General features: G+C 39.6%; 3 protein-coding genes across 15 annotated transcripts; 2 read left to right on the plus strand and 1 right to left on the minus strand.

Annotated features, from left to right (window-relative positions):
* Window positions 1-10,309: 10,309 nt before the first annotated feature.
* On the plus strand, window positions 10,310-67,014 carry RUNDC3B (RUN domain containing 3B). Its single transcript, XM_033051639.2, has 11 exons — window positions 10,310-10,631; window positions 21,054-21,169; window positions 30,264-30,397; window positions 32,405-32,490; window positions 35,548-35,637; window positions 38,765-38,845; window positions 41,349-41,517; window positions 45,240-45,397; window positions 63,017-63,163; window positions 63,535-63,650; window positions 64,684-67,014. Exons 1-11 carry the CDS (start codon window positions 10,528-10,530, stop codon window positions 64,827-64,829), a joined length of 1,347 nt encoding a protein of 448 aa, XP_032907530.1. The 5' UTR covers window positions 10,310-10,527; the 3' UTR covers window positions 64,830-67,014.
* On the minus strand, window positions 66,254-90,436 carry SLC25A40 (solute carrier family 25 member 40). 8 transcript variants are annotated; one of them, XM_033051663.1, is made up of 12 exons: window positions 90,311-90,436; window positions 89,265-89,383; window positions 87,146-87,205; window positions 85,200-85,306; window positions 83,406-83,473; window positions 81,632-81,756; window positions 79,434-79,607; window positions 72,337-72,446; window positions 71,947-72,028; window positions 70,251-70,331; window positions 68,446-68,672; window positions 68,273-68,312 (listed from the first exon to the last, which is right to left on the minus strand). In XM_033051663.1, the coding sequence occupies exons 2-11, from the start codon at window positions 89,356-89,358 to the stop codon at window positions 68,557-68,559; spliced, it is 1,017 nt and encodes a 338-aa protein (XP_032907554.1). In that variant the 5' UTR covers window positions 89,359-89,383; window positions 90,311-90,436; the 3' UTR covers window positions 68,273-68,312; window positions 68,446-68,556. The 8 variants fall into 8 exon arrangements, with proteins under 8 accessions (XP_032907584.1, XP_032907544.1, XP_032907600.1 ...); XM_033051693.2 differs by lacking the exon at window positions 68,446-68,672 and having other exon boundaries at window positions 66,254-68,312; window positions 72,337-72,353; XM_033051653.2 differs by lacking the exon at window positions 68,446-68,672 and having other exon boundaries at window positions 66,254-68,312.
* A 64-nt stretch (window positions 90,437-90,500) lies between these two features.
* On the plus strand, window positions 90,501-105,584 carry DBF4 (DBF4 zinc finger). 6 transcript variants are annotated; one of them, XM_033077846.1, is made up of 13 exons: window positions 90,501-90,664; window positions 91,767-91,945; window positions 93,804-93,998; window positions 95,891-95,941; window positions 96,480-96,549; window positions 96,689-96,765; window positions 98,213-98,243; window positions 98,518-98,563; window positions 100,265-100,393; window positions 100,593-100,721; window positions 102,676-102,790; window positions 103,081-103,208; window positions 104,347-105,584. In XM_033077846.1, the coding sequence occupies exons 1-13, from the start codon at window positions 90,619-90,621 to the stop codon at window positions 105,410-105,412; spliced, it is 2,262 nt and encodes a 753-aa protein (XP_032933737.1). In that variant the 5' UTR covers window positions 90,501-90,618; the 3' UTR covers window positions 105,413-105,584. The 6 variants fall into 6 exon arrangements, with proteins under 6 accessions (XP_032933737.1, XP_032933745.1, XP_032933755.1 ...); XM_033077854.1 differs by having other exon boundaries at window positions 98,521-98,563; XM_033077864.1 differs by having other exon boundaries at window positions 91,770-91,945.
* Window positions 105,585-120,624: the final 15,040 nt, after the last annotated feature.

Consider the following 120,624-nt stretch of genomic DNA (forward strand, 5'->3'; position numbering starts at 1 on the left):
ATAAAAAGGTAGAGCAACTTTACAACATGGAAATGAGGAAATTGAGGGGTGATTACCATAAGAAAGTGGTAGACACAACAGAGAGTGTAGTGTGGCCAGGTGAAAAGCACTTGTACATGATGAGCACTATGTACACTTTCAATAGATTTGGTTTTAGATGCATAAGCAATATCATGTAGGGGGTGCTTGAATGCAAAAGGGAATATTAGAAGGTAGCTAGTTGTCCAAACATGAAGACAGATTGTTTCATTTTGCTGTGGTAAATACCCCTACCAGGAGAAAAATAAAATTAAAACATTAGAGAATTAATGAACCATTTTTGCCATGGTTTAATTCCGAATTGCAACTAAATGCCATGCAGCCACTCACTCTGTGCCCAGTATGATGGAGAGCAGAACAGGAAAAACTAAAAACTGATGGGTTAATGTAGGAAAAGATTAATAGCTGAAGCAAAGTAAAATACAACAACAACAACAATAATAGTAGCAGTAATAATGAAAGAGAGAGAGAGAGAGAGGGAGATAAAACCCAGGAGAAATCAGTGACGCACGAGGTACTTGCTCACCACTCACCAACTGATACTCAGCCCATCCCTGAGCTGTGATCAGCTCCTCCCAGCCAACTCCCCCAGCCTATATGATGTTCTGTGCTAGGAAATATTCCTTGGGCCATCTCAGGTCAGCTGTCCTGGCTGTGCTCCCCCTGCCCCCAGCTTCTTGTGCAGATCTTCACTGGTAGAACATGAGACACTATAAAGTCCTTGACTTAGGGTAAGCAGTATTTAGGAACAGCCAAAACATCCGTGAGAAACATCAGAAGAAAATGAACTCTATCCTAGCCAAACCCAGGACAACAGGCTAGGATACAAACAGACTACACCAGAATTGGTGTGGTCACAACTTAGTCCCACATACCATGCAAAGTGGGAGTAAGCATGGTTTCCTAATTCTAGACTCACTGACAAAGTGGGTTGAGGTAATTTACTCAATAAATAATTGAGTGAAGGAAGCTACAGCCAAGTGTACCACCATGAAGGCATTTATTATTGTATTTTCCAGATGCAATTTAAAGCAATAAATTTATTTGAGACAAGGAACATACATTCCAGGGAAAATCATCAAGGCATCATGTCAAAGCCTGTGAAGAAAGAAAGAAAGGCTCCATGTTGCTGTGAACTTCAAGGTAAATTGAACGGTCCAATAGGACTACAAAAATAGCACTAAGCCAAAAGCTGAAAAATTACAGAAAGGTTTGGGATATTGCCTCATCTTTCATTGTAAGGACCTGTGAGCACAGCTTTTCCCAATTTCATGTAATTTAGAGCTATGCCTGGGAGAAAAAACGTCTGCCTAATGTTTTAACTGAAGAATGGCTACTGACCCTATCTAAACACATGGAGAGAGATTAATGTTGCTATAGCAACTCAGATGGGAAGGAATGCTCAATGCACAAGTAAACAAACAAGAATGAACCACTAGTTTGCAGAATGGCAAGGAGGATGGAAAATAATGAGGCATATTTTCCACACAAGTGTACAGTCTAAACTGTAAATGGGATGAACTAGTCTCAATTATAAACAAAACAGGATCTTATGTATATCAAGATTAACTCGCAAATGGAAAATGGCCTACATAGTTCCAGTTTCAATTTTAATTATGGCAAGGTAAATAAGCCAACAAAAGCAAGAATGCTTTGTTATAAATGTTGCTATTAAAATTTAAGAGTACGTAAGGGAAGTCTCACCACAATTATTGCCAGCAAAAAGACTCTTAAAAGAAGCAGCATAAATTAATTATTAAGTTTTGTCTCGTCTGAGCGAAGTTTGCCTGTTTTTATTTCTATTATTTTATTATTAGGTTCAAAATTGGGAATATTTTCTTGCATAGCAAGGGAAGTAGTAAGCAACCTGCTCTTTATTGATAATAGACCTTACCTTACCTGTAGTGACAGTTGAAAACTCTTTTGTACCAAAGACAATGAGAACATTAGATACATGTCTCCATTATTTTAAAATTGTGGGAAACAAATGTGAGGGCTAAACAACAGCGTCTATGTTTCACGATGACAAAAATAATCCTATGATTTTAACAAATGTCTTGGATTTTAAGGGAATGTATTTTGGGTGCTTGAAGCAGTATACAAACTTAGATTGCATATGTTAGTTTTATTTACTCAGATAAAAATCAAAGTAATGCACAACAATTGTGATGGAACATTGACAACTTCAGGAACTGAAATATGAGTGGAAAACACCAGAGACAATTCAACTAAGAAAACCAGAAGTGAAGCAAAAACCAAAAACAAAAAAAAAAGAAGTCAAAAGTTTACTTCACAGTGTTTCGTTCTTGGTGTGGTTAACTGTTTAAACCAAGGATTCCAGTTGAGACAAAATTCAAAATCTTATGTATACAACTACATATTAATTGGAGTGCATGTTACTGTGAACAAAGCATTTACTCCGACTTTTTTAAAGGCAGAACAGATACACTGCTTTTATTAAAGGGTCATTGCAACACTGACCCAAAAATGGATTTTGTGTGACTGAATACAACAAACCAGGAGTTTTTATGGATACCATTTTAGAGGAAGTAGAAATTGTGACTGGAATTCTGAACACTCTTATATAGAAAGTGTGATTTGTGAGTTATCAAAACCGGACCATATTATAAGCAACATTCAAACCCCATGAAATAAAAAATACATATAAATAAATAATTTAATATTATTTACCTGAGGTGTAACAATGACACAAGGGAATAAAAATATGGATAGAAGTAGAAAAAATAATAGTTTTACAGAAAAAAAGGCACTGGAAGTAGAACGTGCTACTAACATCCTAAAACTACTAATATCAGTAGACTCTTTAAGCAGTAATCACCCACACACATGTTATGGGACAGAGTGTAGGATGGTTGAAGTGTCAGCTACTGAAATGGAACAGAGCTGTAATTTTAGGAGAAATGAAGGCCAAGATCCTATACTGAAGAAGGGTTAGAGATGATTGTAAAACAGCACATGCAAAACCCACGTTGCTACTGCCTGAAGAGATGTATCAGTCACTGTGAAGAAGGTAAGGGACATTACTGATGGGCTATTAACAGATTCAGAAAGACATGTAAGAAACAGAGTAATAGTCACTGAGTCCCGTCCCACAGAAATGCAGTCTGAAGAAGGCTCCACAATGGAAATAGTATTGCTCCTACAATAGCAGTAGCTAGTGTGGACCCAAGTAGTTAATGATTCTAGGATCTATAATACCAGGTATAAATATATGTAATTGTTTCTTTGTATTTAAGTAGAAATTGTCAGAAGATTGTGCTCTGTGCAGAGAAATAAGTATGCAATGTTTCTCATCTATATAATTTTGGGTAAACATATGCAATGTTCACCTACACCAGCAGAATTACAATATCAGAACATCAGCACCTCGGGGCTAACTGGAATCTTTATAATAAAAACATTAAGGAATCACAGAAAACTGAGCAAGTAGCTTTAAAAAAAAATCATGAGTAGGTATTAAGCAGTGAAAGGACTCATTACTTCAGAGAATCAACAACCACTAAGCTCAGGAAAGAATGAAGAAACATTGAATCTACTATGGTAATTTTAGAGGACAGTCAAGTACTGTTACAAGAATCCAATATTTCAGCCATAAATCATTAACCGTGTGTTAATTAGATGTTTTTTTATTACAGTTTGCAGTATGTCTTGCAGTGTGTGACAGAAGACCTGGGCCTATCTGGAGCTATACGATTGTTAAAGACCTACATGGATTTTGCAAAAAAATCACACAACAAAATGAGAGTCACAGTGCACTTTCTTGCTCTGAGGCAGTACCTAGCCTTGGGCCAGCAGAGTGTGAGACTGTGGTTTCAGAATCATGTAATCACAGAATGGTTGAGGCTGGAAGGTCATTTGTTCCAACCTCTCTGCTCACGCAGGGTCCCCTAGAGCTCATTACTCAGTATTGCATCCAGATGGTTTCTGAACAGGTGGCTTCCCTTCCAGGGAAGGAGATCCCACAACCATTCTGGAAAATCTGTTCCAATGCTCAGTCACCATCACAGTAAAGAAGTTCTTCCTCATATTTAAGGTGTAATTTCCTGTGCATTGGTCTCTCCCCATTGCCACTTGTCCTATTGCTTGGAACCATCAAGAAGAGCCTGGTCCATCCTCTTGACCCCCTCCCTTGTAAGAAAGACGTTCCTGTCCCTTAATCATCCTTGCTGTCCTCTGCTGGACCCACCCCAGGAGCTCCATTTACCCCTTGTTACCCCTGATGAGCCCGGAACCGGACACAGCACTCCAAACGTGACCCCACCAGGGCTGAGTAGAGGGGCAGGATCACCTCCCTGGACCTGCTCTTCCTAATTCCCTGCCAGGATACCATTGGCACGCAAGGCCACAAGGACACGGCTGGCTCATGGACAGCTTGTTGTCCACCAGGACCCCCAGGTCCTTCCCCTCAGAGCTACCTCTCAGCAGGTCAGTTCCTGGCCAGTACTGGGGTGTGGGGTTATTCTTCCCCAGGTACAGGACTCTACATTTGTGTTTGCTGAATTTCAAAAGGCTCTACTCTGCCAATCCCTCCAGCCAGTCAAGGTCCCTCTGAAGGGATGCACAGCACTCCTGGGCATTGGCCACTCGTCTTAGCTTTGTGAACTTGCTGAGGCAGAATCGGTCCCTTCATCCAAGTAACTGATGAACAAGTTAAACAATTCCAGTATTGAACCCTGGGGGACATCACTAGTCACAGTCCCACTAGACCCTAGACCCTGGACCACTGCTCAAAAACCTCAGAGACTTGCCATACAGACAGGTCTTAACCACCTCACCCTCCACTCATCCACTCTGCTCTTCCTGAGCTTGCAAGGCATGGGGAATTGACAAGAAGTTTGCCAAGGAAGAAGATTTCTATAAGTAAATGTCCTAAGGGCAATATAATAAATATTTTCTTGCCTTGAACCCAGACAGAAGTACAATAAACCAGCAAAACCAGCAGCAACAAACTAGCATCTTGTAACATGGCTAATCATACAAATAATATGGAACCACAGAGGGGTGGAGACTTGGGGTATAATTTCACAGATACAGAAAAACAGTGATACAGAAAAACATTTTCAAGTAATAAAATCAGAAAAATAAGAACTAAGGATGCAGAACAAGCAGGAAAGAAGCCTGGCAAAATCAGAACAAATTCTAGTCCTAAAATTAAAAAAAAAAAAAGTGTTCAGTAATTTCATGATTATAAGCCACACCATTTTGACTAAAATTTTGGTCCCAACCCGGAAGTGCGGCTTACACTCAGGAGTGGCCAGTATATGAACATATATTGGAAATTTCCCAACCTGGAAGTGCAAACTGCGGTCCCGAGCCGAGCTCATGAATTGAGCACCTGCCAGTAAAACCTGCAATTGCGCGATTGTTACAAATTGGTTACTCTGTTGCCCGACGGGGGGAGGTGGGCTCCTGCCAGCCCCACGGGGTCGGGGCAGATGGGGGATCGGTCCCCGCTGGCCCTGAAGTGGGAGTGGACCTCGCGAATTAAGCACCTGCCAGTAAAACCTGTGATCATGTGATTGTTATTAATTGGTTACCTCACTGCGAATGAAAGTGCGGTTTTCAATCCGGTGTGGCTTATATGTGGACAAAGAACGAAACGTTGCCAACTCCTGGACGTGCAGCTTATAATCAGGTGTGGCTTATAAACATGAAATTACTGTAGTTAAATTACTGGTAGCAGACAAGATCCTCTGCTCGTTTTGATTGAGAAGGGGTGTGGAACCTTAAAACTTCAAGGATGGGAGAAGAAGAATGGGGAGAAAAATCATTCACTTCAGTTCTACCCTTACTGAAGAGCTCTTAAATCTGACCACCCCAACATCATTGATTCGGACCCTTGAGAACTACAACAGCAACCACCACAGCATCCACATACTCATTGCAAAAAGGGATATATTGCTCCTGGTTGTGTAGGAAAATCATGTCAAGGTTTGAATTGCACACCTGTGAAGAAAAAGAATCTTAACTTACATTTTTAATTTATATTACTGATCAAATAAGGCCATCAAGTGGGAATGTAAATATTTTAAGTCACAAAGGAAAAGTGTAATAACTTTTAATAACGTAACTTCAGAATACATGAAAAGAATAGTCAAGGGAAATTAACACAGATCAAATTTTATGCAGCACGGCGTAAAGCATTAATCTCATTTATCTCACAAGTAATCTTGCAAACATAACTTTCAAAAGCTACAGTGTTTAAGTCATGATGTCTTCAATTATTGATTTCTTACTCATTTCAGGCAAGCAACCTTAAACCAACTTGCAACAAGTTTTAATACTCACAGATTGAAATTTACATCTTTCCAATCCAAAAACACAAACATGCTTCATATTTCAGTGTTTCATATTACTTTTCTTTGGCCAACTCCACTATGATGATATAATATAGTAAAATTATAATTTTAAACAAAAAAAGAGTTTTGTTCTTATGCTCCTTCTGTTCATGACTGTCATCCAAGTATGCTTGAAAAAGGCATATGGTACTCTGCTATTCTCAATTCCTTCCACAGAACTAATTATCAGCAGTATGCCAAAAAAAGAAGGTAGGTGGAATTCCATCTTCTAACATGCCCTCAAACCTTTCTTTTAAAGACACCTGTACAGATTTTCTAAGACATAAGGAAAAGCAATAATGCCAAAGTGCAAGACCTGCAAATAATCCAAAAAATGGACCCATTCTGAGAATTCTTGTAGGAAAGAGTGGTTTGGAAAAGTACAACTACAACTCCAAATTATACCCATCATGTTTCAGTACAAACATGTTGGTAAATAAGATATTCTTAGACACGCAGATATGCTACCAATTAAAAAAAAAAAAAAACCCAAGAAAAAAAAAAGCCTAGCAAAGCAAAAAGTAAGCCCAAATTATTTCAAACCACAAAATCAAAAAGAGCAAGCATGTATGCCTCCTACATATATAGAGTCACAGAATTGTTAGGGTTGGAAAGATCCGGAGATCATCTTGTCCAAAGCCCTGCCAAGACAGGGTCACCTGGAGCAAGAGACACAGGAACATGTCCAGGAGAGTTTTGAATGTCTCTGGAGAGGATCACTCCTTGACCTTCCTGGGCAGCCTGTGGCAGTGCTCTACTGCTCTTAATATAGAGAAGGTTCTTCCTTCTGTTGAGATGAACGGTTCATATGCAAAGCTAGGCAGCTGACTGGAATCCATGAGATGTGCTCTGTACTATCAGAATATTCAAAATTACCCTAAAGTGCAAGAGTAAAATATATCACATTTCACACCAACTTGGATTTTGCTCCTAACTGAGGAAGTCTTATATGTAGCTTGACATGAACTTCATTTTCTCCTACTATAAATGACAATCCAACTTGTGGATTAATCCTGGTCAGCAGCTAAGGCCCACACAGCCACTTATTCACTTCTGCTCTGTGGGATGGGAGAAAGAATTGTACAGGAAAAGGAGGAAAAACTGTGGGCTGAATTAAAGACAGTTTAATAAGTGAAGCAAAGCAGTGTATGCAAGGAAAACAAAATAAGGCATATACTTACTGCTTCCCATCAACAGGCAAATCTTTAGCCATTTCTAGAAAAGTAGGAGCAGTTACTTGAGATGGCAAATGGTGTAACTCACATGTCCCTTCCACTTCTTTCTCTCCCTGAGTTTTTAGCACTGGACACAATGCAGTATGATGTGGAATAACCCCTTTATCAGCTGGAATCAGTCGTCCTGGATGTGGTACCTAACAGCTTCTTGTGCATCCCCAGTGCTTAGACATCTTTGCCTTAAGAGTTTTTACCAATATCTGTCCTTTGCTTCAACTTCTGGCAATTGCCCCTTGTCTGTCTGCTGTGCCCTCCTCAGAAAAGCCTCTATCCTCCCGTTGGCTAATTGAAGGTAGTAAGATTTTCCCTTAGTCTATTTTTCTTACAGAAAGGTTTTAAAAATTCAAGACTTAACAGAGTAAATTTCCTGATAAACTTATTGAGCTTTCCAAAGCAGCTGATGGTATTCAAATTATTATTTTTTTATTCTTTTGAAGTCTTCTAGAACCTTTTTACATTTTCTGCTTTGATAAGACAGTAGTGGAAGATAAACTATATCTGAAAGAAAGATACAATTTTTAAGGAAATACATTTACTTGAGGACTAAAACCTCAAATATTGAAACCTAAGGCTTGGTCCGGCAGATAAGTCTTAAATCTCTTAGATTTAATACAAGACAATACAATTTAAGACAATCTTAAATCTCTTTCAAGTATAAAAATAAAAACCTGCAGTTTCTGGGAAAAAGGTAGAGGAGAAGAATGAGAAGATACTTCTCCTTTTGAAATATGTACAAAAGTTCTCCTGGTTTTTGTTGGCTTATTCTCCTTGAGGTTTTTTTGTTTTGTTTTGATTTTCTTGTTAAATATTTTTAATTATTAGTGTTTATCAAGAATTCAAGAACAACAAACCTTGCAGGTAAAATTGCTTATCTGCAGAGATTAAATCTACTTCAGCCTTAGCTTGAATTTAATTTAAAGTTTACTCAATCTGCACAAATCCCTTAACAGAAGCTACAGAAACAACAGTCCTTAAAAAAGCCTCTGAGAAGTAGAAAGAAACCTGAAGACAGGTTTTTAATTTCTGAGAGGCAACAAGCAACATATGCAACCTTTCCCCTCCATAGTTTGAGTCTTGTACTAGTAGAGCCAATTAAAATTAGTAAAAAAAAGTATTATTCTTGAGTCCAATGTAAAAAAGATATCATCCTTCAGATTTACCTGTGCCTTCATTTCTTTATAATATTTCTGGAGCAGGGAGAAAGAGAAACAGAAACAAAATGATGAACTACCTTATAGTGAATTTGAATGGTAATATGCTTGGGGAAAAAAACTACTCAAACACAGAAGAAGTTTTACTTCAGAGAAGGCAGAACAGTTAACTTAGCATTTCATATCAAGGTCATTGAAGAGAAAGGTTAAGTCAAATTTAGTCAGTTACATGTTGAGTGAGGTAAGAATACAGTACATCAAGTAATATATGATGATCTTGGAAGTTTTGGTGAGTGGTAATACTTGAATCAATCTATGAGGTATCTTCTGATGAAAAAAGTTTATATGCTACTATATTTGAAAAAATAGCCATCTAAATGGTAATCCATTTTCAAACTTCTTATGTTAACATAATTCTTCTTCATGTAACACAATTGTGCTGGACAAAGTTCTTATTTGACAGGAACTGTCAGAAATAGTTTCGTATCTACAAGGGATGTTCTTCAAAGAAACCATAATCCAGTGGGGATTTGCATGTCAGTGAACAGAAATTCCTATGTTTCATCAATAGGAATGAGTAGGGAATTTAACAGACACATTTAGGAGTTATTATGTACGTAACTCAGTAGAACGAAGAATTGTGCCAAAATTTATTTCACCATTCACCCTCATTGCAAACAAAGTTTGTAAATCAAACAAAATTATTTTCTTAGGCTGAAAAGGAATTTCCTCCCATAAAGGAAGCAAATCAAATTAATCCATACAGTTTCACACATCCCCAACTAGACAGCCAAATCTACTCCTTCACAGCCACAAACCACAATTAGTTTACTGCTAGGCTTTCTTCTGAAGTGTTTTATCTTCCTGTCTTCCAGTGACATGAACTTCACGCAACTGCATCTTGGTACCAAGGCAAAGCCCTACAGTCAGCGCTCTTCCAAGGAATTCATAGTTCACAGCTGGGCCAGCTGTGTGGCAAAGTGTATTCCCACTTCATTCCCGTATTCCCACAGCCATGGCCTGTAAACCTTAAATATTTCATAAAGCACTGTCCAGCACTGCAACACACTGCCCAGGAAGGTGATGGAGCCGATGTGGCACTTAGTGGCATCTAGCTGGCATGGTGGTGTTCAGTCACAGGTTAGACGCGATGATCTCAGAGTTTTTTTCCCAACCTTAATGATCCTGTGAATCTATGATTCTAATTAACGACTGACAGCATTTCAAACTCTAAAATCTACAACCAGGTAAGTTCTCACGTTCTAGACGCCAACGCGCTAATAAGGGAAAGAAGTGATAACAACTAAATGAAGACCACAATTTTCCAGAGGCTTGGAGAGCTGCAGGGCTCCCTCGGGTTGCGGCCCCACCGAACACCGCCCGCGGCCCCTCAGGGGCGCCTCCCGCCCCTCGGCAGCGCCGCCAGGCGGCGCCGGCGCAGCGCCCCCCGTGCGCTGATTGGCTGCGGCGGCGGCGCTCTGCGGCGCTGTGGCCGCCCGGCTGCCGGAGCGGGGGGGCCGAGCCGCCCCCGCCGCGGGGACCCCGCGCATCCCCGCCCGACCCACCGCGGCCTCGGGCGCTCCGGGCAGCGGGAGGAGGAGCGGGAAAAGCACGGCAGCCTCCTCATCCGCTTCCTTCTCGTCCGCGTGCGGCGGCGGCAGGCGCAGCATCCTGGAGAGCGGGAGGCCGGGAACAAAGGCTCCGCGCCCGTCCCGGCGGCTGCACCTGCCCTGCCCAGCGGAGATGGCGTCCCTCGGCTTAGGGGGACTCAACGTCTCCGCACGGAGGAAGAGCGTCCCGTCCCGCAACGCCGCGGTGGAGAGGCGGAACTTGATCACGGTGTGCAGGTAAGCCCCGGGCCGGGGCCCTTCCCCGCCCGAGGGGACCGTCGCCCCTCTCTGCCGCCGCAGCCCGCAGGGCCCGTCCCGCCCCGCTCCGCTCAGGTGGGTCGGGGGCAGGAGCGCGGGCCCCGCCGCAGCGCTGTCCGGGGGAGGGATGCGCGTGCCGGCCCCCGCAGGGGCAGGGCAGCCTCCTCCATCCATCCTGACTCAGCTCCTGCGGGAGCGTTCGCGGACGGTGTCCGGGCGAGGGGCAGGGCTCGCCGGGCAGTGCCGCTGCTGCGGGGTGTCGAGTGGCCTCTTTTGGGACGGGGAAGGAGAGGTTTGTTCTCGGCACCATGCTTGCGCTCTCGGGCGAAAGGCGGTGCGGGAGCAAGGCAGGGCAGGAGGAGCGCTCGGCAGCGCCGGACTCGTGCGGGCACATCTGGTGTAGCTGCCCTTCAGCTGACGCGGTCCGGCCGCGGGTCGGTTCGGAGTTAATGTGGCTGAGAGTTGATGGGATGTGTCCGGGGGAAGGGGTTCGAGCCGCCGCGGAGGCCGCTGACCGTGCACTCCTGCGAGCGCGCCGGTGCCGCAGGAGCATCCCGGAGAGGCTGCGCTCCGGGATATTTTTATCTACGAAATCTAGATCAGGAGATCTGCAGTACTAGAGCTACTGTGTTCAAATACCTTTCTTTCTTTCTTTTTTTTTTTTTTTTAAAGCATCTCAGTGCTGAGCTTATGCAAGCTTAATAACAGTTACTATGACGTTCCATTTCAGCGTTTCCAGTGCTGTCACTGTGGAATTCATGCAGCATTTCTAGGTGTGCAGCAGTGACCTGTAATGTTATGGCAAACTTTTAAATACGTGGATATGCTGGTAGCAATGATTCCATTCGGTCGTTTGTTTCAACTGCTTAATTTTGAAGCTATTAAAATAATTTTAATATTATCTGGGAAAAGTTTTCAACAAATTTGTGAGAGTTATGATATAATTTTAGTTCTCACAAATCTTAAGTGCCAGGACACCTATTAGATAATTTTGTACCATCATCACTTAAGGCTGCAGCAGGATTTTTAAAAGCCCGTAGAACTTCATCTTCTCCACTCTCTTTTTTTTTTTTCTTTTATGGAATACTGTTAGCAGGTTTTACAAAGTGTGACTGTATCATTCATCTCATGTATTTGCTTCAGTATTCCTTCAAACCATAGTATCTGTGTTTGAGTAGCATCAGTGCTATTCTGTCTTTTCCTGGGCATGTTTGCTTATTTCTGTCCCTACCTGTGAAAAAGACACACAACAAAAAAGATCTTTAAAAAGTTTTCTTTTTTATCAAACCTGCTGAAGCAGCTTATGTAATAGAAATAGAAGTTTTCTGTTTCACTGTTGTTACAGAGAAGCAGATATTTCCAATCTGCATGCTCAGGAAAACACCAGTTTTATCAAGTAATGACACAACTGTGCAGAATATAAACAGTTCTTTTTAAAGGAATATATTGTATTCTGCAGAACTTGTTATTTTCCTGCCTCCTGCTTGAGAAGAACTCATCTGTACTCTATGCTGTTACATTGTATTTTTGGGCTATCTTATGTCCTTGTCCTGAAATTGAAATGATGATGTAATGTATTTTAAAATGCTTAGAAATCTGAGGGAATTCATTTAAACACATATAAAACAAAGAGCTACTTCAGAAACTGCTTGAGATTGGTGTATTTTTATTATTTTCAGTATAGCGACTTAATTTTACTTTATCATAACAAGACCTGAAGTTCTCACTTCGTGAATACACATTAAAATTTACAAAGAATGGGAAGCAAAAAAGGATTTACTTTGTTATGATGTATGAATGTTTATCTATATTTTTGCCAGTGTAAATGTCTAAAAATATTTCTGAGCTTTACTGTAGTTATTATATATTTTCTATTATAGAAAAGTGTTACTTGTTAGAAATAGTCAAGTTAGTATTGAAAAGAGTAAAATAATAGTCCTTTCCAATCAGAATTCTATGAAAATAAGAAATTGTTCTGCTAAAAAGTAGCTCCAATCAATTGGCTCAATCAAATTTGGTATGGCTGGCTCCCTAGTGAAGGGGAAAGATCACAAGGAAGATACTCTTCTGAATTACCATCTGTTAACAGTCTCTGGTAATTTAATGAATTATTTTTGTCAAAGCTTCAATTTACCATATTTTTGCTTAATAGTCATAGCAGACTTTAGGGTTTTCATCTTTTCTTACAGTGATGATATCTAACTCCTCCTGCTGATGTGGATAGTTTCTTACATTTACAGTTTTGGAAGGAAGAGGTTATTTCCACTGAAATGTTGAGTGTCACTGTAGCCATGGAAAATGACATAGATACTTAAATTCCATAAACCAGTTTCATGTGAAAATGCATGGCTGTGGTTTTGTAACTGAACAGCCAAAATTTAAATTGGAATAATTCTCACAAACTTTTTTTGGGTATGTAATGCATTTTCTAAGGCTTGTCACTCCTTACCTGTTTTCCCTTGAGTTTGATCCCTTTCATTTTCCAGTAAGTGGCACTGAGATTTTTTTACTAGTTACAGATTGTTCAACTTGTTTTAATGTAGCCTTTGATAGGATTCATAGATCAAAGATCCATATAGATAGAGACAGGACAACTGAGATGGACGTTTGGAAGTGACATCTGTAGCTTAAATGCCAGGCTTCCCCGTACTTATATTTGGACCAACGGCCACCATACCAGAGGGGCTTCACCCGCTTGGCCTGTTTGATGGCAGTGCACGTCTCATGGATAACCTGAGAATTACTGTCCATGGTTAGATCTACCCACTTATAGGTGGTGTCTCTGCTCTGATGACCTGAGGCATCATGGGCCCATCAAACCAGTAACAATTCTCCCTTGTGTCACCAATCTAAGTCTATGTTTGACACCTCTATCTGTGCAGTGTGATCTACCTGCTCGTTGTGACGGTGCTCTTCATTAGCCTGACTCTTGGGGACATGGGCATCCACATGATGGATTTTCATTTTCTCTACTCGGGAAGCAATGTCTTTCCACTCATCAGCACCCAGATTGGTTTTCCCCTACGTTGCCAGTTTGCCTTTTTCTACCTTTCCAGTCAACCCCACAGAGCATTGGCTACCATCCATGAATACGTGTAGAGGTAGAGCTTTGGCCACTTCTCTCTCTCAGCAATGTCCAGTGTGCTTTGAGTTCAGCAAGTTGACTTGATCCAATTTCTCCTTTGGTAGCTTGTGCAACTTGTAATGTGGGACTGCGTACGGCTGCTTTCCACTTCTGGTTCATCCCCATGATGTGGCAGGAGCCGTCGGTGAAAAGAGCATAGCGTGTTTCATCTGCTGGCAGTTGGTTATATGGTGGGGCTTCTTCAGCTCGGGTCACTTGTTCTTGCTTCCCGTCATCGGCGAGACCAAAATCTTCACCTTCTGGCCAGTTTGTAATTATTTCTATTCCAGGGCGATTCGGGTTTCCAATGCAGGCACGTTGCGTGATGAGGGCAATCCACTTGCTCCATGTGGCGTCGGTGGCGTGGTGGGTAGAGGGAACCTTTCCTTTGAACATCCACCCCAGCACTGGTAGTTGGGGTGCCAGGAGGAGTTGTGCTTCCATCCCAATCACCTCTGAGGCAGTTTGGACTCCCTCACAGGCAACCAAGATCTCCTTGTCTGTGGGAGTGTAATTGGCTTCACACCCTCTGTGGCTTCAGCTCCAGAATCCCAGAAGTCGGCCTCGAGTTTCACCAGGCACCTTCTACCAAAGGCTCCAGGACAGACCATGGTTACCAGTGCAGAATAAAGCACATTCTTCACCTCTGGTCCCGTCCTGACTGGGCCAAGGGCTACCTCATGAGCGATCTCCTGTTTGATCTGGGTGAAGGCTTGCTGCTGCTCAGCACCCCAGTGGAAATCGTTCTTCTTGTGGGTGACCCAGTAGAAAGGGCTCACAATCTGGCTGTACTCAGGAAAGTGCATTCTCCAAAAGCCTGTGGCACCTAGGAAAGCTTGTGTTTCCTTCTTGCTGGTTGGTGGAGACATCGCGGTGATCTTATTGATTACCCCAGTGGGGTTCTGGTGCCGTCCATCTTACCACTTTACTCCCAGGAAATGAATCTCTCTGGCAGGTCCTTTGACTTTGCTCTTTTTAATGGCAAAGCCGGCTCTCAGCAGAATCTGTATGATCTTTTCTCCTTTCTCAAATACCTCCACTGCCATATTCCCCCACACAATGATGTCATTGATGTATGGAAGGTGTTCTGGAGCTTCACCCTTTTCCAGTGCAGCCTGGATCTGTCTATGGCAGATGGTGGGGCTGTGTTTCCACCCCTGGGGCAGTCGGTTCCAGGTGTACTGCACACCTCTCCAGGTGAAAGCAAACTGAGGCCTGCACTCTGCTGCCAGAGGAATGGAGAAAAATGCGTTGGCAATGTCAATGGTGGCATACCACCTTGCTGCCTTGGACTCCAACTCGTACTGGAGCTCCAGCATGTCCGGCACGGCAGCGCTCAGCAGTGGAGTCACTTCGTTCAACGCACGATAGTCCACAGTCAATCTCCATTCTCCATCAGACTTGCGCACGGGCCAGATGGGGCTGTTGAAGGGTGAGTGGGTTTTGCTGACCACCCCTTGGCTCTCCAGCTCACGGATCATCTTGTGGATGGGGATCACAGCATCTCGATTCGTTCGGTACTGCCGACGGTGCACTGTTGAGGTGGCAATTGGCACTTGTTGCTCTTCCACCTTCAGGAGTCCCACTGCAGATGGGTTTTCTGACAGTCCAGGCAAGGTGTTCAACTGCTTAATGCCGTCTACTGCTACAGCAGCTATTCCAAAAGCCCACCTGAACCCCTTTGGGTCTTTGTAATAGCCATTCCTGAGAAAGTCTATGCCTGGAATGTGCGGAGCCTCTGGGCCAGTTACAATCGGGTGTTTCTGCCACCCCTCCCCTATCAGGCTCACCTCAGCTTCCAGCAAAGACAATTCCTGTGATCCCTCTGTCACCCCAACAATGGAAACAGGCTCTTCGCCCACATGTTCTGATGGTATTAGGGTGCACTGTGAACCAGTATCAACTAATACGCTATGTTTTTGTGGCTCTGATGTGCCAGACCATGGGATCCACACCATCCAATAGATACTGTTATCCTGTGCCTCTCCCTGGCTAGAGGCAGGGCCCATCTAGCCCTGACTGTTATTCCTTTCCTGGGCATACATAGTGGAGGTTCCTTCAAGTGGGTCTGACAGATTATCCTCCCTTCTGTATTGCCCAGCACCTTGGTCATGGGAGGTTGAGGCTACCTTCACTTTAGTGTAGCTCCCTCGGTTAGCATTTCCCTCCCTGAGTTGACGCACCCATGCTACCAGGACAGAAGTGGGTTTCCCATCCCATTTTCCCATGTCTTCCCGATGGTCACACAGAAAAAACCATAGATCAGCTCGTGGGGTGTACCCTCTTTCACTAACTGGGGGGCGTTGGGCTGTAACCTTGAGGTATGAGACTCACAGTGGTGCTGCATTGATCTTCCTCATCTCTTCCCTTACCTCACTTATATCACCGCTCATCCCCCTCACCTCCTTCATCTCCTCCCTTATCCCTGCCTGTATGCAATCCTTGACCACGGTAGAAATGTGGACCTGCATAGTCTGAAAATCCCTAAGCTTGTTAGCAACAGAACTCACTCTTTCTCAGTGTTCATCAGCATTAATCATTGCAATGAAGGTGGTGTATTGAGATGGCCCTCGGTTTGCCAGGTTCCACAGCATGTGACCTGTGCACCTGATCTTGTCAGGGTCATTGTCACGCTGTCCATCCCTCCCAAAGAGTACCTCCAATACTGCCGCTTCTCTCAGCTGTTGAATTCCTTCCTCAAGGGTCTTCCAGTGTGTTCTATTGTGGTGTTCCTGCATTCTTTCTTTGTTGACAAACCTCTCTCTCTCACATTCATTAAAAGCCGCTACCACAGGGGAAGGGGGCCTGACTCCCTTACGAATATCTGGTCCACGCATGAGTCCTGGGACAAGGATCCCAAAATCCTTGCCTCTGTGCCATCCAAGTGCACACCTGTTCCCATAAGGTCCCAGGCCCAAAGTAACCAAGTTGTAAAAGTCATGCAATATCTTTCTACAGATTATGGAGATTTTCATATGACAGGGACTTGGTGATAATTTCAAACTCTGGCTCCCCTGCAGGTTGTGAGTGCCCTCCTCTCTGGTCCTCCTTGTCTAGGTGCCTTGTTATCTTCTTAGACTTTCTAGTTTCCACAGGAGCGACTGCTGCTGGCTGTGTGTGCCTTTGCAATTCAGCTGGAACCTGGGCAGATGTAACATCTATGGGTTCTACTGAGCATCACTGGATTCTCCCCCTTTAAGGCAGGGTTTCTTACCAGCTGGGGAAAGGTACTCCTTCGTCATCTGGGTCATCTCACGCATCTCCTTCACCAAAACCCCTATCCACTTGGGATGGTTCCTTTCTGAGGTGGGCTGTAGGGCAGGGTCAGGCTCTGGGGTATCCCTGGTCTCTGGTCAATGTCTGCAGCGCCATCCCTATTTCCTGGAGTAGGTATCGGGGTTGTTATCCAGCTCAATCCCCCCTTATCTCTAAATGCTAAATAGTACAGGTTTAAGAGGGATATCAGTAACACCAGCTACTGTATGATTTCATTAGCATTTAGAGGAGATTTGAACCTTTCAAAACCTGGTGAGGTAGACCCAAAAATCTGGGTGAAGGATTGGGAGAAAATTTCCCCTGGTGTCATTCCCTCACAGTATGTACCATTATTAAAGTAGCCCCGAAAACATACAGTTAGTGTGTGATAGTCCTGAATGCATGTAACCACCTTCCAAAGGAAGTTAAAAATCCATGAATTCCTCACCTTATCAATGCACAAAAAAAGCTGGATAGCAGCCACAGTAGCCTTAGTTATAGGGCCCATGTTTACATAAGGGCTTGCAAATGGGAGAGATATAAATGTGATCACGTGCAACCAAACCAAGTTAAACAGGACCATAGGTTGCTAGAGTAGATTCATGACAGAGAAAAACATGTAAGAATCCAGAAACATGAGAGTTCATGAAGGTAATTTAGAAACACTGATACTGGAATCTCTCCAATGGCAATTACTGTATTAAAAAAAAACAAACCCCAAAAATGTCTGAGAGTTGTTGCAATAACACAATGGGAAATGTTGGATGAAAGACTTTTTTTAAAAAAAAAAGGTCTTGAAGCAACAGGTATTAGCAACAGAAGCTACATTACACATCTGCTCTTACAGTTAACCTCTGATGCTTAAACAGACTGTTGCTCTGGAGTGCAGTGCTGCTTGGGCTCTTTTCCCAGGTAGCGAGTGGATGATAGGAAAAAGCCTCAGGCTGCACCAGGGAGGTTTAGATTGGGTATTCAGAGAAATTTTTTTGCAGAAAGGGTGGTCAGGAACAGAATGCCCAGAACATTTGGATCACCATTCCCAGAAGTCTTCCCAAAAGATGTGTGTGGCACTTGGGGACATGGTTTAGCGGTGAACTTGGCACTGTTAACAGTTGGACTCCACGATCGTAAAGATCTTTTCCAACCTTAGAGATTCTGTGAAGATGGGAGCAATACAGGGAGCCAAGGAAACAGCTCCAGTTCTAGCTACTTGGACATTTTTTCTTCATAGCTGTTGTGTACTTTAGACCTTTTGTTTGAGCTTTTGTTTCTTGACTTTCAGTCTCCATGTGGCTCCATGTATCTGTGCAAGAGCGTGGACTTTCTGGTCTGGGGACCATACACTGGAAACAACTTCAGTGACTAAGGAGAATTGCTTACTTAGTGCTTGCAGTGTAGCCTTTTTCAAAGGCATAACTTCTATATACCCTTGTTCCTTTTTCCAATATACACGGTAAACATGGTGAAGTGTGAATATCTAATATGTAAAATGTGCTTTTAATGACTTTTTAATGAGTTTTAACTTGCACTTAAATATATGTTTGCCTCTTTGTAGTATTTGGAGGAAAAAAAGATAACACACAAGTATTTGCCCAAGAGTTTTTTTTCTAAATCTCAAAAGAAAATGTATTTCCAGAGAATCAAATTTTGCTTGGTAGTGCTGCTATCTTCCTGACCTATGGAAGTACATACTTGCACTCCCTGTAAGTTGTCCTAAAAGCAAATTTAACCAAACTTGATTGTAAAAGTTTAGGTATTTTGTGAAAGGGTAGAGTAGACAGATGAAAATTAACATTTCTTATGTAATACGACCACTTTAAAAGAACACCCTTTTGATGATGAGCTCTTAGACTGTCTTTTATAATCAGACCCTAGGTATATAAAATTTCTTGTTTCCTTAAATACTAGATTTCTTTTCAGTTGAGTTGCAGAATGCTTTAAATTTTTTTTAAAAAAACTCATCTCTGATTTTTAGAGGTGTCTGAAATTGTTAAGTTTTTCTTCTTGAATATATCTCCACTTCTGAATAGATATTCCATACAATATTAATTAGTGAGCTTTCAAGTATGACATTGAAAGCAGGAAAAATAAACATAACTTTATATTGTACTCGATTTTGCAGGTTATGGATGATCATATCTCTTGAGTTTTAAGATGATACTCATGTATACAGGGCAGTACATCACACTGCTAACTCACTGTCTATCTTGTGTATGGATCTGTGAGTGATGTGCTGCACCGTATCTTTTTCAGACCTGCATGGTGTGGGAGGACTCATCTTATTACAGTTAATATTAGCTTAGTCATGGCATTGCTATAGGCACTTATGTTTCAAAATGAAGGGTTTTTTTAATAAAAAGTTTCTCAGTTCTGATATAGCTTTAAGTTCTGCCATTAGAGGAGTCAATAGCAGTTAACTGGTGGGCATGCATGTCTCTCACTTACTCAAAACTGGTTAAAAATATGGAGGAGTTCAAACCTGAGTCATAATTTGGCACTGCAGGAGAAGCTTCCTCCTCCACCCTAATTCACTCCTAATTCCTGTTCTGTTAAAAACACTAAAACAATAGAAGCCTGCAGGAAAGGTAAAATCGTCTTTATTCAGAAGCTTACTGAGTAAAACATAATTGAGTGGAAGCTCTTGAGCTATGTGTCAAATCAGTTTGAGCATATTGATTTTGTGCATCAGAAGGCTGTGCTGACTCCACTAAGGAGTTACTTCTGTAGTAGGGAGCATTTCAAAATAGTACCAGTGTAAGGAACTTCATTCCTGCCTGTGCCTATAATGCTGTGCTGCTTCTGCAGCTATGCCATAGAAGTACTTGTGTTGAGATGCTGTGAAGGACTTTTTAAAATGAATGTATCCATATTTAAGAGGCACTTCTCCCCTTCTTTCCAGTCTAGAGCAGTTCATAGTGAGCACCATAAAAAGTGCAGAACTGGCAAAGCTGAGGAAACCAGTGCTTGCTCAAGTCCAGGATCTGGGAGGAGCAGGCAGAGTGAGAACATCCTGAGTTGGTACTGTTGACATTTGGGTGTTGTGAAAACTATCTCCTCAGGCTATAGTATGGCTCTATAAATACAAGTAAGATTCTTGCAAAAAAAACATAGTAAATGCTTCAGATTTAATACTTTTAAGTTTGAGAATGTGTGGAATTTGTCTAGAAACTGAAAACTGGAAGAACAAGTTGCAGAAAGAAAAATAAAAATGGATGATGACTAAAATTATGAAGGTAAAAGAAAAATAACTTTTTGTCACATTTATTGAGATTTTAACTATCCTCTGAATAAAAGTTTGTATAAATGTAGACGTAACTAAACACAGCAGACTGGCCAGTTGACTAATTACATCTAGTCTGCTTTTTACGGTGACTTGATTCAACCTTTCCAGTTTTAAGTGTTAGATCATTGAAATGGAAAGCTTTTCTAGCATCATAATGAAGTAATGTAGTGCTCAATAAGGATTACCACCATTCACAGGGAAATCAGCCTAAGTGAATGCAGTGTTAACAATGCATAAAAATTCATTGTTTTATAATATGTCTAGATTATTTTTGCCTTAGGATGAAATTAGAGTGTTCTCATAATAGGATAAAGTTTATAATTCTGATTATTGGACATGGATTTAGGAATAAAAGGAGCACTGATAAAATGTCAAGTGAAAGATGGTTATGTTTAGGATTACAAGGAGAAACTGATGTTGGATGCTTTTGAGTGCTTGTTTTTCTACAACTTCATTAAATTAATGCAGAGAAAAGAAAAATAATTAGCTCATTTCTATTTGGAATGGGTAGGGATTTTTGTTTTCTTTCTGTTAGGCTTTATGCCTAAGACCAACAATGACAATTGCACTTCCACACTATATCTGAATGTTCTATGTGTTCCTGTTGCTCTCACTGAACCTTGAAATCATCGAGGTGGATTCTGGTTCCATGCTCTTTTGGTTTATACAAACTACTGCTCTGCTATAGAGGACACTAATTATTCATATAAATTATGATTGTCCCATATTTTTGCTCTAGGTTTTCAGTCAAGACTCTGATTGATCGTTCCTGTTTTGAAACTATTGATGATACTTCCCCCGAATTTAATAATTTTGCAGCCATTCTGGAACAGATTCTAAGTCATCGACTGAAAGGTATGTCAGTTCACTTCCTTACTGGTCATGATTTTGCCATGAGAATTTGTTTATACAAAACCAATGTGCATCTGTGCAAACTCCTTGATGCTGAATGAAAGCACTGGCTTTCTTTGTGGGTCAGTCCTATTACTGTTACCTTCCTGATTTTCTGCATTACTATGGAAAAGTGAAAGTAATCATTTCTGTGAAACATGTTTCCAATGATCTTGTTGGAAGCCTTCTGGGCTGGTAATTAGGCAAGTGAATGTTGCCATGGTGCTGAGCTCTGTCTGCTTTTCTGTTTTATGATAAGACTGTATCCTAAGAGTCTAAAAGACAATTATGTTATCTGCTTCAATAGAAGCTACAGAGCATATCTGGTACTGCTCCCATTTCTTTTTCCCTTCCTTGCTTTTGTTGCCTTCTTTTCCATATACTGTTTTTAGATCCTTTCATTCTATTGCCCCACCCCTTTAGTGAGGCTGTTTTATCTACTGGAATGTCCTGGATTAGATTGCTTTTGAGAAAGGTCAGTTGTTGATTTTCTTCTTGTATCAAGTCAAATGTCTGTTTGCATTTTCTAATTGTTCTAGAGGAAGCTGCTTTGCTCAGAGAACAGAGTGTGCTTTAGCAGTAGCAGTCACTAGAAGGGGACCTTGGAAGTGTCTTCTCATTTCTCAGTTCTGTGTACAGTTTCTAAAATGATTTGAGGATTATGAAGAACATCATAATCATCTAAATATAGATGTGTAATATGACAATCTACTCATTTTCATACTTTTTAATATTCTTAACCAAGCTTTGTGAACAATACTGTGTGTAGGCTGACATTTGAATAGCACAATTACTACCTGCTGTGGTTCTGTCAGAGGTGGAAAAAATGGTGCACAGTATGGTAGAAACATAGTGTTTGTCACATTGTGACAAAGATTTTTGGAGTGATTATGGGTACTTAGCAGCTTAACTCTGCAGGGAAATTGCTCTCTTTTCTCCTCTTCCAGCTTCAGCAATATTTGTGTAAAAGTCATTGTTAATTTTTTTTTTCAGCATTCTTTTGCTTCATAGTCTTTTATTCAGGATAGGCAGTACAGAGAAGAAACCTTGACAGGTTGGCAAATGGAATTTGCAAGTAAAAAATAATTTTATGTAAGAAATGGAGAAATTCAAATAGCTAAATTTTTGTTTCATTCTTCCCCTTGTAATTGCTAGTATGGTTTTCTAAGTTTGCAGAGTTAAAATTACAGAAAAAGGTGGAAACTTGTGGATTGTGTTGCAAACGGAGAATGTTTTGGTAATAAGCTAGTTGACTGCATGTAATTTTTGAAGATTTTTAAATAATAAAATAGAAATTGAGATAAGAAATGTACCATGATGCTTCAAATTTTAAGAGGGTATCTATTCTACAACTTGGGACTTGAAAGAAATTGTATTTTATTGCTGGAATTTATTTATATATTCTGAATGCATACTTTGTGTCAGTAGGAATAGACTAAAAGCAGACTGGTGATTGCAGTGGGTTGTATAAAGTATTTTGAAGCTGGCAGAACACATTTGATCTGGTTGTCTATGGTAAGATAAATAGCTTCATTGTATCAGAGTTGTCAGGATAATCTCATGGCAGTGTAGTTAAATGGATTTGTGAGTTTAAGTGGATAGAATTTTACTTTCTTAAGGCCATGGCAAACAACAGTTCTTAATCTTTAGCTTCCTTTGGAAGTACTGGGTGTGGAAGGAAGAAAAACCCAAAACTTATTTTACGTTATAAAGTGTGACATTTACTTTTACTAGAAAGCTTTTACTGGTAGCTTTTCTGACATTAAATTTAATGTATTGATAAGGGGCAAAGAACAGACTTGATGGAATACAGTTACTGTTCCTGTTTATTGGTTTCAACCTTAATTAGGATCCAGAAAAAAAAAAAAAAACCAAGACCCAAAATGGCAGGAAGTGGGATTGTTATTTAAAAGGGAAAAGAATTCAGCTACAGGGATTTTACACTTAGTCTAAAACCATTGCAATTAAAAATTCTGTAGTAGTTCTCCAAGCATTATCTTCCTAGGTGTTCTAGGAAAAATGGTAATTGTAAAAACACAAGAGCCATGTAAAAGGGATTTTTGGTAGAGGTACCTGATCTGATACTCCTAGTAGCAAATGAGTAATGAAATACCATTTTTTATTTAAACACCATGAATGGTTTTGTTGATTTGGTTTTCTAAATTCACTCTTGTTGAAGAATTAGGTTTTGGAAAGTTTTTAGAATGTCATCCAGTCCAACCTCTTGTTCAAAGTAGGACTGCTATAGATTACTCATTAATTGTCCAGTTGTAATGTAAATCTCCGTGACATGTCTTAAACTCAGTGCAGTTTGCTGCAGATTTTTATTCTCACCCTACTGCCCAACTTTGACTTTGTGCTTACCTTTCCTGGCTGTGGTCTTCACAGGGTCCTGTAGTGAGCCAGACCAAGAAGTCAAACAGGCAGAAAAATCATTACTTTCCCCATGAATGCATTTTTTTACCCCAACTGCTCATATTCTTAAGAATATTTTACAAGTGGGTATTTGCTTAGTAGTAAAATAAGATTGGCATAAACAAACCAGCTCACACAATAGAGGTCTGTAAATGCAGCTTGAATATATGTATCTGTTCATGTGATACAGAAGACTTGGCACATTTGGCACCAAAATAGTTCCAAAAATGGTAACATAATATGCTATGGCACTACCTTACAGAACCAGTACTGCCAGTAAATATCAGTCAGGAATAGGTGGCTGTTGACAGTAAAAGACAGTAAAAAAGTCTGAATTGCCCTAGGGATGAGAGAGTTTGAGCAAGCTGTATTAACTGTTTTTTAAGGGACTGCCTTAAGCTCTAGAAAGTGAAGAACTATTTCCCTGTACTGTGTAACACTACATATGCAGTATACCTGATACTTCCTACAAGTGTTGGATGTATTGAGAAAGTGGAGTAGACAAAAGATTGTAGTGAGGAGGGTATAAGGCATGTGTCTTTCATGTCATTGAAGTAAACTGTGCAGCATCCCTGCTGGCAAGATATGATGCTACTGGACAGGGCAGTTGAAAATCTTGAAAAGAGAGGAGAGAAGAAGTAACAGAAAAACAGAGGAGTGACTAATTAGATTACAAAGCCACACCGATTATAAGCTGCACTTTCCGGGGTGTCAGCAATGTTTCATTTTTCCTCCATATATAAGCTGCGCCAGATTGTAAGCCGCACTTTCGTTTGCATTTTGCAACTTTTACAAAGTTGTCAATTAATAACAGAATCGCGGGATCATGGGGTTTACTGGCTCGACCCTGCTCGGGGCGGCCGCTAGGGAGTGGCCCTGGCCCTGCTCGCCGCTGCCGCCAGGAGGCAGGGGAGTGGTGTGCCCACTGGTGTCTCCAGGAAGCAGGAGAGGGGTGTGCCTGGCCGGTTCCGCTGGGAAAAGGGAGAGGGGCATCCCTGGCTGCTGCCACTGGGAGGAGGGAGAGGGGCGTACCTGGCTGGCGCCTCCGGGAGGAGGGAGAGGGGCATGCCTGGCCGGCACCGCCGCCGCGCCCCCCCAGGGCCGGGCAGTGCCGCCACTGCCCCGCTGCCTGGGGCCGGGTGGGCTCCACCTCGGCTCAGGGCTGCTGCTGGCTCAGACTTCCGGGTTGGGAAATTTCCAAAATTTGTTCATATATAAGCTGCTCCTGAATGTAAGTCGCACTTCCGGTTTGGGAGCAAAATTTTAGTCAAAATGGTGCGGCTTATAATCATGAAATTACTGTACTCTTTTATTTCTTCTTTGGAATAAGCATTTGCATGGTTTTACAATACAGCAGAGATTAAGTGTTACTCTGGGACAATGTATTTGAAGGTCCAGATAAGACCTATAGTTCTGAAAGTGATTTTACAAATTTTTGTACAAATGAATGTGTTTTTGATAATCTTTAAAGCAAGGGAAATAATTTCAGGACTCTTTTTTTTCTGATATAGTTGTTTGGATTTTTTTCCATTCTTGCCCATTCTTTACTGGGCACATGAAGCAGCAACTTCAAGTAGCAGTCATCTTCATGAAGCAGTCATCTGTATGGTTTCTTGTTTTCATTTCTGGCCACAGATTTTTCTGTAAGTGTCTTTTTTATCAGATCACCTAAGTATATATGGGTAGTGCAGAGATGCACGTCAAAAGTGTTCAGCAGCTTGGGGTTTGATCTCAGATATATCCAAGCTGATTTAAAATCTTAAGTAATTTCAAAGAGATGTGTATTTTGATATCTTTACTATATAACTAGGTTGTATTATTTTCTGCCTTTTCCTATCACTTTATGTTAGTGTCGAGTTAGTACTGAAAAACATGAATAACTATTGTAGATTTCTATGGCCATCATCTTAAACATATCTCTGGAAACTGGTCTTCTGAATGTATTTGCTGACTTACTATATTTTCAGTGTAATACCCTGTGCGCAGCAAAAATATTTGCTGTCCAAACTGCTAGCCAATATGTGTGTTTAGAGATAGTGTCAGGTGTCAGTGTGTAAATGTTTCTAGAGCATCTTTCTTGTGACTTTTGTAATTTTTGCATATCATGGTTACTGCGAGCACACTTGTCATCTGTACACTTACTTGTATGTACCACCACGAGGATACACAAAGATACACTGTACCATTCTATTTTGACATTTTCACAACTTTGTGTGCCTATTTTGCTGTACGTTCAGGAGGCGCTATAAACATGTCAAAAGTTTCTGCTAGGGTTGTCCATAGAAACTGCTTTTATCTATCCAGTCTATTTAATTCCTAAATTTTAGGAATTCTTTGAGTAAGTAAAATACAGTTTGTAATGCTCTTTGTTCTGAGAGAAAAAAGTCTGCTGGATTAAATAATTAAGGTAATAGTGATATAATGGGAGTGAAAAAGGTAGGTTAAGGGTATAAGAACTAAAGGCACTACTATAATGAAAAAGACAAAATAAACATACAGCTGTGGTAGCCCTTTATTTGGTGCAAAAATGTTCTTAGCAGAATAGCTTTTAGTACTAGATTTAGTATCTATACACACAGAGTGATCTGTTATTCTTTTTGACTAAGAAGAAACAAGAGAGCTCTTGTGTAATTTGTGGTTTAGTTCATTCTTCTTGTATGAAGAAAAACCATAAATGAATTTATAGTTGTCTTAGAGGGCTCACTTTATGAATTACTGAAGTATTTAATGACCCATTCTGTAGGCTCAGAATAAGGGTAGGTATCTCAGAAATTCCTCAAAGATTGCACCAGTTTATTAGCGAGAAGTTTCACTAAAACTTACTTTTTATTGGATAGAAAAATTTGCTGCAAACTAAATAATATGGGAAAACCTGGAGGAAACCTGTCTACCTCGGAGTGTCCTAGTCATTACTTCTTTGCAACTATGGAACTTTGTAAATTAAATTGGACTGTGATTGAATAGGGATAAAACTGTTTAATCTTATTTGAAGAATTTCTTGGGCATGTAAAGGATCTGCAATAGCTATAGATGTTTGTATCTAGTTGTTGGAACAGAAACGGGTTGATGTAGGTTGAAATAGGTGTGCAGAAGTATGCAAAAATGTGGTGAAAGAAAAAAACAATATTTTTTCTATTTGCATTGCAGTTCTGTAGACAGGAATGGAATTTATTTGAACAGTGTTTAATATTACACGTGCAGCTTCCATGCTTACCTAACAATTTTGTTTGGCTGACAAAACCAACATCATTTCTGTTGGAATAGCTGTCAGCTTCTATGTCTTCAGATGACATATGAACTTCACAGCAGAGACCACGTTCTTTGCCCTGTGCATGTCCTGAGAAACTTCCTCTTTCCTTAATACTTTTACAGAATGTAAGTTCTATACTAAAACTAGCTTTCAATTTTGTTGAGATCTTTAAAAATTTAGATATGATTTTGAAACCATAGAACAAGCCAGGTTGGAAGGGTCCTTGAAAAATCATCTGGTCCAATCATTTGAGCATGGGAGTCTAAATGAGAGTATCTGGCACCTTGTTCAATCACATCTTGAAAACCATCAGCAGTAGAAACTCAACCACATCATTGAGGATGTGGTCACAGTGAATTTTGGTTCCTATTGTAAAAGATTTCTTTCTTGGGATGAAACCTCTCCCAGTGCAACTTGTATGTGTTGCCTCTTGTCTTCTGTGTGGCTCCTTGTAATGAGGGAGCCTTCACCCTTTTTAAGTACTGGAAAACTGTGATGAGTTTCCCACTGAACCTTCCCTAGAGAGAAAAAACTTAATGCCTTCAGTCTTTCCTCATGGGACAGGTTAAGCAGCCCTTTGAACATCTCTGTGACCTTCCTTTGGACCCTCTCAGTCAGATCTTGTCCTTGAATTGTAGAGACCAGAACTGGACACAGTACTGCAGGTAAAGCCTGACAAGTGCTGAGTAGTGGGAGCTGTTTCATTTCTCATTCTTGAGGCTTCTTATGGCTGTGTGCATCGAATGCTTTGAGGGCCAAATAAAATTTCACATGCTGGAGGCTTTTAAAATTTCAGTAAATCTATAGTTTAATATCTTATTCAGTATTTCTTAAAACACATTCTCACTATTCTTAGTCTTTTCCAACATTTTTCTGTGTATAGATTGGTTGAGAAAGTTTTTCTTGAGATTATATAAGAGATTATATGATTATATAGTGTGGGCAAGGTTTAAAGTTATAGGGACAGAATAGTGAAATGTAGGAGACTTGGTTCACAAAAGGTGCTGAACTGGCTGTGGCCTTCAAGTGAAGAAAATTCCTGCTGAAGTCTGAAAGCTGTTGCACACTCTCACAGAACTGGAATGAGATGGATGCCCACTGTAATGTCACAGTATGTTGAATTCTGGCCAGCTGGCTTTCTTGATCGGTGTAAACCAAGTAAGTGCTGTGTGCTGCTATGGATTTCTGTTGTAACGTTATTTCTTGTTTTAAATGACCATGTCTTTTTCAGATGTTCAATTGTAAAAGGAATTGCCTTTCATCAGCAGCTTCAGAAAACTGGAGTGAAACTTTTTTGCTAAATATATTCTGCCTTTAAGATAGTTTGGGAAATGCCACAGAAGTTAATATGTCATACACTTGCCTTTATTAGTTGGACCTGGAATTGATGATGTGAAGTCATCTTTACACTCTAGCTTCATTTTATTTTATAGGTATAATTTCTAGGGCAGAAATGTTTTTAGTTTGGTGAAGAATATGAAAAATATCTGTAGCTTTTTTGTGTTGTTGAAATGCTGTTAAATTTTTGTTGCTGTCCACTAAACTTGACATTTCAACAAATATAATAAGTTTGTAAAAGCACTTAGGTTGTGGAATTTCTTTTATTTTAGTCCTTAGAGCTGTGCAGGTCTAAAACTACAGTAAATGTGGCACCTTGGAGTTGTATTTTTTCTTTGGCATATTGGGTATTATATATTAATACTTCCTGCTTGTGCCTTTTTTGTATTTTTAAAGTCTTTTATCATGCTTTGAATTTAATTAATGTAATTAAATTAATGTAATTTAATTTAATGTGAAGGAAGCAGATGGACCACAAAGTCAAGTGACATGCACCCTCTAGGGGAAGAAGAACCTGCCACTTGAATGTCTTCAACTCATAGGGGCAGATCTTTGACACTACTTTGGCTATGCTTGAAGCTGAATCTAGTCATGTCAGATAAAAATGCATGTTTTGGATTTTATTTTCAGTATGTATGATTTGCAGTATCACACTAATGTATTCTTACTTAAAATCTGAGCTTTCTACAAAAAAGAGTTAGAAGTCTTTCTCATACTTTAGTAAAGCTTCTTAAGTGCAATTCAGGACTTCAAATCAGAGAAAATTAGCTTCAAAAGAAAATCACATTGTATATGGAGACAAGGTTTTGCACATAGCAATGCTGGCAGTCACTAGAGGACAATATTAAACTTACTTGTTCCATACCTGTTTGCAGGTATGTCCAAAGTGAGAACAGTGTGCTGTTCACCCTGAAAAACAGGGTTGAACTGTTGTGCTGCTGATGAAATTTATGTGGAGATGTTGCAAGTGCTGTGTAGTTTTGGTTTTCATTTTCTAAGTGCAATACATTGCAAACTGAAAAAAACATGAAGGATTTTGGTTGTAGTTCCAGAAGAGGTAATGATCTGCTCAATTATTTTCACTCAGCTTCTGAGGGTATGTTCTCTGTATACTCAAAAGAAATTGTGACTGTAAGACTTTTTTGCTTATGCATCAACTTCTCTTCAAATGAAAGTACAATTTGAAAAATTCCAGTCTGCTCCTTAGATAAAGATAACACTACCACAGCAATGTGGTATTTTAAATTTTTATTAATATAAGCTTTTTAAGAACAAAATTCTCTCTACTTGTCTGTATTAGTGAAATATATATACTACCTATAGAAATAGCATAAATACTTCTTGCCTCATATTTTTAAGTCACAAGTTTGTGCTCTGTTATGATTGAAGAGTTCTGTGAAGGACTCAAGTATTATTTTAGCATAATAACAAGAAAAAACCTCAGGAAAATACACATATATACACAAAGCCCTAAACTTCTCTTTTTGCATCACTTTCAAACCAGCGTAAGCTGCATAATGGCATGATGCAACCTCTTTTACATCTGTGAGTCAGTTTTCAGTAGGAATTCATGGACTTGTTTGTATAAAATCCTTTCAGTGAAGGCAGCATATCAGGGAGAATTTAATTACAGTAATTTCACGCGTATAAGCCGCACCCTTTTGACTAAAATTTTGGTCTGAACTCAGAAGTGCGCCTTATACTCCAGAGCACCTTATATATGGACAAAGTTCAGAAATTTGCCAACCCGGAAGTACGAACCCACAGCAGCCCCGAGCCAAGTCCGCCTGGCCCTGAGCCAAGCCAGTATACCCTGTGATCGCACAATTCCATTACTAATTCGTTACTTTGTTGCACGTGGATCCTCGCTGCAAAAAAACCTGTGCCTTATACTCCGGTGCACCTTATATGGACAAAGTTCGGAAATTTGCCAATACCCGGAAGTGTGCCTTATACTCTGGTGCACTTTATACTCGTGAAATTACTGTACATTTATTTCCAATAAGCAGACAGGGAGGTTCATGAATTTTCCTGTATCTTGTGCTTTGATTTAAGGTCAGATCACCTGGTTCGGCTATGAAAGTCCTCGTAGTTTCTGGGACTACATTCGCGTAGCTTGCCGAAAAGTCTCTCACAATTGCATCTGCAGTATTGAGAACATGGAGAATGTCGGTTCTTCTAGAGCTAAGGTAGGGAAGAGAAAGGCTAAAGTGACTTCTTTATTACATTGCTGTGACAGTTCTGTACCTGAAAAAAACCATAGTATTTAGCTTACTTATTTTTTTCATTGTTTGATTTATTTTTAAATTGTCTAATAAATATTTGCTTTTAAAAAGCCCCACTTTTAAATCAGAATATCTTTGCTTTAAGATTTCTTATTCAGTAGAAAAAATTCTCTATTCTATGATTGTGTTATGTTATGAAATGATTGTCCTCAGACTTTTTACGTTACATAATTTTTGAAAACATACTATTTTAAGGGAAATTAAGTCTTGTGCACATACTTAAGAAATATTAAAATTGTAGAAATTGGATGATTTTTTTTCTTTCCCTTCCCAATAATTTTATTTCATGTACAATTTATACACTGATAGAATAGCTGTGATCAGCTCATTATTTTGAAGGTCTTTCTGAATTCTGAGATAATTTGAATAGATATGAATATTTAAATTCAGTCGATAATAAGATGCAACGCTATTTTCTGAAATATTCTTATAAATAAATAAAAAAATACTATTACTCTGTGGAATACTTCATGCTAAATAGCAGTGAGTGTGGATAATGGTGTTCAGTTTTTTGGGGGAATATTTTGGAAGTCTGGATATGAAAAGATGAAGAGCATGCTGACACAGATACTCATCATATGCATCAGTTTGACTAGTGGTCCAAATAAGTATCCTTCTCAGTCTGTCAGCAAGGGTTTGCCAGGGCTGGTTGGCTCTGCTTCCACTGGAGGTGCATAGGCTTTAGTCCTTAGCTAAGCAACATCATCAGTTTCATGGTTTCAGTCATGTTCTAAATTAATGCAACATAAAGGCATCTATCCCAGTAAATGTCCTTTTAATTTCAGTGCAGTCTATGATAATCCTTTTGCTGTGCTGTTGGTATTTATGAAAGCAATTTTATTTAGCATTTCATAGAATTTTGGAATGGTTTGGTTTGAAATGGATCTTGAAGACCATCTAGTTCCAGTCCCACTGCTGTGGGCAGAGACATCTTCCTACTGTCTTTTAGCTTGAAGCTACTCTCCCTTTTCCTGTCACTACCTGCTCTTGTAAAAAGTCTCTCCCCATCTTTCCTGTAGGCTCCCTAGAAGACCACAGTTAGGTCACCCGGAAGTAGGATTATAATCTACTACTGATTCTGGTAGAATGTCTGTAGTGATAGTCAGCTAGATGCCTATGAGCACCAAATATACTAAGCATAAGCACATCTTATTACTTACACAATTGTTTCAAGTTTATATGGTTTACAATAAATGTTCCCGATGTTCTCAAAAGCACAGTCATAACTGTGGCAGCCATTGAAATGTCTCTCTTTTGCAAGCTACAGTCCTGTGCACTAGACCTGCAAACACAGCAAATGTGCTTTTCTAAGGGTTATTTTTTTAAGTTATTACTGTTGTTTATGGAATTGTTTGAGTAAAGTTTTGCTTTTGGATTCTACAAGATTTATGCCTCTTGGATTTGATTTCATACCTGTATTTTATGTGCACCTTCTATGATAATGTTGTTACTGCAGGGAAAAAATATTGCACAACTCATTTTTTAATGTAAATCCCTAAAATATTTGAATGAACACAGAGAATCACTTTGAGGACAGGTTGCTCCTACTTTACTGTGGAAACAACTTGATGCTTCCAATACATTCTTTTTAAAATGTGAACCTTTCTACCCTAATCTACTGCCTCTCCCATACATGAGCTTTTCAAACAACTGGAGCATATAATGAAAGGTCTCTCCTCCCCTCCTTAAAATTTTGGGTAACTTTATTTCACAATAAACTTCATGTCCTTGTAAGAATGCATTTTTTTTTCATTATTGCTATAATGAAGTATATCATAGCAACTGTTTCTATTTAATGCTAGTTTTGTTAATCAGTCATTTACTCAGATAAAACAGTGGTGCTAGTTTTCAGATTGTAAAATTGTTTCTTTCTGTAATGCTTAAATATTTGATACCTGTTTTGTCTTGCAGGGTCGAGCATGGATAAGAGTAGCACTTATGGAAAAACATTTGTCTGAATACATTTCTACAGCTCTGAGGGACTTCAAAACAACCAGGTCTACAAGAATTTTATTTTTGCAATATTCTAGTAAATGTTGTTTAAGTGAGGGACTTATGTTTGGAAGTGAATGGTGCACTTGATTGGTATGGTAAAGGATGTCATTAATAAAAGACCTGTAACCTAGTGAAAGATTATCTAGAGTCAGTGTGGATTTGGTTTTAGCATGGGTAGAACTGCAAAATTTAAAATCTTTTAATGATTTAAAAATATGGAAGTAAGGCTGAAATTCTTGAAAAGTCAAAAGCAAAGAAAACCTCTCTAAAGTAGGAACTCAATCTGAAATTGTGGTGTAGTAAGGATAGATGTGGTATTCCTTTCAAAATTGATAGAAAGCCTAAGGACTCAGTAAAAAATAATTTTTGTAGTAAATTTTTCTGAAGAAAAAAGGAAGAGAATTCCAGGAACCTCTTGAGAACTGTAGAGTAGCAGAATTAGTGATCAGGCATAGCTAGAATTCTTGCTATAATAAGAAAAATGTGTAACAGATTCTTGTTTTAACTTTTAATGATAAAAACAGGGACAAGAATATGCTTTGTGACAAAGAATACTCTGACAGTTTTGGACTGGTTTAGATAATGTAGTTATTAGATGATATTTTATCTCGTAACAAGTATGTCTTACAGATTTTTGATGAAGTTATCTGAATACAGGTGGATCTGTAAAATGTACTTTATGTTGAACTTTATGTTGGAAGTTTTGATATAATGAATGGGCTATTAGAACAATAAGAATTTTCTCTGTAAGGACTTCTGTTCATTTAGAGTATTATTTGTTTTAATATTTGTCCAGAGGTCTACATATATTTTGCCAGTATTAATCTGACTTTGAAACACAACTAGGTAATCATCCCATTTCATTGCAGTTTCAAAACCTGTTGTCTTATTTTACCCAGATTTGCTTGCATTTATAGTAGACAAGAAGCACATAAACCAAAGAAAATCTGGAAAAGATTTACTCATGCTGCTTCAAACTGAAAAGTCACATGCATTTTTGAGAACAAGATGAGGAAGAGTAGGGTCACAAATTATGTAGTTAAGTAGCACATTCTTTTTCCCTGTTTTGTTAGTGTAGTTTGTTAGTGGATAGCAATGGTTTTATTTGAATAGCAGTTTCAAATTCATTTATTTGAACATGTTAATGTTTAATATATTTGAATGTTCTTTCAGTGGTATAGCTTTTGGAAACAACTTCTCTTGCATTCCAAACATAGTAAGTGCAAAGTTTCTTTTGAAGTAATATTTTAAAATACATCTAATGGAAATAAAAATTACATTTTCAGGTTTTGGTTGTGTGGATTTCAGACCCACTAGCAACAATGGACATATTTTCTTTTCCCGTGTGGGATTTCAGATACCTAATAACTGACCTGATTTTTGGGTGATGCTTTGCATCATTTGTTTAGCATTGTAAATAATTTATTTTTCTGTATGCCTATTTAATAATTATTTGTATAAACTATAAATTTCTTGTGTTAGAATATGAGATTATCTATCATGCTGGTAGCTCTCTTTAAACCTCACTGTTGTGTTTAGGTGCCTGGAGTTAGTACTTGAATGAAACAGCACATTCTTAGTGCTGGATGTGCATATTGCACTTGGAAGAGGGATTGGATTAAGTATGGGCACAGAATTATTGTTCTAATGAATGGTTAGACTCTTAAATTAAAGCAGGCTGTTGTGTTGTGAGATGTCAAGTTTACAGCACTGAATGAAGATTTGTGGGTTTTCCAAGGGGACTGTTGCTTTGGCTGGATTGCTGCAGCTGTCTTTAACACTGTCACTGCCAGGCTAACTTCTGCATCTCACCATTGAAGGTGTGCCCTCTCCTTTCTGTGTGATTTCTTCCTAGGCACTATTTTACAAGAGCTCAGTGCAGACTGGTACCTGGCAGTGATTTTACAAATGCCAATGAAATGGCTGGTAATCTGCATGTGCTGGGGGCACTGCTGTTTGTTCACAAATAAGTCACTGTGCTGAATCAGACTGTGGAGTCCCTCTAGCTCAGTGTTTTGGCTCAGCCAGCTTAGCCTCCTAATGCCCTTCCTGAAGTCAGAGAGTATAGAGCTGAGTTTGTACTTCCTAGCCTCACTATCAGGACTATAATATCTGTCTTCTGAGAGGAAGTCTTACAGATTTCTTCTTTGTACTAAGAACATTCGAGATCTTGGGCAACTCATCTCCTTATAATGAACGGATGTCTCTTACAAAGCTGCAAAAGTGGAACTTCTCACAGCATGCAGTATAACACAATTCGATTTCTGGACCTGTGCCTCAAAACATGTCTTTTCTGGATGTTCACCATGCAGCCAACTGGAGGTCTCTCTGAACCATCCAGAAGCTTTCATGCAATTCTTAAAACAGATGGAGTTTTGTAGTATTGCTGGTATTTGTCTGAAATATAGATTGTATTCAGTAATCTGGCACCTTCTTGCATTCATCCACTGCTAGAATGTAAAAGTGAACTGTGCATCTCAGTTGTTAGTAAGTGACATATCAAACTTCCCTTTGGTGCTGAACACCTCTTGGTTTCCCTCTTGCCACATGTAATTTTTAGGTGAATTCTGGTGACCTTCTAGAGTGCGATATTTTAAGAAAATGTAAACGATCTGAAAAATAGCCGATTTTAATTTTTTTTTAAAAAAAGATCAGCTATTAAAAATGAAAATTGAATGTTGAACTTTGTAAGAACCTGCAAGTACAATTGTGAGAGAGAACTTCTTGACATGTGATGGAATCATTATTTCTTTATGTACATGACACAAATTCTTCCTTTTAGAGGTAAAATACAAGGTAACTTTATAATTTTTTTTTGCATTTTATCCATCCTGTCCTACTAGTTCATAGGACTGATACTGAAAATTCTTTTTGCTTGTGTCTAAATTCTTCTGTGCTTTAAGATTGTGATGTTTTGTACTATGCAGTCTATTAGTTTGCTTTATTTGAAATGAAATATGAATGCCTCTGGGGTTCATGAACTGTTTTTATTTAAACTGGATTTCTTCAGTTTTCTGTTAAATATGAAAAATGCTGAATTTTTTTTTTTTTAATTGAAGGAGATTTTATGAAGATGGAGCAATTGTTCTTGGTGAAGAAGCAAATATGCTTGCTGGTATGCTGTTGGGACTCAATGCAATTGATTTCAGGTACTGTATTTGTGTGCTTCATAACAAAATGCTCAGGAAAAATACTTATAAATTAATGCATTATGGAAAACGTTCTTAAATTCCCATGGTAGTTTGAGAGACGAAACTTAGGTTGGAGTGAAAAAGTGGGCAAGAGAGAGAGATCTTGAATGGCTCTTCTAGATAAGACCAAGTTATGCTTTTATATAACTGCATGATTATGGAGTAGTTTTTTCAGGTATCAAAATCCTAAAAGGAATCAGAAGTTTAATTGCAGAAGATATTTCAAAGCTATTAAATGAAGCTTGTAGATGTGGCATCTTTTAAAGATATTTTTATATTGTAAAGGAAACTGTGTGGTTAAGTGTTTGGTTTATCCTGGAACTCAAGGACAGCATTGTAACAGTATATGTAGAAGGTAATCTTTATCACTTCTGAATTTGAAAAACATAACCTAAAAATGACCATTTAGTATCAACTTGTGTTAAAATTACCTGCAGCTGAGTTGCTTATGTTAATTGACATTTGCAACTTCTAGCCAGGCTTTTGTGGGCTTTCCTATATTATTAATTCTGTACTTTTAAGGTAACAAATGTGCAAGCACACCCTAGGTAATAAAAAAACCAAGACAATGTGTCTGTATATGTATACATATTAAAAAGCAATACATATCAGCAATACATAAAAATTACAGTGCCTGTAAAAAAATAGAACCTGGCTGGTGCAAGACCTTGTTAATATGCTTGGTTGGGCCAATTTAGCCTTGGGCAGAGCCGCTGGCAGAGAGTTTCATAATTCAGCACAAGGAAAAGGAGTCTCATAATGCAGTTTTTCATTCTTCTGTCAGTTCACTGTTGGTATTTACCTTGCAGCAGCATTAATGCTTGTCACAAACCAGTATAGGAGGTGAAGTGCCAGAAAACAGAATAGTAGCCTTGCTGGATGCATTGAGTGATTGACCATTGCCAAAAGGCCCTTCAGATATTTACTGCTGTTTATGTACCTCTGTGCCAGGCTTGTTGGACCCTTCTGTGGAGCCAGCTTAAATTGTTGAAGAATGAAAAAACATCACCAGAAGAGGACTGGATAGTTCTTTTGTTGTTAGCTAGTTTGGTTCATAGAAGCATCCTATTAGTAGCAGAGATTATGGGAGAATAATGCTTGGAGAAGAAAAGGTACAAATAAAGAATGAGCAATGTTTTCCCTTCCTGATGCAAAGAGCATTTAGTTCAGCTGTGGAACTGCAACTGGATGGAAAAAGGATAAAAAAAGGAAACAACCTAAAAATGCAGGTCTTGATGGCTGCTGAACCACTGTGGAGTCAGATAAGTGCCAATACCGCTGTAAGGAGGGAAATTTCATGTTTGCATTAAAAAAAAAGGAAAAAATGGCAAAGGAGAGGCTGAAAAGACAGGATAGCTTCTTTTTTCATCACAGTATCATTAGATTGGCTTAATTACATCCTCAACATATGTTCTGGAAGAACAGAAGAGTACTGCAGGATGATAAGAGTGCTAGCCTTGTGTACAGCAAAATTCAAGAGAAATTACCAGATTTTATTAGTTCAAGCTTTACATAATCTAAAATTAAACTACTTCTGCATTAGCCCTACTCTTGGGCAGACTACAGCTATTCATGAATAACCATTGCAAGATTAGGTTTGTAGTATATAAATCCTCTCATAAATAGTCATTAGTTGACTGTATTTGTCTCTCAAAAGCTTGATGTTACATACTAGAGTATGAGAGCTTAGTTGTATGACTGTACTCGTTCTTTCTTTGTCCTCTGATTTCTAATATAAAGGAACTGTTAATGGTGTTCAGATTACTGATTGGCTCTTGAAGACCTTTACATTTTGTCAGTGCAGCTTTTAAGAGTCTAAATGAGCAAAGTGGGAGCTTAGCACTACAGGAATGTTTTTATTGTGCCACATATCACAGTATGTTTCAGGTTGGGGGGGACCACAGTGGGTTGTCTGATCCAACCTCCTTGCTCAGGCAGGGTTATCCTAGAGCACACGGCACAGGATTGTGTCCAGATGGTTCTTGAATATCTCCAGCAAGGGACTTCACAACCTCTCTGGACAATCTGTTCCAGTGCTTGGTCTGCACAGTAAAGAAGTTCTTCCTCAGATTCAGGTGGAATTTTCTATGCATCAGTTTCTTCCAGTTGCCTTTTGTCCTATTGTTTGGCACCACTGAGCAGAGCCTTCATAGTATTGTGATTTGAATGGCTGAGAAGCCATAGCCATTCTTTGCATGTCATATATGAGATTTTTTTTCAGTTCAGTGTCTCTTATAAATGTTGGCTAGCTTATCTATGTGGAGTTGTAAATAAGTTTGGGCTGGAGATGAGAGAGCTTGTGTGAGAACATAATCTGATTTTATATTCTCCCCTGACAGCAATATGGAATTAGGTAATTGTGATCTTGAAGGGGTGCTTTTTTGCTTTGTTTTTCTTTTTTGGGGGGAGGGAAAAACTGACAGCCCTTTAGATATACTTCCCAGATAGCACTAAAATTACTGCATTGTCAAAAATGGCACTTTGAAATTCAGTTAGCAAAAGCTGTGACTTACTAGAATCTGTTTATCAATAACAGAGGTAGGAGGAATGAGAAATATGAGCCTTAGGGAATCATGATAGTTTTGTCACTTCTGTGATAATTAAACATGGTTGAAATGCAATAATTTATTTCCAGTACAAAAAAAAAGAATACAGTGTAAATTGAAGTTTTATAAAGCTACAGCCATTTAAGAACATTTTCCAAAAGTTAGGTTCATTTATGTTCCTCAGCTTCCTGCACCTCAGCACCTGTAAGTGTCTGAAAGGAGAAAGACCCTGAAATATTTTTGAGAAAATTACTTTTTACTTAGTAGAATGGTTATATAAGCATTCTGCGTACCTTTTAAATTATGTTAAATGTGGAAAATTCCAAGCTTATCCATAATTCTTCTGTTTCTGCTGCTTCAGTTAGGTTTCCTGTTATTCTCTTGCCATCTCTCTGTATTATTAAAAGTGAATGTTTAAAAATTAGTGCTTATAGCTCCAAAAAATTACAAAGAATGAAGTTTCAGGTTGGTAATATTCAACTGTCACTGTCATTTAACTTTCTTTTAATAAACTTATTGTTGTTGCTCTGTTTTATCAGTTTTTGTCTGAAGGGTGAGGGATTGGATGGAAGCTATCCAGCTGTCATAGATTATACACCATACTTGAAGTTCACCCAAAGGTACCTTTTAGCTTTACTCTGCTTTTTAAAGTTTTATTTCCTTGGCAAAATTTTACTTATTATTTGGCCTCTTATTTTTCATTTCATATGCATAATGTTATTTATCTCTAAGTACAAACCTGTACACTCAGCTACCTCACTCTTTCAGACTGTTGGAATTGTTACATGACTCACGAAATGAGTCATGCTCATTTTGTTTCCTTGATTCAGAATAACAGTTCAGTGGGAAACAAATGCTGCATCTCCTTTGATGATCACCAGACCAAGCTGTTCTTTCTCTTAGGCCTTTTCTATGTAGCCATAAAAATAAAAAGCAGTTATTTTGTAAATAAAAATTATATGTATCCTGATAAATGTAAGATGACTTAGGCAGTATAAGCCATTAGCACATAACAGAAAGTCGTGACTAGACGCTATGTAAACTGACTTTTTAGCTGCATTTTGCTGCTCTGATCAGCCTTATGATTAATAATCAAAAGAATTCTCACTATCTAATAAATCAAGTTGCAATTTGACATCACCAAAAAGCACGGAAATTAATTATGTTTTCTATTGTTAAGTTTACCAAAATGAGATAAGCAGTTAGGAATAGTCTTGAAGATGTACGACTGAACATGAAATATCCTAGTTGCTCTCCTGAAATTTTTACTAGTTTACAGTAATTTCACGAATACAAGCCGCAACGTTTTGACCAAAATTTTGCTCCCACACCAGAAATGCGGCTTATACTCAGGAGCGGCCAATATGTGAATAATTTTCTGACATTTTCAACCCTGGGAGTGCAAACCGAGTCAGTGCAAACTGCAAAGTCGAGCACCTACCAGTAAAACCCTGCATTTACGCGGTTGTTACAAATTGGTTACTCTGTTGCGCGGCGGGTGGAGCTGCTCTGTGCAGGCAGCACAGGGGGTGGGGAAGGCGGGGCAGCTCCCTCCTGCTGGCCCCGTGGCTCGGGGGGAGGCAGGGGCTCTCTCCTGCTGGCCCCGCAGCTCAGGGGGGCTCCGTGCTGCTGGCCCCGCGGCTCGGGGGGCTCCCGTCCCCGCATGCCGCCACCACAGGAGCAGGCAGGCTCCATCCCTGCCTCCCACCGCTGCCGTGGGTGCCAGCGGGCTCTGTGCCCCCCTGCCACCGCGGGGCAGCGCCAGGCTGGGGCGAGCGAACCCAGCGGTGGTGGTGACTGGCCCCGAGCGGCCCCGCCGAGTGGCAGCGCCGAGCTGGGCCACCCAGCCCTGTCAGCAGCCCCAAGCCCTCATGGCCCGAGCCGAGCCAGTAAACCCCGCCCTGCCACGGTTCTGTTACTATTTGGCAACTTTGTTGCACGCGGGTCCTCCCTGCGAACGACAGAGCGGCTTGTACTCAGATGCAGCTTATTTATGGACAAAGAACTAAATGTTTGCCAACACCCAGCGATGCGGCTTATGCTCAGTGCGGCTTGTATTCGTGAAATTGCTGTACATGTTAGTGACAAGTTGTAATTCAGTTTCTATCATGGCAGGATGATGGGGTTATGTAAACCACTGCTGATAAAAACCTAGCAAATTCTGTTAGGGGGAAATGTAGTTGTAAGGGAATATTTTCAAACAGGTACTGGGTTAAATCAGAATCACAGAATTGTTAGGGTTGGAAGGCACTTTTGGAAATCATCCAGTCTAAACCCCTGCCAAGACAGGGTCACCTGTAGCAGGCGACACCTGGGGAAGGAATGTGTCCAGGTGGGTTTTGAACGTCCCCAGAGAGGACTGTGCCAGTGCTTTGCCATCCTCAATGCAAAGAAGTTCTACTTCGTGTTGAGGTGGAGCTTCTTATGTTTTAGTTTATGGCCATTGCTCTTCCTCCTATCACTGGGCCCCACTGAAAAGCGCTTGGCAGCATCCTCTTGACACCTGCCTTTGAGATATTTATATGCATCCCCTCTGTCTTCTCTAGACTAAGATAAATTCTTGTCTTTGAGACAGATGTCTGCATTCTCTAGCATGCATTGATTCTGGAAGATAAGAAGATATTTTAACAATGAGCCTACTTACTATGTAGGTAGATATATTCTGTGAAGTAACAGGCACATGATCTTTGCTATAAACATAGATATACATTCTGGTTTAAGTTTATCTTGCTTTAACATAATTACAACCACTTTTTTGGGTTTCTGCTTTTTTTTTTTAAAGAAACAAAATCTTTTAGATACAACTCTTCGTGAAGAAAAGGTTAAGTCATCACTTTCTTAGATATTATATTGTGATGCATTTACCCTTCGTACTTAGGAAGGTAGCCCACATACAGTTGTCTAAATTGATGAAGATCACAAACAAATTTATGCCCATTTTCTATGTGGCTATAGAAACAAAAGCTTGAAATACAAGTTATATTTAGTAATCCATCATATCCCAATGTTACGATTTTTTTTTGTTTGCAGAGCTTTTTAAGAAATGCAATGGTTCAATTTCAATGAAAATTTGCATTTTTATAAGCACAGCTTTTGACTTGGCTAATAAATATGATTCTTCAGTTCTGACAGTATCAGCAGTGATGAAGAAGAGCTAAGAACACTGGGCAGTAGTGGCAGTGAAGGCAGTACTCCAGAGAACATTGGTCCTCCTTTCATCACAGATGAAAACAGTTGGTACAACAAATGCAAAAGGGTAGAACAGAAGTACCGGCTTGCATTGGAACAGAAGGTAAAAGATTAGTTTTGTGTGGGGGCTATGGAACCAAGCTCATCAACAGCCAACTGGTAACATATCCATCTAAGTAAAGGCAGGAAAATACATTATTAGAGATTGTTTAGCTTCATGTCCTGAATTTTATGATCCTCAGAGTATCCAAGCATCTTTGCTCACTGATTTGAGGGAAAAGAGGCTTGATGAGTTGGGGAAGAGAATAGCAATAATTCAGAGATCAGATTTCACAATCTAATGTAGAACCTTTGGCTTCTTTATCCAGTCTTGGAGTTACAGACACTGTATCTCTAATGTTGTTTGGTTGTGTGCTTGAAGTTCACAGGAATTTTCTCTTCTTTAGAAGTCAGAGATTTCTGTTGTTGTATGTAGCCTGACAGCTGAAGGCTTTTATGATGATAGTGATGTTAAACTTTAACAGTTATTCTTAAACTAAGCAAAAAGGATCAGCAAAGTAATTCATTTAGATGAAAGGCAAAACTATCTTCTCAGTGATACTGGGATGGATTCTTAGAAAACAGGTAGTTTTACAGCTTGATTGAAGCAGAATGGGAAAGGAAAACATGAAAGGATGTGTTAGTGTTGGATTTTAATCTAGGTGGCATATTGAATGTAGCTATAGAAACCAAAGGTAGGTTTTCCATCTACCACCCAACATACCTTAAGTTAAAGGTGAAGTGAAATATATGTCCAAACCTTTCAGTAATTTAGCATTTTCAAAGCAAAGTACTTGTCAGTTTTTCATAACAGCATATTACATCTGCAGTAATTACAATGCACATTAGCTGGTAGATAGAGAGGAGAGCAGACTGTTCGTACACACCAAAGTAGTGCACAGAGAAACAAAGGTGGGAAGAATTTCAGGAAAAAACTGAAATACACCTGGTTACATTTTTAAAAATAATTTCTATTAGTACTTCTAGTATTCTATTTTCCTAGCATGCAAATTTGATTTTTGTGAACCTCTAAATAGAGTAAACCATATGAAGGGCTGCAACCACCCAAAGGTGCTTGGAGGTGTAATTATTTCCCTGAATATGGAATAAGTAAAATCAAAATTGGTTTATTTTAATGCACTTGAAAAAACATAGCTACAGTTTTTCTAAGTTACAGTGAAAGAGTCAGTGTTTCTCTCCCTTCCCTTTCTTCATGGCAATAAGTTGCACCAACGAATGAGTTGCACTCAGTGCAGTTAATCAGAGACAGTTTTTTTGAACAAAGGGGCTTTCTGACATTCTTTGTGTTGGAAAACTGTGTGTTTGTGACAAGAAGACCAAGTTGAAAATAATGTCTTTAGTAACTGATACAGTCGGTCTGTTGGATCCTTCGTTTGCTCTAAAGTCAATAATTTTGCCCAGTGATAAATTCCTTTTGTGCCTCTCAAGTAAGTATGTGTGCTGTAGTCATTAACAGCGCATCACAATGTGACAAGCAATTGGATTGTGGCTGAGATAAAGGTCTCTGAGCCATTTGAGTGGTTGGATAGGGTCAGGTTTTACTTTAGCAAGCAAAATCCTGGCATTGCTTTATTGGATCAGCTACACTCTGCTCGTTTAGATCCTTGATTATCCTACTATCCTATCTTGGGTACTTGACCAAAGGAGATGTAGAGGGAAGAATAAACAAAAGCACATGATGATGCATGACTTTTCTTCTAATGCACTCTTGGCCAATGTATATCAGCTGAGGGGCTGCCTGTAGCTAAAAGGTTTGTCTATGTAGTAACCTGTTATAGCTGTCTCTTCCAAATACTTGTCAAATATCCCCTTGATTCCATGTAAAATTTCACCATCCAAATAATTTCTTTTTTGGCAAAGTATTCTGTGACTCTACCATCTGTTGTGTGAAAAATTACCTCCTATTCTGTCTTTTGAATCTGGCTCCTATGAGCTTGATTTCATGGTGCCTAGCTCTTGCTTTTTAAAAAGTTAGGACCTGTCTCTTCCTTTCAGCTTTGCCCAGGCCACTCTGGGAATTTGATGACTTTGTCTTTTCCAAGTTGTCTCTTGTCCAGATCAGTGAGTCATACTTTACACATTTGTTATTTATGTGGAAGTTATCCCTTCCCTGTTCTGGAATGGCTTAAGCTGTTCACTTTTGAATAGTAAACTACTGAATTATTTGTGTACTGTTTATACTGGAATTTTATATGTTTTTACTGGTGGGATGCGCATCTCCATGTCATTATAGGTAAGAGTTATTTACTGTACATAGGACTATGTTTCTGATACTGGTGCTCCAGATCTAAAATGTTTCTGTAAAATGGTTTGATTTTTTGTTGTTTTGTTTTACAATTTTTTATGGTTTTGAGAGGCAGGAAATTTGTAGTGTTGTAATGCATCATTTAGTACTTTCAAAGTGCTACTTAGAACTCCAAGGAACGTCTTAGGAGTCAAGATAACAGTAATATTTGATGAGGCAGAACTAGGCATACTGAAAAGCTCTCAAGACTACTTGGAATTTGTACTGAGACTAAAAAGTCCCTGTCAAATATAAATATATACGAAATGAATAGAACTATATTTAAGTATAGGATCACAGAATATTTGTGGTCAGATGACACCCTGAAGATTGTCCTGCCCAACTTCCCTGCTCAGGAAAATGTAGACTAGAGCAGGTTTCTTAAGGCCTTTTTCAGTCAGGCTGTGAATATCTTGGGGATACACATTCTCCAGCCTGTCTGGACAACCCATCCCAGTGTTCATTTAATGGGGAAAAAAGGAAAGAAAAGTTTTCCTATTTGCTTGTATTTCAGGTTGTGCCCATTGCCTCTTTTCACTGGCTATCAACTGAGAAGAGTCTGATTCCATCATGCACACACCCTCCCATTAAACACTGATGCACATTGATTCTTTGTCCTTACCCTCTTCTCTTCAGCCCTGACTTGAGCAATCCCAGCTCCTTCTGTTTCCTCTCACATCAGAGGTGCTTCAAACCCCTAACATCTTTGTGGTGATGAATTACATTAGTAGCATTTTTTTACCGGCTAATGTGAATTTGTTTTCATAATAGGAGTTGAGAACAGACACACCCATTCTGTGCCTCTGAAAACTATCTTGTTTTTAATACCTTTTTTAAAATGTGGGCACATATAAAACAAGTGCACATTTTTCCACAGGTGTCAGGGAATGTGCACAATTTTGTGTAGTGTGGACATACTGTATCTTGTTTTAATTTACAATATCTAAGAAATTGTGACATCTGACATGCTGGAACCTTCTTTGTCATTTTAATGTGTGATTCAAAAGTTCAAAGAAACTTTAAAATAATATTGGATATTTTAATCATAGTAATTCTGGATCCCTTTTATTAACTATAAAAATTCACGTTGATATATTCAATCCTTGCCCTTGTGTATTACCTAACATCATGCACCTGTTCAGTTGTAGAATTCTGATCTTTCTCTTGTGCTCGTGACAGTTGTTTTTGAAAGAAGAATTAGTGTTTGATGATGGTGGCTTTCCTGTCTCGTTTTTTCATCCGTTTTTCTACTCCTCTGCAAAAACATAAATAAATATATGATTTTCCTGTTACCTCTTAGGAAATCTCAAACTAATCTAAAGTAAATTTTCTAGTCTGTTTAAAAATAAATAATTTTAAAACCGTACAACAAACCCAAAGTAAAATCATATACATCATAAAATGAAAAATGGGTACATGCATAATTGAAAGTGGTTTTGATAATGTGTACTTTAAAATTTTCTACTAACTTACATTTCCAGGGTTATCTTGAAGAATTGGTACGACTCAGAGAAAACCAGCTATCTGAATCTGTCTCACAGAATAAACTGCTCTTACAAAGAATTGAAGATATGGATCTAGCCCACAAAATGGAAAAGGAGCAGCTGGAATATATCATTGTGGAACTGCAAGACCAGTTGTAAGTTAGCATAATGGAGAAGCATTGCTAGAGCAGTATTACTTAAATTATTTAAATTATGTAACTACACAATATGTAGGATTTCTGATCCTGTGGAAATGAGTCAACTTCTTAAAGAAACTGATGTATGTTAGCTTTTTTAAAATTTTTTCTGACAAGTCTTAGATTTGGCAATGGATCCCTGGAAACTGTAGTAGTGTAAAACAGAATAATTCTGAGATTTAAATATTAAAATTTTTCTAGATCTCAAATAATTTACAGTAAAATTGCTTAAATTTTTTACATTTTTATAAAATGTTCTTTATATTTTATTCCTTCCAGTTTAAAGGCTACCCCTAAAAGTATCAAAAACAGCTATCTTTTCAAGGCAATTTTTTAAAGGTTTGGCAAGACAGGGTAAAAAGTTATTTATTTTCTTTGGCTAGATTTTACTTTATTTGTGATGGCTCAGACACAGTAGGAGTTCATCTGGTAATCCTAAAACTATTCAAACTGGCAAAACATTTCACTGTCATGCTTTCTTCATTTCAAGGCGAAATGCTAAAACAGTAGAAGGCTTATTTTTTATTAATAGTATATGTGATTTCTAGTATGATAAATATTGGAGTATCTTATGATCATTATACAGTTTATCCTCTCAGCCCTGTCCGGGTGAGGAGGTAGTCTCCTTTTGCAGAGGCATCCCCACTTTGGATGGGTCTCTGAGTAGCCTGGTGTAGTGGAAGATGTCCCTGCCCATGGCAGGATGTTGCAATGAGATGATCTTTAAGGTCCCTCCCAATATAAGCCATTCTGTAATTCTGTGTTTGAAGATCCAGGCAGATGGAAGAGTCGCTGTCTGGTGATAGGTTGCCATGAAACTGCCATAGGGTGCACCTGCAGCTATTGAATGTTTTGTTCATAACAAATATAGAACAAGTTACTTTGCCTTAAATCTGGATTAATTTGTAAATGGCTGAGCCCTGAAGTATCACAGCAGGCATCTGAGATCTTTGAAACAATCCATGGCAAAAAATATATGAATACACCATCCAAAAAACCAGAAGTAAAGTACAGTAATTTCACGCATATAAGCTGCACCCTTTTGACTATAATTTTGGTCCCAACCCGAAAGTGCAGCTTATACTCTGGAGCGTCCAATATATGGACAAAGTTCTGAAATTTGCCAACCCGGAAGTGCGAGCTGCAGGCCGAGCCGAGCTCACGAATTGAGCACCTGCCAGTAAAACCCGCGATCGCGCAATTGTTACAAATTGTTTACTCTGTTGCGCGGCGGGGGAAGGTGGGCTCCTGCCGACACCGCGGGGGAAAGCCTGGGCTCCCGCTGGCACCGTGGGGGAAAGTGGGGGCTCCCGCCGGCACCGCAGGGGGAGCTGAGCTTACAAATTTAGCACCTGCCAGTGAAACCCACGATAGCGTGATTGTTACAAATTGGTTACTTTGTTGTGCGAGCATCCTCACTGCGAACGAAAGTGTGGTTTATACGCCGGTGACACCCGGAAGTGCGGCTTATATTCCGGTGTGCCTTATACTTGTGGAATTACTGTACTTCAAGCTTGTAAGCAAAGCTTTTTTTTTTTCTGCTACTCTCTCTCATGATAGATAATTTTATTGCCGATGCTTGAAATGGATTTTATGAGAATGTTCAGGAATACAGAATTGGCATTTTATTTAGGCCAAATGCAGAGTTGAGTAAGAAGAAAAGATAGTTTTCCAGGTTTCTTCTTTTTTCCCTAGGATTGACTATAAGTGTTTGAGAGATACCTGTTCTTGACTTCTCTGAACTTACCGATATGCCTAATGATTCATGTTATACTGCTTTGGCATCCCTAGTTATTTGGGGAAGATGGAGGAAGGTGTGAACTCATTCAAACCTATTCTGATACTGGAAATTTTGAATGTTCCTACCTGCTGTTAAATTTTAGCTCAGATATATGCAGTCAGACTGCTCTGAAGATGTGTCTTTCAGGTTTGATTTTGTTTGATGGCTTTATTATGTAAAGGCTCAAATTGTGGAATAACTTCTGTTGTATCTTGACAGAGTTCTTGTATATCTGTTTGTGAGACACTGCAGTCAGGAGTCTGAACTACACTAGATATTTGGAGCAGTGTAATTTTACATTTTATTGCTGTGAGTGTAGCCTGCCTGTCAGGTGAGGGAGGGGATGAAAGATTCCTAGCAGGTTTCTAATGGTTAACATCAGTCAAAATTAACTTATTTTAATCATATTTGGTATTTGTGTTGGGGTTTTTTATTCCAGCCAAAGGTGACCTGACTGCCAAATGCATTGTATCAGTAATGTGTCTGTAATGAGGTATGAATTTTGGCCAATGGCTTTTTATGGTCCAGCCATTTTAGAATAATGTTAAAGTAATATCAGAACTTAGTGTTTTGTTCCCCTACTGTTACTACCATTTTGAGACACTGAATGTATGCTGTAATCTGAGTCCTTCATCAGCAGATAAGAGCAAGTTTGGGACTATAATTCTGCCCAAGGCATACTGCATTGCTGTTTGTAAAACACTTGGAGATTTGGTTTAGGATTGTTTGCTGTGTGATTGAATCTACTATAAATAAACATTCTATACTTTCTTTTTAACGATGCTCTTCTGTTCTACTGGCTGCTATTCTTAAGGTAGCAAGTTCTATGAGTTCAAACTTTTGTTGAGTAAGGTTTTGTTGAGACTTCCTAAAAGGTATTTCACAGGCATGCAAAGCAAAATGTTTTATGTATCTTGTCAGTGGACTTGACAGAATCCAAGTCTGTATCTATTTCTGCCTTCCCCCATCAAAAAAAAAAGAAATGTAAACTAAAGAATAGAGATCTGACCTTTTTTTTGACAGTTTAGGCTGTTGCTGACTTGGAAAGCAGTTAACCCAGGATCAGCAGATCAACAAGGCCTTGAGGTTAAAAATTAGCTATCTTACAGAAAAACTTCTCTGTGTTCACATTTACTAAGGGGGTTTGCTGCAAATCATGAAATAATGTGAGGATAGGAGGTCAGAAAAATTGGGGAGGAATTTTTCTTTTATCACAGCTATGCTTCATGTTCTACAGTTTTCAGTATTCTTAACTTTGTCTCACACTCTTGGATATTCAAGCTACAATGAACAACATAGTTTCCACTTTTGTTAAAAGCCATTTTACAGATCTCATGAATACCAATATCTGGAAATGGTCAAGCTGAAAATTTATCATTTATTCACAGAGGAATAACTCTTTCGTGTGTCTCTCAGCTTAATTGAATTTCTTAGCAATATGCCCACCCATCTTAGGATTGAACCTCTTATTTTGTTGGCAGATGTCTGATCGCAAATCAAGTTGGAAAAGTGAATATGTGATAGACAACCTGATTATCAGTTCACCACATTTAAGCTAATGCACAGCTCATCAGGGAGGAAGTTCAGACTGGACACTGGAAAATATCTTTTTACCCAGAGGGAGGTCAAACACTGGCTTCCTGGAGAGGTGGTCAATGCCCCCAGTCTGGCAGTGTTCAGGAGGCATTTTGGTTGTGTGGATTCTAATAATGATGAGCCACTCAGGGCCTTCATTTGTTTCTTCAGATGTCATCACTGTGATGTGTTTTTTCCTAGGACTTGGTGTAGCTGAACACTACAGAATGGTGCTTTTGGCTCCACTCTTCCCTAAGAATAGTGTATTTTTTCAGTGAGGGTGAGGCAGTTCTAAAGGCCTTAAAGCACATAAAATTAACAGTTCTTAAGTGCTTGAAAATAACAGCTCACAGGAGGACAGCCAGGAGAAGCCTGTTGTCCATGGCACGTCTAGATGAAGAAAATAGTTCCAATTCTGTAACATTCAAATTACAGAATTGCAATTTGATGGGAGAGGGATCCCAAATGATCAAGGAATTTCATCCTGGAATATTCAAAATGTACAGAGGCAGACATTCCTTCCTCCTCTGTGTTTCTGCAAAGAGATGTTGAATGTCTTTTGAAGAACAGAGACATTTGATCATACACCCCATCAGTAAAAAAATTCTGACCACCCCCACAATGCAGGTATAATTATTTATAAATTATATAAATATACTATAGTGTTAATATATTATTTACATTCTTAAACATACAAAAATAGAAATTGAAGAGTGTATGATGAAGATGAAATAAACGTTACATTTAAAAAGATTTATTAGCAGTACAAAAAGGGTTTTTTTCCAGTACCCCAAAGGATTTTCTTCTGCATCTCAGTTTGAGATCGCTGCCTTGAAGGAATAGTTAGCTCAATCAAAGATGTGATTGGGCAAAATCTGGAACTATTGGTCCACAATATCCTTGCATTAAAACTCTTTAGCTCAGCTAAACAGGCTTTTTCCCCCCCTTAGAGTGATTCTCAGTCCTTCTTTTGACTAATACACTACCTGTGTTACGACAAACTCTGCTTTTGTTTCTTTAAAGTTCAGATTCTGCATCTGAAATTGATATTTATATATGTTAAATATTGATGTATGGTTACAAGAGAGATTCCATCAATTTCCTTATTGGCTCGTTTCCTGCATATTGACTCACTGATGTTATAAAAATTGATCTCACTGATGTTATAAAAGTTGATCTCTTTAACATAGAACATCTTTTTAAACAATGTGAAAGGAAAAAGGAAAACATTGTGTGCAAAGCAGAAAAACTCACAAAATGTTTTGAAAGTTTTTAATTCTGCTTTGATTTTTGCTGAAATGAAAATGATTTGTGTAATGTTTACCACCACAGGTTTCCTCCTAAAGAATTTCTTCAGGTTTTCAGGTTGATGTGCCTGGTGTAAGATGGTAAAGTCCCTTTGTTCCAAATGCTCTAACTTTTTTTTATCAATTTGTCACATTTATGTGAAATTTACTTTGTAAATTCAATGACTATGCTGTATTCTATACCACTGTGTTTTTTATCTCCCTCTACTGTTTCTTCCTAGATGCCCGTCTTGATATGGTGTTTTGTGGAGGGAAGAAAAGCTAGGGGTGGGGGGGAAAGTCAGTCTTCCATGTTTGGAATTCTGTTACTGGTTAAGGCCCAGATAGGCATCAAATTAAATTGTAGGGACACTCACATCTTACATTGAATTAAGCTTGACTGTGTAACTAAGACTTTTTTTTCATATGTTGTCAAATCTTAAAGATAGATTTAATTTCTCTGGCTGTTCCTTCAGAATTAGCCTTTTCAAGGTCCAAACTGTGCTTTTAGTCCATTTATAATGCCTTAATATAGCTTAACATTTTATTATATTAATAATACTCAATATTTTAATATCCAGCAATACCACATTTTCTATCTGAATAATACAGACAGGAAATGACAGTGTACCTGCAACTCTGAGAAGCTGGGTTTTTTTCAGAGATACTCTTCAATTGTAGTCAATGTGCTGTCCATACCTTCATAGCTGAGGTGTGCACAGCCTGTCACGCTTCTCTCTTTTCCAGCCATTGACTGCTGGAGTATTCTGTCCACACTTTTTTCTCTGTGTTAGCTCTGCATGGAGCTCAGGGTAATACTCCTTGCCTTTCAGAAAGGTCCATCAACTCATTCTCAGCAGCACCTGAACACAGCATGCTAATTCTGAGCAGCAAGCAGAGTAAATTCAGATGTGTTTAACTCCAGGCAAAATTTGCTTCTCTGTTTCAAACACACCATGTCCTACCAGGTCTATTATGGACTATGTAAAGGAAGATACACTATATTTTTTGTAGCAAAGATGATTTCTTTTCAATTAATGGTCATGCCCCATTTGGTTAAGAAACTTGCTTATAAAAATAGTATCTCTGCTTGTCCTCACTTTGTCAAGATGCTGTTTGTAAGTGCTCTGGAGTCTGCAGCATGCTGCCACAATACTCTGCCTGTGAGCAGGCAGGGTAGGGTCAGAGAGGAAGGCACAAAGCTGTAGAGAGGATGTAGGCTTAGCTGTGCTGGCAGGGACAAAGCAGAGGAAAGCTTCTCCAAGGAAACGGAAGCAGGAGGGTCTGAGCAAAGGCTTTGAAACTTAGCTTTGTGTCTCCTTGTCAGTAAAACTTTAATGTGGGTTGCCTGGCTTTGTAATCCTAGTTCAAAACCTAAATCTTCTGGAGAAATAGGAAAGCTGGATCAATTTTTTTTTAGCCCTCTTGCCTTCCTTTCAAATAGTCCTCTTTTAAGACTTTTTCTTTTTTTCATAGAAACTGAATTCCTCAACTGCTTAACTACAGTAAATCCAATTTGTTGCAGCTGCTTTATTTCCTCACTGAAAGGAAGTTGAAGATTAAAATTTAATCTTTGATCCTGGCAAGTTTCTTTCCTAGAATGTGAAAACTGAGAATGCTAATCCTTTCCTTTTAAAGATTTAATGGATCCTGCTATCAAACCCTAATTCACATTAGCCATGCTTTTATTTGTAATGGTTCCTGTCTGTCCTTTGCTTCTCTCTCAAGTTTGAGCAGCAGTTTGAAATCCTTAGTATTGCAGTCTGATTGATTTTCTGGTCCTTCTTTTTTCGACTTGTCTGTGTGTGGTTTTTTTGCTTGTTTAGTTTTATTTTGGTTTTTTTTAATAGCATAGAAAAATAGTACATATTCTGAGAGATGTTAAAACCTTTGTTTAGGCAGTGTTTTGAATTTTGTTTTTGTGTAATCTTTTCAAGTTTGCTGCAATATTGTAATCCCATTCTGTTTTGCAAGGGTGGGAGTTGACAGCAAGAAGTTTTTTTTAGTGAGATGGAAACCAAAGAAGGCATGGGTGTTTCCTTTTTTGCAAATATAACTAGGAAAAGTTCAGCTGGGCGTAGGACATAGACGGAGAGACTCCTGCAATTCAGAGAGGAGCATACAGGGCAAGGTACAGAACTATGCACAATTAAACAATTTGCAATCAAGCTTCCAACACGATTATTCTATTCTTAGAATCCATGTGGGTTTATTGCACAAGTGGAAGCCAAAAGTTTCTGAGTTGATAACAGCCTGAAGGAAAGGGCTTACTCTACAAGATGCAGTAGATAAGGAGGCATTTATTTTTTAAACCCTCATATTTTAATATCTTATTCCAAACTGTTAAAAAGGGGGATTAAAAGGTTTACTTTAAAATAAACCTTAACATTCTAAAAAAAGTTTAAAGCTTTTGAAGCTATTGGTGTCTTCAAGGATGTGTTGGAATATTTACAGCAAAATGTTTTCTGACTCCTTTGTAAGGAGTCTGCCTTCTGCTCCATTCTCCCCTGCTCTCTCCTTGGTGGATTAGAGTCCCATAGGGACTTTTTTCCACCATTTTGCATACTTAATGACATTAGCATGGCAGTGTATCCCCTTCAGGGAGTCTAATGTGTAATACTAAAACCTGGTTTTACAGTGGCATCTTTTCTCTCTTCTCCCATAGATTCACTTCTATGGATAAAGGCAGTGCATAAAGGTACCAAGCAAGAAAGCTTTAAATAAGTTACTTTTACATTAGCACCTTGTGCATTCCAAATTCCAGAATATTTGTCCAATGTAGAATTTAAAAATTGGGAACAGGGAAAAAGAAGGCCTTTGAAAATAATGATAACGATAAATATTGAACCTCTGAAGGCCTCAGTACAATGCAGTTGCATATGATGTGCATTAATGGTAGGAAAGCATATTGTGTAGATTATGAGTTCCTTCCTCTGTTAATATACCTGAACTGTGGCAGAAAAAGAATACTTGCTTGGGCATAGCAATACATCAATCAGTGTCCTCCTCTTCTAATTCCACAAAGAGAATTCTCTCGTGTCTGGAACCTCAGGTGAACCTGAGGCTTTGTTTTCAGAAAAAAGTTTGAGTAACTTGATGCTGCAAATGGAAGGATTCAAAAACAACAGGTTAAAATTATGTTAAGTCAATCATGGTGCACAATCATTAACTGCTGGATTGCAATCACAGAGCTTGAATTTGATCTCTTTGTACTTTTTCTGTTTAGATAATAACCTTGCATTGTCATTTGCTTCTGAGAGTCATAGGGTTTTGTGCTTCATTTTTTAACCTTCAGACTAATCAACTGTACATTTGCTTCTGTATTCCAGAAGATACTGATGGGAAAAGCAAGTATTTCATATTGCTTATGCATAAAAGAGAAAAGTTGAGCAGAACTTAAATTTTGCTAATATATTTAATGCAAGTTACATGAAGTTCAATACCAAACTAAATGGGCTTTAAATGACAAGTAATAAAAAAGCCTCATTTTTTTAAGGGTGGAAGAACAGTGCCAAGTAAGACTGGGGAGGAGAGGCTAGTTCTGTATTTGCAGACATTACTTTATCATTGATATACTGAAGGAGTATCTCTACGATTCGTCAGATAAAATAAATTGATATTTAAATTATCCTGAATTTTGGATTTATTTTACTAGATTTAAATAGATCAGGAATGAAGGTTCATCCAGTAAAAAAATATTAGCAAATTCTTTTTATATTTTCACAACAAAATTGCAAGTTTCTCTATAATATAAATAGTTTGTTCAAAAGAAAGGTGAGTTACAGATCAGATTGCAAAAATATTGGAAGTATTTTAAATTATGGATGGTATTTGTAAATTTAGGTTACAACTTGTTTTTCCAGTTTTAACTTTGTGCCTTGTGTTTCTTCAATATTTTGGTAAAATAAAGCACAGTCCAAATGAGTTCCGGAAAGGCTTTAGATGGATAGAGTGAAATGTCTGAAGTTGTAACCAAGAAAATACAATCAGTGTGCTCCCTGATTCCTGAGCAAGAAGCTTTTTAAGCTGCTGCCCTGTTTTGGCTAGCAAGTGTTTTAGATACAGACAAGTGTTTTTTCTGTTGGTCATATTTCTGTTCTTATGCAACCACTTAACACTGTAATTTTCCATCATTTTGTCATCCAAATTATAACTCAAATTATATTGGCAAAGATTTTATTTGCCACCATTTACCCCTTTCCATGTCTCCATTTCTAGTGTTACTCTCTGATTGTGGATTTTTGTTTGGGGTTTTTTTTCACCCCTTTGCCCTTGGATCAAACCTTTGCCCTCCTCTTTTTTTAGTCTGCAGTTTCTAAGATTTTGAAGATCTGCCTTACCTTTGTATAGTTTGGCAGCTCTGTTAATTCGTATTAACTGACAAGAAGGACTTACATTACTCAAGGCTTGCTGCTAATATTTTAATTTTTTGCTTGTAATTAAAACTATGGCCTTCTGAAAGAGTTTATATATGCTGGTTTTGGCATATACTTGCTTATGTATGTAGAAGATTAATCTTCCAATTACCCTGGTGGATATCTCCTGAAACTCTTGCTGTCTTAATACAATAATGGAATTTTAAAGAAAAAGTGGTCATTCAGTCAACCCAAAGTAACTTAACCAGTTTGTGGTTGTTTCTCCTGTTTTTACTGAATTCAAAGGAATCAAGTTAAAGTGATAAAAAAGTTATTGAGAATACCAGTTTTGCTGATCCGTTAAAAAAATCTTGATTTCTTTTTTTTCCACACCATTGTAGAAATGTTTTTTTTAAAAAGGAATTCAGCTATAAACAGATTTGTTGTTATTACATCACTGACATAAGGGAAAAAGAATCCTCAAATGACAAACTGAGTTTGAGAGGATATTTATGGAAGGCAAATTAGACAATCTCTCCAAAAAAAGCTTGTTTGCTAAGCATCCTCCATTTCCCAGCAGAGGTGATCTGATAGTTGAAGAACTGACTTTCAATCTGCTCTTTATGTTTTCAGTAGTTTGGTTGCTGATCAAATTCAGTATTCTTGTTTTCTGTCAAGACCTACTGTCTAGGAAAACTGGTTGTGTTGTGCCTGTTACCCTCCTCCAGAGAATCAGGCCTGGTTATTTGTCCAGGGACATGAAGAGTGTCAGTCACATGCTGCAGTGCTGTTTTAGTGAGCATATGCAAAGTTAACATATTATGGTATGTTTTGATCTATTCTGGATGTCTGTGTTCAGAAACAAAATCTCCACTGCAGCTAGACTAGAACTCGGTAGTCCAGCTGCTGGGTTTTGCTGACAGTGTAAACTTCCTCATTATCCAAAGGTCAAAAAAATCGAAGGCTGTATAAAATTGATAACTAATTTCATTAGATCTTTCTAAGAAACAACAAAGGAGGATTAAAAAATGCTGAAGAAGTTCAAGAGTATATGTTCTGTGCCACGAGTTGTGTCATTGCTGTGACACACAAAGATCTGTTGGTCAGTCAAAATAAGAAAATGTACTGCAGTAGGACATACCTGCTTTTTTTTTTTCACTGCAGCAACTGCCTTTAGAAAGTCTTCTGGCATCTGACTCCTTTGGTATCTAGTTTAAGGAGCAGTGTGTCAGTATACAGGGCACAAATCTGAGACTGATGGTGTATTGCAGCATCAAAATGTGCTGGTAAGTAACTCATTTTCATACCTGCTGATCTAATTTCTCAAAGTCCAATGACATACCAGTCCAGACAGCTCACTGCTGCAGTACTGAGAGCTTAGAAGTTCCCTTTTTATTTGGAGTTGCTTTTCTAGATTTTAGTTATATTCATGTATGCTATCAATTTGAGTTTGCGTTCCATATCCTATCCTAAATAAAGGTTTTTAAAGCTTGTTCTTATGCAAATGTTTTTATTTTTTTTTTAAGCTTTTATTTTCACTTTTACTTTTCACTACTCAGGTAGTTCTTGAAGTGGAACACTCATCTGATGTAATTCCCTTTCTTAGGGAATTAATCTGTTTGGTTTATTTCCTGTCTTCATCTGCTGGTAGGAGGGCAAATTGCCAACTGGACTGGCATTTTCTGGATTTGGAGAAATTAAACTTGCAGGTAAGAAATTACCGGTTTTTCATAGGTGTAATTGGAAATAGAACTTACTTTTGTTTTATTGAACAAAAAAGCCTATGTAGATGGAACTTTTGGAATAGGCTTCCAATGAATCTGCATTTGATCCAAGGGAAATTGGAAATCCAGTATAACTGAAATGAGACCAGAAATTTTACGTGGTTATGCGGGAAAGATTTTTCTGTATTAGCTTGGGCTAAACATGAGATTAAATTTTATTTACTTATTTTTAAATTCCCAGAGGTAATACAGTTACAGTATAGTAAGGGACCAGTTATAATTTCTCACATATTTTCTGTTGTGTGAGCAGGAACTCAACATACAGGTTGTCTTTTGTCCCTCTCTCTCACTATTAAGTCAGGTCACAGTTTCAAGATGCAGAAGTCTTACATGTGTTAATTCAAAGCGGTAATCTTTTAATCTCTTGAGAGGCAACTGAGCTGCCAAAAGTAGTGCTAGTGCAAACAGAAGTGTTGTGGGTTTATCTTAGTAATTAAATTTTAAAAACATAAACACCAAAAAAAAAAAAAAAAAAAAAAAGCTCAGTAGAAAATTATTTAAAATAGCTATTTTTGATGCTTCATTTACACAGTGGACCCTAACATGATTGTGCCAGAACTGAAAGGCAGCAGGGATGGAAATGGGCAGTAATTTGTCAATTGCATCTTATTTTTTTGTGTGTACCTTACAAAAATATATTCTGCATGTGATTAATACTCTCAAAATAACAAATGATTAATTAAACATCTCAAAATAATAAAAGTTGAGTAAATCTGCAAATAAATATTCTGGAGAGTACCTGACAAACAGGGGGAGTGAACAGTAAAGAGAAGGATGTTTATTGGAACACTTCACTAATCTTACATTTCCTTGCTTCTTAAATACATAATTAAAGAACTGAAAGTCAAGAGCACACAGGGATATTTCTGGCAATAGCTGGATAAACCTGATGAATGCTCTGGCTGCTTTTGTTATTCTTGAATGAACGTAAGTAAATTTACAGGCTTGGAGGGAGCATGTGTATCTGCAGACACTTATTTCCACCCTGGGAGCATGTTAGTATTGATTAGTTATTGACTCATCAGTAATCTTTTGTAATGGGCAGGAATTCTTTAGCAGGATTTTTTTACTTAACAGGTTTTGTTATTGAAGAGGAGCCTAGTTTTAATAGTAATTCTTCTATAGAGAACAAAAAATAGAAATGGAAGGCAAATATGTGTTAGTTTTTAATGATGTACTTTAGTGCTAAGATGTTCTCATCTCTTTGCTGATTGTTTTGCCAAAGAAATTATTACTTGCAGTAGTATCTAAAATTTGTGTGGAGTTTTTCTTTTTTTCAGATATTAAAAAAATCCCACAATTCAAGTGCCATAAATGTTATCCTGGGACAACATGGCAAGACTGTATATTATACTAACCTTATATAGATATGCATTATGGAAAAATCTATGCTGTGAAGTAGTACAAAGGGTCATTTTAAAATAAATGCCCTGATTTCAGCTGGGATGGAGTTAATTTTCTTCCTAGTAGATGGTACAGTGGTGTTTTTTGGATTCAGTTTGAGATTAATGTTGGTAATAGACTGATGTTTTGGTTGTTGAGTGTTCTTTCTCTGCCTATCTCTTCACTATTTCTTTATTTTATAATGTTTGCAGAACTTGAGATTCTGTATGATGTTATCTTACAAAAGTGTTGTTTGGGCTGAGGACTGCTAAGGGGACTTTCTGTTTAAGGGTCTGTTTACTTTCTGCAGATTATAAAACAGCTACTGCTACTTTTTTGCTGATGTGATTGTAAAGAGATGGAAATAATTGTAGACACAGAGGATACCAGTTAGTTGGACGAGAGAGGGGAAGCTCACAGGCTCTCAGACAATCAAGAATTTTTTCATACCTAGATTAGAGAATGTACCATAAATGGGTTTAACCCCCTGCGCTCATCATAAGGTCTTACATAATCTTCCTACACTGCACAAATCCTTCTTCACTCTGCAGTCCCAGTGTGTTAGTCCAGGATACCCTGTTCAGCCATATCTCACACACTGCCTTTCATTCAAAAGGCGACCATACAATCTCTTACTAGGATGCACTGTATTCTCCATGTACCAACCACCTCCCTGAGATTATTACTTTTAGCCACTTATTTTATCTTCTTTTCCAGAGTGAAGAAAAGGCATTAACAGCTTGGTGTATGTGTTTGTTTTCACTCAGGATTAATTGTATTTCCTTGTTTTTTAACTTCTTCCTTTAGTGAATACTATTTTCTCTCTTACTTACCCTCTTTTCTTTTTGGAGTGTCCTTGCTTTTACTCCTATATTAAATGACTTAGCATACTGTCTACAGACTTTATCTTGCATCATTCTTCAATCTTCATAGCTGCAAAGCAAATAGAACCATATTTTATTGAACTGTATTTAAAAATGGAACTCATACTCATTGCGGTCCTGGTGTGAGGAAAAGTCCTGCCTCAAACCCTGCAGCACCTCTGCACAGAGTTGGCCAGCCTGGTTACAGTGTTTGCATTCTGGGGAACAAGACCACTAGTGTAGAAATTCAATGTGCCTGAATTAGATATCAGATTATTAGATTAAATTAGTTATTCTCCTTTGAGAGCTCTTAACCTCTAGAAAGCATTTCTCTTGTCTGAACAAGAGCCGGACAGCACTAGTCTTGCACAGCTTTTTTGTCACATTGAGTTTTGAAATTTGTATTTGCATTTTTCATTAAAACTTGACCATATTTTCTTCCTTTTTAACTTGTTCCTGTAGTAAATGTTTTTGTATCCACCTCTTTTCCTGTTTTTGAATATTTGTAGCAGGGCCATCTTTCCTCATGGTGATTAAGAGTGTGAGGATTCTGTATGCTGTGTTGACATGGTGCTTAGGCACATGGTTTAGTGGTGGACTTGGCAGTGATGGGCTTATGGTTGGACTCGATCCTAAAAGTCTTTTCCAACCTAAATGGTTCTGTGTTTCTGGGCTGACTCTTCAAATAAGTTTCGTTAAACAAAAGCAGTGTCAGTTTTTGCATTTCGAGATAATTGCTGTCTGCAGGCAATGCCTTTATAATAATGGCTCTCTGCTGTAGTGGAGTCTTATGATACTTGCAAACTGTCTGCAAAAGAGCAAAGAGCTAAATAATCTATAAAGCTGATAAAATTGGTGGTTACTAATAGCACCTGGTGTAAATATTTTGTCTATGCTACTATTTTTTTATATATTTGATATTGTTCTGGGACTGATTTTATAATTTCGAATCTATTTTTGCATATTTTTAAAGATTCAAAATAAAAGTTTTAAGATGAGAATATTTGATGCCTAGTTTTCTTCCTGAGCATGGTGGAGTGCTTTAAGAAATTATTAACTGAAACTATCTTTAAATGTTATGTTAAAATTTCTGGAGAAACTTGGTGAATCTTTGCTTCAGAATTTCTTTGTTCACACAGAAATGGTGAAATTTCTGGTTAGTAGGGTGTAAAGATGTGTGGAATATAGAAATATAGATCTATTCAAATGCAAAACTTCCATTGTTAGCAACTTGTCTGCAGATGTGTGTCTGTGATAGCATATTGAGGTTGGCCAAATGGAAATTTGCATGTATGAATTTACATTTAGGCACTGTGGGCATAGTTGCTCATATAAACTGTGTCCTGTTATGAAACTTCTGTGAAAACATTCAAGATGTCCTTCTGAATAAGGAGGTGATATACCTGGGAATCCTCATAAGAAATTGCTATCTTGCTGTTTCAGTTTCCTCAAATCAACAAACCAGTAACAGCCCTGTGTAAGGCTTGATGTTTCCCAGGGGTTTAGGGTTTTTACATGGGGAAGTGAATACCATGGAAGATACTTTAAATTATTGAGAGCTTTGGGTTAGTAAAGTGGTTATTACTGTAGACCTCTTAGGAGGGTGAGGATGCCTGGGTAGAAAAGTTAATTGTTTACTTGTATGAATGATGAGGGAATTTAAACCCTCAATTTAACTGAGGGCTAACCCTGAATTTAAACCAATACAGTCATCTTGAGAGAAGTTTAAAGAAACTAATTTTAATCAGGCTTGTGCTTCATCCCCTTCTCATGCAGTAAAACTCTGAATCTGTCTTCTCTGTGAAACTCAGCTGCTGAAAGTTCCTTACTGAACTTACTGCTGTTTTACTTTGTTTAGTGGGAAATTTTGCCTCTTTGGGCATTGTTATTAGAGAGGTTACTGTCTAAACAGTTCAAATACCACCAGAATAATAACTGTATTGTAAAAACAGACCTGTTGAAAATGTTATTGGAAAATTCATGTACAGTAATTTCATGACTATAAGGCACACCGGGTTATAAGGTGCACCTCCGGGAGTTGGCAAATTTAGCAACTTTGTACATTTATATAAGGCGCACCGGACTATAAGGCGCACTTTTTTTTTGCAGCGAGGAGCTGTGCCGTGCGCAACAAAGTAACGAATTACTGACAGTGCTCAATTTGCAAACATTTTTCAGACTGGCGTAGCCTTTAAATGCAGTCCCAGGCGCCCTCCCCGTGCCGTGGGCCTTGGCATTCCTGCCCACCTTCGGCACTGGCTGGTGAGGTGCAGCTCGGGGCGGCCACAGCTTGTGGCGGTTCAGGGCCAGCGGCTCCCTCCTTCCCTGCATGGCTCGTGCCGGACCGGGGCCGGCAACGGCTCCCTCCCTCCCTCCCTGAGCAGCTCATGCCGGGCTGGGGCCGGTGCCGGCTTCTTCTTCCCTGCATGGCGGCCAAGACCGGCAGCGGCTTCTTCTTCCCCCTGGACCGGGGCCGGCGGCAGCTCCCTCCCTCCCCGCGTGGCAACCGGGGCTGGGGCTGGTGCTGGCTCCCTCCCTCCCCATGCAGCTGCCGGGGCCGGGGCCAGCGGCAGCTCCCTCCCTCCCCGCGCGGCTCCTGCTGGCTGTGGCTGCCCGCTCCCGCCCCCCCTCTCGACTCGGTGCTCCCGCGGCACCACCCCCCCATTGCGGCTCACACTTCCAGGTTGGCAAATTTCACAACTTTGTCCATTATATAAGGTGCACTGGACTATAAGGCACACTTCCGGGTTCGGGGGAAAATTTTAGTCAAAAGGGTGCACCTTATAGTCGTGAAATTACTGTAATTGTATGTGTGCCATGAATAGTTATTTAATTTGCTGTGCAATTTTGGTATTTTGGATAGCAACATGGCATTTGGCTTTGAACTTCTGAGTACATTTGGTATGGAAATGAGTAAATATGCTTTTTTGCTTCAGGCCAGAGATAGCCAGACTTCTTGTTGAGCAACATTTTACTATTGTCTAGTATTTTATGGATTGGAGGACTTAGAAAATCCAATTACAAAATGCTATTACTTTTATTTCTAGTTGTTCTACAGCAGTATGAGGGCATACATATCAAAGGCTGTCTTGTGCTATTGGAAAAAGGCTGGTCTTGTCTTGGAGCCTGAAAAACTATGTACCTTCCTTATTTCAGTATAATCAGGCTTTTGGCAGGTCATTTCCAATACTAGCATATTAACTTGTTCAGTTCTAGAATTTTAGAAGACTGCTTTTACTTTATTGAGAATATGAGGCGAAAAATAATTTGAGCATTTAAGGTATTCAGTTTACCCTGTTGTGTCAGTTACAGACATAGTTACTAGAAATTGTAATGTGATAGAATAATTACGTAATTATGTATTATATTTTTCCTGAAAGCATACAGTGGAATTAACATGTCTGGTTTTCAGTTCATTTTGAAAAAGTCTTGAAGGGACAATGCAAGTGTGTGCAAAAAATTTATGTTGAGGGAAGCACATCACATTCCCACAGTAGGCTTGCAAAATAGCTGGCCTGTCAATTACCACTATGCTGATAGAAAGAACCTTTTAAATGCAGTTGCTTTTCTTTATTGCTTTTGTAGAATTATTCAAATGTCAACTTTTTTTTGTTGTTGTTCCTAAATATGTCTCAATGTGTTTCTAAGTTGCTTCCCCTAGAAAAAGCAAACAGTCTAAGATGCTTTCTGAAAATAGCAGTCTGTTGGTCACTTGAAGTAGAATATCTGGATAGTCACAAGTGGTGCTCCCCTAGGCTTAGTTTTGGGGTCAGTCCTGTTTAACATCTTTATTGGTGATGTGGATGTGGAAATTGAGATCACCCTCAGTAAACTTGCAGATGACACTAAGTTGGGTGGGAGTGTTGGTCTGCTGAAAGCTCTGCAGAGAGATCTGGACAGGCTTTCTCAATGAGCTGAAGACAACTGCATGAAGTTCAAGAAGGTGAAGTGCCAGGACCTGCCCTGGAGTCATAACAACTCCCTGCAGTGCTGCAGGCTTGGGGAGGAGAGGCTGGAGGGCTGTTTGGCAGAAATCACATCCTGTGAGGAACATCTCAGGTAGCTGAGGGTGTTTAGTCTGGCGGAAGCTCAGCAGGTTCCTCATCACTCTCTACAGGTTCCTGAAAGGAGTTTGTAGTGAGTGTGGGTTGGTCTCTTCTGCTGTGGCTGCAGTGACAGGACCCAAAGAAATAGCTTTAAGATGAGACCTAAGAGGGGAGATTTGGATTAGATACTACAAAATCTTTTTCGCTGTTCAGGTGGTCAGGCTGGAATAGGTTGCTCAGGGAGATGGTGGAGTCACCATTCCTGGAGGTGTTTAAGAGGCATCTGGGTCTGGCACTGGGTGATATGGTTTAGGGGTTACAGCGGCAGTGCTGGGTCATGGTTGGACTGGATGATCTTGAAGATCTCTTCAAACATGATGATTCTATGACCATCTATGTCCTGGTTTTCCTTTATCTTGAGGAACTGCATTTAACAGACTTCTTTTTTCGGGTTTGTTTTGTTTTGTTTTGTTTTTTGGTTGGTTTTTTTTTTTTGTATTCACAGAACTGTGCTAAAGAATAATGACTTGAGATCAAGACAAGAATTAACTACTCACCTCACCAATCAGTGGCCTTCCCCAGGAGCTCTGGATGTCAATGCTGTTGCCTTGGACACTCTACTCTATAGAAAGCACAATCAACAATGGGATGAGTAAGCTTCATGTTTATTTGGATTCCCTCTTAGAGGAATAGGGAAACTGAAAATGATGGATTTCCCTCAGCATAGTTTGGAACGTGTCCTATTGGAGTCACTTGTTACAATGTACAAAGATCACTGGTAACTACAATCAGTTTCTCTTGCTTTCCATAAAAATTTTCTTCCTGTGGTTTAATTCTCTTTAAGAAGGGCAGAAAAATAAATCATTGCTATAGCAAAGAACTGGCTTAGGAAATAAACAAAAATAGTGTTTTAAGAGAAGAAAGATTAACTGCATAGGTTTTTTTAGAAAACTTTTTAAGGAGAGTTGAAGATACTAGTTAGACCTTTAAATGTGTTGCTATCAAATATTACTTGCTTTACAGGAAGAGTTTTCAAAGTCTGGACCAACTTTCAGCAGAAGTTAGTCTTTCTCAATCCTCTCTGGATCCAGGTCACTCACAGGATGGGAAGCAAGATGGAATTAACTTGTTGAATGAAGGTACAGAGCCAGTCTAATGTCTTCCTTTAATTTCGTTCTTCATAGCGCTGAACCTCAGTCCCTGTGAGACAAATTTTCAGTGTGAAGAAACATATTTTTCATTGTTATGCTTAGTGTTTAAGTTTCCCTAAGGACTCTGTTTCAAATAAGTTTGGATTTATGCAGATACTCACCTCACTCCTCTGTATTTAAAGCTAAGCTTCAAATATGTTGTACATCTCTTCCTTCTCCATCACAGAACCAGTCAGCTTCACTACAAGGAGGATCTGCTGACATCTTTCTGCTAAAACAAACTCCTTATGTTTCCTTTTTTTGGTTTTAAAAGAATGATTAAATGGATTTGCAACTATCACTGTCATTCTTGCATTTTGCATTTATCATTTATCTGGAGACGCAGCCTGACAGTGTTTCCATTAAAATAGAGAGAGGAACATGATGTAAACTGTCTTTATAAATGCAAGATATGCACACACCCCCTTTCAAACCTGGATGCTTGTCAAAGCTTAGCTGCTCCATCTTGTGGGCAATTCTGAAAAAGCAAGAAAATGTTGGAAGACTTGTGAAATAGTAATATTTTGGGTATAGAATATAAATTGTTATAAAAGAATACTTTTTTGTATCTCATCAATTCTAAGCTTTAAACAGATTTACCAATACAAAACCTTAGTGTTACCTAACTGCTATAATTCTTTTTTTTTTTAAATCAAGGATAAAAAGTTTTGAAGTTTTTGTTTTGGTTTGGTTTGGTTTGGGTTTTTTTTTTTAACTGTAAGTGGTGTTAAAATCTAATTTAATTCAAGACTGATTTCAGCCCAGCTGGTATAGCTGGTAGCGATCTCTGTACCACCAGGATAGAGAAGGTGTGGTGCAAGTTGTCTTCCCAATCACATTTATGAAACATGCCTGTGCTGAAGCATACTATGGAATTCACAGTAGTGCAGATTAAACAGCTTTTTCTGTTCTCTCAATTTATTGTGGTCAACTTATCTTGTGCTGCAAAAATTATTAGCTTAATTCTTATTTTTCTTAACAGGAAAGGAAGACACTCCATCATTGCTTGGTCTTTGTGGCTCTCTTACATCAGTAGCAAGCTATAAGTCTCTCACAAGTCTGAAATCAAGTGAATACCTTGCAAGTCCCACAACAGAGATGACAAGTCCAGGCTTAACACCATCTTGAAGTGCACACAAGAAGGAAGAGCTTTCTGTTGTATGCATTTGGTTTATGTACCATAAGATGACTTGAAGACTGCTAATTCTGAGTTGAAAAAAGCTGCTTTATTTTTTTCTTGTCATGGATACCTTTATAATTCACAAATTTGCTTTTTCTTTCCCCCAGAGGGCTTTTCAGATATTCTGTTTTAGTCTGGAATTATTTAAATCTCTTGGTCAGGTACAGAATATATAATCTGATGTCTATGACTGGTTTTTAAATTGAAATAGTTGGAAATCAGACCTATATTTAAATGCCATCAGCTTTGTTTTTCCTTGCACTAGTTTGGACCCTCTCTAGCCACATACTCTGCAGTGCTTTAAATATTTATCAACTCCTGCAGAACAGACAGGGAATCCTGAACACCAGTCTTTGTAGGCAAATAAATACCTAAAAATCCAGCTTCTCATCTGTGTATGTTGTGTAGAACCTCAGATAGCATATTTAACCTATCAACAGCTTTTCTCAAGTTGACTCAGTGTTAGGTTTTGCATTCCTGTTAATATCATGGCACTTTAGGAGATGTCCTAATCACACAAACTCTTGAAATTGCATGTGAACAACAAATGCAACTTGATAATATAAATCAAGCATACATAGTGATTTCTAATTGGTGAGCAAAGTCACTATGTGCTTTTAAGTGGCCTGGGTTACAGATAATCTAACATTACACAAAAGTTTCTTGCTGAAAAGATGGGGGCTATGGATGATGGGGGTAAGCATCTTATGAAGTTTAGATTCTGTGTTTATTGGCAAGATCCCAAGGAAAGTGAAAAAGGGGAAAGAGTGTAATGACTGTATTTGTGCGTTATGAGACTTTCCTCATCCCTGTAGTAGAGCAGTCAGTATTTTTCTTGCTTAGGTAATACAGCAGAACTTTTGCAAGTCAGTTTTCTCAGATTACTTGCCATTGATTTAAATTACTAATAGGAGAAAAAAAAAAAGGGAGACATTTTTTAAAATGTAACTAACTTTCCAGATCACCCTACAGTTTCAAAGTTTGCAAAATAATTTTTGAATTGCAAACTATATTCTTAATTCTTTGTAAGATACAATGGATCCTTTATCTATGAATTTTGCTAATCAAGGTAATGCTTATCAGTATGATTAGTAACTTTTTAAACAGAAGTGAAATGCATGTAAGTACATTGTATTTATAAGTGCTAGGGAAAATGCTTTTTTGTGCCAAAGAAGTTTCATACATTGTTTACATGAGTAGCTGCAATACAAGACAGATTTTTAATTATTGCTTACTCCTAGGTGTTTACAGTATGTCACTACACTCTGTACAGGTTTAGTTGATTTGCCACTTGTGATGATACATTGGCACTACTACTTTATACTGGTCATCATAGGGAGGGCTTGAAAGAAAGAGGATTCATTCTTACTTTAACTGAAATATTTGGTCTTTTTAAGTACAAGGCTATGCATTTCTGGAACTCAAGGCACTGTTGGATTTAGCTAGAGGATAAGAATCCATCTCCTCAACTCTCTAGTCCATGCTGCTGGAGGTCACTACAACCATGGCAGGGTACACAACCACTGATACTATTTTAATGCAGAATTTTAAAGCAGTTTAACAAAACCACCAGGTCTTTCAAGCCCTCATGTACCCACAGAGGTAATTTCTCTATAATAAACTCTGGCCATTAAATCCTTTCACACCTTCAAATGTCCATTACTTCATGGAACTTTTTTTGTTATCACATGAAGCACCTGTTTCTTGAGTAACATTATTAAATATAAATTTGTAAACTAGAGATGCATTTTTATTACAAATAAAATGAGGGAATCCAGATTCCATGAGTTAACATTCTGCATCAATGTACAGTGATTAAATTAGTCTTGTTTGCTGTTACACTTCTCACACCACATCAGTGTTTTGGAGAGGGCAGTAATCATGATCTTCAGTCATGTTCACTGATGGCTCTTTTCTTAGAGCTACATGTGTCGTTTAGCTGAAGTCTTTTATGTAGTCTGACGTGTTTCTGGGTGTCTTTTTGTGCATGGGCAATCAGTTATGTGCATCTTTCTCAGTTCTAAACGTTATCCATTTTTTAAAAAAGAAATTTGAACCACCAAAACTGTATGTTTTGTTGCCTTGATGTTCCATAAATGTTGCATGTAAATTAAAAATTTTGTATCATCACTAGTTACAATTTGTTGTCTCTGTTTTAATCACACAGGATAAAGACCATTCAGAAAATTACAGCATTACTGAGTTTATAGCAAATACTTTCTCGCACAAGGGAGAGAGGTTTTCTTGCTCTGTATCATTCACTGTCATACAGTATCTGCTGCTACTATTTTCTCTTAGGCCTTATTTTGTAAATTTGCATTCAAAAGTCACAGTGGAAAAATACTGTTAAGCATCTCCTCTGGCAGCACCATAGTACCTAATGTGGTATCTAATGTTTTTACAAGTAGAGCATTTTTCAGTGTGTGAGGAATTTTCACCATGGACTGAACTCCATTTCTTGGATAAAGCACACCTAAATGTCAGTGTCTTAATGATCTGACTACTTTTGTATCAGTACCCCCCTCATTAAAATACACACAAAAAATAGAATTCAACAACTGCATTGAAAATGCATGAAAGGAGGGAGGTCGTGAGGGTAGTTGAAAAGTAATTTAACTCATACAGAGGCAGCTTTAATTTAGTAATTCAAGTGCCTACAGGCAAGTGCAGTGCTGCAGCTGTTCCCACCAGGAGTGCAGTGCACCGGGGCAAAGGGTGGCTGTGCCTGTGGCAGCAACCTGAACATGCTCTTACCTTCAGAGGGGTACAGGGCTGAGTCAAGCTGGCATGGAATCACCTGTCCTGATGCCAGCAACCTTGGCCTTCCAAGACAGGTGACTCCACACAAAGTGTGCGTGGGCTGGTCCCGCCTTGGAATATTGTGGCAGTGACAACTTCTACCTCCCAGAAACATGCCAAGGAATGCTCCTGCAGAGCACCTGTACAAGCCTTTGGCTTCAATGCATGAGTGTGCTTTAATTTACTTTAGTATTACCTTATACAAAAAAATCCTGCTGCCCCAGTAGTGTATGCACCATGCTCTCTCAGTGTCTAATGAGCATAAGTATTTTTCCAGTTTAACAGAATTTTTCATTTAAAATAAACCTGAGAAGCTTGTATAATATACACTTACAGAAAACAGAGCTGCAAATAACTAACATCTACAGAATAAAACACATAACAAGCAGCAAGAATAAATATTTATTGAATTCACTCTGTATCAACCTCTTTACTGAAAAATAAATATATCATACAATTGGAAAGTCAAAACGTTTTCAAACATAATTTTAAAACCCAACTCAAATGTTTAATTATGACTGAAAATTTAACACAGTGGAAGGCATTATTCTTCATTGCTATGTCCAGCCCCAATTTTTCTTCTCTTCCTCCTTTTTTCTTTTGTTCTTCCTTCTTTTCTTTTTTATCTCCAGCTGCAAGAGAAGTTATAAAATCTTCAATGATAGTTTAAGGGTGATGTGAATTTTCTTAGTCTCAATAAAAAGAGTGAATTAATCCTTTGTGAAAGTTAAAAATGAAACTTTATTTATTTATTTATATATTTACCAAATGTAATGATAGAAATTCACTGGGACTTCTAAAAACATCTTCACAGATTTAGATTTGGCACAACTTCTATCATTTACTTTAAACTTCATACAATTGGACGAAGAAGAATTAAGGATGTCGATTTTTTTTTTCATTTAAATGAGAAAAGAAAGACTTTCCATATTCATATGTGCTGATCATTATGGCACAAGCAGGAGCAACTTTAAACAGCCGTGGAGTAATACCTGCCCAGAAGAGAAAGGGAAGTATTCACTATTACTTGTTTTCAGACCCAGGTGCTGCAGTAGTGTGCTGATCACAATATATCAATACCATAGTAAATCAGTTTAGAGCTGGGATTCTACCTGCTCACATGCCTCAAAATACTGAATTTACTGGCTGTAGGTATTACCAGTGTAATAACCTTATGTCCTCACGTCTGCCTTCTTGTGTGATCTGCCTGCCTCAAGTCCATTGTGTCTCTGCCCCTTCTGACTCCATGCAACTGGAGCACCTGGACCTGCAGGGCTCCTGTGCTCCAGCACACAAGAGGTGGCCTCTACTAAAATGAAGCATCCTGGTCACACGTACAAGTGATGGAATTTAAGTGTTCACTGTCTCCCATTACAGCCAACTTTGATCTTGCCAGTGGAGGTTAGAAAGTGATTCAGTTTAGAGGAAGAGAAATAAGGCTGAATCCCCTTGTGTGCATACAGCCAGCCCTCTACTTCCCCTTGAAAGGCAAAGACCTCTGCAGAGAGCCAGCACAGGTGACACACGACCTATGGAGAATTTGTGTTGCTGTGGAACAGCAGCAATGAACCAGGCAGAACAACCAGTCATCTCAGCTATGTGTGGCCAACTGAACTGAACTGGTGGCTGATCAAGAGTATCTCTAAACTCTGCTACCCCTGTGTCAAGCCTTAAGTGTGTTTTAATCTGTTAACTGAATTCAATATCAATAATAATGACACTTTGTGATGTCTTGCATTCTGTTAGCATCAGTGCTCTGAAATATGCAAATCCTGTTACCCAGCTATGCAATCACTGTACAGTGAGTAAAGCAGTTTAATCTCTTTCAGCAAACACTAGTCTTGCAAGGCTTAACCAGCTGCGCAGCCAGCCACACAAGGGCCTCCAATGAGCTAGTGCAGTGTGGTGAAGTCTGTTAAGTATCCTGGATTTGGAATGTCCCTTGCAGATGGTCATTTTAGTATGAACTACCATAGGATTTTATCTCAATATCATTTTAATCTCAGTGTCTTGTCATTTCCCCCTCAGGCTGCCAGAGTCATGCAGGAGAGGGCCAATGTTTTCCCTTGTCTTCCTCTGATCACCAACATAGCTATAGAAGCTTTTCTTGTTGGCCTTCACATCCCTGGCCAGATTAATTTCCTAACCTGATCCCTGTCTGCTTGGATCATTGCTTTGTGACAGGTTACCTGTCCTTGCTTCCACCCTCTGCTGGCTTCCTTATTGTGTCTGAGTTTGTCCAGGAGCTCCTTCTCCTCCATACAGGCCTCCTGGAGTTTTCACCTGATTTCTCTTTGCTGGGATACATTGTTCCTGAGCATGGATGGGGTTATTCTAAAATATTAACCAGCTTTCTTGGGCCTCTCTTCCCTCCAGGGTTTTATCCCATGGTACTCTACCAAGAAGATCCCACGGAGAGGCCAAAGTCTGCATGTCTGTTGCTTTATATATGCAAACTATTACGTAACTGACAGTGTTCACAGAAATGGAAATATATAATTTATGCATGTTAACATCTATAATTAAAAACTCTCTAGTCCGAATTTTTTTAGAGTTAGGAAAAAATTTACCAGCAAATAATCCAGCAATCCCATTTCTAGCGACAATTTTCCTCATAACTGCCCAGGTTGATTTACGGTCCCTCTGTGGAACTCAATATAGTACAAGACAACAGTGAATTAGGTAATCCATACAATGCCACAGAATAATATTTTTAGAAATCAGAGACAGTCACAGATGTAATTGTTAGGTTTAACTCATTTTTTTAACTTTTTTTGTTAATTTTATCAATCTTATTTACACAGTATGTTAAATTAGTACAGTATGCGAATACACAAGTTGAAACAGCAAGACATGGAAAAGACCTGTAGTAACACCTAGAGTAAAATATATAAACAACTACTATAGTCTTTGCTGGATTGCTTATACAGTTGAAAAAAGACCAAGAGTTTCACAGAATATATTCATCAGGAATATCCCACAGCCCTGGCAGCCAAAAATAGTTCTGCAGTCACAGAGAGACAAAATGTCGATGCATAGTTATTCTAACAGTAACTGGATTTGGAAAGAATTAAACTAGCACAAATTAAATATTACCATAATGGAATTTTAAAAATATAAATTAATCTGGTTAATATAAACCTAATAAATACATGGCAGACACGTGTTTCAATGTGGTGTTAGGAAGGAATTCTTACATTCATCAGCACAAGAAAAGAATTAAAAGTGATAACTACTTATATTTAAACCTTTTTTAATACTTGTTCTGCAATCAAATAATAATACATTTATTCAATAATTACTCTAGGAAAAAAAAATTTACCTGAGAGAATGAAACCTCATGCCAAAAAATGAGCACTTTTTTTCTAAGCAGAAACTATTTGGATACTCAGCCTTTTTAATGGTCTGTAATCTTAAAGCCATGATATAATATTTATTTAATATATTATATATTATATATTATATATTACATATTATATATTATATTTATTTATAATGAAAGGCCTTCACTGGTCCACATCCCGAGCAATGGACAAAAAGGTATTATATATTACTTCAATTTGTATAAAACAGAGCAGTGCTCTACTGATGAGAGCAAAACAGAAACTTTCTTTTTCATCCTTTAAAGATGTTGGGACATTCATTAATATGCCCTCAAAAATAATTGAAATCACATGAAAAGAAAGGAAAAAATACATCTGAGCACAATATTTTCTCTTTCTAGTCTAATACTTATCACAACAATATTGGTAAATAGGAGCAAGTGGTAGAGAACATTATTTTGAAGACTTGTTTCAATAGGCCACTGTTCACCTGAATGTTTGCTATGAAGTTAATTTTTTGCCTATTTAAATATAATTTATTTCAATCATAGAATAGTTTGGGTTCAAAAGAACCTTTACTGGTCATCTAATCCAACCTCCCTGCAATAAGCAGGGACATCTCAAATTTGCAATTGGCCAGGCTAAATGTAATAGCTTTGGATTCCTTGTTTCAATTTTATAGCATCTTATTAAGATAAATTGTACTGAACTCATACCTTTTCCCTCTTCCATGCCATTAATGAGTTACGGTATTCTCCTAGGAGATAAAAATATCTTATCTAGATACTACAATTTGGGAAGAAAGAATGCCTGAGTGATAAAATGTTTACATATACTTTAGAAGTGACAAATATTTAAAATTCCTACCAAAAGCCAGTCCCAAACACTGAGTTTTATTTTTTGAAATGTTATAGGGTTTTTTTTATTTGTACCAGCAACTTACTTTTTAAGGTCTCACTCTCCCAAAGTTGAGTCTGCCTATATGTTTTCACTACATCAAATGGTTGAGTTACGACAGCTGCAATCTATCAGGAAATCAGTTTTACTGTTAGTGCACAAAAATTAAAATTTAATCCTAAATTTTTAAATTAAAGTGCACACACAATTTAAAACTAAGTTTGATATTCCAAGCACATTATATTTTTAAGTCGTATGTCAGAACACTAGTTTATTCAGATTTATTTAGTCAGGTTAAATGCCACACCAGATGTTTAAAGTACAAGAACCCCAAAATGTACATGTTTGAGAGAATCATCTAAAATCATACATTTTTTAAATAGTTTATTAGTGCTACTAATAAAAACTAGTACTAGAAATGAAATTACATACTTACAGAGCCAGATGCTGCTCCTGAAGTAAAAGAAACAAAAAATGTAGGTTCATTTGCACCAACTTCCTTGCACATCATCTTCTTGAAACGTTCATAATTATACCAATACATTGCTATGATTATAAAAAAATAAACTTGCATTACAACAGATTTGTATGTCAAGTACAAAAATTCTTATATCAAGTCCAGACGTAAGAATTCTACTGTGACAAAAGAAGCATGCAGAAACAAGAGCTGAAAGCATAATAAGTGTCCTATGTGTTACCCCATGGACAGATTGCTGTGTTCCCCTTGTCCTCCATATCCCAAACTTCTTCATATGATACATATTAGCCTAATCATTTTGTCATTCCCTTCAGTAACCCCTGCATTCATACAATCTAACCCAAGTACTACAAAATTCACATTCAATTTAACATAAATCGAAATGTAGGCTTCTAATTACTATGTTTTCAGGCACATTTCATGTTTCATAGATCTCACTAATTCTATAAAAACACATTTCATACAAAATGAAATGTTGCTCAGGACTGCTTCATACTTTTTTTGAGATGTAGTATAAAATTTAATTCTGAGAGAAACAAAAAATATTACAATAATTTCACAAGTATAAAGTGCAGCGGAGTATAAGGCGCACTTCCGGGAGTTGGCAAATTTCCAAACTTTGTCCATATATGAGGCGCAGGGGACTATAAGGCGCATTTTTTTTTTGCAGCAAGGATCCGCGCACAACAAAGTAATGAATTAGTAACAATTGTACGATCGTGGGGTTTACTGGCTTGGCTCGAGGCTGCTGCGGGCTTCCACTTCTGGGTTGGCAAATTTCTGAACTTTGTCCATATACAGTAATTTCATGACCATAAGGCGCACCGGAGTATAAGGCGCACATCTGGGAGCTGGCAAATTTTGCAACTTTGTACATTATATAAGGCGCACCGGACTATAAGGCGCACTTTTATTTTTTTTTTTTTGCAGTGAGGAGCTGCGCTGCGCGCAACAAAGTAACGAAATAGTAAGGGAATTGTGCAATCGCAGGGTTTACTGGCAGGTGCTCAAATCGCAAACATTTTTCAAATATTGGTGTAGCCTTTAAACGCAGCCCCAGGCGCCCACCCTGTGTCGGGGGCCTCGGCAGCTCCCTCCCTCCCTCCCTGCGTAGCTCGCGCCGGGCCAGCGGCGGTGGCTTCCTCTGTCCCCGTGCACTTAGCGCCAGTCTGGAGCCGGTGGCAGTAGCTCCCTCCCTCCTTCCCTGCACAGCTCACACCGGGCTAGCGGTGGCGGCTTCCTCCATTCCTGCGTGCTTAGCGCCAGTCCGGAGCCAGTGGCAGCAGCTCCCTCCATTCCCGCACACTTAGCGTCGGTCTGGAGCCAGTGGCGGCGGCGGCTCCCTCCCTGCCTCCCTGCGCGGTTAGCACCGGACCAGGAGTGGCGGTTTCCTCTGTCCCCGCGCACTTAGTACTGGTCCGGAGTCAGCAGCGGCGCCTCCCTGTCTGCCTCCCTGCACAGTTAGCGCTGGGTCAGCGGCGGTTTCCTCCATCCCCGTGCAATTTGCGCCAGGCTGGAGCCGGCAACGGCAACTCCCTCCCTGCCTCCCCACACGGTTAGTGCCGGGCCAGCAGCGGCAGCTCCCTCCTTGCCTCCCCTTGCAGTCAGTGCCAGGTCAGCGGCGGCGGCTCCCTCCTTCTCCACTTCTCCCTGGCCGGCAGCCACCGCGCCACTTCTCCCGCTTCTCCCCGGCTGGCTTCCTCTGTCCCTGCCACTTCTCCCCATGTCCCTCCAGCCAGTGGCCACGTGGCTTCTCCCCGCTTCTCCCCAGTTGGCGGCTGCACAGCATCCCCCTGCCCGACAGCCGTGCCACGTCTCAGCGTTCCCCCACCCAGCGGCCGTGCAGGTTCCCAGTTTCCCCCGCCAAGCGGCCGCGGCTCCCACAGTTCCCATCTCCCGCCGCGGCCGCAGCTCCTGTGGGTCCCAGCTCGGCTTGTAGCTTGCACTTCTGGGTTGGTAAATTTCCAAACTTTGTCCATTATATAAGGTGCACCGGACTATAAGGCGCACTTCCGGGTTCGGGGGAAAATTTTAGTCAAAAGGGTGTGCCTTATAGTCGTGAAATTACTGTATAAGTTGCTCTGGGATATAAGGCACACTTCTGGGTTCAGACCAAAATTTTAGTCAAAAGGGTGCACCTTATACGCGTTAAATTACTGTATTTTGCTCCCGGGAATTACTAATAGGAGAATGCCTCTGTGGGTGCTATCAAACGTAAGTCCAGAAAACTTTTTTAAGAATAACATCTGCTTCTGTGACCATCTGCTGAACTAAACTGCACTTTCTCTGCCTTCTAACCAAAACTTCAAACTATATACTACTGGGCTGAATTGGAGAGAATTCCTCATGGCAGTTGGTTGACTAAATACTGCAAATGACAGTTCCATATCCTGAAAGGTAATTATGCCTCATTCAGCACCGAGTTATGGAAGTTGTGCCAGTAAAAAAATTTCACAGCATTTCCTAGCCATGAAAACTACCTGCACACGTGCCTGACCTCCAACATTTTGCAAAAGTAAAAGTAGGCAGGCAGTATCTCAGAAGGCATTCTGAGGATTTGAGGAGAACCTACAATGAAAAGTACAACACCCTAATAAAATATAAATTATCTAAAACCAAAATTTTATTAAGCACCTACAGGACTCAGCTCCATAAATATAATTTACATTTATATTGTCTGTAATACTGCTTAAAGGACTAAAATATTATTATTATTATTAAAAAAAGTTTTGTGTTTGTAAACATTCTTCAGTTTTGTTCAGTCTAACTAGAGTCCCAAGGAACATGCTTGAAATACATAATGAACACTTGGGCTAGGAATAGAGTGGAATTATAATTACAGTAATTTCACGAATACAAGCCACAGCAATTTGACTAAGATTTTGCTCCTAAACCGGAAATGCGGCTAATACTCAGGAGCAGCTAATATATGAATAATTTTCTGACATTTACAACCTCAGAAGTGCCAGCCAGAGTGCCGAGCCGAGCAGCTGCGAAGTCGGTTTTCGCGATGGTTACAAATTATTACTCTGTTGTGCCGCGGGTGGAGCCTGGCACCCTGCAGGAAGCACGGGGGGCGGGGAGAGAGGCGGGAGAGCTCTCTCCTGCCCTCCTCTGCCGCAGCCCGGGGGAGAGACGGGGGGGCCCCGTGTCGCCATTGCCACGGCTCGGGGAGGAGGCGGGGGACCCGCGCCGCCATTGCCACGGCTCGGGGAGGCGGCGGGGGGCTCCGTCCCCGCCCGCCACCGCGGGAGTGAGGGGGGCTCCGTCCCCGCCTGCCACCACAGGGCAGCGCCGGGCCGTAGTGACCGAGTCCAGTGGCAGCGGTGGCTGGCCCCCAGCGGCCCTGCCGAGTGGCAGCGCCGGGCTGGGCCACCTGGCCCCGTCGGCAGCCCCGAGCAGGCCGAGCCTGCACAGCCTGAGTCGAGCCAGTAAACCCCGCCCTGCCGCGGTTCTGTTACTATTTGGCAACTTTGTTGCACGTGGGTCCTCACTGCAAACGACAGAGTGGCTTATACTCGGGTGCGGCTTATTTATGGACAAAAAACGAAATATTTGCCAACATCCAGAGATGCGGCTTATACTCAGTGCGGCTTGTATTCGTGAATTTACTGTATCGTGTGCTTCTTGATTCGTGCTGTGCTGTTTGACTGCTTTCAACAGGACCTGCTTTCTCAACTCAGTGTTACACTGATTTTAACTCTTGAGATAGCCAACTTGAAATCCCTGCAGCAAAGGTACAAACTGAGAACACCAGAGATTTAGCTGCTGTTGGGGCATCACTCAAACTGAAGAGCTCAAACTGAAGGTACAAAGGGAGCACATTATACCAGACAGAGAGGAGTTACAAGGGAAAAAAATATCAGGAAAGGAATTAAGCAGTATTAAACACCCTTAGCTTCACATAAGCAGAATTTTGTGGCATTGGGGTTTTTTTAAATACATTTTCCTTTACTCATGCTTCTACTTGCCTGCTCACTATTGGTTAAGTATTTCTCAACATGTAGCTACTGCCTGTAAGTTAACTTGTATCTCTACCATCATGCCCACAAAGTACTGGGCACAGACAAGTGAGTGCCCACTGGCTGTCCAGAGAACGCCAGTGCAGTGTGGAAACCGACGAAAAAATCAACAAGCCTAGTCTGGATCAGTGGAAGAACAGCAGGCATGGACACAAGAATCTGAAAAGGGCTGAGAAGAGTACACATCACCTTAGTGCCCTCTTCCTTGTGCACTCCCTCACAGTGCTCTGATCTTCCCACTCGGTTAAAAGCAGCAGGGGGAAGGAAGCTCACTAGCTCCAGCCACACTGCTACAGACAAAAATCAATAAAAGAACAAGAGTTTCTACTTGAAGTCAGACAGCAGGAATCACATGAAGAAATTTCGAGTTCCCTTAGAGAACCTTAGAGAACAGCCTAAGAGAAAATTGCATTTGGCATTTGCCAGAGAAGGAAAAAAAAGTAAATTAAAAATAAATATTGAATAGGAAACACTTCAGACAAAAGACTCAGATGAATTCTGGCAGCTGTTTTTAGCCTTAGTGAAACCATGTTTTTTCATAGGTTCAGAAGCCTTCCCTATCAGAGAAGACTAAATTAAGTCCCCTCAAGGAACCAGATCTTTAGGTGGGAAATACATTCCAATCACAATTTTCAAACACCTTCCAGTAGCTAAGTGAAAGAGAACAGAGCATTGTAAATTCTGAAAAGAAGACAGCTGAAATAACTTGGTTCAGTTAACCACTTACTAACTGCAATTATTAATTAAATATCCTCATCACACCTCACTTCTGTCTCTGGTTCACAGCCAATTTAAAATTTACTCTGGGTATTTGTATCCTATAATAGTCCAAAGCAGTGACTGACCCATTAGATTGTTTGGAAACACAAATTAAATTAGATATCAGATCATCTTTAGAATGAAGTAGGAGAAGAGAGAAAGCAGGTCAAATACTTCAAGGGTTCTCTGACTCCAAAACCAGGTTTGAATAAGAATCTTTCCAAAAATAGGTTTGAAGAATTTTTCTGGGCCAACACAAAGTGTTTAAAGATGTTATTCCTGGTACTACCCTGTCTTGGGTTATAATTCAGGATGCAATCTAAAGTATCTAGTCTATCACCATCTGTTGAGACCGGGTGGGGCAGTGATCCTTATCTCTGTGGGAGATATTCTGATAATGGGTCATCCATCCACTGCCCAGGTGGGGCATTGCTCTTTATCTTTTCACAACCGATTCTTCCTCCAGAGAGTTAGCTTCTGCTAATGGCCCATTGAGTCCCACTGTATGACTGATAAAATTACAGTAATTTCACGATTACAAGCCGCACCTGATTATAAGCCGCCGCTCCGGGTGTCAGCAACGTTTAGGTCTTTGTCCATATATAAACCACACTGGATCACCAGCTGCACTTTCATTTGCAGCAAGGATCTGCGTGCAACTTTCACAAAGTTGCCAACTAGTAACAGAATCGCGGGATCATGGGGTTTACTGGCTCGGACCCGCTCGGGGCAGCTGCCAGGGAGCGGCCCCGGCCCCGTTTGCCACTGCCACCGGGAAGCAGGGGAGCGGTGTGCCCGGCCGCTGCCGCCAGGAAGCGGGAGAGGGGCGTGCCCAGCCGCTGCCGCAGGGAGGTGGGAGAGGGGCGTGCCTGGCTGCTGCCGTCGCTGTGCCCCCTGGGGTCGGGTGGCGCTGCCACTGCGCCGCCACTGCCCCGCTGCCCAGGGCCGGGTGGGCTCCGGTTCGGCTCGGGGCTGCTGCTGGCTCGGACTTCTGGGTTGGGAAATTTCCAGAATTTGTTCATATATTGGCCGCTCCTGAATGTAAGCCACACTTCCGGTTTGGGAGCAAAATTTTAGTCAAAATGGTGCTGCTTATAATCGTGAAATTACTGTACTTCATCCCATTAGGAGATGGTCCAGCCAGGGGGAAGAGCCAAGCCTTTCCTACCAAGACAAAAACTGAGAGCTGGGACACCAAGGGAGCACTTTTTCCACTCGATTTCAGAGGAAAACTAGATTTCTCCACATCATCACCGGACGTTCGGAGGGGAACTACACCCTTCTACAGGACCACTACTTCAACTGAATCACATCTGTCACTGCAAGAGGACTGTGGCCACCATTTAATGGGACTGCTACCAACACCCTGCCTGACGGGGTGTCAGGTTGTACTCTGACTTTGTCAGGGTTTGGAGTTTGCTTCTTTGTAGTACCGTTTTTTTTTTTTAATTTCCCTAGTAAAGAACTGTCATTCCTAATTTCCATATCTTTGCCTGAGAGTCCCTTGATTTCAAAGTTATAATAATTTGGAGGGAGGGGGTTTACATTCTCCATTTCAAAGAGGGGCTCCTGCCTTTCTTAGCAGACACCTGTCCTCCAAACTAGGACATACCCCAATGACACAAATTGCTTCAACCACAATTGATGTCTGATGATTCAAAAGTGTTCTGACAAAAACAGGCCTTAAAGGGACAGGGGCTTTCTGGTTCTTTAGTAGTTTCCCCTTTAACATCTATGCAAGTTATCTTAAGGAACAGCCCTAGGACTAGTTATACTTTGAATCAGACTTTTCTTGTTCTAGGCTTTCAGCTTTGGAGTCCTGCTAAAGAGTTTTTTTGGAGCAGTCATAGAAACGAATTCATCTTTATTTAAAAAAAAAAATCTTGAAGACACTACTCTGTCACTCTCTGTACCTGTTTCCAAAATTATGTAACAGAACATTTAGATGCAGCATGTTGATCAGAAAACAGCCACTATTTCTATCACAGAGAAAATTTTCAACCGAACCTCTTCAAAAGCAGTCATTGTGTAAGCTCAAGATGAGAAGAAAAAGTCTAAGTACAGAGAAAGGGAAAGCAACAATGAATCCTATCTGGTATCCACAAAAAAAAAAGAGGTGGGGAAATCTCATCTTTAGGGAATTTAGAAATAAAAACACTCAAAAGAGAAAAAGTACATCTCAGTCATTCCTAAAGCCAACCATTAAAATTACCTAAAAGCACAGAAAAAGAATATAAACCATAAACAAAAACCTGCATGGAAAATAAACCTTACCTGAGAAAGGTACATCTCTCAGAATAGTAGAAGTCCAGCCCTCCCACAGGGAGATCCACCCATCCACAGCCAATCTGGTGCTGATACACAGGTACAGCTCCTTGTAGGACCACCTGCGATACTGCATTTGAGTTCTGATCAGCTCCAGGGGACTCACCACAGTAGCAGAACCGACTGCAAAGAAAACATGGCTTTTTTAGAAAAATCTGTATTTAATAGTACAATTCCCTGAATATTCAAGTTATGTCTCACCTTACTTTATATATTTGATGCTTTTAAACACTCCCATTTTCCTTCAACTAATTCCCCAAATAAGTTTCCTTTCCAGACAAGAAAACCATGCCTATTCACACTAGCTACATTTCCTGTTTAGGGCTTTTTTTTTCTTAATGCTAGCATGTTGAAATCAATGTAACATGCTGAGAATCCTCATTTTCAGATTTAATTCATAAATAGGTTGAAAAGTTCAGGTACAGTAATTTCATGATTATAAGCTGCACCATTTTGACTAAAATTTTGCTCCCGCCCTGGAAATGCGGCTTACACTCAAGACTGGGTAATATGTGAAAAATGTTCTGAAATTTCCAACCCCGGAAGTACAGTCGAGGCGCCGAGCACCTGCCAGTAAAACCCAGGATTGCACGATTGTTACAAATTGGTCCCTCCTTCAGGCAGCACAGCCCGGGGGAGAGGTGGGGGGCTCCGTGCTGCCATCCCCGCGGCTCAGGGGGCAGGCGGGGGCTCCCTCCTGCCGGCCCCGCGGCCCAGTGGGGAGGCGGGGGGCTCCGTCCCTGCCTGCCGCCGCCGGAGCGGGGGGGCTCCTTCCCCTCCTGCCGCTGCTGCCATGGGTGCCAGCAGGCCCCATCCTCGCCTCCCACCACGGTGGGATCAGGTGGGGGGTCTCCGTCCCCGCCTGCCACCGTGAGGCAGCACCAGGCTAAGGCAAGTGAGCCCAGCGGCAGCAGCAGCTGGCCCCAAGCGGCCCCGCCAAGCGGCAGCGCCAAGCTGGGCCACCTGGCCCTGTCAGCAGCCCCGAGCAGGCCTAGCCCGCACGGCCCGAGCCAAGTCAGTAAACCCTGTGATTCTGTTACTAATTGGCAACTTTGTTGCACGCGGGTCCTCCCTGCAAACAACAGAACAGTTTATAATCAGGTGTGGTTTACGTATGGACAAAGAACGAAATGTTGCCGACACCTGGAGATGCGGCTTATAGTCTATGCAGCTTGTAATCGTGAAATTACTGTACTTACACTCAATTATTTTCATTAGTTGCCATTTTGAACTGTAACTTGAAGAAAGTGATCTTGATGTTAAAGGCTTTTTGTGTGTGTGTGTGTGTGTGTGTTAAGGACAGAATTGTGGTAACAGATTTAAGCTTTTATTGATTTCTAAGCATCTTTGCCACTCGTATTTTTAACTATCAAGAGTAGGCAATCTGTACCTGATACAGTAACTCCTCCCTCTTGCATAATGGTGAGTCATCATTCAGTAACAAGTTACCATCATACATCTAACAGACATTACAAATTTTACTGGAGCCAAGAATTTTTCTTCTGTTTCCAGAGTAAGGTGTCACACATGAATTTAACATCTGGAACAGCCTAATAAGAACAATGTGCTACACTACCACAAAACAGCAATTCTTTTTCCACTAGTCTGCCAGTGCCCGCATGGTTGTCACAGGTAGAACATGGAACTGCACTATCATACACTTCTAAGAAAGCCCTAAAACATATTATCTGAGTTAATTCTACAAAACTAGATGAGGAAAAGGATAAAAAAGTAAGAAAATATACAAATTCCATCCACATCATACAGCAGTAAAACTAGTACGAGTCAAATTTTCATCTTTATTACAGTTAACCATGTACATTGTTTACTATAGTAAATAATGATGTTTATTATTAGATTGATGGCAGAAAAGACTTAAATTAAACCGTCCTTGGTAGAAATCTAGAAGTACAAAATTCTGAACAAATTAAAAACGTAGTGAAAGTGTTTCAGCAAAACTAAATCTTATTATTTCAGTTTAGAGGGTTTTGCTACCCAAGAAATACTGGGTAATGACAGTATTCCTTCCTAGTCCTCATTTAAACCCACAGCATATTTACTTTAAATAAAAGTCAACAAAACAAACCCAGGAAAACAGTATACAGGTATTATGTTCCAGTTTTCTCTTTAAACAGAAGACAACTTACATCTGCTTAAGGAACCTGCAATAACTGGAATGTGCTCATCATGCTTTCCTGGTCTATTTCTCAAAGCTTCAGACAGCTGGTCATAACACGTAAAATAGATTGTTGTGGTAGGAACTGTCATTATTCTAAAACATAAGAGAGGAAATTTAAATTAATACAAGGAAAGCAGGAAAATAAAGTCAGCTGTCTTGTATGATATTTTACTTATTTAAAAAAATGTTAAATCTCCAGCTGTGTGGAATGGATTAATAAAAAAGCCCAAGATTAATCCCATAGCTTTGATTTACTGCTTCTAGTTCAGAGTTTCAAACCCACACATTTCCCAGGTTTTCATTTTCACTCAGGGAAAACCATAAGTAAAATGATGGTAGATTATCTCAGTCAAAATCCATTCCATACCAGCTCCAGAACTGTTTTGATAAAGAATGGGAGGGGAAAATGAAGAACCCAAACAAAATACTACAGAAGTACTACTAGCCTTAACTTTTATGTATGTAACAATTAGGTAATATGCTCTTTATCGACAGCCATTGATACTCACTACTTGAAAGACAGTGTAGTATGCATAAATAGAAGCATTTTCCATACCAGTGTAGTACAGACTATAGTAACAACAGGTAGATTCAATAATCATTCAGCACAGAGATAAGGCAGTACATCTTACTATAAAATGGTAATTACACTTCTGTGTTATGTGTCTGCCAATACAGCATGTACCACCATTACCAAAAAACAATGAGGACCAATCATGTTTGGAAAACCAACATGGTTTAGTTTAGATCTCTTCTTCTACTTGTGTGACTTTCTCCAGTAAAGAAATTAGTTCTCTGCTGGAGATCAGACCATGTGCTTTGTAAAAAACTGTATTGACTGGAAGAGTTCAGTCAGGTCCTAAGATTTATATTTTGAAATTGCCACATACTGGAGGGTAAGCAAGGCTGAGCTCCATCATGTTTTGTTTTTTTTTTTTTTTGCCTATACACTGAGCACTATCAGCAAATCTGCCTTTTTTTTTTTGTTGCCTATACACTGAGCACGATCTGCTTCTTACTGGGCACTTCCCACTTTGCACCTTACAATATACAAGTTTAATACACATCTTAGATTTGAAAATTTTCTTGGTTTATGAAGGAGAACATAATTCTAGAGGTCTTAATTTCTATCTGTCCCAGGTTAATATGAATAAAAAGATAAATCAGTTTGGGGTTGTTAAGCCTAAAGAGAAGACTAGGAGGAGATCTGATGCAATGTTTAAATATGCAAATTGCTCTTGTAGTGAGAAAATGAATTATCTATTTATCCAGATAGAATAAAACCCCAAAGCTCTTTAAAATAAAGAAGATGATTACAAAAATTAAGTGAGGGTAATGAGGTGCAACACCAGAGTGTCTGAAAACAGCTGTGCTGCTGATAGCAAGTCATTAAGTAACAAGACACAACAATAAGAATGTGTCAAAGACTGGCCCTCTCCAGTGACCAGGTCCTATCCTGCGATTCGATGATGCTATCAAAGGAATGGTAACAGTTGCGGGGGGCAGGAAAAAAAGTAGAATGAGAAGTCTGTAAGTCTATTGATCCTGCTTAACTACTGAGAATACATCAAGAAATTCTAAAATCTGCAAGAATTATACTGTCCATAGATACTTATGATCGAACTGATTAGTCTGTAACTTCAAAATTGATCAAATTTTTAAAAGCAATTTGTCAAAAATAATTAAATTATTTTTTTAGCAATAACTTATAGCATGTTACCAAAACTACCCATTCAACTTACAGTGTTGGTGGAAGCCCACTCCACAGCGACTTAATTCCCTCTATTCGAACAATTTTCACAAATGCATCCTAAAAATATAACCAGGCAAAGAGCAATAATAAGCTACAAACTTTTGTAGTTAGTAATATGTTTTAGCTGGCAGAACACAAAACTAATGTCTTTAAAAGTATGTTTCTAAAATGGCTCATCATTGTAAGATCCCAATTTTGTAACTGCTTACACAAGCTATCAAACTTAATCATGTAAACAGTTTCACTGAGCTGAACAGAATACTTTATGTGACTGAAATTAAGAATTTCCTTCCATCTTTAAGAAATCAAAATACTAAGTGTCTATCAGTGACTGACAGCTCTGTGAATAACTATTTTCAGAACTAATATGGCATTGCAGCAACTTGTGGAAACTTCCTCGAAAAATCCACTAAAATATTTTTTTGAATATGTAGTTGAGTTTCTAGGCATGAAATAGCAACTTATTCTCAAAGATTATTCAATACTTGTTTCCTCTAACAACATGACCCCATACATGCAATGTATATACATTATACAAGTTTGCAATTATTTTTACAGCTGTCCTGTATATTCCCAGGAGACTGACAGCAGAGGAACACTAAACTTTGAAGATCATTCAGTGAAATCACAAGCAAAATCACAAACTTTGTAATGTCAGGATATCTCATTTTCTTAAAACACCTGGGGAAAGAGGTTGAGTTTCAATGGATTAGAATATGCTTAAGACCAGACATTATCACAGGGCCTCCAAAGATAGAGGATCTGCCAGACCACAGAAAGGACTTAGGAGAAAAAAAAATGCAAATAGCTTTAGAGGAGACAGCCTTCATGGACTAATCCTGAGAGGTAAAAAGTTGAATGGGAGAAACAGAGATGATTTATTACAACAAACCTGACTAGCTTTGAAAGGAATCCAAGAACCCCTAGAGGTCCTGACATGGTTTAACAAAAAAACCCCACTTTTATACTAGCTAGTTAATATGTTTGTAACCCAGCTTCAACGAGTTTACAGAACAGGAGGGTATAGATAAGAGATAGGACTCATTTTTTTAAAAAAAGAAGATAAAGTTATATGGTAGTCATTCTTCTTAAAGAAACACCTTATTATGGCAAAACAGGCATAAATTAATGTCAAATAGAAAACCAAGTAACTTTCTAAAATTACACAGTAAGGCTAATTACAAGTGTGATTTTTTTCAAAGTCATTAATTAAAAAGAAACTCTGTAAAACTGCTGAAGATGCCTTTTGCATTACTATCCCATTCTCAAGATCTTAATTCTAAAAAATCCTTGATCATAGGCTTAATTTCATGGCAGAGTCAAAAAAAAGATTTGACTAATGAACCAGCATGACAGTATCTGCCAGCAAGTCTGTTTCAAGTATCGGGGAAAATCCTACAAGTCTCAATGGATACTATCTGCACCATTAGTTCAGCTCAGGAGCAGCTGAACTAATAGAGAGATGTGTGGGTACAAGGGCTGTAAGTAGATAAGAGAAAATTATTACCTGCAATCAGCAACTACTGCCAATATAGCTGAAGTGGGAAAAAGAATATCATAGTCAGTAACCCCTGAGGAGAGCTGTACAGCTGCTTCTTTGTTCATCTTAAGGAAGGAATATGCATTTTATTGCTGACAGTAGAAGGTATCATCAATCAGCAGTGTAACCACATGAAGACCCTCTCAAATGATAACAGATTCCAGTAGAACCCAAAAAAAGCTGAAAACTTTAGAGTATGCTACTTAAAAATGTGGTTTCATTTACATGTAAAATGGTTCTTACCAATGTCCCTTTGAAATTGCCAGGTTTTTTATGCCAGGCTTTGCTGTCCCCATTTTCACAAACATATACACGATCCGTAAGACCACTGGAGTATACAAAATACTTTCCTAATAAAATAGTGTATAAGAATATAGTTAATGCTTGTAAGGCTTTCCTAATAAAATAGTGTATAAGAATATAGTTAATGCTTGTAAGGTTGTTTATACGCAGCAGCAATTTCAAATTGGATATGATGGCAACACAGACTTATCTCTGATTAGACACAGGGGTAAAATAATTTTGGTAAGTCAGTAAGGACAAATTAGGTCAAAGGAAAGAAAGGTACAAATGTATCACTGAGACTGCCTAACTAAATGGAACTGCCTTCATAAGGCTCCAAGAGACATGTTTAGGTTATACCACCATCTGCTGAAAGGTAAAACTAACACAAGACTTGAATGTCACAACTGTATGTAACTCTGAACATCTTTCAGACTTTTAAATCTTTTATAAATAGACACAGTAACCACTTCAAGTGGAGGGATTATATCTTATCTGTATTATTATTATTATTATATCTTATCTTAGTCTGTATTTAAACTAGATCATCCCCACCATTTGTTTTTAATTTCTTCTGCATCAAGTACTTTTAACCTGTTTGATAAAATATTATTGCCATTACAAAAACATACTTGAAGCTTCACATTTGCAGATTTCTGAAGGCTTTAGAACTTACAGTAATTTCACGATTACAAGCTGCATCTGGTTATAAGCCACAGCTCCGGGTGTCGGTAACCTTTGGTCTTTGTCCATATATAAGCCACACCGGATTATGAGCCGCACTTTCGTTCACAGGGAGGATCCACATGCAACTTTCACAAAGTTGCCAATTAGTAACAGAATCGCGTGATCACGGGGTTTACTGGCTCGGCCCCGCTCGAGGCGGCCGCCAGGGAGCAGGAGTGGCCTCGGTCCTGCTTGCCGCTGCCACCGGGAAGCGGGGGTGCGGCGTCCCCGGCCACTGCCGACGGGAAGTGGGAGTGCAGGGTGCCCGGCCAGTGCCACTGGGAAGTGGGGGTGCGGCATCCCCAGCCACTGCCGCTGCCGCACCTCCCGGGACCGGGGAGCACCGCCACCACCGTGCTTCCCAGGGCTGGGCAGCGCTGCCACTGTGCCGCCACTGCCCCGCCGCTCGGGGCCAGGCGGGCTCTGGCTCAGCTCAGGGCTGCTGTGGGCTCAGATTTCCGGGTTGGGAAATTTCCGAAATTTGTTCATATATTGGTCACTCCTGAGTGTAAGCCGCACTTCCGGGTTGGGAGCAAAATTTTAGTCAAAATGGTGTGGCTTATAATCGTGAAATTACTGTACTCAAAATCAGGATAGAAGGCACAAGTATTTTTCCTAACTTAATTTGCAAGTGTGACTGCAAATACTCACCTCCACATTCAACATGCAAAACCAGTCATCTTCTTTCCTTTTAAATCTCATTTACTAAGTACAAGTAAATAATAGGAACCATTAGCACATCTTTGAGAGTACAATATCTTCATTTATTTAGAACCCAAGTGACTTGGTAAGACTTCTCCATTTCAAAAATCTCTGGATTCTGGAGATGAACTTTGATATAACATCCTAACTACATAAGCCCTCTGGTGAAATATTTATTAATTTAGGAACAGCTTTTTATTGTTTGACTCATCTCAGTATTAGTTGTACCTTCTGCCACAATGCAAATATTAAGACAGGGAAAAAAAGGTCTGTTTTAAATGGTATGGATGTATGGGATTTTTTTTTACTGTGTCTGTTTAGTACAGGTGTGTTGCTTTTGACCCCCCCCCCCGCCCCCAGTTATTCTGGAGAAACAAACTCAAACATTCTGCACCTCAGCACAGCATTATGACAACTATCAGCTAAATACAAGAGTAAAAAGCAAACTGTGTCCCCCATTACACTACATGTTTGTTTACCTTTATGGAATGGATTGCTTTGGGCTTGCAGTCGAGTTTTGATAACATCTAAAGGAGTTACTAAAATGAAACAGAAGTCATTTAGAAACACCCCAGATACCCTGAAAAATGTAGAAATTTACAGATGCCTTATCATTTAATTCTACGACCTTTTTTTTTTTGTTTCCAGAGGGGAAAGGAAAAAACCTAACAGTTCTTACAATGTTATCAGGCAGAGAGAAAAGGGATGTTAGCTGACAATGTTATCAGAGACAAAGGAGAACTACACACTCTGCATAGTTTGCAAGACATCAAATCTATCTTTTCTAATTTACTAACAGTTGCATAGACATGAAATATTAGAGACACACAAAGTTCATTCAAAAACCACTGTGTCATGTTGTCTGAAATTGATAAAACTTCTCATATCATGTTCTGCTGCTAACCTTTTATAAGTAGCATACCACATGGCGCACAAAATCAAATTTTGGCCTCCACCATATAAAGGAGCACAGCATTCTGCAGGTGCTTGTTCTTTTTCAATAAACTGACCACAAAACAACTTTCAAAAAAAACAACAAAAACAAACAAACAAAAAAGCCCACAAAAAACCACACAAGGTTAAATTATTATGTACTTTTCTTTTTTGCTGCATGTAGCCAATATGTAAAACATTGGGGGTCTTGAAAAGTAAGTAAAGGTTCAGTGAACATTTCACTGACTCCACTGCAGCCCTTACAACTATCACAGGCTGAGACGCTGAACACTGCAGTGGTTGGGCAGCTGGACCAACTTGCTCTGATAATATCAGCTATGGGCTTGATTCAGTTGCCTGCATATAAGCAGTTGGTCCCATCTGAGTCTCTAAGGTATCCAAAACACCTACAGAGCTGACAGAAATGACACAAGACCTACAACCTTACTTACCAAGTGTCAGCTAAAGTCAAACACGAGTCCATGTCTCACTGAAGACACTCCTATGCTCAGTCACACCTCAGCTCTCTGGTGCGGCCTCACAGTTGACTAACAGGTGGTTGAATATTTGGCTCACACTTTACTATCTAAATGTGACTCCTGCAGTTCAACTAAATCGCTTAAAATTCGCCATCTAGTAGCACTTCAGCCACCCACATTATTCCAGCTCATCTCAGGCTTTCACTTCAGACAAGAGCCAGTCTCCTGTCCCTCTCTTGAGCACCAACACCTTACCCTGAACTAGAATTGTGGGTATGTATATACAATTGAAATCCATCTTGGGAATTCCACAGGTCTGATGTACAGGACACACAGTGAAACAGAACAAAAAGACTATGAATTTGACAGGTTCCTGGTAAGATCCTGTTTTGTAAACATTTGGAGATTTTGTGGGGGGAAATCGTGCTTAGAAAATTGCACATCTCCCTGCAGCTTAATCCACATTAAAACCAAAGCCACAACTAAAGGCTGTCTTAAAACAAAAGGATCAGAAGCACAAAGTATGAGCTAATGACCTTGAAGAATTCCAAGAGACAAGTGCTGAGTGTAAACAATCAATGCCTGCTTAGATATGCATGGGGAAGGAGGTCCTGAGCGACATGACTAAACGTGAAGCAGAAGATGTATTCATCTACTATCCAGAAGTTCAAGAGAGTGACAAAAATGTATCCTTAAAAGCAATGTTTAGGGGAAAAAAAAAAGAAAAAATCAAACTAAATCCAACAATAAAAGTATTTGACGGGGTAAGACATCAGAGAAGAATAGTTATTACTATGCCTCACTGGGACAAGTCTTGCAGGATTTGTGTGTTGTACTGTAAAGCAAATTTTTATCTAAAATATTTTCGAAGCTGTAGGAAATTACTTTTTATTAATTATTTTGTTTCTTCTCAACAGAAAGCAATAAATAACCACACCAAATAGAAAAAAATAAACAGAAATTCAACATTAGTAAATATTATTCTCATTTTCAGAAATAGTTTGACATTATGAGGGGCACAAAAGATTTCAATTAACCATGCTAACAAAAAAGAGAAAACTATCAAAAAATATTTTTGATTAACATATTAGTGGAAACAAACATAAGCAGACATCATGCTGAGTCAAACTGAAGAGTAGTCACTTTGTAAGATTCTCTCTGTGGCCAGCTTCATAGTTTGCCTTACCAAATAATGAGGTAATTATAGCTCCACAACAAGAGGCTATTGCTTGCTGAACAATGGTTAGTTTTTGTACGTTGATATCACCCATTTCAGCCATGGCTTTATCCCCGAAGAAGAAAAAACTGTTAAGGAACAGAAAAACATATTGTAACACTATGCTCAAAATTTGCAGAAAAAAGTCAAGAGATAAATATTTTCAGTTTTCACTACTAAGTTATGTAGAACCAGCTATATTACTTTTCTACTTACATACAAGCATCTCAGTAATTTTTGAGATTATTTGAGAGTATTTGAGCCATGTTTTGCACGTAAGCTTTCTAAAGACAATAAAATCTTCAAGATCATTCTTACAAGAATTACAAATTCATATGTTCTTGCAAGCCACATTAAATCTTTAATACATATTACCTTTAACTGCAGCGAAGTGTTTGCAAACATAATCCCTACAAAGATAAACTCCCAGCCTGTGGCCCATAAACTGAAGCATTGCAGAATAATTGACCCGGCCCTTCTCATGCTCCCATCTGTCCCGAGAGAAGCCAGGAAGGTCTCCTGGCTTATCCAACAGCCTGCCAGTGATGACTGGGTACCCTGGCATACTGCTCGTCTAATAGGCAGAGACTAACTACTAATAATGCTACCATCAAATGCTAATTCCTTGAACAAATCCTGCTCTACGGCTGCACAGGCATGGGCACAGTAATTTAGGAATGCATTCACAATATCTGCAACTAGCCCAGGACAAGAGAAGATAATAAAAATACTTGAGAAAATTAAATCCCCAAATAGACGTGTCTCTTTCAAAATGCACCACTGTGCTTATGTGCAGCCCAAACTTTATTAGCAACATTAATCTAAGCTTTTCATTGGTTCTACGAGAATGTTTTGCTAATTTCACTACGCTTCAAGTCGGATAAAAAAGATTAAGTTGCACAAAGCAACTTTCTGGCCTCTCAGGTGCTAACAGCTGCAGCGGCGGGTGGGGATATTGTCTATTTTTCACGTATCTTTAACTCAGAAGGGACCGCTGCCCACAGCTACGTACATACCCGTTTCTCAGCAGCGCCCGGCTGCGCCCGCCGGGGACAAAGGCGACTCAATCCCAGCCCGGTCTGTGGTGAGGACAGCAGAACACCGTCGCTCGACCCCGCCTGCCGAGCCCAGGCCGCCGAGCTCCGCGCCCCCGCTCCCTCCCTCCTGCCTCGCCTTCCGCCCGCCCCTGGGCGGGAGGGGCCGGCCCGCGCGGGCGGTTGGTGAGGGCGCAGAGCCGCTCTGCCGAGGCGGGAAGGCGGGCGCGGGGCGGTTCAGAAGAGCGGGGGTGCTGACGGAGCGGAGCACGATGTGACTCCGCGGGAAGATGAAGCCGAGCGCTACCGAGGCCGCCGACAAAGGAGCGCGTCCCCGTAAGCGCGGGGGGCTGTGGGCAGCGCGGGGGAGCTGCCGCCGTTCGGGCCTTTGGTAGCCGGGGCCGCCATCCCGGCCGGGCTGTGAGGCGCCGCCGCCCGCCTCGTGCCGGCTCTGGGCCCGAGCCGCCCTCGGGCTGGCGCTGCGGGCGGGGGCGGCTGAAAGGGCCTCGGCGTGCCTTGGGGAGTTAAACGTGGTAGCGTGCCCCCAGTGTGTGGGAAATGGCCGGGCTGCTGCTGAGGGAACTGCTCTCCCCGGGCAGGCTTCGCTGGTAGTTGTATACGGGGCTGCTTAGGCCCGGGCTGTGAGAGCGCACCCCCTTTGCGAGAGAGACACTCTTCATTGCTATTGCAGTCCTACTAATGCGCTCCAAACTTCTGATTATCCCCGAGAGGTTTAATATGCGTGCTCCAATATTAATTCCAGTGTTTGTTAGATTTTGAACGGCCCTAGCATGTGTGTGGTGAGCATAACACCATATTTGATCTGTGATCATCTGCAGAATTTTCCTCACACGCTTGCTTATCATCCATCTTTTCTGTTTAGATTCTGGATCAGTTACACCAACATGTGTCTCCTCATTTTCTTATTTCTCTAGTTTTTTTTTATCTTCCAGATCCTACAAAACTGACTGCTGTTCCTGCGTTATTTAGTGTGCTCATAAACCTTACTTAGAGGATTTTCCAACAGGAGAAGTGGTTCTGCTCCATTTCCTAAGACTGTTTCAGGGAGGGAAGGAATACTTAAGAGAGGGATTGTTTTGCATGTTGCCTTTTTGTCTCCAGAAGAGGCCTGCTCACTTCCTGTGGCAGCTCTCATTGTCTCGAACTTCTCCAAAAGAGAAGCAGCTAGGAGTAAGTGAGTGAGAAAGAAAATACAATGTAAAGCCAATACGTGGAATTGTACTTTGAGCAACATGGTCTAGGGAAAGGTGTCCCTGTTTATGGCAGGGAGGTTGAAACTAGATGTCCTGAGGTCCTCTCAAGCCCAAGCAGTTCTATGGAAGCTTGCTCCATCCATTTCCACAATTTAGGAGGTTTGCCTTCCAGAAATGAAACCAAAGTCCAATTATGTTTAAATTGCTTTTTTTTTTACCTCCAGCAGATGGAATACAAGCAAAACCAGAAAAGACAAGATCTTCCCTGAAGAATGTGAAAAAAGACACAGGAAAACCAGAGAAACTCAAATTTAAGCCACTCACTGGGAAGGTGTTTTACCTCGATATCCCATCAAATGTGATCTCTGAAAAGTTAGGAAAGGACCTCAAAGAACTAGGAGGGGTAAGTTAATAATAGAGACTTGCATGAACCTGGGAGGAAAAGTGCATGTGTAATGCCTTTTTTGTGTTGTTAATAACTCCATTTTAATGTTATTTGTAGTTATCTGAGATGGGGGTCTTATTTTTCTGTGTTTGTCTTAAACTTCAGTACCAACAATGAGCTTGTCAATGAATTATTCTGTGGGTTTTTGAGAGAAGCTGCTTTACTGATTGGAACAAAAGTTCTTATTAGGAAGTTTTATTTTCAGTTGATTATTCACCTGGCTTAAAATTTTATCCAAATTTATTAGATTTTATTGTTTGAGGTGATTTTTCTTCTATGCTATGTTGACATGTTTACATGTTACAACTAACAGTGTTCAGCTGCACGTAAAGAGATTAAAGGAAGAGTTTTGTTTATGTTTTCTGTAAGTCAGTAACCTAACTACTTTTTGCACAGACTATCATAGTGTTTTTGAATACTCTTATTTAAATAATAATAATTTTTATAAGCATCTTACTAACTTTTTTCCTGATTCTCCTTTCTGTATGGAAGGAATTCTGATCCAAGCAAATACAGGATATAATAACAATATTAATTGTTAAATTAATATTACTGAATTAATATTACTAAACACCTTTTAAGCACAGAGGCAGAAGGGATCTACTTAAATTGCTAGCTGTTCTGAACATTGCTTTGGCAATTCTTCTTTGACTTCAGAGGGACACTGAGCAGCTTTATGAAAGTTGGTGCTTGCAAACCAAAGTGCTGTATGAAATCATAGTGCCAGTAAGGAATAACAATAACATAGTTTTGAGTGAAGTGCATTGTTTTACATTTAACATCAAGTAAGTGCATGCTGTCATTTGTCTTTCTCTCAAAACCAGAATTTAGGAATTCATGTGTGAAAAGTACGGTCAAAACTCAGAGACTGAAGAAGATTTTTTTTGGCTTATTCTGAGGAGTAAATGCCTCAACCTGAGGTGCTCAACAGTCTCATGATCAACTACCATGTTCTGTTGTTACTTGTGTGGAGTGCACTTAGAAGTGCCTCTCTCTGTATATCTTGTTTCTGTAAAAGATACATAGAGTAGAATTGAAAGGCACAAGTTTCAAGCTGTGTGATTTGTGCTTTCCACACTGATTAGTGGAAAAGAGGAAAATACCTCAAACTGTACAATCTGACATGAAATACCAAGGCAGATAGCTGTTGATCGCACTGTAGCTGGCAATGAAGGAGACTGAAGGAGCAAAATGGAAGAAAGTAAATGCAGAATGACCACATTTTTATACTGCTGAGTATGAGAATATGAACCTACTTAAGACTTTACTTTTTGGAGAAGTGTTATGAAAACTGTAACTGTGAAACACGGTAGCTGTCCTGAAATTTTAGTTTTTCTGCTGGTTCTAAACTCAGTAAATTTATGGTTTCTTGTATATTGTAAATTACATTTGCAAACACCTGCCTTTAAGTTCAGCTGAATGCTTCTGTGTAGTTTCTGTTTATTAAAATTACAGAGAGTTGTTTTCCTTGAATTTGTCTGTTATTCCTTAAGGCAGTGTTTGCATTCTTGTAATTGGAAAGTATTACAAGTAGATAGTAAAAAATAGTTATAATTAAAACAAAGCAAAGCTCTTTTGATAATAATTACAAAATTAAGAAATTGAAATTAGAATTCGTGACTGGTAAGATGCTAGTACAACTTAATTGTCATCCAGATATTTAGAAAATATTTTCAGAAAATATTTTCTTGTTAACTCGGTGTTTTTGAACTTAATTGTTTTAGAAATTTTATCACTTTTCCTTTAAAATATTCTATGTAAAATTGTGTTACTGATCTATTGTCTTCAAATAATTTTTTTTTGTCTTTGTATTTAGAGAGTGGATAGTTTTCTTAGCAAAGATATCAACTATCTGGTGACTAATAAAAAGGAGGCAAAATTTGCACCAGCTCTTGGCCAAACTTCTCCTGTTCCTAGTCCAGAATCTGCACCTAATGGAGGAAATGGTTCGCCTCATCCTAGCAACCGAAAAGATCGACATGACGGAAGTTCATTTAAGACAGTAGATGCAGTAAGTTTCTTAGTAACAATACTGCAAGTCAGGTGCAATCCATGGGATATACTCTTACAATTTTTCTCCCATTTTGTTTCCTAAAGGTGGCAGCAATTCCTTGGGTGAATAAGGGTTTTGATTTTTTTCCCAAACATTCTTTTAAATTAATTCAGGCTAAATTGTTCAACTTAACTAATTCAAACTAATTCAGCAAATTTTTTGAGACTAATTTTAAAAACGATCCATCTTTGCAAATAAACAGAGTACACTAAAATATGTTCTAATATAGTATGTCTGACTTAAAACACTGATGTCGTGTTTGACAGCTGGATCAGGCACATGATGATATCCAGTGATTGCTGTCTCATTAGCAACACAACCTATTAAAATCTGACTGATTTAATGTTAATGCCGATGTCTGCAGAAGCACTCTCTGATAGTAGTAGGAAATAATTTAAATTGAGCATTATGAATATAAAGTTTTTCTGAGCCCTTTCTTAGGGGATCACATTAATTACAACAGTTAGCATCTGAATTTATGCGTGTTTATGTGAAGTTTCTTACATGGGCAAATCTTGTGTCCTTTCAAAATACAGTTGAAAATAATGAGCTTCACTATATATATGGTGCTTATTTAGAAACATGACCAGGCTGCAGACTGGTCTTTACATCACATAGGTGAGGTCACTTCATTTTGCAAACAACCTGGATAGGTGAAGGCAGCTCACTGTGAATAAACAGCAAAAAGTAGAGAAAGGAAATGCATTGGTGGTAGAAAAGCAGGAGGTAAGACAGAGGCTATGATTGCAGTAATTTCACGATTAGAAACCGCACCGTTTTGACTAAAATTTTGCTCCCACACCAGAAATGTGGCTTACACTCAGGAGCGGCTAATATGTGAATAATTTTCTGACATTTACAACCCCGGAAGTGCAAACCGAGGTGCCGAGTCGAGCAACCTGCCAGTAAAACCCGGGACTATGTGATTGTTAAACATTGGTTACTCTGTTGCACCGCGGGTGAAGCCGGCTCAGTCCAGGGAGCGCAGGGGGTGGGGAAGGCGGGGGATTCCGTCCTTCAGGCAGCCCAGCCCGGGGGAGGCAGGGGGCTTCCTCCTGCTGGCCCTGTGGCCGGGGGAAGGCAGGGGGCTCCCGTCCCCTCCTGCCACTGCCGCCGTGGGTGCCAGCGGGCTCGTTCCGCTCCTGCCGCTGCGGGAGCGGGGTGGCTCCATCCCCTCCTGCCACCGCTGCCGTGGATGCCAGTGGGCTCCGTGCCCCGCTGCCACCGCGGCGCAGTGCCGGGCCGGGGCGAGCGAGCCCAGCAACGGCCGACCCCGAGCGGCAACGCCGAGCTGGGCCACTTGGCCCCGCCCCAAGCCCTCACAGCCCGAGCCGAGCCAGTAAACTCCGCCATCCCGCGATTCTGTTACTATTTGGCAACTTTGTTGCACGCGGGTCCTCCCTGCAAACGACAGAGCGGCTTATACTCGGGTGTGGCTTGTGTATGGACAAAGAACGAAATGTTTGCCAGCACCTGGCGATGCGGCTTATAGTCAGTGTGGCTTGTAATTGTGGTTACTGTATTCATGGCTCTAGTTTTCACAAGCCCAGCTGATTAAACCTCATCTTCTGGTGTGTGTCACTGGCTGCCTATTCCCACCATCTACTTTGTTCCAGCACTAACATTGCAGTGGCCTTCTATGACTGAAAATTATTAGTTGTTGGGGTATTTTTTAGTTTTGGGTTTTTTCCCCTTTGACTGTATCAACTGTAATCCTGTAAGAAAAATGCACATAATTGAAAAATTAGCAGTAGAATGAACAAAATGAGACCCTGGTGGCTAACATGTATTTGTTAAGATCAATGTAAGCAATCTCTCTTCACTACAAATGTGTTTCTGTTTTAATGTAGATACGTATGAGCAGAGGAAAGTCCTTGGTTGAAAAAGCAATCAAAGAACAGGTAAGCCAAATAATCAACAAACTTGTGCTTCAGAACTTTGGTGCTTTGTTTTTCTAGAAAACGAGCAGTACCAAAAGTACTCTTAGTAGTTTAAGAGAGAAGTCAGTCACGGAATGCTTAGGCAGAAGTTGAGGGATTGTCCTAAGTGAAGTTTTCAGTTATGTTTTCTGGGTACTTCCTGAAGAATTGAAAGTCTGTGGAGTCTTAGGACAAGTAGTAAAATTTGTCAGGACTGCTAATATAACTAGCATTTGAGAGAAGCTCATGAAGTTAATGTATAAATTTACTATCTTCAAATCTTACTGTAAATGTGACCGTGAAGAACAGATGTGTTTTCTGAAAGTTAAATGTATTCTTTTGGTGGTGAGGTGCTGTAATACAAGGTGAGACCAAGGAGGAGTCTAGGAGAGTATTCTTTTGTCTAGAAGCAAATAATCCACATTTTAATATCAGCTTCATTTTGCATGTTATATTTTTAATTATTTTAAGTAATTACTATGTATTGTTTAAGATTATTAATATAATTAATTGCTTGCAGGACTTAATTCCCTCTGGTAGTATACTATCCAATGCACTGAGTTGGGGAGTGAAGATACTTCATATTGATGGTAAATATTTTTGTTAAATGAAGCCTGACTTGAATGTGTAACATTCATTTAACTGTTCTTTTGTTGAATTCAAAATATTAAGTTATGTCAAACATACAGAAATTGAGTCAACTGAGTATAATTCTCCACTTTTTGGCAGATGTTAAGAATTGCATTGAACAAAAGAAAAGGGAGCTCTATCTAATCAAAAGAGCAGGCAGTTCTTCTAAAGATGTGGTAAGTGCTTCTCTGCCATTTGTAAAATTGCCATTTGTTTCATTAACTAAGAAAACGCTAAGTACTAAAATTCTAAGTACTGCCTAATATGAAGCTTGTAGATTATATTTTAATGAAAATATTTCTCATTTTCAGTATATCACAGACAATATGTCTTGTGAATTGGTTTAAAAACCATCTTTGGAAATACAAAGTATTTGCTGTATATTTCAACATTATTTAAAAATAACTTATTTAGTAGCATTAATTCCATAGTGTGTAGAGCTGTGCTCTTGCAAAGGATATCTAAGAGTCAGAAGCGCTGAACTGTCTGAAATTTCCACTCTGCCTGCCTCAAAAGTAATTGTCAAAAATCAAAATGTATCGTTGTTTTAGTATGCTGTAGATGGTGGCTACGTTGCCTTGCATAATTTTCCCTGTGACACAGTGATTGGAAATTCTTCCATTTTGAAAAATCATAGTTAGGTTTCCTGGAGAAGCTGTCTCTATAAGGAATCTACAACTCTTCTTTCATAGAGAATGAGTATAAAGCTTCTTGAAGCTATTTTGCCAAGTATATGGAGCTGGCAAGTGAAAATCCCCTTTTCTCAGGATTTTAGTCTATGGTGTAGTGAGGCATTAAAGCTTGTAGCTGTTGTGTGCTCCATCTGCAGTTGCTCTGTAGTTTGCACAGTTGTCTAGTTCAGCCATGGGACCTGATAAGTAAATGGAACCAAGCTACCCAGCATGTGTTATGTTGTTTTGGAATGTAATATTGGCCAGTAATGTTCTTGAGACCACATAAAATCCTCTGCCAAATCATCACTGTGTTCATCAGGTTTGTTCCAAGTAATATGAAAGGAGTCTGTACTTTTACCAAAATCAATTATGTTTAACAGCTGATGCTTGAATGTAGACCTCACTTCTTTCTGAAGACAAAATATTCCTCTAAACTTTCGTTTTTATTGCTAAAAATAATAAAAGACACAGCCTGTGTAAATCCATTTAAAAGAAAATCATTGTTTTAATTGGAGATACTTGCTGTTCTACAAGTTTTGGTGGCATTTTGCAACTTGCAGTTAATTAGGATTTATAAAGTATTGTGAAAATGTTACCTGTATTAAAGACTGAACTTTCAACCATGGCAAGATGTTTTTGGGGTGGAGAGAGTAAGTGTATAAATTTACCTTTCTGGATTTCTTTGTTTAGATTTACTTTTAGAAAAAAAAATTGAGGCATTTGAAGGGGAGAACTTCTTTTTTTCAGTTAGAAAGGAAATATTTCTTTGGGAAATATGTTTTCTTGTTCAAAGTACTAATGAGCTTAGTTTCCTGAAAAATTCATCATGAGTATATGAAGTCATGATTAACACAGGGAGACTCTCATAATTTAGATTGTCTACAGTTAAATCTTTAAGTACCGTGCAGAATAATAAAGGGATTTTCAACCATCTCTTTTTTTTCAATAGGGAAAACACATTACTGCTCAAAAGTCAAAAAGTAAGTACTTCAATAATTATAGAGGTTTCTGGCTTGGCTTATTTTCTGAATGCTTTAAAATGTACTACGGTTTTCCGGTGGTCAAATGTGGTGCTGTACTCCAGTTTTTATGTCCAAGAGAAGCATGTAGAGAAACTTTGTGGAAATGAAGTGTTTGTCAAAACCTGTGCATAGTGAGTTCTAAAATAAAGTCTGCTTGTTTATTAGTTACTGGAGCAACTTGATAAATGACGAAAAGCGATTCTCTGTTGATTTTCTTTTCTCTCACTTTGAGCAGGTAGACTGAAAAGTCCATTTATCAGGGTGGAAGATAGGAGTCGGTAAGTGTTCTTTTCTTTCATTTAGTAATGTGATTCTCAAACTGAGCAAGTCAGAATTACTTGAGGAAGTGTGTCCTTAAATCTCAATTCCTTTCTATTTACTGACTTCTGATGCCAAGTGACATCTTAGTGACATACAAATGCCTTTAGCCACCAAATGAGATTGAGCAAGTAGTAGTTCAGTAGGGAATATTTGCAGTAGGTGATGGAAGTGGCAAGTTAACAGGTAACTTCAGTTTGTAGATCATGAGAGTGGGTTCTTTGGGTTACTTCCTACCAAGAAATGAAAGGGAATCCTGAACCTTTACATCTTTTCTTAGATCCAAATCTTGTATCCCAAAAGACCAATAAAACTTTGCATTTTTGCAATGAAAACTGAATTCCACTCCTGTAGTTCCAACTCAATTGCATTCATCTCCTGCTGAGACCCTTTAGATGTAAGTAAAAATAAGTTGTTAGTTAAAATAATTAATTGAAATTAGCTTTAATTTCCTGTTCAGTAATTTCTTTTTAGAAGGAAGAATTGCAAGCTATTAATCTGATTTCAGCATCCACAGTAGCATGAGATTTGATACTTTCCGCCGTGAAGAATTTCATATCGTTCTGGTCCTGTAATCAGTCAGTCTTTGTTGTGTAAGAAAATGCCAGTTAGCCAGAAGTTGAGAGAACAATGAATTATAAAAATAGCTTGGTTCTGCACCTTTAAATTCCTGACTAACTTCTGAGTTAGATGTTGTTTATAATCACTAAATTCTTTGACCTGTTTTCTGTGACACTTTCCTGAATTGAAAAACGGTATTTAAACCTGGTTGTACACTGAATTGGTGCAATAGGTGTGAGGGACATGGGGATTGTGGGGAGAACTGGACCAACAGAGTTGTAAGGATAAAAAAGTAATATATAAATATATGTGAATTTCACAATGTAGTGGAATACTAAACACTTGAAACACTTCTAAATATTTATGTACCATAATGTTTTTTAATGTTTATGCAACGTAAGTAACAATTCAGAAGTAGAAGATGATGTTTTGCTGTTGCTATTATGTTTTCCAGACTTGCTCTTGTACTTTTGCCTGAGTAGCTTATAATAGTAATAAAAGGAAAAAAGCAGATTGACTGAACTCTGCCATCAGCATTTCAGTCAAGTAATTATTCAATATGGGAACTTTTGACATGTCCTATTTTAGAAGTTCTTAATGTATTCAGAGCACTGGTATGGTTGCTAGTTCTGGTATCTCTGAAAGTACAGTGGTATACAGGAATATTATTTTTCTGAAAAATGAAAAAGTCAGTTTTTATACTTGGAATGGTGAATCAACTAGTTTTTTTAAAAGAAAATGACCAAATAATAAATTAAAAAAAAAAAATTGAACGTTGGGAACTGCTGTAGCTACTTCTCAGGAGCACAAAAGCACTGTTGTCCAAATTGCTCTTGGGTTTTTTGGTTACCAACTCACAACAACTAATAGACACACAAGTCATATCCCAAGTAACATTTAAGACTGCAATGGAAACTGAAGCAAAGTATCAAGGAAGGAATGAATGACTTATTCCAAGATATTTGTCTGCTTAGCATTCTGTGTATGTCATGTGTAAAAGAGAAACATTTTTTCAAGATTTTGGACCTGGAGTAATGTATGCAATTAAGCCTTTTTTTCTTTTTTGATTGTTCTCATGCCCTTGTTTTTTGTTAATACAGCCAGTACCGACCATTTTATCTGCAGTTACTGAGTTTTCCATTTCTGAACTATTGTGTTCCAAAGCCGTATAGTCCATTTGAGGTGGAGAAGAAGTATCCTGGTCAAAAGCAGACTCAGTCTAAGGAAAGGTTTGTTGAAAACGTTTTTTAATTAAGGTGTCGGTAGAGAGTTGTTCTGTGAATTGTCCCATAACTACTTGTGCTCTAAAATAATTGCTCGTCTTCTAATTTTCTGTGCTATTTAATACTATTAGCCATGTCTCATCTGATGTATTTTCTGAACTGTTGGTGTCTGTCTCTATCTCTACCCTCTTTATCCTGTTTTTAGTCCTTTTCTTGGGTATACAGATGCATACATCCAAAAATGTGATCTTCTCCTTTCACTGTGGCTCACCATAAGATATTTTTTCCTTTCTGACACTGGTTTCTTCTCTGCCCTCATCTTGGATGCTGTTCAGTAAGTATTTCACAGGAAGTGGGTTTCTTAAGACTTCTTTTGTATTTGTCTATATAGTGCTGAAATAAGTAGTTGAATTTATTAAAGCAGTGATATTCAGTCACAGTACCTAACCATTGTTGATAAAGAGTGTATATTGTTGATAATTTACTGAAATTAGATAGACTGCTAATACTGCTTCAACTCTTCAAAGATAAAAAGTGGATGTCAGCTGCCCAGTAGAATTGCAGCTGGCTTTACAGCAAGTGTTTGTGATACATTTTGGCACTGAGGCTCTATTTGAGCATTGCAGATGCAGGTTGAACTTCAGCAAATCAATTTTATGATTTGAAACCATTTAAAAGTCTTAATTAACTGGTTTTTGTGAATCGGTGTGGGATTTAAAATTTTTTCCTACCTAGATTTTTTCATTGTCTTCTAAAACTGATTCATGTGAGAGACTAAATATATTTAGGTGAAGGGTAGCTTTGCTATATGTTTCTGTATTTAGTAAGTTGCTGCTTTTCTGTACTTGGGGCTGAAAACCTACTTAGCAGTGATACCTGTTTTCTTTATGAAGTGGCTTCTCCACAGTTCTGTCCAGTCTTGACTGTAACACAGTGCTGGAGGTTTCAGCTGTTACTGCCATGATGCTTTTTTTGTTTTTGTTTTTTCTTAAATTGAAAGGAAGGTAGCGGTATGAAAAGGCAAAACCCATATATTGCAGGGGTTACTGCTGTATTAAGGCAGTTTCTTATTGTGTCTCTTCAGAGGATGTTGGAAAGGCCTATTCTTTTTAAAGCATTAAAAAACCAAAAAGGCAGATTTTGTTTAGATTAAGGAACATAGTATATTAAAAATTTCAGGATTCCTAGTTAATATTTCAGTTGGGCACATACCAAAGAGACATTTATGTGGGAAAATGTTTCATTTTCAGCAGGTGACTGTGACCAATGTCAGTTTTGGGAGAGAAAGAGAGAGGGGAATGTTCACTTGTTTTGTCTTTACCTGGGAGAAAAACTTGTTGAAGCAAAGTTGTTCTACTTGCTTCTGCATTGGGTGAGACCTACAGGCTTATTCAGTCTTCAGATGATCCATTCTATTGCATCTATCCTGCTTTATCCTGGTTCTCTGTGAGTGTTACTGTTTTCCAGAGGGAAGGTGTGAAGGCTGGTGTAACAGTTAAGGCACACACACTAGAGTTCTCTGTCCTGGGGAACCCAGGAAATGCTGGGGCAGGGTGTTAACTATACTATGCTTTATAAGCTAGAGATTTTTCAAGAGAGATTTTTAGATTTACTATCCTGAGGTTACATCTATGCAGATTCTTGGTAAAATCTGTCAGTGATTTTTGGCTAAACAGGAGATGGAACTATTCATTCAAAGTAGAAAGGAAGTAGGGGTTGATGACTTTGCTTTACTGCTGGTCTATCTACCTTAGGTAGTTTAATAGTGGATTGCAGCAAGCAGTAGTTCTTCCCAAATGAGGATTCTGAAGATTATGGAGGAGCTGTTGAAAACTTCATTGTATGTTAATGTCCAGAGAGAACTTGGGGGTTCATTTATTTGCATTCCCACTTACCCTTTACTAGAAAAGCAGAACAAAATGGTGTTTGGTCAGCAAATTCAAAATCATGTTTAATCAACAGTGGGTGTTAAAATCTTTTTTTTACTAGTTTGGGTTTTGTCAGCTGTGCACAGAGAGTTCTAAATGTCCTTTGATTTTTATTTCTTTAGCAATTTTGGGTCTACCTGTCTTCTTGCAGTAAATGTTTCTGGGTTTTGTTTGTTTGATTTTAAATCTATGTATAAGTCTGGGGTTTTTTAAGTGTTGACTAACATAATATAAATAATTTAAGGGGAAATAAAAGTTTGTTTCATTTGTTTGTTTTTTTTAAGTAAGAATGAGCATACAGTGAGGGGCAAGTTGAGCACTCAGTTCCATGTTTAAGACTCATTTATATTCTCTTAACAGAAACAAAATAAACAGTGACAAGGATTGTGGAATGCCTGCTCAGTTTCCTCAGAAGGACAAAAAAAAGAGAGGATATTGTGAATGTTGTGGGAAGAAATACGAAGATCTGCAAACAGTATGTGAAATGTCAAGTATATGCTTTGATACCATTATCTTTAATGTGGTATCACCAGAGGTTTCTCTATAATTTTTTATTTTAAAATATTTTTCACAATAACCAGCAAATGAGTATTTTTTCCCATGTTAGAAGCAGCAATTAAGAATTAAAACCTAAGGCACTAGTAATTCATGTCTTAGCGATACTGGTAGTAAATTAATTGTATTTACTTACTCCTTGTGGTGCTGTTGACTTGTATATTCATATGTGTAATATTAGATTTATTTCATACTTTTTCTTTATTGCAGCATCTTGAAAGTGAGCGGCACCAAAATTTTGCACAAAGCACACAGTATAAAGTTGTTGATGATATAATCTCCAAACTAGTTTATGAGTTTGTTGCATACAAAGATGATGATACAAGAAAAATAAAAAGGTGAGTTATATGTTGTAAATTCTAAAGACTGTGGGAGTCAGGACATTGAACATAAAGATAGTTCTGAAAGTTTGGAATAGAACAGGATAAATTCATGGTTTTAAGGGTGAAATAAATCACGGAAATTTTCAATGTGGTTGTATGTGGCAAATCAGTTCTGTAAAGCAGAACTTAGGGGGAAAAAAATCAGTTGTGCAGATGACATCAGAGAAAGATGAGACTGAAAGTTGCCAGAAGTTGTCCTACTTATCTTCAGCTCCTGTTACACAAAATCTACTGTACTGAAATATTGCTAACAGAAAGACAGCAATATCTGAGCATCTTGCTCTGAATGCTTTCTGGCGTGTTTAGTAGTTTAAAGGCAGCAAATCGGTCAGTCTGGTCTCCTTAAGTGTGGAAAAACTTCCTACCTGTGCTCTAAACCTCTTCCCTTCTGTGCTGCCTGTGCAGGACAGAGAAAGCAAATGTTCCTTTCTTTGTAGTCCCAGTGCTTGAAAGGCTTGTTTGGTGTCTTGGACTGTAGGCACCAGGATACCCAAAGCAGTAACACTATTTAAGGTTGCTCTAATTTTTTGGAAATGAGTCAGGAGATAAGGAATAACTTTCTTGTTTGTTTATTTAAAAAAACCCCAAGTAATGAAGAAATAAAGATATTCTTAGTGAAATCAAAGGAAATGCAAATAGAACCAAACAACTGATAGCCTAATAAAGCAAGCCTTTATTTCTTTTGTGATTTCAAAATACTCAGAGTTGTTGGGTTTGAAATCCTGTCAAGAAAATCATGTTAATTTTGTGTGTATATATCAAAGAATATTTGTAAGTATTTATAGCCATTGCATTATATTCATCAAATTCTTTTGTTCTTAATGCCACTGTAAATTGAGATTTACTGAAATACTAGACTACTTGTGTTTTTAAAACAACTTCATGAGCTATAGAAATCAGTAAGAAAACATCAAAACTGTAAGGCACTCAGCTCCTGTAGAAAGTGTGTTACTACCCTAAATATATCTTTGCTTGAGGAGTAAAAACAAAAGCTCCTTTGTCAGTTCAGTTGCTTTTCTAGAATAAGTTGCATATGGAGTTACGTTGCGTGGGGTTTTTTGTTTGTTGATATTTTTAAACAATTTCATTGTAGGACAAAATGTGGCACAGGATGTTTTTCTCCTATTATTGGAAAGATAACCAGACCAGATGAGCTGAAAGAGCGACTGAAAAGGCAATGCACTGCTTTGAAAACTTATTCCTGGAAGGATACTGCAATGCAGGCACTCAAACTGGATTGCCAGCCTGCAGAAGTACAACCAAATTCTGTGCCAATACCTCCCCATGTTTCTGCATCTGTCTGTTCAGTTCTTTATTGTCACCCATCACAACCTTCAGAATTGAAAAGTAGGTTCAGACTTAATAATGAAAATATTGAGACTGATTGTTCCTGTGCTATGAAGTTAAGAGAGACTGTTGTATCATCAAATTCCATACAAGCACCCCTTCAGAAAACTGACAAAGTGTACACAGAGAACTTGTCTCAAGCTTCTGAGCCATTCAGCAAGGATATACTGGAACCAGATGTAAGTAAAAAGAATGTACAGTGTTTTCAAGAAGGAATGGTAACTTTATATTCTCATACCCAAGTTACAGATTTTAGTGAAAAAGACAAAAGCTTCATGCAGCAAAAACGAAAATTAAATAATGCAGTCATTCTACCAGCAAAGTGTTTGAAAAAAACAGATGCCAATCCTACATTTGTCAAGAAACATCACGATTTATGTGATAATCATCAACAAATGCAGCACAATGTCGTTCTGGAGGCTGAGGTATCTGATACTGCTGTGAACAAAGAACTTAATGCATCAGCTGCCAGCACTGCCCACAGTTCACCGTCTGGAAAGCTGCACAGAAAAGTGAACCTTAACTTGAGAAGGAATAAAAGAGAAACCTGCAAACAGAATATGGAGTTATGTGTGAAAAATTCAGATAGACTATCTGTTCCTGACGAGAAGAGAAGCACTTGTAGCTTACCACTGCAGACCCTATTGGAGTTATTTCAGACAAGTGAAAAAAATTCAGAATTTGGAGGTTTTTCAACTTACACTGAGAACAAATGTTCAGTGGGCATAAATGATACATGTGAAGGGCAGAATGCAAATGTTATGTGGTCATTATTTTCCTCTTCATCCTCATCTCCATTTTTTGGATTTTAATACTTGTTTATTTAATATAATGATTTTTAAATTGACTTGAAAATTTAAGATTCTATTCATGAAGATTTAAATTGCTGTATTATATGTACAGATTATTTGGTTTTCAAGTTTTTTAATGCAAAAGCTTCTGTATATAAATAAAGTATGAAAAATAAAACTAAGTTTGGCTTTGGTCGTGTGTTTTGGGTTATTTTTAAGGGTGCTGCTTTATTGTGTCTGGTAAAAGGCTCTGACGCCACATTTGGATTAAATGAATTGCTAGGCAAAGCATGATGCCATTGCACTTAAATAATTTTCTAAAATCATTGACTATGCTGCATTTTGAGTAACCACATTACAAATAACTGGATGTTCTCCTGTAAATAAGGTAGTCTGTTATTCACTGATTACTGATGTTTTGCAGGCATTTGGTTTTTCTGTTTCTTCTGCTGCTTTAATAGAGAACACAGTAACAAAGATGCATTACGTTGTTTCACTACTCTGATGTATTATTAGTAAATTATTGCACTAGAACTAGCTCTGTTGTGTATTTCAGCTTATAAGAAAGCAGTTAGATGTATATATTTTCATTGGGGGAGAACAAACAAACAAGAAACCAACAGGACAGCTAGGTTTCTGAATTTGTTTGATTTTTTTCTTTCAAAGTAGCCAGCCTGTTGGATTGGCTTTACTCAGAAGCTAAGTGAAAGACACAAGTGAGAGTTGGGAACATTTTTTTTAATAATGCAGATCTTTACCAGAGCTGATTTCTTTCAGAATTTCTGTATCTGTAAATCATGAGAGGGCACAAGTATGAAATTACAAGAGACAAAGCTTTATTAATAGATGTAGAGTGCCTTAAGGTCATCTAAGAGATCTCAACCACAGAAATTACTTTCATTAATTTTTGCATAAAATACTTGTTGGCATTTTCATCTTTTGCCCATTTAATATTCTCAAACTTAGTGCTCTTACAGTTAAAGTGCTTTAATGTTGCGGGCTGCTGTCTGTCCTTTATAGATAGGCTATTTTCTGTGAGGGTAGGTAAAGCTGCTTGGAGTGCAGGAATGGGTGGGGAAAATGATGTAAAATTCCTTTACAGAGGGTTTGAATTGGAAGCTTAGTGATAAAAGTAGCTGCTTAGGGTTGCCTTTTTCTTCTGTTAAAGTAATTGCGTGTACAGTCTGGTGAGGACTGCTTTTGGCTTCTCCATCTTACTGGTCACTTCTGGCTTGATTTGTAGTTAATTCTGATGTGGATTTGCATCCTGAAAATATAGAAAGCCGTTACAGAAATGAGCCATATTGGCATTTTAGAGGAGTTGATCTTGAATGTGTATATCTGTATTTATTTTTTGCCTGTAAATTGCCAATATATCGTACTCAAGGACTGGGACTTTAAAATAGAAGATTAAGCAATTATTTTGTTCTTCATTTTGAGTGACACTTTAATGATTACTCTCTGCTTCAGTGAGTTCAATATATTTTAGGAGCAAGTGTTTTGACTGTTTTTCTTCTACTGAGATAATTTTGTTTGGTTGGAGGTTTTTTGTTGGGTGGCTTTTTTTTGTTGTTGGTTGGAATTTCTCTGTGTGTGGGTTTTTTTCTAACTTTTGGTTTAGTCTTTAAAAGTAAAATTAAGAAAAATTTGCTTTTCTTCCTAAAGCATTGCAACCATCTGCCAGTAACTATCTCTTGCTTCTGCCTCCCTTGCTTTCATCCCTGGGGCACACACTCCCTAGCCCTGGTGGCCCCCACCTGGGATGTGTGTGCATGGCTATTGATATGCATCAGGATTCCTGCAACATTAAGGGTGAATAGTAGAAGAAGTCTCTGTTGGTAAATCTACTCATCAGATAAACAGTGTGTATGTTTTGCATATGATTAAATGCAGTCCTAGAACATGTTAGCTCAACAGGCACTGCAAAGAAAAGTTGGGAATGCATTGGAATTGGGCTTTAGAATCTTGAAGGGAAAAAAAAAAATCTGAGGTTTGTCATTAAAATGTGAAGACTATTTATTGTAATCCAGAACAAGATAGGAGAGTCACTGCTACTGGTTGCAAAAAGCAGTTCTAGTCATGATGCAGATTTTGTTTAGTGGTCACTTCAGTGTGTGTTGAACAGTCCCCTTTGTTGTATGTTTGGTAGGTATCACAAGCCACAGTAAGCCTATTAACTATTTCTATAACAGATTGACTTAGCATATTTAATTATTTTAATGTAGTTATTATCTTTTAAGCTTGTTAAAAAAACACCTCTACAATTTGGTCCTGGTTTGGAGAACAGGCACTGCCAAGAAAAAGGCAGGAGCTCCTCCTGAAATGGAGAGTGAAAAGCCCCTCCCTCCAATTTATTATAATTTGGAAATTAAGGGGCTCTCAGGCAAATATATGGGTTTAGGAATAACAGTTCTGTACTGATATATCTACAAGACAAACAAGAACAACATCAGCTATGAAAATCAGTGGCAAAACAGAAAAAATAACTCAGTTCCAGTCCCTTTTCCAGTCACAGACACTCTTCTCTTCTGCACAGTCCTGGTGGGGACCAGGGTAGACCCCTCACGGCAGCAGCAGTAGCAGGTGGGAGCAGGGAGGTAGAGGCAGAGGCGGCAGGGCCGTGTCCCAGGTGGGAGAAGGGTGGAGGAAGACTCCGCTCACTGTTTGGGTCCCGGTGCTCAGTGCTGTTTCTCAGAGGCAGGAGGCTTCAGTAGAGCCAGGCGCAGGGCAAATCCCACCACAGAGAAACCTCTCTCCTCGGCGTTCTGATGGTGAGTGTCCCAAGGAAAAAAACGACCAACCTCTCAAACCCCCAAACACCACCAGTAATTGAGGGAGTGAGACAGCTCCCACCCATCCCTTTTGTCTTGAGCAATCAAAAGCTGAGGGAGCTGCCAGCTAACTTCCTTCGCATGATAATGGGAAAAATTCTCCACAGAGAAAGATTAAAACCCCCCCCAACATTATCCACCCTGAATTTTTCCCATGCCAACATACTACATCAAATTAAAGCCTTAAATTTATATACATACATGCAGTTATAGACACAGTATTATATGTAGTTCACCCTAGAACAAGGTCTCCTTGGGCTATGCATCGGGTCTCTCCATCCTTTTGCATCACCCACCAGGTACAACCTGGTCCTTGAGCAAAAACCACCCCACGGACAGGATTGTCTTTGCTGGAGGCAGAGTTCACCGAAACAGTTTTCCCTAGTATACCTCTCATGTGTACCACTGGAACCTTATCTCCATCTGGTGTTCCCAAGAGCTCAGATTGGGCAGGACCTGCTTGGTTAGTGGAGCCTGGGGTAGTCACTGACATGTGGCTTTTGGCAGATTACTCTCCCAGTTCTTGAAAGCCCCCCAACCCAGTGCTTTCAGGGTGGTTTTAAGCAGGCCATTGCATCGTTTGCAGGGCAAATCTGACCACAGAGAAACCTCTCTCCTCAGCATTCAGACGAGTGAGTGTCCCAAGGAAAAAAACGACCAACCTCTCAGACCCCCAAACCCCACCAGCGATTGAGGGAGGGAGACAGCCCCCACCCATTCCTTGAGCAATCAAAACATGGGGGAGCCGCCCAGCCGACTTCCTTAGCATGATAATGGAAAAAATTCTCCACAGAAGAGGAAGAGTAAAACCCCCTCCAACCCCCAACAGCTTTCTACAAAAGTTTGAATTAATTTATGTTACAATTTGAAAAAATAAATGTGGAAGGATAGTTGCTAGAACATTTGTCTCTTTGATTTCTGCATAGAGAAGAGAATTGAGTGTTTTCAAAGCATGTGGTGGTGTTCGTGAGAAATGTCAGTTCATACAAAGAGTACCTCTCTGCTCACTAAAACTGCAGTTGTAATGGCAAACCTTTATTTATCTGTATGTATTTGTGATAATCAGATATTATATAATTACATTTTGAACTCTCTTCATAGGGATTTCTTCTAATGCACTTCATTTTTGAGTTGTTTTGTTTTCTGTGACTTTGAGGAGCAGAAATGTTGTGTCTGTTCAGGTAAGTTATATTGTGGCTGAAACAGTTCCCCATCCATATGCGTGCACGGGGTGTACCTACAGACACTCCTGTGGGGATTAGTGATACCAACCACTCACACATAAGGAAGTTCTGCAGTAACTTCTGAGATTCATGCACCCAGGTAAGCCCTGTGCTCTGCAGCAGCATCTCTGTCGGCAGCTCTTGCCCATCTTGACACAAAGCAAGGGGTGACAGTCGAGCTGGCTTTCCTGTTAGGAAGTTAGTTACAACCTGAGGCTTTTGGCTCCTTAGATATACCTGTGAGGGTGTGTGCACCTTCATCCCATATCTGAAGAAGGCTCAGCTCCGACACACTCAGCTAATGTAGCTGGTGATGGTGTCTGTGAAGCTCTGTGGCAGCCTCTGAGTGAAGGACTGTTAAAAAAATGGTAGCTACTCCAACTCCTGAAATTACAGTGGGGCATGTGAGCGCAGGACAAAAAGGTGAATCCCTCCATGTTCTCCAGCTGGAGAATCTTTGTGAACTGTGTGGTCCATGTGGCCTCTGGGCCATTGGCTAATAAGCACCAGGAGCTGCTAAAGGCTGATCATGCTGGGCTTTTTGATCATGTTGACAGTTGATACCACAGAAGCATCAAATCACAGTCTACCTTGGTCTTACACTGAGTACTCAGAGGTGGGAAGCACTTCCTTGCCCTAGTTTCATTCTGTAGATGCTCAGAATCTGAGAATTTTTAAGACACGCAATTAGATCGTGTAAAGAATTATGGGAAATTCCTGAAATAGTGAAGTGTAAAATAAAACTACAATTAAATGTGATCAAGCATTCATATCCTTCTTGGGTGACTAGTTTGGAAGTTACTTGCATCACAGCAGGAAATTGACTCCCCTTTATCCCTCTCATTTTTTCCATTATGTTTCTTCTAATGTAAATGTTCTTCTGGAAAATAAGCTATTTTCTTTCAAGTGCTTATGGCCACTCAGATTTAGCTGTAACCTCTATATGCATCTAATCACCACTCTTGAAGACAAATGAGTGGAAATTTTAGCAACCAATTGCTAAAGCCAATTGTACAACTTACATACACAGAATATATGTAGGTGGACTAGAAAATTAATACCAAAGTTTATTTCTTAGCATAACTGGTCCTCTGGACCATGTAAGGATATTATTTATGCTTGCACTTCATTGCAAAAATGAATGTGGTAATACCACAGAGTCACCGCTGGTAATGTGTAGCAGGTGAAGATAAATGTGAGTAAAGTCAATAACCGGTTTACAATCTCTGAAGGTAATAAGAGATTACTAATTTGGGGTTTTTTACCATGAATTCTCAAATGTTACTTTCTGGTTCTTTGCTTTAGATAGTGCAGCTATCCAAAATAAATGCTGAGCACCCCAGATACAGCACTATAAAAATGTTTGGGATGGAAAGGAGATGTTTGGATGTAGTCCAATTTCATTTGGGATAAAGAAGTTGTAGATTCAGATGTCTGTCTATAATATTTTTGTTTGTTTGGGGTTTGTTTTTGGTGGGGGTTTTCCTTTGTTTGTTTTGGGTTTTTTGTTTGGGGTGGGGGGTTTTTGGTGGTTTTTTGCTGAGTTAATGGGAGATCTCACTTCAAGATTGAGTGTTGAATATTTGTTGAGTATGTGGATAGCTGGCCACAAACCCCAGACTTTCTCTGTGACCTTCAGTACTGGAGGCAGTGGAGGGGAAGGTGCTGGTCTCTTCTCTCTGGGGACTATAGATAGGACACAAGGAAATGGGAGGAAACTGGTAATGTCCAGACTGGACATCAGGATGAGGTTCTTCATTGAGAGTGTGGTTGGTCACCAAAACATGCTCCTCAGGGAAGCAGTCCCCAAGTCAAGAGTTAAAGCATTGAATGACACCATTATATGTTACATTTTTAGGTACATGAAGAGAAGGGAGTTGGATTTTTTGATTCTTATAGATCTCTTCCAACATGAGATATTCTGTGAGTTGCTAGAAGAAGAAAAAATCTGTCCCCTGATGTGAAAGAGTTCGTTGCTAAGAGGTGGGTAGTCTACCACAGTCCTCAGCAATGTTGAGGAGCTCCCAAGAAAGTATAACTAGGAGGTGAATCTCTATGTTCTCTGCATGATTTCCCAAATTAATGTGAAATCACCATCAAAGAAATTTAAATACTTCTCTGAAGGCTTAAGCCTGTCAAATAACCCATTCCTAATCAATGTGTACAGTAAGAAGGGACTTCAGACATACAGATCCGGATTTACTTCCTTGTGATTTAGATCCTTCAACATAATATAGAAATTTTCTTCAATTTATATGAGTCTTCTCCTTATCTTCATGTTCACCACAGAAGTGATAAATAAATAAGCCAAAGAGTAGAAGATATAAGTGAGAGAGGTTTGCAAGGAGAGGAATGTAAAACCTTTTTCATCTCTGTTTTGGCTAATTGTTTCTAGCACTCACACTTTTAAAATGCCTTTATCTTTGTATTAGTTGCTTGTATTTCTAAAAAAACCCAAAACAAACAAACAAACAAACAGTCAATCAAACAAAAAAAAACCCCACAAAAAAAGGGTCCTAAATATTATTCTTAAAATTAGTGAAGGGCTGGCCCAATAGAATTGGCATACTAAAAAAAGGACTGCATTTATGAAACATATGCATCATATGTATCATACCTCATCATATCCATTGAGCACACAGACTGGATAAAACTCTGATTTCATAGTTGTTATCTTAAAGCAGCCAAGCTTTGGCTGGTGCTATGTTGGTGAACCTTCCATGTGTAACACCTACACTAAATCTGAACATGGGTGAGCAAGAGAAAAAAGAAATCTGTGACATACTGATTCAGGAAATGAGTGTATAACTGTACTGTGTATCTGCTGCTGAACAGTGTAATGTCATGAAACCTAATGTCATGATGAATTCTTGCAGAAATACTGATAGAAGCAGCTGTGAAATAGTGTGCTAGTGGGGAAAGTTTGGTCTAATTGAAATAACTGCAAGGGTTGGCTGCAGCCTGAAATGTAAGGATTTATGAGTTTCAAAAGAAGATTTAAGCATCATATTATAATACTGATTTTTTCTTTGCAATAAATAGCACTTTCTCATTTTCTTTATCCAACCCACCCATGGTCTTTTTGACACCCCACACCAGAGTTTTATAAGCTAATTTTGCACAGTTTCAGCAGCTGCTTCAGGATGGATACGTTGAGGTAATAGTGCATCTGGCCTGTAGAACCTGGCTGCAGCATAAGCAGGACAGCATAAAAGTTACTAGCTGCTTTCTCCTCAAAGTTACTGTATATCATGCAATGCTCTACTGTTATCTTCAGCTTGTTGGATTGTCATTTTGTCTGCTTCTATATCACAGAAATAAACTCTGAGAAACTGAATTTCCTTCATCTATCCTCTAACTGGTTCCTTTCACAAGACGATATGTGTAAGTAAGGTGAGCCCTACAGAGGAATCGGGCCAGGAGCGCCGGCATTCCTTGTCGGGTGGCTCCGGGGAGCCAGGCAGGCTCTGCCGAGCTGCTGTGCCCGGAGCACCGTCCTTCCCATGGGGAGCCGTGGGAGGCAGAAGGCAGCCCGGCGGCTGGAAACGCTCCTAAGGGCAGAAATAGAGGTGCCAGGTGTCCTGGCTGTGGTCCGTGCAAGCAGTGCAATTAAAATTGACCTGCATCATGGTTTTAGGATATTTTGTTTGTTTGTTTGTTTGTTCTTTTTATCTTTGAGACTACAACAAGAAGCAGCTTTCAGTGGCATGATCTGTGATGCCACCTCCTCCTTTATGTGTTTACAACTGGTACAAGCCGTCCAGTGGGTAGTTAGACTTTGTATTCTCTCGCCTGGATGGGCATCGAGCTGCATCTGCAGCTGCTCTGACATCCCTCCTTCTTTCTCTGCTCACCTCAGCAACTTGCCATGGCCGTCCTTGCTATCGCCCCTTCCGAAAACAGCGGGGAAAGAGGTGCATCAGGCCACGGCCACCCTTGCCCCATTTTCATAAAGAAATGTAGTTAAGGAAGGTGAGGGACACCGTGCTGAGAGGCAGCACTGCTGCTCTCGGCTTCCCGGTAGGTGGGAGTGTAGAATTGGGTTGCAGATGCAGCCATCCCTCCTCTGAGGGAGAATTATTCTCGCGTTTCGGGGTTCGGACATCGTGGAGACTCCTTGACACTTCTGCCTCTTGCTTAGTCCAGGAGAGCATGTTGTAACCTGAAAGGAATTATTCTGCCTTGTAATCCTCTCCTACTCTCTTTGTTAAAAAAGCAAGGAGGGAGTAGAAATTTAAGAAAGAAAAAAAAAAATGTCATCGAGAAGAAAATGAAGGTTTGCTCAGAAAATGAGCACGTAAAGGAGGAGAGAGGGGCTGGCGGCGGTGAGGGCAGGGAGGGAGGGAAAACGCCCCGGCTGCCTCCCCAGAGAGCCGCCGCCCTCAGCCGCGGCTGTCAGCGAAGGCGAGTTCAGCGGCGGGGGCTCCCTGAGCCCCGGAGCGGTGCGGCACCGGGCCGGCCCCACGGGGCGGGGGCGACTGCGGGATCCCTGCGGCGCTGCCCGGCCCCGGGGCTTCCCCTCCGCTCTCGCCCCGCTCCCTCACGCCCGGGCAAACGACTACATTTCCCAGCACTTCCCTCTTCCAAGCGGGCTCTGCGGGGAGCCTCGCCGGCTCTCGCCATCTCCTCGGCTGGCAGGGGGCTCGGCGCGGCGGCGGGGCGGAGCTCGGCAGCCCCGGCCCCGCAGCCCCCCCGGCCGTGCAGGCGCGGAGCCGGCGGCGCTCGGAGCGAGCGGGGCGGCGGGCAGCGCCATGCGGGCTGCCGCCTGCCTCCTCTACCTGGCCCTCGGCGCCCTGACAGCGGCCCCAGGTGAGTGGCGGGGGCGGCGGGGAGGGGAGGACGCTGCGCCGAGGCTGCTGCGGAGCCCCATGGAAACGGAGCCCCCGCTGCAGCCTGCGCGCCGGGGGCGAGGGCGCAGCCGGGTGACAGTGCCTCCTCTCCCCTGCGCAGGAGGCGCCGGGCCGGCGGCAGCGGCAGCGGGGCGGCGGGGCCAGAGCCCCTTCGCGGAGCGGCAGAGCATCAGGCCCCTGCGGCTGGTGTCCGGCGAGGGCGGCGGCGGGGCGCGGTGGCCGGCGCTGAGCACGCGGGTGCGGAGCGAGGCGGCGCGGGCACAGGTAAGCGCCGGGCGGGGGGACCGGGGCCGCGCCCCCGCGGCTGGGCCGGAGTGCGGAGGGAGCCTCCCGCAGCCTCCGCCGGGGGGGTCTGCACCGCCGGAGGATGGACAGCGCTCGGCGCGGAGCGGTGCTCGGCGCGGAGCGAGGCTCGGCCCGACGCGCGGCTCGGTTTCCCGCAGGAGAGCGGGGAATGCCAGTCCTGTGCAAGGGCGCCCGAATTAGTTAAGATGGTCCCCGTGCCTATTAATGCCCAAGCCCGGCCGGCAGCGGGGCCCGGACGAGCGCAGCCCGTGCCTGCGGCGTCCGGGGCACCCGAAATGAAAGTTGCGGTGCCTTTGCGACAGCGGGGCTCGGAACGCTGCGGCTTCTGGCTGGAGCGTGGGCAGTGTGGGTTGGTGTTCTGTGGACTCGGATGTGATTTTAAAAATAGAGATTGTATATCGGAAGGGAAGAGCTTGAAATGTTACATGTGAACTAAACACAGGATTTAACGTACTTACTGCCTGCTGCCCAACCCAATTTTCAAATTCCGTAGAATCACAGAGTCCTTAAGGTTGGGAGAGCCCTCTAAGATCATTGAGTCCAACCATTAAGCTTGCTCTATTTGTATTAAAAACAATATTTCTGTTATATGAAGACCAATCCCTATAACTTTTAACAACCTCATTTTGTATTAAAATACAGTGATTTTTATCTTGACCCGTTCTGTTTGAGGTGGTACATGGCTGTTACAGCTGAAGGAAATAAACATTGTGTCCATATTGTTACAGATGTAGAACATGAAATGTGAACATTTGAGGTAACTGCTGACATACAGGATGAGTTGCAGGCCTCCATTTCCTCCTTTTCCAGTTGACTACTCTGTTTAAGAAACAAAATAGGTGAAAAAGTTATCATATTTCTTTTTTTAAAAATATAATCAATGAAGTATAAGAACCAATAGCTTGCATTCTCTTTGTTTAGTTAAATAATAAAGAAGCTCTTCATAGCATATGTATTCTCTTCTGGATGTAGCTTACTCTATGTAAAGATTTTTTCAGATATAAAGACCATATTTACAGTACAATAAAATGCAGTTCTCAAAGTTCATAGTGCTTTGTTCAAAGAATAAAAAAAAAATTCTTTAAGCATTTCAAGATTTTTGAAGACCCCCAAAAAATCACAAGTTCAAACACTTCATCACATGTCTGTTTTAAACTTAGTAATGGTTGCATTTTGCTTCAATATTAGGCTTAAAATACAGAACAAAGTGCTAATTAATGGGTTTTGTTTTTCTGAATGTCTCAGCTTTTATTTATCAAATCTTTTGCTCATAAAATTTTCAAGTCATCCTGATCTAGTTAAGTTGCTAGTATGAATATTAGTCTAAGCAGAAATAAAAAGTAACACAGGTGGTTAGAAAAGGGTTAAATACATTTATTTCACAACAACCTCCACAGTAAACCAATGTTAATGTGTAAAAACTCTGGTGTAAAGGTGAAAACTACTACAACTTTTCTTCCTGATCAAGAAGTTTCCCCACTGCTGCTTAAAATATTCCCAACCTCTTCCATGGTATCCAATGGTTGTCATGGAAGGATACAGTAGCTGACAGTGCTTTGGACAAAAAAAAATGCCAAGCAGGCCCAACCAAGTGAAGCAGTACAGATTTTCTGTGATTCTGGCACAGAGCATGTTACATCCTAATTGCAGGATATTGAATCCCTTGCCCAGGACCAGGGATCTGAGTCAGCTTGGCGGTAATGGACCAGCAGTGTGGCTGACTTTGCTTAACTGAAGTTGTGCAGGAGCTGCATTTAGTGAGGTAATTATGAAAGTTATAGACTAACTTCAGAGTGCTTTGGGTGTCTGGCGAATGTCACACGAAGTTTAAAGATACTGGATTCTGCTCGTACATGAAGAGATACCCATGCCTGCCCTGAAGAGTTAACAGCCAGTGGCACATAAAGAGTAGGGGAACAAAAGTGCCCTCTCTACATCAATAACATTTCCATATGTTTTTGTTTGTTTTATGATTAAATACACACTATGGACTGTCTCCATATTCTATCCATTGCTAATAGTCTTTGAGTAGCTGTATTTGAGAGTTAAAAGAGCTGGACTTGAATACAGATTTCAAACCAAGTGGCCTCCTGGACTAGTTATAAGGGAGCCTGCTTCTTTGAGGAGGTAAAGGCATTCAAGAAGAATTCCTGGTGAGTGAAGGACTAGCAACCTTGTCTAGAGAAACAGAGATACCTGAATGGGAAGGTGCACTCAGAGGTCTAGGCAACAAGGCTGTAGTTGCATTAATGTAAAACAGTGTAGCTGTGTTTTGAATCGGATAAAGATAAAAGGGAGGGAGAGATAAGCTGGAGAGAAGGAAGTTGCATTAAATCGGATTGGATTCCTTTAATTCCTGGATGAAAGCTTTAGCTGCAGAAAGGGCAGAAGTTGAACAAGAAGGATGCAAGCCTCAGTTCAGGACAGCACAAAGGGAAATGAAGATGATCATGCAGAGGAATGCAGAAGAAAAGCGTGGCCTTTTTGCAGATCAGGAGTTTTAGAATAGGCTTATGATGGAGTTGGGCCAAAGGAGTGTAATATGAGGAAAGGGGATGAAAGGAAATAATTGAAGACAGAAGTGACTGGGAAGTGATGGATGGTGGATTACTAAAAAATAATGGTTTGCTTTCAGCATTTGTTGAGTTTTTTCTATAGCAACTTCCTTTATTTTGTTTGTTTTGGGGTTTTTTGGCCATTGCCATCAGAGTTGAGTGACTTCTCTACACGTGTGCTTTACTATTAAATAGTAAAGGAAATAGTCTATATACTCTTGTATGTAATTGCTAAAAAAACATAATTAATATGCTCACAATTGTAGTTGTCCAAGATTGCTGAACCTCAGAACACAGCACGAGAAAAATGTCATAGGCTATTACATGTTCATGCTATTAATGTTTTAGTGTACAATATATAGTGGACATTGGAGAACTCATGTGACTTTGGGCTTCTGCTTTTAATTCCATTGCAGAATAGAGTCATTACTAGGACACCTCTGTTTTTTGATATCTTTGTCCCTCAAAAGGTGCCTGTTAGCTGTTTGTACAGCACTTAGTGTATGGAATAATCAAGATATGACTAATATTATATTATCATTAATGCAATCCAGAATCTTAACAATGGACACTTAATTTACTGCTGCATAAATAAGTGTATTAGAAGATGATATTCCTCTATGTCAGGGACATTCAGGGAAGGCTAATCTAATATTTTTTGTTTGGAAGAAGGAAAGTTCCCACCTTGGACATTTTTAAGGAATGTTTTAACTCTGTGCCTTAAGACATATTTCAGTATTGTAAGAAACACATGGGAAACCACAAGTTTTGTAAATATTTTCCTTTAGTCAATACAGTGCAAGCGTGTTCTTTGTTAAAATGTGGGAATGTGTAAGCATCCCTCCTCCCTGCCTGTATTATTATTATCCATTTTTGATACATCTAAGTGTTACATGGAAATTTGTGAGATTTGGTATGATTTTCAGTGGGAACAAGGTTCTGACCTGCTATGGACCTGAAATTCACTCATCTCTGCTGGTTGTGCTGGAAATTCATGATATAGCAATTTCTGTTTCTCAAGCTTCTGTTTTTCACTTGCTAATTTCCAGTTGTCATGAAGGTACACTGGATTCCTTCCCAGAGAGTGAAAGGGATGACCTGGTTGTGAAAGGAGCCCGGCTGAAGGGGCTCCAGGACTGAGCTGCATCTGGAGACAGAAGCGCATGTTGTTTGTAGTCCAGAGTGAGTCAGTAGTTTTCAGTAAATAACTAATTTGTCTTCCTCAGCCTGCATTGCTTGTGACCAAATGATACAATTGCATACAACTATTTGGAATCATGGCTTGCAGATTTCTTATTGCTAATAATCAATTTCAGAGAAACTTTGCTCTGTCATGCTGAGTTTGCATAGCTCTTGGATTTGAAGTCTTCATTAGTTATTCAGGTGTTGCCTAGACTTTGCTATTGGAGTCTCTGATTTCCTGTTGTCTCACTCTAGTCTTCAAACAGGATAGCCCTGCTCTCTGCAGGTGCTTCTGAAATTGCTGACTCTTGCTTTCTGTTCTGAAGCTGTCAATTTCTGTTGGTATTGTAAGTTACTGTGTTGGCTAGCTCCAGCAAATAGTAATTTTTTTTTCTTTAAAAAAAGATCTCTGACAGTTGTGTGGCTTATGAAATATCTCTAGAGTTTGGGACTGATGGATGGTGATTGTTGGAAAGAGAAGTGTCATGAGAAATTGCCTGATTTCAAAAATCTTTTTCTGCCCACTTAATCAAATTACTTCTGTCTCTCTCTTGAAGAAACTTAGGCATGATTTTTGATTGTCCTAACACAAAACCAGAGGGAAGGAGGCTAAACTGGGAAAGGGACTATAGTGAGTAATAACATGCATTTGGTTTATTGCTGAATTCTGTTTTCTCCTTGCCTTATTGCCTCTTAAGGTTTGTAAGGCATTAGGCAAAATGCGTGTGATACTTTGCTGTATGTTCAGTGTATGCAGTTCTGCAGTATGATACTTCACCAACATTGTAATATTTTATGAATATGTGAATGATGGTTAAAATATTCATACTCTTGATGCAGGTCTTGCCTTCCTGAAGAGGAAAAAAGCTGCTAAAAGCTAAACTTTGCTATAGATTTTGTGTTGAATGATGTAAGGGCATTGAGTGTGTCCGTGGAATTCTGATGTAGGAGGCACTTTCAGGCACACCTTTCAATAGAATTATTCAAAGTGTGTTTTGGTATTTTATAGGCAAAGAATATTTCAAATTCCTAATTTATCCTTCTTTGCAAGCTTGTATCAGGAAAAGTCTGAGATTTGTTATGGCAGTAAATGTAGAAGCCCAAAAAATCATCCTGCAGAAATACTCTGGTAGCTGCTGCTTCTGAGTTCATGTTATTTTGTGTCATCTTCCCATGCCTGTGGCATTGCAGACTGGAAAAGAAAGATACTCCTAAACCTATGGCTTAGCTTCATAAAACAGGCTTATATACAGCCAAAAAGGATCTTACAGGCTCAGATGTAACAATTTGTGCAGAAAGTATTTTTCCAGAATTTGCTTGTAGCCATGATTAGTGTGGTAACTGCAAAGTCTGACAGGAGTGTTTTCCAGCTCTGGTGATGAATGTGTCTGTATTCACTCATGGTCTGTGTTGGTGCCCCTGAGTGCAGGATCACACCAAGTATTCTTTCTGCCATGGTTTCTCTGTGTATCTATTTTGGGACTCCTACAGTGGCTAATCAGCTATATCAGCTATAACACGAGCATGGTGTAGAAGTGTGTTGCATCCTGAGCAGTGTAATGATAAACTTTTGATGAGATTTAGCCATATTCTGGAGGAGCTACATGTGAAGTTAAGATTCAGTCTGAAATGTTTGCTACAAGAACATTATGGACATATGTTAAAAAGTCATGGTAGATATATTATCCTTCTGGTAGTCCAGGTCCCTTTTGTAGTTTTCCCTATAATCATACCAGTCTTTAAGTGACTCAAAACTAACAACTTTTTTAGGGCTCTGCTTGTGAAAACATTATCACAGTTATCCTGTCAAACACTGCTTAAAGGTCAATCAAACTGTATAAAACCTTCAAAAGCCTGATAGGTTCAGCTCTATAAATTGTGGGTCCTTCTAGCTAGCACTGGCTCAGTGCTCTTCCCTCTCCAGTTAGCTCTGTTGAGTTTTGCAGTCCTTTCACTTGTTGCTGCCTCCCCTGGAGAGGACAGAAGACGAGGATCCTGGTCTCCCACCCCCATGGGTTTGAGCCAAGCCTACCTCTCCTCCCAAGCAGACTGCTCTTCTGCTTCATGGGAATAGCTCACATGTCAGATGATTTAGTTGCCAACCCAGCCCCACGCATACTCTCTCAGTCTAGATAACTGAGGATACAGAGGTGAAGTCCAATATGGCCAGAGATAAAGACTGGACACAGGATTTCGGTGTCTTCCTATGCAATCTGTCTTTCTCTTCATCTACTGATACGGTTCAGTGTTTTCATTACTAGATAATATTTTTCAGTATTGTTTTTT

Source organism: Catharus ustulatus, chromosome 1, assembly GCF_009819885.2.
Source record: "Catharus ustulatus isolate bCatUst1 chromosome 1, bCatUst1.pri.v2, whole genome shotgun sequence".
NCBI lineage: Eukaryota > Metazoa > Chordata > Aves > Passeriformes > Turdidae > Catharus > Catharus ustulatus.

Excerpts from the sequence above, each read along its gene's own strand:
- DBF4 (XM_033077846.1), top strand. The coding sequence starts at position 90,619 with ATGAAGCCGAGCGCTACCGAGGCCGCCGACAAAGGAGCGCGTCCCC. Across the intron at positions 98,564-100,264 it reads AGGGTGGAAGATAGGAGTCG|CCAGTACCGACCATTTTATC; the intron begins GTAAGTGTTCTT and ends TTGTTAATACAG. Across the intron at positions 103,209-104,346 it reads GATACAAGAAAAATAAAAAG|GACAAAATGTGGCACAGGAT; the intron begins GTGAGTTATATG and ends ATTTCATTGTAG.
- RUNDC3B (XM_033051639.2), top strand. The coding sequence starts at position 10,528 with ATGGCGTCCCTCGGCTTAGGGGGACTCAACGTCTCCGCACGGAGGAAG. Across the intron at positions 30,398-32,404 it reads TCGGTTCTTCTAGAGCTAAG|GGTCGAGCATGGATAAGAGT; the intron begins GTAGGGAAGAGA and ends TTTGTCTTGCAG. Across the intron at positions 41,518-45,239 it reads GGCTTGCATTGGAACAGAAG|GGTTATCTTGAAGAATTGGT; the intron begins GTAAAAGATTAG and ends TTACATTTCCAG.
- SLC25A40 (XM_033051653.2), bottom strand. The coding sequence starts at position 89,358 with ATGGCTGAAATGGGTGATATCAACGTACAAAAACTAACCATTGTTCAG. Across the intron at positions 87,206-89,264 it reads TATAATTACCTCATTATTTG|TAACTCCTTTAGATGTTATC; the intron begins GTAAGGCAAACT and ends GTTTCATTTTAG. Across the intron at positions 81,757-83,405 it reads AGTGGGCTTCCACCAACACT|AATAATGACAGTTCCTACCA; the intron begins GTAAGTTGAATG and ends CTTATGTTTTAG.